This window comes from Gorilla gorilla, chromosome X, assembly GCF_029281585.2.
Source record: "Gorilla gorilla gorilla isolate KB3781 chromosome X, NHGRI_mGorGor1-v2.1_pri, whole genome shotgun sequence".
Classification (NCBI taxonomy): domain Eukaryota; kingdom Metazoa; phylum Chordata; class Mammalia; order Primates; family Hominidae; genus Gorilla; species Gorilla gorilla.
The window spans coordinates 113,998,197-114,139,454 of record NC_073247.2 but is presented as its reverse complement, the minus strand read 5'-3'; the positions used below and the strand labels follow the sequence as shown (position 1 = coordinate 114,139,454).

Genomic DNA, 141,258 nt, shown 5'->3' with positions numbered 1-141,258 from the left:
GTTAGACAATCAGCTGGCATACTTTTCGAAATTAAAATAATAGTAGTGTGACGTTTTCAAGTCACAGTCCTATAAATGGTGACATAGGAGAAGTACCACCAGTTTACAAATTATGCCTCCACTTTCGTGTTTGGCATACGTTACTTCCTACCACTTGCCACCTTCCTACCACTTGCCACTTTTCAGTTCTTTATGTACATGTACATTAGGGATCCATATATTGGAGTGTGGATTTCATAAAACTAGGAACTAAGGGGATAGTTGCCATTACAAAAAGAATATGCCAACCTTGTTCTTCCCTGTAGTGCCTCAATAGTCAAAGACAAGCTCCTATACCTCTCTAAGCCTTGGTCCTCTCACCCAAGGAGCAGAGACTACAATGTGTGCTTCTCAGCCTCATCGTGTAGCCTACAGATGGCCTCACATGTTACCCATCAACCACAGTGTCTGTTCAGCTCAGGCTCTCAGAGCTACCAGGGCTCCTTTGTGGACAGGAACCATGGAACCCATCACATGGCCCCTCTGCTTCCTCTCTCTACATCATCAGGCTTCCACAGCCTGGACCTCCTTCCCTAGCCAGCTCTGACGTCCTGGTCTTCCAGTCACTCATCCTCCTGCCAATTCCCACGATTTCCTGTGGTCCTATCCTCCCAGCACATGCTAACTCTGACACCTGAACTCACTCTCTCATCTCTCGTGCGCTCTACCTCTATACACACACACACACACACGCACACACACACACACACACACACACACACATCATCTGCAAATGGTCCATTAGGACACAATCTTGGAAGTTTAAATGGTGAGGCAAAGTGTATGCTTCCCAAGATTATTTCTGAAGTTGGAGGGAGGAGACAAGAGTACTCACATACATTGCTTCCGAGCATGTAAATTGACGTAGCCGTTTTTTAGAATCATTGAGAACAATTCAGTCATAAATAATTGAATAAATATATATGTGCACATAAATATGTATGCACACTTTTTATATAAGAGAAATCATAATGCAGATGCAGTTTAATATCCGTTTCATTTTAGTTAACAAAGTCATTAACATAAAGCTATGCATGTCATCATGCTATAATTTTATGTAGATCTGCAGTGATGACTTTCTTTTATTCTTGACATTGTTCATTTATGTGCTAATTGTGTGGAGTGTGGAGGGGAAACTTTGATTAGGACAGAAAGGAGCATACGGCAGCCACAGCCAGGAGAGTCCATCCACAACTGCTCTGTTCTTTTCCTTGGGCCTTGGCACACTCTCCTTAGGGATAGGGTGGCAGGGAGGCTGGGGCTGTGGAATTCATAAGGGCTCATCCCTGAGAAGAGGCATTATTTCCCATATGTCACTTGTTTTCCTGCCCATTGCATATGATGGCATCAAGTTTATAGACACCTCCAACAGGGTGTACTTTTTTTTAGAGTTGGGGTCTCATTATGTTGCCCAGGCTGGACTCTTAACTCCTGGGTGCAAACTCCTGGGCTCAGGCAGTCCTTCAGCCTCAGCCTCAAGAGTAGCTGGGATTACAGTCACCCAGCAAAGTTGCACTTCTTACAAAGGTTTCTGGTGTGGGCGGGTGGTGGACCCCTCCCTGTCTTCATCAGAGCACAGGAACCTCCATGTGGAAGGAGTCCAGAAGCAACTGCAGGAACACCAGGGTGAGTGGCCTCGATGATGCCCTTTTCTATCCCTCATCTCCAAGTAAATTTTGTGCCTTCCATCAGAATACCTCTGGCTCCTGTGTATTAGTCTGCACTCCTAATAGTTTGTCCCAGAACTTGCCTCCAACTGATTCCCGTACCCCGGGGTTCCTGCCTATAGCTCCTGCCCTCAACCCTACTGCATAACTGCTGCTGATCTTTGCAAACATGGATTCCATTCATCCTAGTTGTCTGCTCATGAGGCCTTAATGGCATCATTCCATTAATGATCTCAGAATTCCCCTCCATACAGCACTCCTTATGATCCCACCCTCCTGTTACCCCTGTGCTGGAGAAAGCCAGTGGTTGGATATGAACCCTTCTCCCCTTCAATGGCCACATCCAAGAGCACGAACCTAGATATTTGGTCCAACATTATTCCAAATGCCTTCCACTATTCTAAAAATACCTTCTGTGAAGGTATTTTTAGATGAGATTGCCATTTAGATCTGTAGACTTTGAGTAAAGCAGATTACCCTGCACAATGTGGGTTGGCCTTATCCAATCAGTTGAAGGCCTTCAGGAGTAAAAAGATTTACCTGCCTTGAGGAAGAGGGAATTCTGCCAGCAAAATGCCTTCAGACTTGAACTGCAGCTCTTCATTGGGTCTCCAGCCTGCCAGCCTTCCCTGCATGCTTTCCAGGCTCCACGTTCACGGGAGCCAATTTCTAAAAAAGTGCACACACACACACACAAACGAGACACACACACAAACGAGACACACACACACACACACACACCTTGTTGGTTCTGTTTCTTGGTAGATCCCTAATATACCAGGTAATGCTGAAGCTACTATTTCATGGATCACTCTTTGAGTAGCAAGAAACTAGAGAATATCTGGCATGTCTGTACATGGCCTCATCTGTAATCGTGGTACCTTCAGCATTGTCTGTGAGAGCAAAGCTGTAGGAAAAACAAAAATGTTCATTACCATTAGTCCAAAAAAATACATTGTGGCTCATTCTTCTATTGGAATATTCTATAACCATGAAAATAAATACCGTAGACCTATAAGAATCAGACCATATATTCGTATGAGAAACGTAATTTCAGATCATGGTTATAAGGAGAATAAAGACACCTACAGTATGAAAATATATGCATACAACATATATATAATACTTTAAGAATGCTTTTATTCACGATAAAATTATGAAAAAATTTATGGAGAATATAAACACCACGTTCTGGTTATGAGTTACATCTGAGGAGTAAAGGAAGGACAAGTGAAATGAGGGGATGGGCTCAAACATTCGTCAAGTTTATTGCTTAACCTGGTTAGTGGATACACAAGTGTTCATTTTATAGCTCTCTATAACATTTTGCATATTTGATATGTTGGATTAGTAACAAAAATTTTAGAAGCTGAAGGTTTATTCTACCATAAACGTATACTCATTTTACCAAATGATTAAAATACAGTTAATTATAGAGATGAAAATATCAATAACTAACGATCCCATCATCGCTGGAAAAAGAACTGTTAACATTTTCCTGAACTTCATTCCCTTATTTTTTGTTTGCTTGCCCACGTGCAAATGTACTGCATTGACATTTCATAGAACTGTGATATATACGCAGTTTTATGCTGTATTGTTTTGTTGATGTTTTAATTAATATTAAATAATTTGCTATGGGGAAAGTATCGAACTTCAATTTCTATCAAACCGTATATACATGCACCTGTCTCATTTCTAGAACCATGCATCTGAATGCACGGATTGGAAATGTCAAATCTGTCTTATACTAAATAATGTTACATATCTCAGACTGCTCCTGAGCTTTTTACAGTCCCCCTTTAAACTGTATGTCAACCAGTTTGTTCCCAACAAAGATGAAGGTGCAGCACCACAGAACAATTACGTTGCCTGGCAATGCAAACCCCATTCACACGACTCTCCTTTTGGATGGTTGGGAGGAGTAACAATAAAGACAATGAATGATGCAAATGCGTATTCATCACTAGAAGATGCTGGGCATTTGATATGGTTTGTCTCTGTGTCCCCCCACACAAATCTCATGTCAAATTACAATCCCCAAGTTTCAGGGAAGGGGCCTGGTGGGAGGTGATTGAATCAAGGTAGCAGATTTCCCCCTTGCTGTTCTTGTGATAGTGAGTTCTCATAAGATCTGATGGTTTAAAAGTGTGGCACTTTCCTCCCTCTCTCTCTCTCTCTCTCTCTCTCTCTCTCTCTCTCTCCGTCTCCCTCCTGCCACTATGTAAGTTGTGCCTTACTTCCCCTTTGCCTTCTGCTATAATTGTAAGTTTTCTGAGGCCTCCCCAGCCGTGCATCCCGTACAGCCTACAGAACTGTGAGTCGATTAAACCTCTTTTCCTTATAAATTGCCCAGTCTCGCGTAGTTCTTTACAGCAATGTGAAAATGGACTAATATATCATTGCTCTGCTTGCTTTCAATGCAGTGATCCATTTAATCCTCATGTCATCTTTAAGGGGCAAGTACCATCCCAATTCCCATATAGCCCAAGAAGAAAGGTGAACTCCGGAGAGAGAAATTGCTTCCTCGAGATTAAGTGCCTCTCAACTAAAGGACAAATCCACATGTATCTCACTCTACAAACTCCACGCCCACAACCACTGTTTCTGTATTGCGTCTTCTTCTCTGTTAGAGCTGAGGCCAGCACAGGACGAGGGACTCACCCAAGGTCCTCTGGTTCACCATGGGTGCCAATATTGCTTTATTCTCATTTATGCTCTTTTTTAAAGACTTGGTGGGAAATGCTCCTCTGGCATCAAACTAGAAAGGAAATAAGAAGATTGGAAATCACCTGAAATAAAAGCAAATTATTTTCTTCTCCTTCTTAAAATTCCTTGCTTTTCCCAAGACACGGAAATGACACCCAAAACTCATACATGAGGTAAATATCTGTATATTTCTCTTTTCTGGCTATTATTTCCAGGTGTTCTCTAAGATAGATATGCTCTATAGTTTATTTGAAAGACATCTCTCTTATGGGAGGAAGTGAAATGGGCAGTATTAATGTTTTTCCAAGTCTTACAATGTGCCAGGCATTTCTATAGGGTTTCTCCTTTTTTCCCCACCAGAGCTCTCTGAGGAAGGTAACATTCCCACTTTACAGATGATCAAGGATAGACCCACAGAACACTATACTTTTTCAGGGTCACACATCAAGTCATGAGCAGGAATGGGCTTCTCTCTCTTGCCTGCCTCACAATACCCCCGTTAGCCTCCCTTTCAGATGATGGGCTTCCAAAGCTTAGGGAGTGATTGTTTTAAGCTGTCCTAGAATTGTATCCACATGGGTACTCCCTCAACATGATATTCAGTATAGGAATAAAAACCTTGTGCCAGAAACCTGGGTGTAGGAGCCACATGGTTGAGCTGGTCCCTGAGGTGTTAAGCAAGGCTTACATGAAAACGGAGTTGTTGCTCTCTCTGGAAGGTGGCCTGAAAAAAATTACTGACGTTTGCACAAGGATTTTAATCCACAGGTAATTTATCTAATTGAATTCTTACAGCTATTCAAGTTACTGTTCATTGTTGATATTATTCAGATCAGGGTACAGGGGTTATGGGAAGTTAAGCAACTTTCCCTAGAGAAATAAACTTGTAAATTAATGTCCAGGAACTCAAAACCTATAATTACACAGAGTACCATTATTTTTCTGCTCCGTTATCTGCGAAGACAATCAATGAACCTAAGTGTGTTGTTTAGGGTTTCTTGTTAACAATGAGCATTACTGCTTCTCTCTCTCTCTCTCTCTCTCTCTCTCTCTCTCTCTCTCTCTCCTCTCTCTCCTCTCTCTCCTCTCTCTCCTCTCTCTCCTCTCTCTCCTCTCTCTCCTCTCTCTCCTCTCTCTCCTCTCTCTCCTCTCTCTCTCCTCTCTCCACAATGTTTCAGTTAACGATGGACCACATATATGACAGTAGTTCTATCAGATTATCATAGAGCTGCCCTATACAGGTGACTATTTTGCATCTTTTATACCATATTTTTATTGAACCTCTTCTATGTTTAGATACACAAATACTTAGCATTGTGTTACCATTGCTTAAAGTATTCAGTACAGTAACATGCTGTACAGGTTTGTAGCCTAGGAGGAATAGGCTATAGCATATAGCCTACGCGTGTAGTAGGCTATGCCATCTAGTTTTGTGCAAGTACACGCTATGATGTTCACACTTTTACAGGATCTTTGGGGTGTCACTTTTCTGGCCGGAAACCTCTGTGGCCTGTGGCATCTTTGCTTGAGTTTTTCTTGGGCCCACTGGGCTCATTCCACCCACTCGACCTGGCAGGCGGCGCTCAGCTCATGCTACCGGCCTGGATCACACGCCTGCCACGGGAGACTGCACGGAGCAGCGAGGGGTGTGTGAGCAAGTGTGTTGTCCAACCACTGCACAGTCAGAAATGCCGGCTGCTGCAGCGGGTGGGGAGCTCCAGGTGCCAGCATGGGTGCCAGCTCTCCACTGGGCTGCCACTTGACCAGGTGCGCCACGGCTTCCACAGTTGGCACCAGGGAACGCTGTGGTGCCTCGAAGCTTGGAGACGCCAGGAACTGCAGTGCCTCAAAGACAGAGTCACAGCCCTGGCTCAGTGAGCTCCTCAGTCTGGGCTCCCAAACGGCCGCAGCTCTTCTTTCCTTCTCTTCGCCTGCAACATGATGAGCAAGGGGCATGCCTCAGCCCTGTTTGTGTTACAGATCCTTTAGCCTCATTCAGTGGGTCCTGAGTTCTTATCCTGTGCCCAGGAAGAATAAGGTATGCAGACAAGTGGAGGGTGGGCAAGACGAAGAGGAGCGTTATTGAGCAATAGAACAGCTCAGAGGATACCCGAAGGGGGCAGCTCGTTTCTGCACCCAGGGTGTCTCAATGACTGTTCGGCTGCTAGCATGGAGGGTAGCTTCTCTCTGCTAGGCAAGTCAACCCGACAAGTGTTCAGCTATCAGCAGTGAGGGTAGCTCCTCTCTGCAGCTGGTCATCCCATCATCTGCACAGCTCTCAGCAGAGAGGAGGCCCTAGAGAGTGGGTGGCTCTTCTCTGCAGGCAGGTCATCCCATCATCTCCCCATTGTCTCTTCATCGTCTCTGCAGCTCTCAGCGGAGAGGAGGCCCTAGAGTGGGTTGCTCCTCTCCGCAGCTGGTCGTCCCAACGTCTGCTCAGCTCTGGCTTATCCCAGGGCTTTTATGGGCCTCAGAGGGGAGGAAGTGCATGCCAGTTGCTCCATGGGTGGCCATGGGCAGGCCCAGAAAGGGCACCACAAGTTCCCACTCCAGTCCAAAGGACTGGCAGCCCGACCCCAGCCCAAGTCTGGTCCCGCTCTGGTCCATGGGACTGGCAGCCCAGACTTTGGGCACCGACGAGCATAGGAGGGAAGTCAAGGGGTGGCTGAGGACAGCTCAGTGCTGGCCCGCAGGGTGCCCCTTGGCACCTACAGCCTGGGCAACATGAACGGCAGCAGGAGGCAGACAGGTTCCTGGGCAGAAAGGCGTGGGTCCCCGGTCAGGGACTACAGATTTATCTGAGTTTTAGCCACTCCGCATGTAACCAGGCAAAAAGCCATAAAAGCAGGCGCCCAGAAACATTTCCTCGTCCAAATGTCAACTTCTCTCCAATCTCTGCTTGCTTTCAATCTTTCTCAAGTGCTTTAAAATAATGAACAGTAAATGTTAATTATTCTATGACACAGTTACAGAAAATAAGCACCACTAAATCTTAGTATGAAGCAACAAGAACGCAGAAATGTCATTATTATCAAAATGTATACATCATAGAGTACTCTAAGCAAACCATGATATAAAAACATGTACTATGATAATCTCATAAATATTGTAAGGAGACAAATAGGTACTAATGGGAAATTGTTTTTAAAAAAAGCTTTATTGACACATAATGATTACACACATTCATGGGGTACATGTGATATTTTGGTACGTACGTATAATGTGTAATGATCTAATTAGGGTATTTAAAATATCCATTGCCTTGAACATTTATAATTTCTCTGTGTTGGGAGTATTTCAAATCTTCTAGCTATTTTGAAATATACAATAAATTGTTAACTATAGTCAGCCTACTGTGCAATCAAAAGAGTATGGAGGTTTCTCAAACAATGAAACATAGAACTACCATATGATCCAGCAATCACACTACTGGGCATTTATCCAAAGGAAAGGAAATTGGTATATCAAAGGGACACCTGCACCCCTATGTTTATTGCAGCACTATTCACAATAGCCAAGATAGGGAATCAACTTAAGTGCCCATCAGCTGACGAATGGATAAACAAAATGTGGCATATATGCACAATGGAATACCACTGGTTAAAGGGTACAAACACACAGTTAGATATAAGGAATAAGTTCTAGTGTCCTCAAGTGCTTTTAGATAGTTATTTAAGTTGTTTCCCAGGGTTTATAATTGCTAGCTATGGGAGGTTTGGTTCAATGTGACTTACTTTGCCATTACTGGAAGTAAAACATGTACTCTGCCTTTAATTATGAAAAGAATGAGGCATTGACTTTCTTGCCTGAAGAGGTTGAATGCAATTTAATTGTGAAAGTGAGGGATGTCTACCTCAGTCGAAATGGAGAATGCAAATAGGGATGAATTCCTTAGTTACCATAGGCAAAAAAGGTTTCATGTGTAGATCTATATATTTAGAAAAGTGAAACATTAATTTAAATAAATCATGTTCTTACCAGAATGCCTTAATTCGAAATATGTGAGCTCTTATAACAAATTATTGGAATTGACTTTCCTCCATAGCATACAGTGTCTTAAACCATAGCATGTTCCCTTCAGCTACACTCTCAGCTGAAATAACTTTGCATGTGTGTGTATACACACATACGTATGTGTCAGGTATGAACATATAATAAATATATAGAGATATATTTTCAAAGGAAAATGTAATCTTATCATAACATCTCTTTGCAACATGCCTTTTTCACATAACAGCATATTTTCCAAGTAATGGAACACATTTATAACATGTTATTTTTTTGGTTTGCTTCACAAACAGGCTTATCCTGTGTTTTCAAAAATATTATTTTGTTTACTTTACCTGGTTATAAAATTAATGTAAATTTTCTGCCCAAAACAAGTAATTGTTTTGTATTTTCCTTTTCCTCTATCTATGTTATGGTATTAATTCAGTTATATAAATTATAAATCAACATATACTTTTTTTGTGTGTGTGTGTGTGTATATATATATACATATATATATACACACACACACACACAAGGAAAGAAAATGTTTCTAAATTTTAACTTTGTTTATCAGTAGGTGTCATCAACCCTAAACAACAGCTAATGTCCTTTCTGTCTCTATGGCTATGCTTATTCTGGACGTGTCATACAAATGGAATCATACAGTATGTGACCTTTTGCATCTGACTTATTTTAGTTAGCATAATGTTTTTAAAGTACGTGCCAGTAATTTTTTATGGCTGAATAATATTCCATTGTATAGATGTACCACAATTCACTTGTACATTTATCAATTGATGGGCACTGGATTGTTTCCATCTTTTGGCTACTATTTATAATGTTGCTGTAAATATTCATGCACAAGTTTTTGCTTGAACACCTGTTTTCAATTCTCTTATGTAAAGACCTAGGAGTGGAATTGCAGGCCGTGTGTTCGTTTTTAAACAAAGCTGATTTTACCTGTGCAAAATTGATTAAAACAAATAGACAAATAAATAAACAAACCTGTTTTATGGTATTACCAAATGGCTGCCTGGGAGCAAAGAGACCATCAGGGAATATGGACAAATAAAATACTTGAACCTTTGAGAGAGGGTATTTACCAGGTAATGGTTTTCTACAGTTACACATAAATATTAAAAATGCAGAAAGCAGCAGGAGTTGCTTCTGTTACTGGAAATACAAATCCATTAAATTCATTCTGTAGGCTTTTAGGCACTTAGGGTTATGTTGAGTATTTGTGACACAATTCTTACAAAGGCATAAAGCATACCATTCTGTAAACAGGCAAAGACTGTTCAGACAAATATCTATGTCTAATGTGAGCCGATTCAATTGAAATGCTGTCCCCACATCACTCACTGGGTCAGAGGAAAATATCATGGCCAGACATAACTTGGCACAGAACTGAATTTATCCAAGATGTATTATGTTTGAATACCCCATTGTGACCTGCCAGCTGGAGGTCACACAAGAAAATATGACAGCACTAAATATGGCAAACAAAAGTTCATTCTATCCCATCAAACATTTTTCTAATGTGGTATTTAAAAGTTTTTTCAAATACGAATTTCCTTTATTTGTTTAAAAATGGAAAAATGTGCTTGTTTATCATATTCACCTCAGAAGTCTATGTGGCACATCAGTGATGTGACGTAGAAAACTTTTAACTCCAGGAAAGCCAAACTCAAAAGCCTATGGGGTCAAGCTGATAATGTAGATAATATAAGCAGGGCTATACAAAAATAACAAGAACTTTTGCTACCACAAGTTAGTACCCTCTCTCCAGTTTTACGGAAATGAACAGTAGTCTTAGTCTTTTCTTCACCACTTTTCACAAATTTTATTTTTTAGCCGGGCACGATGGCATGTGCCTATTGTCCCATCTTACTTCAGGAGGCCGAAGTGGGAGAATTCCTTGATCCCAGGAGTTTGAGACTACCCTGGGCAACATAGTGAGACCCCGTCTCTAAAACAATAAATAAATAAAATTTTATTTTGAATAGAGAAGTAATAATTGTATTATTTATTAGGTACAATGTGATGCTTTGAGATACACAGATAGATAGGTAGCTAGATAGATACACACAGATTGTGGAATGATGAAATCAAATGAATTAACATAGCCATCACCTCACCTATTTATCGTTTATTTTTAGTCAGAATGTTTAAAATCTACTCTTTTAACAACGAATATTTTACTTTTTACTGTAAGAAAAACAACAGCAATAATAGTACAATAAAAACTAATATTCTGTGTATGTGTGGGGATAGGAAGTGACAGGAACCACAGTGACTGGGGATAAAGAAGTTGCTACTCAGCTCCAGCCAGTTGTTTCCTTAAGGGCATGCAGGAATCAGTAGCATTCAGTAGCATTTCTATATACTAATAACATCCAAACTGAGAGCCAAATCAAGAACACAATCCCATTCAGAATAGCCAAAAAAAGAACAAAATACCTAGAATACAGCTAACCAGGTAGATGAAACATCTTTATAATGAGAATTACAAAATGCTCCTCAAATAATTCAGAGATGACACAAATAAGTGGAAAAGCATTCCATGCTCATGGAGAGGAAGAATCAATATTGTTAAAATGTCCATACCACCCTAAGCAATTTGCAGGTTCAGTGCTATTCCTATCAAGCTACTGATGCCATTCATCACAGAATTAGAAATAAAAAGTATTTTAAAATTCAGATAGAACCATAAAAGAGCCTGAATAGCCAAGGCAATCCTAAGGAAAAATAACAAAGCTGGAAACATCACATTACCTGACTTCAAACTATACTACAAAACTACAGTAACCAAAACAGCATGGTGCTAGTACAAAAACAGACACATAGACCAAGGGAACAGAATCTAGAGCCCAGAAATAATGCCACACACCAACAACCATCTGATCTTCAACAAAATTGACAAAAACAAATAATAGAGAAAGAACTCCCTATTAAATAAATGATGCTGAGATAACTGGCTAGCCATACACAGAAGACTGAAACTGGACCCTCCTTTTACCCCATATAGAAAAATCAACTCAAAATAGATTAAAGGCTTAAATGTAAAACCTAAAACTATAAAAGCCCTGGAAGATGGCCTAGGAAATACCAATGTGGACATAGGTCCTGGAAAATATTTCATGATGAAGATGCCAAAAGCAATTTCAACAAAAACAAACACTGACAAATAGGACCTGATTAAAGAGCTTCTGCACAGCAAAATAAACTATCAACAGAGTAAACAGACAATTCACAGAATGGGAGAAAATAGTTGTAAACTATGCATCTCATAAAGAACTAATATGCAGAATCTGTAAAGAACTTAAATCAGCAAGCAAAAACCAAATAACCCCATTCAAAAACTGGCAAAGGACATATAGTAAAATGAACAAGCACTTTTCCAAAGAAGACATACCCACAGCCAACAAGCATATGAAAAAAAGTTCAACATCATTGATCATTAGAGAAATGCAAGTCAAAACCACAATGAGATACCATAACACACCAGTCAGAATGACTATTATTAAAAAGTCAAAAAATAACAAGTACTGGCAGGGTTGTAGAGAAAAATGAGCTTGAACACTGCTAGTGGAAATGTAAATTAATTCAGCCACTGTAGAAATCTTGGAGATTTCTCAAAGAACTTAAAATGGAATGAGCATTTGACCCAGCAATTCCATTATTGGGTATATACCCAAAGGACTATAAATCGTTTTACCACAAAGACATATGCACAATCGCAAAGCACTATTCAAAGTAGCAAAGACATGCAATCAACTTAAATGCGCATCAATGGTAGATTGGATAAAGAAAATGTGGTACATATACACCATGGAATACTACACAGCCATAAAGAATGAGATCATGTCTTTTGCAGCAACATGGATGGGGCTGGAGTTCATTATCCTAAGCAAACTAATGCAGGAACAGAAAACCAAATACCACATGTTCTCACTTATAAATGGGATCTATACATCGAGTACATATGGATAGAAAGAAAGGAACAACAGACACCAGGGCCTACTTGAGGTCACAGGGTGTGGAGAGGGTGAGGATCAAAATACTACCTATCGGGTATGATATGGTTTGGCTCTGTGTCCCCACCCAAATCTCATCTTGAATAGTAATCCCCACGTGTTGAGGGAGGAACCAGGTGGGAGGTGATTGGATCATGGGGGTGGTTTCCCCCAGGCTGTTCTCATGATAGTGAGTGAGTTCTCACGAGATCTGATGGTTTTATAAGTGTTTGGAAATTTCTCCTTCACGTTCTATCTTTTCCTGCCACCTTGTGACGAAGGTACTTGCTTCTCCTTCACCTTCCACCATGATTTTAAGTTTCCTGAGGCCCTCTTCACCAGCCATGTGTAACTGTGAGTCAATTAAACCTCTTTCCTTTATAAATTACACAGTCTCAGAGAAGTTCTTTATAGCAGTGTGAAAATGGACTAATACAGGGTACTATGCTTATTATCTGGATGATGAAATAATCTGTACACCAAACCACAGTGACATGCAATTTACCTATATAAGAAACCTACAGGTGTACCCCTGAACCAAAAATAAAAGTTAAAAACAATAAAAAGAAAGGGTCTGGAACATGCCACTCCCTTAATTGATATTGGAAATGTTAGTTCCAGAGTTCTTCATTCCTTCAATGGGGGGATTTTTATGTAAAATGAATGGCATGAATAAATTAAGGATTATTTGAAAATATACACACAAAACATGCAATGTAAACATATTTATGTAACTTGTGAGCTTTGGTGTTTTTTAGCATATGCTTTCCTTTGGAGTTTGGGAGAGGAAAAGATATTTGTGCCATTTCTTTTTATTATTTAATGAGTTATCCTGCCTATTTACTCTTCAGTTTAACATTAGAGAAACACACACTCACTCCACACATGTAGAAACAAATTGCAGTCGTCTTTCTCCAAATGAATATGTCCTGCAGTGAGTTGAAAATGAGAGTCTGGGCTTCAGAGAAAAGAGTGGGATGGACAAATGGACTTGAGTTGGCAGTGCCCACCCCCCCCCCCCACAAAAATATGTACAGAATGAAAGAATAATTGCGAGAGACCCAGCTTTGGAAGTCATTATCAAAAAATAAAACAGCAATACACATTCAATTTTTTTCTCTGCACACGAATTTTCTAATATATTTAGTACTATTCATTTTATATTGTCTTTTTCTCTCTTTGCAAAAATTGTTACTTTTCCATTGCAGCAGAGGTAGAATATTGAGATAATTGCCACCTGCTGGTCAAAGCCAGAACTACATCTCCGAATGTCAGGGAGGAGGCTCTCTAAGGATTTGCAGAGCAAGGGGCCTCTGGCCTGACCCACCAAACAGGGCATGCTGGAGGCTTGAATGGCACAGGTAGCCCTTCCTGCTTAATCTATTGCTGCCTGGCTCTCTGAGCTCCTGGCAGGAAGTTCCACCCGTCTCAAATAAAGAGAGAGCCATCAGTGTGTCTCTGAGAAACGGTATATCAGCGCATGTGTGTGCGTGTGTCGATATTTTGTATTTTGGGTTATATCCTTTTAAACACATTTGATTTATAACATGTACTTATTCACACGGGAGTATTAACAATAAGGGGGACCAATCATATTGTAAATACAATGTGAAATTTCCTCTTTAAAAGAAATCTCACAATTAACTATGAATTCCTTTTGAAAAATTAATTATATTGTAAATTGTAAGATGCACAACATGATGTTATAAGATACATACATATATATAGTAAAATGGTTACTATAGTGGAACAGATTAACATATCCATCATCTCACAGAGTTTCCTATTTTCCTCCTTGTGGCAAGAACAGCTGTAATCTACTCATTTAGCAAAAATTTCGAATACAATATACTATTATTTACTATAGTCCTCATATTGTATGTTAGATCTTTTGTTTTGTTCATCCTACATGTTTGCGCTTTGTATCTTTGACGTATACATCTCCCCATTTCCTTCTCCCACCCTAACCCTTATAATCACTATTGTCTTGTCTCTCTATATATATTTTACCTTTTAAAAATATTTGACACATAAGTGGTAATGTGCAATATTTGTCTTTCTGTGTCTGGCTTATTTCATTTAGTATAATGATCTCCAGATCCATCCATGTTGTGGCAAATGGCAGGATCTCCTTGTTTTTTATACTACATTATTTATATTACTTAGTGCAAATTGCTTTCCAGTCCAGTAGACTTACACAAATTAAATTACTGAGATTAGATTATTATAACGTTTTTATTTTTTTCACAAATTTATCACAATTACTTTCTTAAATCACAAAACTAATATATGTTTTTAATTGATAGAAGCTGAGCAAAAGACATGCTTATGTGGAAAATGAAATGATCCTGTATCTACCTCCTTCACTCTGCTGAGGTATCCTTTGTTAATGGTGTGGAGAATATTCAACAGATGATTTTTTTCTCCATAGAAAGAAAATGTTCATGAGAATATATATGGAAATATATATGTACAAAATACATAAAGATGTACAATGTGTATGAACATGTGTTATGAGATGAATGTTTCTATCCTCCCAAATTTACACATTGAAGCCCTAGCTTCCAAGGTGATAGTATTTGGAGGTGGGGCCTTTGGGGTTTAATTAAGTTTAGATTAGACCATGAGAGTGGGACCCTCATAATGGGATTGATGCCCTTATAAGCAGAGGAAGAGAGAGACAGATCTCTTTCTTCACAAGTATGCACCAAGGGTCATGTGAGCAAACAGCAAGAAAGTGGCTGTCTACAAGCCATGAAGAGAGTCATCACCAGACGCTGACTCTACTGACACTTGGTCTTGGACTTCCCAGCCTCCAGAACTAACAGAAATAAATGTCTGTCATTTAAGTCACCCAGACTGTGGCATTTTGTTATAGCAGCCTGAACAGACAGCATGTATATACACATATTCTTCATGAAAATGGGATGACTGCAAACTTTGTCATGCAATTTACCTTCCTTAGCTGAGAATAAGGGTACCTGAATTTTTAGTTGTGTGTTCATTGCTATTGGATATCTTCTCATAAGTTTAATTGCATTCCTCTAATTTTCTATGAGATTTTAAATTTTCATTTGTTTCTCTTCTGGTTAAAGAGAGTTCCTGGCATGTAAAGTGGTTTCTGAGGTATATGTGGATAATTTCCCCTCCAATTTTTAATGCAATTTTAAATGTTAAAATCTCATTGATTTTAATGATGAAGAAATCAATACAGTCATTATAAAAGTTTTTAAGAATCGCAGGAGTGTAGAGATTGCCACTTTATAAGAAGATTTTAGATAGAAGCCATTCAAAGCTCAGGAAGACATCATAGAGTGAAAGGCTTGGGTTTTAAAGTCCCTGGCCTGTGTTTTACAGACTTGGCACTAAGGGTAACTTGCTTAGCCTCTTAAGTCTTGGCTTTTCTCATTTCTCGTAAGCGATCCTTATTACCTACCTTGAATTTATTATCATATTTAGAAGAGATACAATATAAAATTCCTTAGACATAACTCAAGCTTTGATAAACAAGAATATCCTTCCTCCATGTCACATTCCCAAGGTCTAAAACCTGTACTTTCATCTGAATTATTCGCCACTTCAGGAACTGCCAATCAACATGCCTCCTATCCTAGGACAGGATTTCCTCTCCACAAACATCATCACTAAGGGGAGTTGTCTAGTATGTTACCATATGGGCATGACAAAGCTCAGGCACAATACCAGAAAAGTTTACAACTACCATTTCTTACCCCTGGAAGCCCACATCTACAATAGAAGCTGCTGGGTGTACTCTGGGCAGGTCCAGTGGCTGATTTTCATTGTTGCTGCTTATCAGGATATGTGGTTTATCCTTGGCAAGCCTGGAGCTGATCATCAGTAAAATGAAAATAATGATGTTTTAAGGAAATGAGAAATCCGTGGGAGGCTTTAGTGGTTACTATCTTAGCCTCACCTTGCCTTCTCTGCAGAAGAGATGTCTGTAATAGAAACTAAATTCATAACTCTAAGAGAGAACAGTTGGGATCCTAAGTGTATGGAGGGAAATGTGTGCAGACTTTCTTGATGTATTAGCCATGGTGACTGTCCAGTATTGTAGGATGAGTTACCTGAGGGACTTTGGAAGGGAACAAAAAAATCCTCATGCCATTTCCTACCACCATACGTGCTTTCCTGTCCTTAGTACTTTGTCTTTTATGTTGTAAGGGAAGAAAGACTCTAAGAGGTGCAAGATGAAGAGATTTCCTTTGAGTCTTGGAATGAAGAGACAGTACAGAGGAACCAATCCTTATAACAGAACTGCTGTACAGAAGGCTGCAGTCAAAGGAACTGTGTCCTGATAGCAATGCTGTCACTTCCCCCCAAACAGAAGCCTCTTCTCCAGAAATGCTAGTATCTATCTTTGTGGGCATATATCAAAGTAGAGAAAAAATACTATAACAAAATACACCAAAACATTAATTCTGTTTACCACGAAGGGGCAGGAGTGCTGGATATATTTTCTTGTCTGTATTTGACAGTATTTTCCACATGGTCCAAAGTGAGTGTGGATTACCTTTATAAGAATAAGCAGGGCCTAAAAAATGTACTTTATTTTTAACTAATAAACAGCACCAGGTCTGGAGATGCAGTGGAAGGAACAGGTCTTGGCCAGGTGAGATCTGGGCAGTTACTTCAGATCCCTGAGCCTCAGGGAGCCTGGAGCTTAATTCTTCACCCACAGGGCTCCCCAGGGTGGGAGATGTGATGAAATCACCAAATTGTCCACATACGGGCTCTATGCTGTTGTATTGATTAGTGACTGGTCCCTTCATGCTTTAGAGAGCAACATTGTGGCATCCACTGCTTGAGTCTGTGGCCCCACTGCACACTATAACCTCATTTCCTTGATCCCAAATTATATACCTCTACCAGCATTCTCAGCACAGTGTGATTCTCCAGGTATTCTATAAAGGGTAAGGCGCTGTTTTGTTTTGTTTGTGTTTGTTAGCAGTGTCAGTATCACCTGGGAACTTGCTAGAAAGTGCTAATTCATAGGCTCCACCCTAGACCTACTGAATCAGAAACTCTTGAGGTTGGTTCTAGCAATCTTTTCTTTCTTTGTTGTTTGTACAAATTTATGGGGTACATGTACTCCCCAGTTTGTCACAAGCTCCCCAAGTTATTCTGATGCAAGCTGAAGTTTGAGAACCATATTCTACAAAATTTAAAGTAGTAAATGAAAAGTGTTAATTTCTGAGTTAAGGAACGAATTTTGATTTTATTTCCATACTTTTTCAAAATCTCCATTCACAGTATAATTTGTTCATTTTGTGAAATGAGTTTTTTTTAATTGAAAAATAAAATTGAAATTGAAGGTCAGTCAGTGCCATCTGTTGACCCAATCCAGAACTGCAGCTTGGATATCACTTTAGCAAGAGATCTAGGAAGGAGGGAAGGAGGGAAAGGAGGGCTGTGTAAGCCCACCAGAATAAACTTTCTGGAAGTTATATGGCAGAGAAAGCACTAAGCAGAGATGGAGACAGAGCCTGTGGGTATTAATTCATGTGACAGGATGTTTCCTTTGACCCCTCTCTCAAATTAAACCCAGTTGATTGAATTTGTATGTGTGTGGTTATAAATATAATGTGGTATGTGACCTCCTTTTTATGTTACAGGATATTTAACATCTTTTAATGTCCAGAAATATATTTTTCAGCATTAGTTTTGTAAATCAAACCACAACTAGGTTTATTCTATGCTGTCATAATTGTATCTTGGTTATTCTGCTAATTAAAAATCAGTGTGCTGTGTTTCCCAGCTCTTGAAAACACTGGAGAAATATACAATTATAAGAGGCATTATCTTGTGTTTCCCCTATTACTATGTCCTTTCTCAAGATAATCACTCAATCAATTTGTAAATATTATCCAGATTTGTTTCCGTGGGCTCATTTATATTTTAAAATATGACATGTGTATATCCTTATGGAAATATATATTCTTCAAAAATCAGATCATGTTGCATATTATGTTCTGTATCTTGCTTATATATTTATGTATCTCAGTGCTTTTTATTAGATTTAATTTTTGGTGGGGTTAAGAAATTTTAAATATGTTGATTGCCATTGCCATTCATTTTTTTCTTTAAATTACCTGTTGGTAGACATGTACACAACTCTTTTAGCTAGTTAGATTTCCTTATATGTCATGTATATTAATTATATCTATAAATTATAGTACAAATATGTTGTGTCCAATGCAGAGCCCTCCCTCTGGTGTCCCAATATGAGCAGACACTTTATGGATGCTCTCCTGGGAAGGGGCGGTGTGGCATCCAGGCTGGATTTATCACTGCCCAGCTGAATGGTCTCTTCTACCTTCAGGGAGGTGACAGTACTGGCACCCATTGTTTATTTGTGAAGTCCTGGTCACTGCCCTAGGAGCATTACATCTGTGCACATTGTGACCTCTTTACTCTGACCTTAGGCAGTTTTGTCCATCAGCTCTCTCAGCACAGAGTCATAGCCACTTAAATAGAGTAACTCTTAGTATGAATTATATATTCTAAAATAAGAAAGAAAGAAGTAAATGGCTATTTCAAGGTAAGGATAATTATTATTTATCAAAAAGGAGGTTTCACAACCAGCATGGAAAGTAGCATTTTGAGGTTTATTCATTTTCCCAAATTAATACATCAGTATATTAACTGTCCAGTCTGCACTCCCTCCCCAACCAGAAGATATTCATTATTAATAATTTGATGTATATTCTGTGATTTTTGTATATGTCTTAATAAAATGCACAGATATTTATCCAAATGTAAAAGTATACTCTTTTATAAACTTGTGATTGTTCTCTACATACTGTGTTTATATTTATCTGTTTCATGTAGTATGAGAGCTTGTTTCACATTTCGTCACTTATATCGTTGGGCATATTTTCAAATGTTCACTGGGTATTTATGTTACTTTCATGTACTTTCTCTGTTGTAATCTTTGGCTCATTTCTCTGTTGGTTAAGGTATCAAGGATATTAACCATATATCTGCAATACAGGTTGCAACTATTTTCTTCCAGCTTTTTATATACATTGTACTCTTAAATTTTGCAATACAGATTGTGTTTAAATATATACAATCATGTGTCACTTAACAATGGCGATACCTTCTGAGAAAGGCATGGTTAGGTGATTTTTGTTGTTGTATTGATGGCAGCGGCAGGTTGTCTGGAGTGGCCGCTGCCATCATGCTGGCTGCAGCAGGGAGGTGTGGCCAGGGCTGCACCCTCCATGGAGCCAGTGGAAGCGGGGACAAGTGGGAGCCCGGCCCCTTCGAAGTTCGGGTGGGAACTCCCTGTGTGCCCCTGCAGCCACCCAAGCCATGGCTGTGAACCTAGACATCCCTGTGCTCTTGGGCGTGGGAGCAGGCGGGAGCCCCGCCCTCCAGAGCACAGCGCAGCCACCCAAACCACAGCTGCAGACCTGGGGGCCTCCCACTCCAGGGAGCAGGCAAGAGCCCCGCCCCCCACCCCACACAGCTGTGGACGCAGGCATCTCTGCACTCGGGGGCCCAAGAAGGCCCTCCATGCCATCGCAGTGCCTGCTCCAGCTGCCTGGTTTCTCCCTGCTGTTTGTGCCCGCTCCAATCTCAGAGCAAAGTTGGAGCCAAGCCCAGGCACTGTTGCAGCCCGGCCGGGTTTGCACAGGCTCGGTGCAGTGCTGACATGAAAGCCCCTTGCCGCCCTGGCCCTTTCCGTTCTTTGGGCACTGACAGGAAGCCGAGGGGAGGCCGAGGGCAGCTGAGGCTGGCCTGCAGGCTCCTCTTAGCATCTACAGTCTGGGCGCTATGATTGGCAGCAGGAGGCAGACAGGTTTCTAGGCAGAAGGGGGTGGGTCCCTGGTGAGGCCCCACCTTCAGGCCAGGGAGGGCCAGAAGGCTGGGGGTTGAGCTGCCAGTCCCATGGACCAGAGTGGGAACTTGTGGTGCCTTTTCTGGGCCTGCCCATGGCTGCCCATGGACCAATGAGCTCACACTTCCTCCCCTCTGAGTCCCATAAAAGCCTCGGGCTCAGCCAGAGATGAGCAGTCATCAGGCTGAACAGCTGCAGAGAGGAAAAACCCATTCTAAGGCCTCCTCTCTGCTGAGAGCTGCAGAGACGACAGGATGACCTGCCTGCAGAGATGAGCCACCCACTCTAGGGCCTCCTGTCTGCTGAGAGCTGCAGAGACGACAGGATGACCTGCCTGCAGAGATGAGCCACCCACTCTAGGGCCTCCTGTCTGCTGAGAGCTGCACAGACAACAGGACAATCAGGTACAGAGAGGAGCTACACTCTCTGTTGATAGCTGAACACTTGTCAAGCAAGTGTTCTAGCAGAACTTGCCTAGCAGAGAGGAGGTATCCTCTCTGCTAGGAGATGAACACTCATTGGAACATCCTACCTGTGGAAAGGAGCTGTCCCCTGTGGATTTCCTCTGAGCTGTTCTATTGCTCAATAAAGCTCCTCTTCATCTTGCTCACCCTCCACTTGCCTGCATATCTCATTCTTCCTGGGCACAAGATAAGAACTCAGGACCTGCCAAATGACGCTAAAAGAGCTGTAACACAAACAGGGCTCAGACATGCTCTGTATCAGTCCGTTTCATGCTGGTGATGAAGACATGCCTGAGACTGGGAAGAAAAAGAGGTTTTACAGTTCCCCATGGCTGGGGAGGCCTCACAATCATGGTGGAAGGCAAGGAGGAGCAAGTCATGTCTTACATGGACGGTGGCAGGCAAAGAGAGAGCTTGTGTAGGGAAACTCCCATTTTTAAAACCATTTGATCTCATGAGGCTTATTCACTATTGTGAGAACAGCATGGGATAGACCTGTCCTCATGATTCAATTACCTCCCACCGGGTCCCTCCCACAACACGTGGGGATTGAAGATGAGATTTGGGTGGGAACACAGCCAAAACATATTATATCCCTTGCTCACCACGTTGTGGCCCAAAAGAAGGAAAGAACACCTGTGGCTCTTCTGGAAGCCCAGACCTAGGAGTTCCCCAAGGCAGGGCTATGACTCCCTCTTTGGGCACTGTAGTTCCTGGTATCTACAAGCTTCTGGATGCCACCGTGTGCCCAAGTGCCAGTTGTGGAAGCTGCTTGCAGTGTGCCTGGTCCAGCTGCAGCCTTGCAGAGAGCCAGCACCCATGCTGGAACCTGGAGTTTCCCGCTGTGCTGCAGCAGCCAGCATATGGGACTGCACGGTGGGTGGACCCCACACTGGTTCACACACCCCTTGGCCATCAATTTATAAATGTACAAGTGAAATGTGGTACATCCATACAATGGAATATTATTCAGGTATTATTCTAGGTATTTTGTTCTTTTTTTGGCTATTCTGAATGGGATTGTGTTCTTGATTTGGCTCTCAGTTTGGATGTTATTAGTATATAGAAATGCTACTGAATGCTACTGATTCCTGCATGCCCTTAAGGAAACAACTGGCTGGAGCTGAGTAGCAACTTCTTTATCCCCAGTCACTGTGGTTCCTGTCACTTCCTATCCCCACACATACACAGAATATTAGTTTTTATTGTACTATTATTGCTGTTGTTTTTCTTACAGTAAAAAGTAAAATATTCGTTGTTAAAAGAGTAGATTTTAAACATTCTGACTAAAAATAAACGATAAATAGGTGAGGTGATGGCTATGTTAATTCATTTGATTTCATCATTCCACAATCTGTGTGTATCTATCTAGCTACCTATCTATCTGTGTATCTCAAAGCATCACATTGTACCTAATAAATAATACAATTATTACTTCTCTATTCAAAATAAAATTTTATTTATTTATTGTTTTAGAGACGGGGTCTCACTATGTTGCCCAGGGTAGTCTCAAACTCCTGGGATCAAGGAATTCTCCCACTTCGGCCTCCTGAAGTAAGATGGGACAATAGGCACATGCCATCGTGCCCGGCTAAAAAATAAAATTTGTGAAAAGTGGTGAAGAAAAGACTAAGACTACTGTTCATTTCCGTAAAACTGGAGAGAGGGTACTAACTTGTGGTAGCAAAAGTTCTTGTTATTTTTGTATAGCCCTGCTTATATTATCTACATTATCAGCTTGACCCCATAGGCTTTTGAGTTTGGCTTTCCTGGAGTTAAAAGTTTTCTACGTCACATCACTGATGTGCCACATAGACTTCTGAGGTGAATATGATAAACAAGCACATTTTTCCATTTTTAAACAAATAAAGGAAATTCGTATTTGAAAAAACTTTTAAATACCACATTAGAAAAATGTTTGATGGGATAGAATGAACTTTTGTTTGCCATATTTAGTGCTGTCATATTTTCTTGTGTGACCTCCAGCTGGCAGGTCACAATGGGGTATTCAAACATAATACATCTTGGATAAATTCAGTTCTGTGCCAAGTTATGTCTGGCCATGATATTTTCCTCTGACCCAGTGAGTGATGTGGGGACAGCATTTCAATTGAATCGGCTCACATTAGACATAGATATTTGTCTGAACAGTCTTTGCCTGTTTACAGAATGGTATGCTTTATGCCTTTGTAAGAATTGTGTCACAAATACTCAACATAACCCTAAGTGCCTAAAAGCCTACAGAATGAATTTAATGGATTTGTATTTCCAGTAACAGAAGCAACTCCTGCTGCTTTCTGCATTTTTAATATTTATGTGTAACTGTAGAAAACCATTACCTGGTAAATACCCTCTCTCAAAGGTTCAAGTATTTTATTTGTCCATATTCCCTGATGGTCTCTTTGCTCCCAGGCAGCCATTTGGTAATACCATAAAACAGGTTTGTTTATTTATTTGTCTATTTGTTTTAATCAATTTTGCACAGGTAAAATCAGCTTTGTTTAAAAACGAACACACGGCCTGCAATTCCACTCCTAGGTCTTTACATAAGAGAATTGAAAACAGGTGTTCAAGCAAAAACTTGTGCATGAATATTTACAGCAACATTATAAATAGTAGCCAAAAGATGGAAACAATCCAGTGCCCATCAATTGATAAATGTACAAGTGAATTGTGGTACATCTATACAATGGAATATTATTCAGCCATAAAAAATTACTGGCACGTACTTTAAAAACATTATGCTAACTAAAATAAGTCAGATGCAAAAGGTCACATACTGTATGATTCCATTTGTATGACACGTCCAGAATAAGCATAGCCATAGAGACAGAAAGGACATTAGCTGTTGTTTAGGGTTGATGACACCTACTGATAAACAAAGTTAAAATTTAGAAACATTTTCTTTCCTTGTGTGTGTGTGTGTGTATATATATATGTATATATATATACACACACACACACACAAAAAAAGTATATGTTGATTTATAATTTATATAACTGAATTAATACCATAACATAGATAGAGGAAAAGGAAAATACAAAACAATTACTTGTTTTGGGCAGAAAATTTACATTAATTTTATAACCAGGTAAAGTAAACAAAATAATATTTTTGAAAACACAGGATAAGCCTGTTTGTGAAGCAAACCAAAAAAATAACATGTTATAAATGTGTTCCATTACTTGGAAAATATGCTGTTATGTGAAAAAGGCATGTTGCAAAGAGATGTTATGATAAGATTACATTTTCCTTTGAAAATATATCTCTATATATTTATTATATGTTCATACCTGACACATACGTATGTGTGTATACACACACATGCAAAGTTATTTCAGCTGAGAGTGTAGCTGAAGGGAACATGCTATGGTTTAAGACACTGTATGCTATGGAGGAAAGTCAATTCCAATAATTTGTTATAAGAGCTCACATATTTCGAATTAAGGCATTCTGGTAAGAACATGATTTATTTAAATTAATGTTTCACTTTTCTAAATATATAGATCTACACATGAAACCTTTTTTGCCTATGGTAACTAAGGAATTCATCCCTATTTGCATTCTCCATTTCGACTGAGGTAGACATCCCTCACTTTCACAATTAAATTGCATTCAACCTCTTCAGGCAAGAAAGTCAATGCCTCATTCTTTTCATAATTAAAGGCAGAGTACATGTTTTACTTCCAGTAATGGCAAAGTAAGTCACATTGAACCAAACCTCCCATAGCTAGCAATTATAAACCCTGGGAAACAACTTAAATAACTATCTAAAAGCACTTGAGGACACTAGAACTTATTCCTTATATCTAACTGTGTGTTTGTACCCTTTAACCAGTGGTATTCCATTGTGCATATATGCCACATTTTGTTTATCCATTCGTCAGCTGATGGGCACTTAAGTTGATTCCCTATCTTGGCTATTGTGAATAGTGCTGCAATAAACATAGGGGTGCAGGTGTCCCTTTGATATACCAATTTCCTTTCCTTTGGATAAATGCCCAGTAGTGTGATTGCTGGATCATATGGTAGTTCTATGTTTCATTGTTTGAGAAACCTCCATACTCTTTTGATTGCACAGTAGGCTGACTATAGTTAACAATTTATTGTATATTTCAAAATAGCTAGAAGATTTGAAATACTCCCAACACAGAGAAATTATAAATGTTCAAGGCAATGGATATTTTAAATACCCTAATTAGATCATTACACATTATACGTACGTACCAAAATATCACATGTACCCCATGAATGTGTGTAATCATTATGTGTCAATAAAGCTTTTTTTAAAAACAATTTCCCATTAGTACCTATTTGTCTCCTTACAATATTTATGAGATTATCATAGTACATGTTTTTATATCATGGTTTGCTTAGAGTACTCTATGATGTATACATTTTGATAATAATGACATTTCTGCGTTCTTGTTGCTTCATACTAAGATTTAGTGGTGCTTATTTTCTGTAACTGTGTCATAGAATAATTAACATTTACTGTTCATTATTTTAAAGCACTTGAGAAAGATTGAAAGCAAGCAGAGATTGGAGAGAAGTTGACATTTGGACGAGGAAATGTTTCTGGGCGCCTGCTTTTATGGCTTTTTGCCTGGTTACATGCGGAGTGGCTAAAACTCAGATAAATCTGTAGTCCCTGACCGGGGACCCACGCCTTTCTGCCCAGGAACCTGTCTGCCTCCTGCTGCCGTTCATGTTGCCCAGGCTGTAGGTGCCAAGGGGCACCCTGCGGGCCAGCACTGAGCTGTCCTCAGCCACCCCTTGACTTCCCTCCTATGCTCGTCGGTGCCCAAAGTCTGGGCTGCCAGTCCCATGGACCAGAGCGGGACCAGACTTGGGCTGGGGTCGGGCTGCCAGTCCTTTGGACTGGAGTGGGAACTTGTGGTGCCCTTTCTGGGCCTGCCCATGGCCACCCATGGAGCAACTGGCATGCACTTCCTCCCCTCTGAGGCCCATAAAAGCCCTGGGATAAGCCAGAGCTGAGCAGACGTTGGGACGACCAGCTGCGGAGAGGAGCAACCCACTCTAGGGCCTCCTCTCCGCTGAGAGCTGCAGAGACGATGAAGAGACAATGGGGAGATGATGGGATGACCTGCCTGCAGAGAAGAGCCACCCACTCTCTAGGGCCTCCTCTCTGCTGAGAGCTGTGCAGATGATGGGATGACCAGCTGCAGAGAGGAGCTACCCTCACTGCTGATAGCTGAACACTTGTCGGGTTGACTTGCCTAGCAGAGAGAAGCTACCCTCCATGCTAGCAGCCGAACAGTCATTGAGACACCCTGGGTGCAGAAACGAGCTGCCCCCTTCGGGTATCCTCTGAGCTGTTCTATTGCTCAATAACGCTCCTCTTCGTCTTGCCCACCCTCCACTTGTCTGCATACCTTATTCTTCCTGGGCACAGGATAAGAACTCAGGACCCACTGAATGAGGCTAAAGGATCTGTAACACAAACAGGGCTGAGGCATGCCCCTTGCTCATCATGTTGCAGGCGAAGAGAAGGAAAGAAGAGCTGCGGCCGTTTGGGAGCCCAGACTGAGGAGCTCACTGAGCCAGGGCTGTGACTCTGTCTTTGAGGCACTGCAGTTCCTGGCGTCTCCAAGCTTCGAGGCACCACAGCGTTCCCTGGTGCCAACTGTGGAAGCCGTGGCGCACCTGGTCAAGTGGCAGCCCAGTGGAGAGCTGGCACCCATGCTGGCACCTGGAGCTCCCCACCCGCTGCAGCAGCCGGCATTTCTGACTGTGCAGTGGTTGGACAACACACTTGCTCACACACCCCTCGCTGCTCCGTGCAGTCTCCCGTGGCAGGCGTGTGATCCAGGCCGGTAGCATGAGCTGAGCGCCGCCTGCCAGGTCGAGTGGGTGGAATGAGCCCAGTGGGCCCAAGAAAAACTCAAGCAAAGATGCCACAGGCCACAGAGGTTTCCGGCCAGAAAAGTGACACCCCAAAGATCCTGTAAAAGTGTGAACATCATAGCGTGTACTTGCACAAAACTAGATGGCATAGCCTACTACACGCGTAGGCTATATGCTATAGCCTATTCCTCCTAGGCTACAAACCTGTACAGCATGTTACTGTACTGAATACTTTAAGCAATGGTAACACAATGCTAAGTATTTGTGTATCTAAACATAGAAGAGGTTCAATAAAAATATGGTATAAAAGATGCAAAATAGTCACCTGTATAGGGCAGCTCTATGATAATCTGATAGAACTACTGTCATATATGTGGTCCATCGTTAACTGAAACATTGTGGAGAGAGGAGAGAGAGAGGAGAGAGAGGAGAGAGAGGAGAGAGAGGAGAGAGAGGAGAGAGAGGAGAGAGAGGAGAGAGAGGAGAGAGAGGAGAGAGAGAGAGAGAGAGAGAGAGAGAGAGAGAGAGAGAGAGAAAGCAGTAATGCTCATTGTTAACAAGAAACCCTAAACAACACACTTAGGTTCATTGATTGTCTTCGCAGATAACGGAGCAGAAAAATAATGGTACTCTGTGTAATTATAGGTTTTGAGTTCCTGGACATTAATTTACAAGTTTATTTCTCTAGGGAAAGTTGCTTAACTTCCCATAACCCCTGTACCCTGATCTGAATAATATCAACAATGAACAGTAACTTGAATAGCTGTAAGAATTCAATTAGATAAATTACCTGTGGATTAAAATCCTTGTGCAAACGTCAGTAATTTTTTTCAGGCCACCTTCCAGAGAGAGCAACAACTCCGTTTTCATGTAAGCCTTGCTTAACACCTCAGGGACCAGCTCAACCATGTGGCTCCTACACCCAGGTTTCTGGCACAAGGTTTTTATTCCTATACTGAATATCATGTTGAGGGAGTACCCATGTGGATACAATTCTAGGACAGCTTAAAACAATCACTCCCTAAGCTTTGGAAGCCCATCATCTGAAAGGGAGGCTAACGGGGGTATTGTGAGGCAGGCAAGAGAGAGAAGCCCATTCCTGCTCATGACTTGATGTGTGACCCTGAAAAAGTATAGTGTTCTGTGGGTCTATCCTTGATCATCTGTAAAGTGGGAATGTTACCTTCCTCAGAGAGCTCTGGTGGGGAAAAAAGGAGAAACCCTATAGAAATGCCTGGCACATTGTAAGACTTGGAAAAACATTAATACTGCCCATTTCACTTCCTCCCATAAGAGAGATGTCTTTCAAATAAACTATAGAGCATATCTATCTTAGAGAACACCTGGAAATAATAGCCAGAAAAGAGAAATATACAGATATTTACCTCATGTATGAGTTTTGGGTGTCATTTCCGTGTCTTGGGAAAAGCAAGGAATTTTAAGAAGGAGAAGAAAATAATTTGCTTTTATTTCAGGTGATTTCCAATCTTCTTATTTCCTTTCTAGTTTGATGCCAGAGGAGCATTTCCCACCAAGTCTTTAAAAAAGAGCATAAATGAGAATAAAGCAATATTGGCACCCATGGTGAACCAGAGGACCTTGGGTGAGTCCCTCGTCCTGTGCTGGCCTCAGCTCTAACAGAGAAGAAGACGCAATACAGAAACAGTGGTTGTGGGCGTGGAGTTTGTAGAGTGAGATACATGTGGATTTGTCCTTTAGTTGAGAGGCACTTAATCTCGAGGAAGCAATTTCTCTCTCCGGAGTTCACCTTTCTTCTTGGGCTATATGGGAATTGGGATGGTACTTGCCCCTTAAAGATGACATGAGGATTAAATGGATCACTGCATTGAAAGCAAGCAGAGCAATGATATATTAGTCCATTTTCACATTGCTGTAAAGAACTACGCGAGACTGGGCAATTTATAAGGAAAAGAGGTTTAATCGACTCACAGTTCTGTAGGCTGTACGGGATGCACGGCTGGGGAGGCCTCAGAAAACTTACAATTATAGCAGAAGGCAAAGGGGAAGTAAGGCACAACTTACATAGTGGCAGGAGGGAGACGGAGAGAGAGAGAGAGAGAGAGAGAGAGAGAGAGAGAGAGAGAGGGAGGAAAGTGCCACACTTTTAAACCATCAGATCTTATGAGAACTCACTATCACAAGAACAGCAAGGGGGAAATCTGCTACCTTGATTCAATCACCTCCCACCAGGCCCCTTCCCTGAAACTTGGGGATTGTAATTTGACATGAGATTTGTGTGGGGGGACACAGAGACAAACCATATCAAATGCCCAGCATCTTCTAGTGATGAATACGCATTTGCATCATTCATTGTCTTTATTGTTACTCCTCCCAACCATCCAAAAGGAGAGTCGTGTGAATGGGGTTTGCATTGCCAGGCAACGTAATTGTTCTGTGGTGCTGCACCTTCATCTTTGTTGGGAACAAACTGGTTGACATACAGTTTAAAGGGGGACTGTAAAAAGCTCAGGAGCAGTCTGAGATATGTAACATTATTTAGTATAAGACAGATTTGACATTTCCAATCCGTGCATTCAGATGCATGGTTCTAGAAATGAGACAGGTGCATGTATATACGGTTTGATAGAAATTGAAGTTCGATACTTTCCCCATAGCAAATTATTTAATATTAATTAAAACATCAACAAAACAATACAGCATAAAACTGCGTATATATCACAGTTCTATGAAATGTCAATGCAGTACATTTGCACGTGGGCAAGCAAACAAAAAATAAGGGAATGAAGTTCAGGAAAATGTTAACAGTTCTTTTTCCAGCGATGATGGGATCGTTAGTTATTGATATTTTCATCTCTATAATTAACTGTATTTTAATCATTTGGTAAAATGAGTATACGTTTATGGTAGAATAAACCTTCAGCTTCTAAAATTTTTGTTACTAATCCAACATATCAAATATGCAAAATGTTATAGAGAGCTATAAAATGAACACTTGTGTATCCACTAACCAGGTTAAGCAATAAACTTGACGAATGTTTGAGCCCATCCCCTCATTTCACTTGTCCTTCCTTTACTCCTCAGATGTAACTCATAACCAGAACGTGGTGTTTATATTCTCCATAAATTTTTTCATAATTTTATCGTGAATAAAAGCATTCTTAAAGTATTATATATATGTTGTATGCATATATTTTCATACTGTAGGTGTCTTTATTCTCCTTATAACCATGATCTGAAATTACGTTTCTCATACGAATATATGGTCTGATTCTTATAGGTCTACGGTATTTATTTTCATGGTTATAGAATATTCCAATAGAAGAATGAGCCACAATGTATTTTTTTGGACTAATGGTAATGAACATTTTTGTTTTTCCTACAGCTTTGCTCTCACAGACAATGCTGAAGGTACCACGATTACAGATGAGGCCATGTACAGACATGCCAGATATTCTCTAGTTTCTTGCTACTCAAAGAGTGATCCATGAAATAGTAGCTTCAGCATTACCTGGTATATTAGGGATCTACCAAGAAACAGAACCAACAAGGTGTGTGTGTGTGTGTGTGTGTCTCGTTTGTGTGTGTGTCTCGTTTGTGTGTGTGTGTGTGCACTTTTTTAGAAATTGGCTCCCGTGAACGTGGAGCCTGGAAAGCATGCAGGGAAGGCTGGCAGGCTGGAGACCCAATGAAGAGCTGCAGTTCAAGTCTGAAGGCATTTTGCTGGCAGAATTCCCTCTTCCTCAAGGCAGGTAAATCTTTTTACTCCTGAAGGCCTTCAACTGATTGGATAAGGCCAACCCACATTGTGCAGGGTAATCTGCTTTACTCAAAGTCTACAGATCTAAATGGCAATCTCATCTAAAAATACCTTCACAGAAGGTATTTTTAGAATAGTGGAAGGCATTTGGAATAATGTTGGACCAAATATCTAGGTTCGTGCTCTTGGATGTGGCCATTGAAGGGGAGAAGGGTTCATATCCAACCACTGGCTTTCTCCAGCACAGGGGTAACAGGAGGGTGGGATCATAAGGAGTGCTGTATGGAGGGGAATTCTGAGATCATTAATGGAATGATGCCATTAAGGCCTCATGAGCAGACAACTAGGATGAATGGAATCCATGTTTGCAAAGATCAGCAGCAGTTATGCAGTAGGGTTGAGGGCAGGAGCTATAGGCAGGAACCCCGGGGTACGGGAATCAGTTGGAGGCAAGTTCTGGGACAAACTATTAGGAGTGCAGACTAATACACAGGAGCCAGAGGTATTCTGATGGAAGGCACAAAATTTACTTGGAGATGAGGGATAGAAAAGGGCATCATCGAGGCCACTCACCCTGGTGTTCCTGCAGTTGCTTCTGGACTCCTTCCACATGGAGGTTCCTGTGCTCTGATGAAGACAGGGAGGGGTCCACCACCCGCCCACACCAGAAACCTTTGTAAGAAGTGCAACTTTGCTGGGTGACTGTAATCCCAGCTACTCTTGAGGCTGAGGCTGAAGGACTGCCTGAGCCCAGGAGTTTGCACCCAGGAGTTAAGAGTCCAGCCTGGGCAACATAATGAGACCCCAACTCTAAAAAAAAGTACACCCTGTTGGAGGTGTCTATAAACTTGATGCCATCATATGCAATGGGCAGGAAAACAAGTGACATATGGGAAATAATGCCTCTTCTCAGGGATGAGCCCTTATGAATTCCACAGCCCCAGCCTCCCTGCCACCCTATCCCTAAGGAGAGTGTGCCAAGGCCCAAGGAAAAGAACAGAGCAGTTGTGGATGGACTCTCCTGGCTGTGGCTGCCGTATGCTCCTTTCTGTCCTAATCAAAGTTTCCCCTCCACACTCCACACAATTAGCACATAAATGAACAATGTCAAGAATAAAAGAAAGTCATCACTGCAGATCTACATAAAATTATAGCATGATGACATGCATAGCTTTATGTTAATGACTTTGTTAACTAAAATGAAACGGATATTAAACTGCATCTGCATTATGATTTCTCTTATATAAAAAGTGTGCATACATATTTATGTGCACATATATATTTATTCAATTATTTATGACTGAATTGTTCTCAATGATTCTAAAAAACGGCTACGTCAATTTACATGCTCGGAAGCAATGTATGTGAGTACTCTTGTCTCCTCCCTCCAACTTCAGAAATAATCTTGGGAAGCATACACTTTGCCTCACCATTTAAACTTCCAAGATTGTGTCCTAATGGACCATTTGCAGATGATGTGTGTGTGTGTGTGTGTGTGTGTGTGTGCGTGTGTGTGTGTGTGTGTATAGAGGTAGAGCGCACGAGAGATGAGAGAGTGAGTTCAGGTGTCAGAGTTAGCATGTGCTGGGAGGATAGGACCACAGGAAATCGTGGGAATTGGCAGGAGGATGAGTGACTGGAAGACCAGGACGTCAGAGCTGGCTAGGGAAGGAGGTCCAGGCTGTGGAAGCCTGATGATGTAGAGAGAGGAAGCAGAGGGGCCATGTGATGGGTTCCATGGTTCCTGTCCACAAAGGAGCCCTGGTAGCTCTGAGAGCCTGAGCTGAACAGACACTGTGGTTGATGGGTAACATGTGAGGCCATCTGTAGGCTACACGATGAGGCTGAGAAGCACACATTGTAGTCTCTGCTCCTTGGGTGAGAGGACCAAGGCTTAGAGAGGTATAGGAGCTTGTCTTTGACTATTGAGGCACTACAGGGAAGAACAAGGTTGGCATATTCTTTTTGTAATGGCAACTATCCCCTTAGTTCCTAGTTTTATGAAATCCACACTCCAATATATGGATCCCTAATGTACATGTACATAAAGAACTGAAAAGTGGCAAGTGGTAGGAAGGTGGCAAGTGGTAGGAAGTAACGTATGCCAAACACGAAAGTGGAGGCATAATTTGTAAACTGGTGGTACTTCTCCTATGTCACCATTTATAGGACTGTGACTTGAAAACGTCACACTACTATTATTTTAATTTCGAAAAGTATGCCAGCTGATTGTCTAACGTGCAAGCATCACAGGAGTGTGGACAATAAATTGTGCAAACGTTTCGTTCAACTCTTGCCTGCAATTAGGAACTGCTAAATGCCAGTTGTTGAGAACTGACCATAAGGTGAGATTCTGTGCTACCGCTGTTTGTTTAGAAGTGAAAATAAATGGCTGATCCCCTTCAAGAACATGGACATGGAGCACCCGGTGTCAGCTCTCTGAGGAGTGTGCCGGGTAGATGGGCTGAGTATCCCCCTCCCCCGCCACCCCCCGCCGCAGGTGCTACCCTGAGACGACTCCTCGAAAAGTGCACCTTTGGGAAAGGGAGGGGTCGGGACGGTGGATGGAAGCCCCTGGTGTGCCAAGGTAACATGCCTGCTTCTGTGGGCCTCCAGGTCGAGCATCTGACAGAGTCCCACTGTCTCTCAAGGCCAATCTCTGGAAGGAGCGTGCGTCCTTTCTCATGAGGATTTACTGACAAAATTACCCATGAAGGCAAGCCAGATTCATGTATCTGCTAAGGCCAGCCAGGGATGAACAGGGATGCAGTGCTTTCAGTCCTGGCCCCGCTGGCTCACGGCTGGGGCAGGGGAAGAGCAATCCAGGGCACACAATGTACAACGTGTAACGTCACTCTTTATTATGAAAATAAAATGGTGATCATGAGTGGGGCGAATACACAGAGCAACTGGCTCTTTGGGTGGTTATGTCACGTGGCCTGCAAGTTAACATTGGCTTCCTGGTCAGCCAGGCCTTAGGCTGGTGAAAAGAGGAAACAAAGAGGATGTGAACGAAGACAAAGAAGACATCGGAGGGCTCCTTTTAGGAGATTTGCGTGAAGGCCTCCGCGGGGATCTTGCCCTCGGTCTAGAGAAAGTAAAGAAAAGGAGTTGGGATGTTAGTAGAGCCAGGTGCCCTGGGTTCCATCCCCACACTACCTGGCCTCCATCTTCTTGGCCCTCCTGACGACCCAGAGACAGCTGTCTTTTACCCACTTGATTCCCAGACCTCACCTGGAGCATAGTGAAGGCCTGGCCAGCTCTAGTGTAGTTCCACTCATTGTCCTGAAGGCACCTGGGGTGGGAGAAGAACAGGTGCTCTCCATTACTAGCCCAGGACAGACACGCTGACTATGCAATGCCACCCTTAATCTATGCTACCTTTTTGCTGGGTCACATGTACCAATATGAGCACTATTGTAACAATGAAAAAAGGCCTAGGGAAAACCAAAACGCCCATCCCTGACATTAATGCCCACTAGAATTCAAATCAGAAACATAGGGGTATTCAAATGAACAAGGGAGCTTAATACATATTGATAAAGAAAGATGTTCAAGAAATAACAAGTGGAAATTCAATAATACGTTTCTTTTCTATTGAGATATAATGCACATACTGTAGCAGTCACCATTTTAAGGTGTACAATTCAGTGCTTTTAAGTCTATTCACAAGACTGTGCAACCATCACACCTATCTAATTCCAAACTGTTTTTATCACCTCAAAAAGAAACTCCTTAACTGTTAGAGATCACTCCCTGTTCTCCCTCTTCCCCAGATCTTGGCAACCACTACTCTGCTTTCGGTCTCTATGGATCTGGCTATTCTGAACACTTCGTATGAATGGAATCATATAATTATGTGGCTTTTTGTGACTGGGTGCTCCCACTTAGCACATAATGTTTTCAGGGTTCATCCACGTCACAGCACATATCACAACTACATCCTTTTTTGTGGATGAATAATATTCTAATAATATTCCACCGTATGGATGTACCACATTATCCATTCATCAGCTGAAGGTCAATCCATGTGTTTCCATTTTTTGGCTATTTGGAATAACGCCACTACGGAAATTCATGTGCAAGTTGTTGAATGGGCATATATTTTCATTTCTTTTGGTATACACTTAGGAGTGGGATTACTGGATCATGTGGTAACTCCATGTTTAAGATTTTGAGGAACTGCCAAAATCTTTTTCCCAGCAACTGCTCCACTTTATGTTCCCAGTAGTAATACATGAGATTTCCAATTTCTCTGCATTCTCACCGACATTTGTCATGTTTCCTTTTACAGACTAAAGCTATCGTAGTGGGTATGAAGTGGTAACTCACTGTGGTTTCGATATGCATTTCCCTAATGACTAACGATGTTGAGAAGATTTTCACGTGCTTCTTGGTCATTTGTATATCTCCTTTGGAGAAACATCTATTCAAATCATTTCCCCATTTTTTAATTCGGTGGCTTGTCTGTTTGTTGTTGAGTTGTAAGGGTTCTTCTTGTCGGCGGTGTGATTTGCAAATATTTTCCCTTGTTCCCATCAGTCAGTTTTCCGCTTTCTTGATAGTGTCTGCTGATGCACAAAAGCTTTTAATTTAGATGAAGTCCAATTTACCTATTTTTTCTTTGGTTGCTTGTGCTTTTGGTTTCATATGTAAGAAATGGTTGCCTAATTCAAAGTAATGAAGATGTACACTTACAGTGTTTTACAGTTCTGGCTCTTATTTTAGGTCATTGATCCATTTTCTGCCAGTGTTTGCACGTGATGTGAGTTAGGGGTCAAAATTAATTGTTTTGCAAGTGGATATCCACTTCTCCCAGCACCATTTGTTAAGAAGACTATTTTTTTTCTCCATTGGATTTTTTCAGCACCCTGAATGATAATCAACTGGACATAAATACGTGAGAGTATCTGTGGACTCTCAACTATATTCCATTGATTCCCACGTCTGTTCCTATGTCGGTACCATAAGGTCTTGATTAATGTAGTTTTGTAGCAAGTTCTGAAATCGGGAAGTGTGAGTCTTCCAACGTTGTTCTTCTCTTTCAAGACGGTTTTGGCTGTTTGGGGTCCACTGCATTTCCACATGAATTTTGGGATTACCTTGTCAATTTCTGCAAAGAAGTCAGTTGGGATTCTGTCAGGGACTGCAATGAATCTGTAGATTGTTCTGGGTGGTACTGCCATCGTAATGATATTAAGTCTTCCAATCTATGAACGTGGGATGGCTTTCCACATATTTAGGTCTTCTTTAATTTTTTTCAGCAATGTTTTGCAGATTTCAGAGTATAAGATTTGCGCTTCTTCTCTTAAATTTGTTCCTACACACTTTCTTCTTTTCGATGCCACTGTAGATGGACTTATTTTCTTAATTTCATTTTTTTGGATTGTCCATTGCAACTACATAGAAGTACAAATGATTTTTGTATATTGTATCTTTCAACCTTGCTGACCTGGTTTATCAGTAGTTTGTTGTGGTTGATTCTTTCAGATTTTACAAATGGAAGGTAATGTCATTTGGGCATTATGTCATTTAAAAAAATATTTACATATACCAGTATAAAAGTATGACACCTTTTTCATGGACCCACTTTTTTTGGAAGCAAAATACCCAGATAGTTATTTTTCCAAATTGCATGTGAGTTTCCATTACTCATTCCTCTGATGTCCCAACGGCCCCCATCCCCATGTACTCCCAGCACTCACTTCTGAGACCACTCCAGTTTCATCCCAGACTGGGCAGAGAAAGCCTGCACCATTTCCTGCTGCTCCTGGGAGAGGGAGGGCTCAGAGCTGGAGGAGAGTGTGGACACCGGGATGGAGAAGGCACTCTGAGTCTCTTGGGGGCTGGCATTCCTCACAAACAGCTCGTCATTCACGATGCACAGACTGGAGGAAAGAAAAATGCACCCTCAAACTGGACAAGTAGATAACTCCACACCCCCAACAACAGGATCCTTCTTAATTAACCACTGCCACTCAACAACCAAATTCCTTCCATATCCCTAACTGTGCCTGCCTCCCAGATTTTTTGGCTGGTACCCTCTAACCCTCCCACAGAGTCCACCTTTGGAGAGACTGTCTACCAGCTTCACTAGATTTTTAGATCCAACCCCAACGCATTTACCCTGTACAACAGCCCAAGGAAGTGGATAGTCTTATCCCAATTTTCAGAAAAAGGCACTGAATCACAGAGTGGTCGAATAAGTTGATCAAGGTCACACAGTTTGTGAGTGTTGGGGTGAGGAACAGAATCTGTATTCTGACTCCAGGGCCCACACTCTTAAACACTAGGCTGGACTGCTCCTTGGATCTTCCTGTCGGCCTTCCACAATATTGAGAACACCCGGAGGACTGCACCCACCACATTTCCACAACACTGGCCCCAAGCTTGGATGGGTGCTCCCACCCACAACACAGCACTAACCTGGAACTGCTGCCAGGGGTAGCAATGAAGGTCCGGGTGAAGGCGAGAACAGAACCCTGAGACTGTCCTTCCACTTCAAAGACAACAAACACCACCACCTTAGAGTTGCACAGGCTTTAACATGCTCACACGGTGATCCCCAGTCAGAGTATTGCTTGACACTCACACAGAAGTGGGGGGAAGACCAGGACAATTGTTCACTTGGAGTCAGGCGGATGTGGCAGGAATGGGGAGGGCAGCAACAGGAACAATCCGCTCCCAGTGACAGGGCCCCTATCGTGTGGGGCCCTGTGAAAACCACAAGTTCACTTAATTCCTATTTCACAGTAGCCCAAGAGATAGATTATTAGCCCCATTTTGCAAATGAGGAAACTGAAGGGTTAAGTAACCAGCACAAGTCCACAGAGTAAGGACCTGGGATGAGAGCTGTCAAACTCCACAGTCTGTGTCCTTAACGCACGCCTGAGCTGTGCAGGGCAGACAGGCATGGACCTAGGTCAGATCAGGGTGGTTTGAAGGCAGCGTGGGGGTGGGAAAACACGGAAGAAAGAAGAGGAAGGAAAGGAAAGGAAAGGAACGAAAGCAGGGAAGCTGGGGGAGTTCTGAGAGGGAGCCCAGCCAGGGGGAGGGAGCAGTGGGGGATCTGGGGAGGGGACTATACAGACACTCACCTTCCTTGAAAACCCCATTGACAGAAAAGCAGAGCATCCTTTCCTGAAAAGGAAGCGCTCAGGTGTTCAGGATCCTCCTTAACCTCCTACCCACCTCTGGCTCTCTGGGCCTGCCCAAGGGAGGAAGCAGGTGCTCACCGTCTGGCACCACACGTCCACCAGGATGGAGCTGAGGTCATGCTGAGTTTTGGGCAACGCACTGAGGGAGTCCACAATGTCACGTTTTGTGCGCCTCAGCAGTTCCCCCTTCAGGTCTGTAGAGGAGAAGAGAAGCAAGGAATGGCAGGGTGGGCGGGGCAGGGCAGGGGGCTACCACATCCTGGTCCTTGGCCCCTGTGATTGTTCCCATCACACCCCCTTACCTTGCCCACCCTTCCCCATCACACACTTACAGGGGTCCTTGAGTGTTTTCATATTCCTGCTATCCTCAAAGTACTTGCACAAGCTGTTCCTAGGAGAAAAAGAGGAGCAGGAGTGGGTGGCCCGGCCAGTGTGGGCATTTCCAGGAGTTGGCCTGTGTCTGCTGGGGAGACACACAGCCCCAGAGCAGGGTCTGAGCCGTGATACTCACGGGGCTGAGTCCTTGGGGTCGAAGGGAATAGCCAAGGAGAAGCAGGCCTCATTGTGGTAAGCACCGAGGAGACCCTGTCGATCTCCAGAGTCATAGATCGAGTAATACCTGGGGGGAAGCAGTGAGGATAGGCTATCTCTGTGGCCTGGGCCCCAGATGAGACTTGAAAACTCCCAGGCTGCATGGGTGGCCCAGCCTGTCTCAGCCCTCCCCTTCCTCATGGTCCCAGGGATACTCACTGCTTCAGGAATTGCAGGACTAAATGCTTTAGGGTCTCAGATCCAGTAAAGTTTTCCTGAAATCAAAAGACAATTTGGATCTATGCGGTGGACAAAGCCTCCCTTACAGCAACCCAAATCTTGCTTGGTCCTTCTTCCTCACCTTGCAGGGTTTCATTGTCTCAGAGCTGTCAATGTCAACAATCATTGGTGGGGATAACTCTTGGCCGTCCTGGAGAAGGAAAGAGGAAGTCAGCAGTGGAGACCAACGAGGTGGAGCTGGATGATCGATAAGATGAACATGCCCAGGGAGACAAGCATCAGAGGCTAGGTGGGAAATGGCCCTGGAAATTCCAGTCGGTGGCTTTCTCATGGGGTGCTGGACATCTCTACTATCACATGCAAATGTGTGTGTGTGGGGGGGGGGGTGGCGGTGGGGGGACACATTTTCCAGGGAGAATATTCTTGTCTTTTTCAGGAATCCATGCCTGTAAAATGGATGAGGGTCTGATACAAGCATGTAATCTAGGCAAGACCCAAAGGACTTGAGGGCAGGCGTGGAGGTCCTTTTCTTGAGTAAGAGGAGACAATGATGACGGTATTATACATACTTACCAGGCGTAACAACTTGGGGAAACAATCCCGGATGGCACTGTCCAAAACCAAAAATTGAATGAAGTGACTGACAGTTCAGGGTTGCACAGTCTCTCTCCCACTCCCTCTCACACTCCTCCCTCTCCTTCCTCCTGGTTAGCTTCCATCTAGACTGTCCTGACTCCCTTTTCTCCAGTGCCACAAGAAGCAGCACTGGGAGCCCAGGCTCCAGGGCTTTCTTCCTCTCCCTCCCTCCCCTTTGCCCAAGTCACCATGGAAGGCTCTGCAGGGAGCAGGAAATGGGGTGGGAGCCCAGGGCTCTGCCACCTCACTGGCTGTCCATCAACCTGCCTGACCAGGCCCTGGCCAAGACCAGGTCAGCCCTTAGGGATGGCCCAGGATGCTGGGACACGGAGGTGAGTGAGGCCGGACTCAGGAGGCAGGAAGCGGAAGGCAGAGGGGACGACAACAGAAACGGGGTGAAGGTAGGGGAGGGACGGATGGGTGAGACATAGGAGAGGAGAGACAAGGGAGAAACAGGATGCAATGCAAAGGGAAGGGAAAGACTCTCTACTGCGGAGGTGGAGTTCAGGGAGGAGAAGAGGAGAAAAGGGCTCCCCTGCTGCAGCCCTTTCCCTCACTGCTCCCTGGCTGGCCCTGGGGACCAAGGCAGGAAAGGAAAACATGCGCCTGTTGGGCTGGGGCCCACTGGATGCAGCTGGAGCCTTCCTCACCTGTGTGAGCTCAGTCTGAGCTGGGCATGGGAAACAGACCAGCCACGGGGACAGGAGACCTTCTCCCGGGAGGAGTGAAGAGTCAGGCCCCAGCTCAGCATGGGGTTCAGAGTCTGGGGACCCCCTCTCCAGACCACTGCATTCTCTTCTGATGGTCCCTGACTCCTGTGCCCCTCTGTGCTGACGCCTTGACCGAGGAATGCTACCCATCTCGGGCTACCCAGGGCTCCTCTGAGGGCCCAGGCAGGATGATGTGAGGTGGGGAAGGAGGGAAGGTGGGGCAGTGCCCTGAGAGGCCTGTCCTTCTGTCTTCTCAACCTCCTCTGCCCTCTGCCTTCCACTCCTGCCTCAGGAACGTGGCCCGCTTCTGGCCCCTTGACGCAGGAAACCCAGGTTTCTCCCCAAGGAGGGCCCAGCTCCTGGCATTGGGCCAGAGGAAGAGATGGCATGAAAGCAGCCACCCGGGGCCCCAGCCCTCAGTATGGGGCAGGGAAGCCCCCATGCCAGCCCAGGACAGGTGGGGGGACCTTTTTGGAGCAAGAGAAGGAGAACCCCTCTTGGGACAGGGGAGGGAAGCCCCATCTCAGCATGGAGGCAGGAAGGCCTGTCTCAGCATGAGGCCCCGGACTAAAGGACTCTTCTCGGTCCAGGGCACCAGCATCTGAATACTGCTGGTCCTGGGGAGGTGCGGGAGCCCCACTTCCTGGAGCACACTCACAGAGGGCACACTGGAGGAGGCTTGGTGGAGACAGGCGGGAAACACACCCCAGAGCAGGTGGAAAGGGGACCATGTCAGAGGAAGGAAAGGAGACCTCTAAGCACAGATGAGTGAGTGACACAGAGAGAGGAGTGTGTGTATGTGTGTGTGTGTGTGTATGTGTGTGTGTGCGTGTGCATGTGTGTGTGTGTGTAGTAGGGAAAGTTTGTGGTCCTCCCAGAGGACCAAGGCTGCTTCTTCCTGCAGAAGGGCACCTTCAGACACAGCTCAGTCACCCAGGGAGCAAAGGTGCCCAGGAAGGGCGACAGGGGTTGCCACTGACCTTACATAGGCAGACTGGTCCGAGAAGGTGCTGCACAAGGGGTTCCCTTCTAGCCATAGCTCTTCGAGCTTCAGCCCTTTCACCTTGCCCAACTCCCACACCGACTCCAGCTAAGAAAGATGGGGAGGAAGCTGGAGAAGGAGGGCCAGGGAAAGAGAGACACCCAGGACCCTGGGCCCTGAATTCCCCCAGCCCTCATAGTCACCCACAGGTACCTTTGCCTGGATGTTGCCATTATCCTGATGTGTCCTGCCCTCCACCCAAAGTTGATCTGGCTCCCCCTTCTCACCTTATTTTTGGAGAGGTTCAGGGTCTTGACTTTGGGAGCCTTCTCTATAATGTCAGACAGGCCATCCAGGTGGTACAGTTTGTTGTTGCACAAGTTCAAAGACAATAGCTTTGGGTCAAGAAGAGTTAGAGTGGCGGCTACTATCTTGGGCCTCAGAGACAAATCTGCCCTCCACCTTATCCCTTCCACCCCTCTAACTAAATACCAGCACTGAGCCTAAGGCTTCACCTCAGGGAAATTTCTTTCAATGATCTTCAGGGTGGCAGCCATGCAGTTTCTTCGATTCAGGATTATATCAATGTCACGGCCCATCAAGTCTTGAAGAAGCCAAGAGAAGGGAATCGGAAGGCTGGGAGGGCCCTGGCTGGACCAGAGCCAGCCCCAACCCCTCTGTAAATTGCCATCCCTAAGTCTCCCTGTCAGGCAGACCTCTCTGCCCCCGCTTGTCTTAGAATTGCTGCTGTCAGCCTTACCTGGGTCAAAGCGGAGATTCTGGAGATCAAGAGCTTGCTGGGAGACATTGTACCGTTTGTTCATGGTCAGCTGCAGAGATAGAGATGAAGACAGAGGCTCTGGGGCTCTGGTGATGGTGGTGGTGGTGGTGGTGGTGGTGGTGGTGGTGGTGGTGGTGGTGGTGACAGGGAAAGAGGGGGCCAGGGGAAGAAGAGGTGGGTCCAGGAAGCAGGCATACAATGATCCTTGAGTCTGTATTACCTTTAGCATCTCCATTTGGCCTGGCTTCAACTTATGCTTCACAGAGTAGGGTGCAGTAGAATGATTGACAAATATACATATCTGCAGGAAGGCAGGGTGGTAACTACCAGGACCTCTAATCCCAAAGAGGATGACCAGCCCCCTGGCCTGTCCTCCTGCCCAGAGACTAAGTACAGGGCATGTCCTCGGCACACACCTTTTGGTTCTCGTCATCACAAATCTTATAACTGACATCCTTCAGTGCGGAGGCAGTGCTAGCATCCTGGACAAAGAAGCATGCCTGATTTCGGACGTAGTGGAACTATAGGGAGTGAAGGCAAGAGCAACGGCGTCAGAGGCCAATGGCCCCTGCTGAGCCAGGCCTCTCCCCGTCCCCCATGCCCACTCATCTGGCTTCACCATCCTCTCTTACATCAACCGGAGTGAAGGGGTCACTGCAATGGCTCTGGATTGAATTCACTAGCCATGCCTTGTCATACTTTATCCCGTAAGGAATCTAAGGGTAAAAGGAAGAAATAGGAGGGAAGGGAGAGACAACGTGGAACTAAGGATGGAGAACAGAACCAACCAGCTGGGTTTTTTTTCTTTCTTTCCAACCTTCTACTTAGCTTAGATTTCTAAAGAAAGGACCGCTGACATGATTTCTTATTTTTGTGCCAAATATAGATGCCCTAAACTCCCTTTCCCCCCATTCTGAAGCTCTCCTCCAAACAATCAACTTAGGGTGTTTTAAGTGGTCTTCCTTCTATCAGGTTCCAGAATAGTCTACCTAATGCAGACCCCACCAAGATACTCACTGTGACCTTAAACCAGTTCCTTGTGTATCCATCCTGTGTGTCCTGACTCATTTTTCTCTCTGGAGGTTTTCTATTTCTCCACGTGGTAATACGGATTTCGTCTTCACTATGCCATTTCATTCTTCTTTCGCATCGGATGCTATAAGGAGTGCTGTGGGGAAGAGGAGAGAAGGCGGGTATCCATTAAATCTAAGAAAGTCTTCTATACATGCTCCACTCACTGACGCCAGGGCTACAATTAGGATTGCTCAGCCACTATTCCACTTCCAGCATTCGTCAGTTCTCTAATGAGAGAAGAAAAGGAAGACCACAGAGAATGAAAGGGTTGCACAGTCCCGGGGGCTGCTACGTGCAAACCAGGCTGCCTGGTCACTTACTGTCTTAGTTGTTGGTCCTTGTGGACATCCCTCATCTCCACACTTCCATCATTCTCCTGGCAGTGTGAAGGCGGGCGCTCATACCCACCATGTTCATAATGAGAGTTCCTCTTGTCAAAATTATCCCGGAAAGAACTCCCACCTTTCTTTCTTCCTTGAAAAGTGCTACCATGGTCATGGCATTCTGCAACTGAGAACAAAAAGACAAGTTTGAGACACATCAATGGTCCACTTACCATGTACCACGTCGTGAGCTAACTCCATGGTAGGGCTAGCAAAGTGCCAACCCGCCACATAAGCCCCAGAAAACAAACTCCTCTGCCTGTCCAGATACAAGAGCCTTATCTCACAGGTGGCACAATCAGGGCAGGAATCTTGGGAGAGGAAGCAACTGTGTTGAACCTCCTAAGAAATGGAGCAGGAATTATAAAGAACAGAGGTGCGCGTGTCCATGGGTTAGACTAGACACCAGCCACACACCTGGAAGGGGTCCTAATCTTGCCTTCTCTCAGGCTTCTCTAATCTAACAACCACACCAACACCTGGGAGACAAGCTCCCTCGCACCTCCCAAATCCAATCCCCAAATGCATTCTGTGAACAATCAGCAAGCTATACTTCTTTGCCAGTGCAGTACAAGCTTTAATGACAGGTGGGTCTGATGTAACAGCTTCCCAAGCTGCCCTCCTGCCTCCAGCCTTGCCCTCAAAAATACTCAGTTTGAAATACCCAGAGCAAGCTTTCTTTTTGCCCAGCCCGAAATGCTTTCAGCCCAAGAGACAACTCTTCCTAAGCAAGTGACAGAATTACTGGAAAGAAAATCAGCAGATACTGAAAACCACTACAGTAACAGGATCTAAATGACATAAATAAAACACCGTACCCAACACACTGTACCCAACAACAAAAACAGAGCATGTATGTTTTTTCCCCCTCTACTGTCTTGCAGCATTCACGAAGGTAGACCATCTCCTGGACCATCAAACAGACCTCGACCAATTTCAAAATGTACACCTTGTCTCAGGGCACTCTTATGAATAAAATTTCAGTCACTGCTGACCTCTCTGCAATGTACTGATTATGCCCAGGCCTCAGATGAACTTCTGTAGGGGGTGTCATTGCTTTCACTGTGTGTGACCCGCTGTCAGGACAGTCCTGCTCCTCTCGACTGCTGGGACTTTCCCTGTGTGCCATTAGAAGTGAAACTAAATGTGGGCAGAGCATCTGACCTAGACATTCCTGATGCTTGGTCCCTACAACTTGGAAGTGGGGCTGGAGTGCTCTCTTTCTCTCACACTCTACATCCAACCGATCAGGATGGATGTATCTTCTCTTGGCTCTACCTTTAAAATATATCCAGAGTCTGGCCACTTCTCACCCCCTCCACTGCTACCTACCCTGGCCAGGTCACCAACATCTGTCTCCTGGATTATGCTGCCTTCCAAGTTGTCCTTCTGCTTTTGCCCTTGACTCCCCTACCATCTATTTTCAACACAGGAGGCAGAGTGATTTTTTAAGGCATAAGTGAAATCTTGTCATCCCTTTACTCAAAATCCTTTAACCGCGGTTTGGAGCCCATCAGTACGTTAAAAAGTTATGAGTCCATAACAATACTCAACAACAGCAACAACAACAACAAAGACCCCTATTGGTGACATTTGGAGGATGTCCAGAAACCAACTCATTTTCACGAAAGTCCGTAAATGAAAGGGAAAAAAATCAAAGATTAAAGTGAGGGTTAAGGGCACACGGTCAATATATGGAGCACAGGAAGAGTCAGAGTCATTTTTGAGAACACACATCACTTCAGAAATAACGTCACTGAGGGGAAGAAGGTGTAAAAGTGTAAGATAGCCAACAGCTACAGCTACAGCCTCAGGCAAGGCCTTGTGTTGGAAGAGAGCACATGTGATAAAAAGCCACAGAGGGACCGGACAGAGAGAGATGCCGAAGACAAAACACACACAGGCGTACATCCACTTGCTGAACTCTGGCATCTCAGCACAAAATCCCTGTCTCGCAGTTGTGCTGCCGGAATTACGGGCGATCTCAAGAGTATTATAAAGCAGCTAGTACTTCTCACCCAGACCGCCTGGGTTTCCCCTCAAGTCCCACCATGTACTGGCTGATCCCCCCACACAGACATAGTGGTGAGTAACCTTTATGACATCACGTGTGTTCCTACTGGTACTTCCTGTGTCAGTTTGGAATTCTGCCTACATCACTGCCATGCCACTGAGTGCATGGCATCAGCATCCCTGCTACGGCAGGGAAAGAACAGGATAAGAAGAAAACCAACCCTTGCCCAGTGGCAACCAACATCTGCTCGGTGTTGGGCAGACTCACTAGGTTTCTCTTGACCTCCTCACAGAAATCCCATGAGAATTCTATCCACAGTCCCTTTTCAGATCATGAATATTGGGTTCACAGATGTCGGGTACATTTCCCAGCCAGGTAAGTGGCAGAACAGGAATTATGTCCTCACGTATATTGGTCTGCCTCTATACCCTGAGTGCTCCTCCAGAGACTGCACTGGTTCTCCCTTAAATGGCAAGCTTTCAGGTCTCATCGACAGATTTTTTGTGAGCAGGCCAGGGATGATGTTTTGTGCTAGTCACTCCTGTTGGGGTGGGAACCAGGTGTCTTGGATAAGGTGGAGATCTCTGCCTTGGACCAGATGGGTGTAATCTGTTTGGGCCATGGGTTTTCAGATTAGGAGTCACTTTGGGCTGGTAGTGTCTGGCATAGAATAAGGGCCTAATTAATATTTGTTAAATGAATGCATTTGATGTAGGTTTGGGATCATCGACAAAACCACTTTTGAGAATACATCCATCTGAACCATTTCTACCGACCTCTATTTATATTTATTCCAGAGCTATTCGGGCTGCAGAACTATTTCATAACCTGACTGCAAAACTAGAACAAATTAATCTTTTCTTCTGCAACATTAATATTTTTTCATTAATGCATCCTTAGAAATAGAACTGAGTACCTCCCTGCAGACTGTGGCTAGAACTGCAGCTTTGAAGATCTCAGAGAAGGAGGCTTTTGCAAATAGTGCTGACAGAAATGAGGAGAGGCGTTCCCTGAATCCAGCAGATAGAGCTTCCTGGACATCTGGTCTCTGTAGGAAGAATGTTCTGGACCTACAGGCATGTTGTGTTCACTCAGCCTTGTGACAGACAGGAAGCATCATCCCTGTCTCAGAGAAAGGGAAGAATGTGTGGTCTGTGTGTCCGTGTTGCCCATGCGAGCAAGTATTAGTGTTTCGTATTACATGCTTCTACAATTAGGTTACAGATACATGTACTCCAAATCATGTTGGTAAACACATTGCCACACAACACTGGATCCCACTGCACATTTCTTTTCATGTGTTATGTATTACATATGGCCAAATTTTGTTTCTTGTTCAGAATATGCTTTTTAGTGCTTTTTTTCTTTTCTACCTCTCGGTGTTTTAATATTTGAACTGATAGTTTTAAAATAAGAAAGTAAGAGAGTTCCCTGTACACAAAAGTAATGGAACAATATCCACAGGTTGACCAGGGTTACAGAGTACCCCCAGCAGGGGTGGCCAAAAAACCCAGTGGAACACAGCCAGGGCTTCAAAGTGGGTTTAAGATTTTGAGTCCCTGCTCTACAGTTTCCCAGGAGAAGCACACGAGTACTTTTAAGCATAAAGTGATATTTTCATAAGGATTTTCAATGATATTTACACCAATATACACTGCCACTAACCGTGTGTGAGTCTAATTTTCTGCAATATGCCTAACCATTCAGAAGTCATTCTTACACTTTGATCCAGACATTTCACTTTTTGAATTTATTACATAAATCACTCTCTGTCTAAATATATACATATAATTATACGGCTGTGCTTTACAGGTTCTTTGGGACAGAAGGATGACGGGACCAGAGAGTGGCTGATATTGTCAAAGGGAGAAGTAGAAATGACTGCCCTTGCAATGAAGTAGACATGGCAAGGAAGGGGCATGAGTACCTGACATACAGGGTGAAAAGGCCAAGGGATGGATGTGTGGGTCAGAAAGAAGAGGGTGAGGACAGAGAAGACAAAGAAACACACATTGAAAACGCCTCCAGGGAAGTGAATTCATCCTGGTGATATGCTCCCCTCTGAAAACCCTCCTTCCTTCCTGTCCATGTACATCTTGCCTGTCCCTGTTACTTCACTTCAAGTTGAACACCAGAGAAACAGTTCCCACACAGTCCGAAAAAAGGAGAGATGGTATAGGGCAACACTGTGCAATGATGAGTCTCTTGGACAGAAGGCTGGAGTCGGGACATTGGTTCCAGAAACCACACCCATCATTGCCCAGCAGACTTTGAGTGGGCCCTGTCGTACTGCTCATTTCAGCCTTGACACAGAGTCGCACATTATTGGTTATGGGCCTAGGATTTGTGGTCAGATCCATCAGGATTTCAATCCTGGTGCTGAATTCTATGATCCAAGGCAACTAACTGACCTCACTGTGACTCAAGTTCTTTTTGCTTGTTTTCCCCCTAACTCAAAGATAGTAACAGTTTCTACCTCATGGGCTACTGTAAAAATTGAGTGAGTTAACACACGGAAACACGTGAAAACCACCTGGAGAAATGCCCGTGACCTAACAAGCACTATAAATAAGTTGTCTGTTACTATATCGAGAATGTAGTACAACATCTGGCGTTTATTGAGGGAGAAATATGTGTTAGTTGCATTCGTTGTTATTAGTCCTCCTGGAAATGACAAGGAAAAGAGATGAGTGAGTGGCATCTGGTTGCCATGTCAGCTATTAATGTATTTTACAAAGCGGCAGTAGTAAAACAGGGCAGCCCCGGCTCCAGTGGGGAATCATCTGACATAGGGGTTCAGGGAACCAAAATAGAAAGCTCAGAGCATGAAACAGGTTATGCGGAAGGATTCGGTAGGGAGCTTAAGTTCCCGTTTCCGATCTTTCAGGAAAAAAAAAGTGTATTATTATGCAAGAAATGTTTCAGGTTTAAGTGGCAGACTATAAGCAACAAGGTAGAATACTCGTCACACCACGTGATACAAAGGGAAAGAAAAACAAAGTCAGGTTATAAAACTGTATATTACAGTATGATTCCTCCGAAGAAAATATTAATGAGAAGTTATGTTTTCATTTGTAAATATAAACACAAACAAGTCAGGGTAAAGGGACACGTGAGAATGTCAGCCATGTGTAGAAGTAGGTGGCTGGAATGCAGAATGGTTACACTTTCACACCTACGCTTTATACTTGTATAAGAGGATGTTTATGGCCGGGTCAGGGTTTTGTCAAGTGCTTGGGGAGAAGCACTTTTCCTATCGACCCATATACAGCATAATGGAAACCGTTTATTACTGGCAATCAAGTGTGAATATCTTCTCTCTGATTAGTAAGCTAACCTCACTTTTGACGACTCATTCAACTTCTCCTGATCCCAGGTTCCTTACATGTAAAAATCAGAGATTAGGGCTAGCTACCACCTCAATCAAGATATAGAACATATAACACAACCCAAAAGGTTTCCAGTCGATCTCCTCTTCATCCCTTGGCTCCGTGCAAACATTGATATACTTTCCGTTACTATATATTCGTCTTCCTGTTCTAGGATTTCACACAAATGGACTTGTACATGCTGCACCCCTTTGGGTCTGGCTTCTTTAACTCGGCATAATGTTTCTGAGACCCATCCATGTTCTTGACTTTTCCTTGCTGAGTAAAAGCCCCTTGATGGATATACCATAATTTGTTCACCTTTGATGTTGTTTTAATGAAGTTTCAGGGGGAAGTGAAAGGAGATCCTTGCCTTCAAAAAGCCATCTTTCTTGGGCAGTCTTCTACTCTTTCATAATAGACACAATTTCATCCTTTATCACTCCTTTGCCTCTCTGGGGAAATATTATCTTAACGTCTGTTTCAGCCTCTTCCATTCTTTCTGTTCCCTCAGTGCCAATTATTGGATTTGTTGAGTTTGTGCCATCCCTTCCTTGCTGACCCTGGGTTGTGGATGTCTTCTGCAGAGGAAGCTCCACTGCTGAATCAGCCCTGGGCTCACAGACACTTAGCTTTAATCCATACCTTGCTCTGGCTTTGCCGGCAGTTTAGCTTCAAGCCGGACACAACCTGTGGTGGCCCCGGCTTTACCACTGTGTTTTCCCATTTCCTTTCTCTTTGAAAAAGACAATCTTCTCGATGTCTTACATGGGAATCTTTATTTCACATTTTCCAGTGTAACTATGTATTTATTATTACTGTAATATTATCATTCTGAAACCACAATTATAAAATTTTAAAATTAAATATTGTAAAAGGCTTGCATTCTTATGATTTAAATTGTTCAAGCAGTTCTCCACCATGATTACACATTAGAGCCACTTGGGGACACTGAAACAATTCACTAGCACCAGGACACACCCAAAACAATCAAAGCAGAACCGTGGTTAGATCCAGGCAACCACATTTTTAAACTCTCCATGTGAATTGCAGTGTGCAACCAAGGTTGAAAACAACTGTGTTAAAGCCTCAGTTTTTGGCTTATGCTTGCCAGAGGATCCTAGCAATAGCTGCCTCCTCATTTTGCTGACTTCCCACTCAGCACTGTTTTGGGGACCCAGTGAGTCTATTAGCTTAGAGGTCAGCAACTTATTAGCTTAGAGGTCAGCAACTATGCCCTGTGGGCCAAATCTACCCCAGATCCCCATTTCCTTCAAGGTCTTTTGCTTGCAACCAATTTTGCTGCCAAGTACTCTGTTAATCAAGGTCCCAACTTGCCTATGCCAGAATTCACTCTAGCTCTTTCATACAAACAAGATATCTCTAATAAAATATATTACATAGCTTACAAAAACTCTGTGAGGGCCAGAAAAGCAGGCCTGGATGCTGCACAGCCAGGAGAAGTCCACCCACGTGATGGAACTGCTACAGCTGAAATACCACTGCTGCCTGCCCGTTAATTGACATGCATGACAGAGACTGAATTCTAGAAACTCTGCAATGGCTGCCGCATGAAAACTGGAGACCTCCCTCATCACAGGTAGTCCACCCCACATATGGCTCCCATGTTACTCAGTTCCACCTCTGAGTCTCATGTTGGCACATACGCTTGATGCGATAAATATCCCATTTGGGACCCTAACTGCAAGGGACTCTGGTAAATTGTATGTGTGTGAGAGTGTATTTGTGTGTGTGTGTGTGTGTGTGTGAGAGAGAGAGAGAGAGAGAGAGAGAGAGAGAGTGTGCGCACATGCGTGTGGTCATGTGCATGTGTGTTTCCTTTCATGTTCCAACTTTCTAGTCTCTACAGTACAGGAAAGCATATAAGAATGTTTAAGAGTGTTGGAATAGTGGCCAAGTAAGCAGATTCATCGTATATTTCACAAGGCATGTCTTCTGTTGTAAATGGTATATTTACAATAATGATGGTATTTTCTTTGTTACAATGGTTTGTGTATGTTCGTCTTATATCCAACAAACTTGTTAATCTCCATTATTATTTTTAATTTTCTGTAGCTTCTCTTGAGTTTCATATGAAGAGCGTCACGTTGACAGCTTTTTCACTTTTATACACGTATTAATTTATGTATGTAGGCATGCATGTATCACAGCTTACCGCACTGCCTAGTATGACATATGGCTTACTGCACTAGACTCAGTACGACATTGAACAGAATTCGTCATACCAGTCATCTTTATCCCCTTTCTGATTGTAAGGACAATACTTCTAATGTTTTACTATTAAGGGTGGTGTCTGATGGGGTCTATTGTTTTGATACCCATTGTCAGTTTAAAGAGATAGCTTTCTATATTACCGATCTGCTGAGAATTATTGGTATTGTTGTTGTTCAATCCCGGTTGGTTAATTTATTGCATACTTTTTTTTTTAACTGGATCTTTTGTGGTATTTGTCCTGTCCTCCTCCCTTTATTCAGCTAATGTGTTAGATTACATTATGGATCTCTTAAAATGTTAACCTCAGCTTGCATGCTTGGGATTAAACACAACCTCGTCATGCTGTATTATCTGCTTTACCCATTGTTGGGTTTAGTTTGCTATTAATTGATTTATATTATTTGCGTTTATGTAACTAATTCGGGTTGGCTAGTAATTTTGCCTTTGCATGTATTCCTTGTCAAGAATACATTGAATAAACCAAGGTTTTCTATTCCTTCAGTTTGGAAAGTTATATATATTTTTCCCCTGGAATTCATCTATTTAATCTAAATTTTCAAATTTTCACATCCTTTTCATAATGTGATCTTTTTCAATCTTTTCTGTCACTGTGTGACACTATCTTCATTCCAAAAGTGGCTGACCCGCACCACCTCGCTAATTTTCTCTGCCCATGTGGCCAGAGATTTTATCATTATCCTGCGCTTCTGAAACACTGACATCTAGCAATTTTGTTCAACTCTCTCACATGGTGTTTTCACTTTCATCAAGGTAGGCTCTACTTTTTTATCATTTTTCCTCAACATAGCGGAAAGACATGGGGATTATTCCACATTAAGTAAATGATCAATGAAAAGTCCTTTCATCTACCACCTGGTTTTATTTTTATAATTGAATACAATGGATATTCAAATATCCAATACATTCCCTCATTTGGAAAAGACCTCTGGCTTATCAGTGCTGGTCTTTTTAACCAGTGCCATCGTGTCTATTCAATTAAACTATCAGATGATTAAGGAAGAGGGCATTGCATCACTGATGTAAAAGAATTTTTACTATAAGCTTCCTTTAAGAGAAGAGCAGGCAGCGTAGAAAGAAGCAGAAAGGACACCGACTTTGAAATCACGCCTGGGTGGATTCAAATCCTGATTCTGTCACTTACAGCCGATGTGATGTTAGGCAAGTACTTAATCCCTCCCAGCTTTGATTCCTTCATGCAGTAGTCAGTGCTGCCATTTACCAAGTGTTTACATTCTCCCCTGTACCAGGCACCCGGTAGGACTGCCCGACCCGACTGCCTTCCTTGGGGCAGGGCCGTGCATGTGACTAGCTCTGGCCAATGGGTTGTGAGTGACGAGTGACACGGGTTATTTCTGGGTCAGAACCTTTGGTTGTTGGTTTGAGACCCTCTACGGCTCTCTCCCACTCTGACGCAGTGAGTAACCCTTTTCTAGATGGTGGCTGCTCCATTAGTTTGGGTCTCTGAGTCATTCCAATAAGAATCGCTCAGAACCCAACATCCACCACCCCGTGAAGGATATGCACCTGGCATAAACATGCAGCAGGAGTGAGAAATAAGTCACTGAGGTTTGGGGGTTGCCTATAAGCACAGCGTTACACTCAGCCTCTCCTGACTCATATATCTCATCTGTCAATTAAGATAACACCCTCTCAGGACTTTCCTGAGGGTTAAATGCAGTAACTTGCATGACAGCCGAGGTTATCACAGTGCTTGACATATGACAGGGGCTCAAACTATGGCAGCTGTAATTATTAAGTAATAATAAAATGGTTCTGAAGAAGTGTGGTTTTTTATTGTGAAAAATGAGCGGTACTGCATCTGCTTGTCCTGACAGGTAAGTTGTATCTTGTTTTCAAGAGTGGGGGCACTTTATTTGCTGCCACAGGTAAGGCTTCCTAATGACTTGCATTTATGCACATATTGTTTGCCACCACCATGGTATCAGACGCATGCTTGGCGGTATCTCTGAAGAGTAAAAAAGTAGAAAGATTCAAGCAGGAGAGACTGACTGATGACATGAGATAAAATGAATTAAAGAGCAATAATCAATGTCTTAATGAGCAGACTAGATTACAACTATTATAAACCCACATTCCATTGTTCTGAGTAAACAAAGGCACAAGGTTTTAAAGTGTTAGAAAATGTAGTCTGAACAGGGTTTCCCCAAATATTTTCTGAAGAACACTGGTACCTCAAATGCTCTGTGGAAAAAAATGTTCCATTCCCATACAAGTTGGGGAAAGTAGCCCCCCCTTTGAGACTCGTGTTGTTTATTAGCATATCATCTAAAAAATTCCTACAGTATTCGTTTACCTTCAGTTCTGTATGTCCCACACTTCTTCAGAGTAGAGCACATTTTGTTGTTGCTTTGTCCTGACGCTACAGTCTCACAGAACGAACTTGGAAATGCTGAAATGAGAGAAAAATAGATTATTCAACCTACATGTAATATCAAATATCACAAGTGACAATATTCTCTAACCATCTGACAAGCAATATTTGAAACCCCGTAAGTTTAAGCACAATCTTGCTATTTGCTCAACTTCATTCACCCAATACCGCTTTCATGATGTACCAAATGTTATCACCCATGATTGTACCTTAAATCCATTCACTATACTTTTCCACAGGAAGAAAAGGAGAGAGTTTTCAAAAAGGAATCTAAGAAGCAATCATTAGAAAATCAGGGGTTGATGGGGGGAGAATCAGAAACAAAAGAGTGTGAAGCTATACTACTATAAGCTACTGAGAGATCCTAAGCGCACACACACACACACACAAAAATTGTCACCCACTCCCAAATGTACTTTTTAAAGCCAATGGAGTTCAAATAAAGTATAACAAGTAAATTCTGAATCTTCACATCATGACGACTTGGACACCTTTATTGAAATATCAAATTCTCTTTTTAAAAAAATTCCCGATTCCCCTCTCTCCCTTTCGCCCACCCCGCTGAGCCCAGGTTTAGAAGGTTTAGTAGAAAAATAAATCATGGAAACAAAGAGAATCTTTACATAATCAAATAAGAGACAGAAATTAAGATTGGGTCTGGAATCGTCTATACAAACTGGGATCTAGGCAGTCTCAAGTGTCCTTAATAACAACATGGTCTGAGGAGGGGCAGACGACAGAATCACCTGGCACAGACGGTGAATCGGGCAGAGTGACAGGCAAGGGTAGGGCTTTTAGTGTGGGGGCGGGAAGGGGGGGGGATCCCATCAGGCTTCCACAGCCCTGCCCCTGAGAAACGACTTACGAGTTCATGAATCCCTGCCGCCCCACTACCAACCCTACCCCTATCCCCCAGCCCCACATTCTGCCCCAGTGCCTTCTCCTCCTTCACTTCACTCTCTACCAACAACAGCTCCTGTGAGTCCAGGATCAAGGCGGATGGCAGACATAGATGCATGGGTGCGCACGCACACACACACGCACGCACACACAGTTTCTCTGCCAGCTGTTCACAAGTTCGGCCACATTAGGAAAGTCCTCCGCTGCCTCCACCCAAACCCCCCATACACCCCGACCCTCCCGCACCCCCCACCCTCCCCACCCCCCCACCCCACATCCCCACCCCTCCACCCCCCTCCCCCACCCCACATCCCCACCCCTCCACCCCCCTCACCCCCCCACCCCCCTCACCCCCCCACCCCACCCCCCCACCCCCCTCACCCCCCCACCCCACCCCGTCCCACCCCACCCCACCCCGTCCCACCCCACCCCACCCCGTGTCCCACCCCACCCCACCCCACCCCCTCAGAGCCTCTGCTATTTGGAGATTGCTCAGCCAATTCTCAGTAAACTTCTAGTACCGGCTGGTTCCACTTGCACCAGACTTCCTTCCAGCGCGGCAGGATATGAAAGTTGCCGGAAGGCATCAGATCTGAGCAGCAGTTGAATAAAACTTCCGCCTGAGTCAGGGTGTGGAGCCGGAAGCACCTCTCTGACAGGATTCGGAGCACTCAATCGTCACGTGAATGGGAGGGTGCGGAATCTCACGTGACCATAAGAGCCACATGTACCACAGCCATTGGTTAGCTGCGGTGCTCACAGGACCGCAGAGGCTTTGCCTGCCACGAGATGACAGGAGCCACTTGGCTGCCCACACACGCATCTGCAGAGTTTGGCAGCTCACAATCTTCACGTGACAGAGAGGAATGAGCCTGACACTGTGGCCATGGGGAGGGGTGAGTGGGAGCAGTGTACATGACCATAGCATCCACATGACCCTAAACAGTAGGTCATCTATATGACTTCGAGGGCTGAGACTTCCACATGCTGGTAGCCAGTAATGGCCAGGTGAGGGAAGAATCCATGTGAGCAACAGGGTTCAGGAGTCCACCATACTGTAGTGACTGGAAGAGCTGGGCCCATCACATGACCATAGGAGCAACATGACAAGAGAGGCCACATGACCTCAAAGTTTTAGAGCCCTTGGTGCTGATATGACCAGTAGGGCCCTATCAGTAGGGCTCATAATTGTAGTGTTCACATGATGGTGGCATCCACGTGGCTTGCAGCCTTAGGATCCTGCAAGGCTCAAGTACCCAGGATAGGTGGGTGAGCTTGGGTCAACTTCCTGACAGTAGAATCCAACCACTGCAGAGTTCTCCTGATCTGCATGTTTCAGGAGACCGTTCTGTTCATGAGACCTGGGGCTCTGAGATTTCCCATATTACTGAGATGGTGGTACCTCCAGATAACCTCCCACAGCACACAAACTTGTGCTTTTGCTACCCTCACCTCACTTTTTTTTTTTTTTTTTTTGAAACGGAGTTTTGCTCTTGTTGCCCAGGCCGGAGTGCAATGGCATGATTTCGGCTCACTGCAACCTCCGCCTCCCGGTTCAAGCGATTCTCCTGCCTCAGCCTCCCAAGTAGCTGGGATTGCAAGCGCCCACCACCATGCCCAGCTAGTTTTTGTATTTTTTTAGTAGAGACGGGGTTTCACCACGTTGGCCAGGCTGGTCTCGAACTCCTGACCTCAGGTGATCTGCCCGCCTTGGCCTCCCAAAGTGCTGGGATTACAGCATGAGCCACCGCTCCCGGCCCCCCCCATCCCTCTTTAATATATTTTATGTGTTTCATTTCTAACAACACGTGAAATTTAATACTTCACAATGAAAAAGGTCCTCACTAAAACCATAATCATAGACACTACTGCAAGAGCCTAAGCAGTCCGTGCAGGTAAGCACTGTTTACTTAATTTCATACAGGGCCAAAGGAAATTAGGGCAAACCTAATGAATTTTAGTTGTTCATTTGAAAAAGAAAATGTGTATAGTGATTAGTATGTGCCACACACTCCAAAAGGTTAACGCATTTAAGAGTGCTAACTCTATGGAGTAGGTAGTATAACAGAATTTTACAGACGAGCAAATTGAAGCACAGAGGCGTTAAATCACTTGCCTAAGAGGTCACAGACATTGCAGGTGGCAAACCAGCTCTCTCCCCCAGGCAGTATGGTGCTAGACTGTTCTGACCACCCCCGGGTTTTCCAAAGGAAATTAATTTTAGTTCAGCCTTATTAATTCACACTAACTGGAAGCCAGACCCAGTTACTGAAGAGTTGAGGTCTTGGATGTTCTCTTTGAAATACCAACTAAGAAATTTCAAGTACTATCAGTAATTAGCACCAGTCAATGCTGAATCTAATTAAGGACCTCAGGAGATTCATTTAAATGTATACATACAAACCTACCATTAATATATAAAATATGTATATAGGAAAGTCAGTGTAAAATGTTTGAGGTTAGCTGAAAACATTTCCTTCTTTAAAAAAATTACTGAAAAGAGAAAGATTAGCACTTTTAAAACATCATACCTGGCTCTGGCCTGAACTGCAACAATTTTGTATGAGTGGAATCTGAATTATAATTAGATTTCACTGTATTTTTATTCTGCCTGTGTCTCCCCAGAAAGGATAGAGAAAAGAGAAGGAGAGTACACATTGCAGTTGTTGTTAATCGCAATTTCACGACCACCTGTTTTGCTGGTTTGTGTGGGAAACTGCAGCTTCATCTGCATGTCCAAAATAAATTTGGTGGAGTGGAGTCTTTCTGATTTGCTTGCAGAGGCAAACAATGCTATACAAGCGTTGGGATTACTTTGCTAGGTTCCCGCACTGTGGCCTGGCTACATAAATAAGCAGAAGAAAACTCAACAGACCAAATTTTCCACCACAGTTAAAGTTGAATATACTAGTGAGGACAACAGGCTGTGTTAGTGGCTCTAAGGTTATCAAAGGAAGTCATGATATTTGGACGATATTGGGCGCGTTCACGGTGGTATGGCCATAGACTGAAGTCATGATAATTGGAATGAAAGACCAGGAAGTGCCAATCAGTGGGTCTCGGATAATTCTGGAGAATTATTTATGGGACACATGTAAATAGAGGATATAAAATGGGGCTACATATTTATGAAAGAGCCTATTATGAAATTTCAAGTTGGATTCAGGAAGTATCTATACAAAGTCACAGGATGGAAGCCTACTTCAAGACCTGGTATCTGCCCTGGCCCCCATTTCTATCATCACATACAGATGAACAGATCACCAGTAAAAGGCACAGCACAATTTTATCTAGCCCACCTATGCCCAACTGGAACTTACACGGTATTGATGATGGTCAAATTCTTTCACCAAAAGACAAATCCTAATTATAACTCTTACTTTAAGTCACAGTTTGCTCCTGTCAGACCTGATACTCATATCATTCACTCTTTCTCTGAGATGATTATCAGGACTTTGTTAGGATTTTTTTTTTTTTAAGTTACACCAATGGAAGTCTGTCGGTGCTCTAATATGCACAAACAGTGGGGAAAGGTAACTCTGTGGACAAAGATTCATATGTCCGGGGTCCGGTTTAGGCACTGAATTTATTAGGCGCTGTGTTTACTGGGGTGAGGCAGGTTGATAAGCCATTTCTCTTGCGTGTGATACGGCAGGATTTAATGGGAACAACTTCTCCTTCTTTTACCTTTTCGTTCTGTGGTGGACATTTTGGGGATCCATGCTAGTGGCTTTAGGAGGAGTGGCTTTACCTAACACAGAAAAGAGAGAAAGGGGAGTACTGGAACTCCCCTTTCTAGAACTTACTTACTCAGAACTCCCCTAAATATCAGAACGGTTGCGACGTTGTTAAATTAAACATAAATACTCTAACGCTTTTGGTTTGAACAGATACATACACCTGCACTAGGTGTCCTATGTAAATTAACTTTCAGAAAGTAAAAACGACTGACCTAGCAACAGCATACAAGGGAAAGCATAAGATGGGACTCTATCATTACGGGCATTACATTCAAGACCTGTTTTTCTGTGTTCCTTCGTGAAATTAATTAACGTAGCTAGAAGTAACTTTATGTCAGTGCCAAGCAGTAGGAAAAAAAGAGAAGCAGTTTCAGATAGTGCTCCCTGGCAAATTGCTCAATATGCCAACCCCTCAATGCAAGGTAAAATTCAACAGCTCTAGGTAATAGGCTCACTCTTTGAGGACTACCACAACATACAAATACAAAATTATGTCTACAAGGAAAACTTCCTTCAGGCAAAGGATGGAGAGGAGTGAAAAGGTAGGGATTCCATAGAGGGTGTTTACTGAAGAGCAGTGCCATTTGTGAAGACGCAGCTCTCTGGTCCAAACCCCCTCCACTGTGAAGACCATTTAAAACAATGAGCAATTACGATTCAAAGATTTCTAATGTATTAAAAGTAGAGAATTTTAAATTTCCCAGATTGCTTCTTGTTATCTGCTCAAGGCAACTATATTTTGCAATTCAAGAAATAGTTCTAAATACTCTGTTGGAAAATACTGTCAGATAATTTTTAAAACATAGTCAGCCACATTGTTTTCTTTTTAGTGTATGCAGCATTTATACCTTGTTTCTTGTGATCAGCTTATCACTGATAAATTATTATCAGTGATTAGATCCTGTGAAAAAAGGCAAGATATATAATGTTTGTGTTTTCTTTTAATCCTTGGATTTAAAACATCACGTAGTTTATCAACAGTTATAGAATGACTCACTGGCTGGATTGCTCAACTGGCTAAGTCAATCAAGGAGTTAGCAAATAATGAACCAGTGAACACGATTAAGCTCATTTGACAGTGTAGATGCAGACTAAGGCAAAACATGAGCAATAACACATTACATATCTTGTCTATGTGATACTACAACGTCTTTATTAAGAGCTTCCATTTATATATTGATAATTAATTTTCAAATCTGCATATTCGCAGATTGGGTGATTATCTTATTTTTAATTTTCTTTTCATATGCATATTTGGTATTGTTATGGAAACATATTCTTTTCAAAGCGTGAATAAATGTGTGCATTAGAGGAAAAGGTTGTTCTTTAATTTTGGTACATTATAGGAGTCTGACTCTCTTCTTTTTTCTCTCTTTGAGACGGAGTCTCGCTCTGTTGCCCAGGCTGGAGTGCAGTGGTGCGATCTCGGCTCACTGCAACCTCCGCCTCCCGGGTTCAAGTGATTCTCCTGCCTCAGCCTCCTGAGTAGCTGGGACTACAAGCGCGTGCCACCAAGCCCTAATTTTTTTGTATTTTTAGTAGAGATAGGGTTTCACCATGTTAGCCAGGATGGTCTCGATCTCCTGACCTCGTGATCAGCCCGCCTTGGCCTCCCAAAGTGTTGGGATTACAGGCGTGAGCCACCGCGCCTGGCTGAGTCTGACTTTCTTCTAAAGACCCAGGGCTTTTAAGGTTGTTCCATACTGAAATCTGAGGATCTTTGATATCTTTGTGAAGTCTGTGTCGCGTGTTTACAGAAAGACAAAACTTAACAGTAAATACAAAGAATTCAGTTACCTCTGGTCAAATAATCCTGACACAACATCATCTCAGGACAAGAGCGAATAGAAAACTTTGCCGACGAATCGAAAAAGAATGAAAATGGGATTTAAGCATCCCACAGTGGATGCCTGTTGAGGTTCTTCCAAAACATATACTGCACAGGGGAGAGCTCTCATGCTTTGTAACTGCCTATTCATGAATTCAATATAGGTAGCTTCTGAATAAAATATCCGTCTTTGTTACCCGAAGAGTCACTCTATTAGGACACAAGAAGGACTTGAATACTGTGGTTACTATGCTCATAGCGGTATATATAATTTGAGTCTGTACCTGCAGGTGACATTTTTGTTTACCTACACAATATACATTCCTCACCTTCCTGGCTGGGCTCAGGCCTCCATCAGTGTATCTCCTCCCAATAGAGTCATGTGCTTGAGGATATATGGCCACTTTCTTAGCTCCAAGAGTGGGCCCAGAATTAGTCTAATCTAATCCAATAATCCAATGCCCAATCCAGCAGTGGTTGGGTCAAGATTTAGCCTGGATCTTTACATCTTTCAGTTACTGGCTCAGTTAACCATGAAACTCACTCTGCTTCTGAACTCTCAGTTATATAAGCAAGTGTCTTTACTTATTGGATAAGCCAGCGAGACTTGCACTTTCTGTTAGTTGTAGTTTAAATATCCCTGACCAATACACATTCAATTTTATGGCCATCCTGGGCGTCTTACAAAGATGGCTTTCTAAAATAAAACCAACGTATTGGTCCTTTGGTCAAAGATTTTTACGTCTCATTCAGAGCTTCTACACCTAATCTTGTCACAGTCCTGGGTGATTTCAATGTCCATGTAGAAAACCAGTCTGATTCCAAGCCTCATGGTCGCAAGACCTCTTATTTGACTGCCATGCTCGGGGCACTCCCTGGATCTTGCTACTTCTTGGAACTGCCCCAACTCTAAAATAGTGCACTTTTATATTTTATTGTGGCAACCTTCTTGTAACTCTGAACATCGTGCTTTATATATTTCTTGGCTATGTTTTTGAGTGCATGTTAAGTTCAGACTTTTTAGCTCTTTGATAAATGTTCTATCATGACTACATGGTGGCCTTCTTTATTCCAAATAATTATTGTTGTCTTAACGTCTATTTTGTCTGATACTAATACAAAAGTAACAGTTTTAAATGGTTTGACTTGTGACTGGTATTGTGGGTTTTTTTATGGTTTTTTTTTTCCATCAGTTTATTTGCTTCATTTCTGTGACAGGCCGGAAGAGTTATGTTCATGATGCCCGAAATTGAGATGACATTGCTATGAGAGACAAGAGAGCCAAGGTGAGAGAAGGAGCAATGAGCAGGCAAGTGTATGACATGCTGGGCTTTCATAATCCTGCAGCTTCTCAAGTTCAGAAGACTCTCTACAGGCAAAGAGGTTCTGGTGGATGGCGGGAAAGATCTGGGACAACTAAGCCCCAGGTAAGACTACACTAAGACTACTTTATTAATCAAGAGTGGTTTCACTGAGGAGAGACAGGGGCATTTTACTGCTGAGGATTTGGGACTGGAGCACACTTAGACAGGAGGAATATGTTTTGGTGATCAATTGCACAGCATAGTGAGCAGAGTTAATAACAACATATCATATATTTCAATATTGCTTTAAAAGTAGATTTTAGATATTCTTACCACAAAATGTGATAAGTAGGTGAGATGATGGATATATTAATTAGCTTGAGTTAGTCTTTCTAAATGTATACACTTACCAAAATATCACATTGTACCCCGTAAATATATACAATTTTGTCGAATTAAAAAATAAATAAAATTTAAAAACAAATGAAAGGAACACAGTGCTTGAAGTCCAACTTTTTGCTATTACTAATAGAACCTCTCTTTTACTTCATGATACTTGACCTTTCTTAGTTTCAGCTTTCTATTTAGCTATAGACAAAATTTTCCATCATGACCCTCAATTTGGCGTGAGAATTAAATGAAACTTAGATATAGCTCTGCATAGAATAAGGGCTAAGTGGTTTAGCACTGTGGGAGCAGCTGAGTGCCAAACGCTCCTCCTCCACCACCCTCTTTATTTAATCATCAGTCCCTGGGACACCGGCTGCCATGGCTATGCACATGAATACGCTTGAGGGTAAGGAGAATGCATGCTACGGCAGCAACTGTGGTACCCATGCCTGAAAAACAATGACTGTTAGGCAACTTGGTGCCATGCTTAAGTCTCCCTGGGGTGCTGGGGTCCTTCCTTTTTTTTTTTTTTTTTTTTGCATAACTCACAAGGGCTCATCCCCAGGCCCATCTCAGGGATGCACAATCACAAATAATGTCCATATGGCTGCCCCAAGCAGCCACTGATGTTCACCGGGCTAGACACAGTGACCAAAGAGCTCTAGCTTGATCCTTGCTAAACAGGACTCAAGTGCTGTATTCGTTTCTTCAGGCTGCTATAACAAATTTCCATAAACGGGTGGCTTGAAACAACAGAATTTTAAACTCTCACATTTCTATTGGCCAAATATTTGAAATCAAGGTGTCAGCAAGATTGGTACCTTGTGGTGAGGGTGGCAGTTAAAGAGAGAATCTGTACCACACATCTCTCTTAGCTTCTGGTGGTTGCTGGCAATCCTTGGCATTCCTTGGCTTGTGGCAGCTTAACCCTAATCTCTGCCTCGGTTGTCACATGGCATTCTCCCTGTGTGTCTGTCTCTTTGTCCCAATTTTCCTCTTCTTATAAAGATACCAGTCATTGGATTAGGGCACACTCTAGTCCAGTGTGACTTTATCGTCACTTGATTACATCTACAGAGACCTTACTTCCAATTAAAATCACCTTCACAGATTCCAGGTAGACATAAATTTGGGGAGGGGGGTGCACGCACTATTCAACCCAATAGAGTCTGCCCTCTGGCTCCCCAATATTTACATTCTTACCGTGAGTAAATTATATTCACCCCATCTCCAAATCCTCCAGATCTTCACCTATTCCAGCATTAACCCTAAATCCAAAATCTCATCTAAAATTGTCAGGATCTTACCGACAAAACCTGGAAGCATTCTCCCTGAGAACCAAAACATAGTCCTGAATTACCGACGCCACCCCTCCCCCACCCCTGGCCACAGCAGCGTGGTGTGGAGAGCATCTCTGGGTGCAGGGGGAGGGAGACCACAGCATTTGTGAAGCAATGACCTCAGTGCTATCCTGTTAGAGCAGAAAGGAAAACCGGACCAAACTCAGCTCATGCCCCCCCACAGAGGGAGCATTTAAAGCAGCCCTAGCCAGAGGGGAATCACTGATCCCAGTGATCAGAACTTGAGTTCCCACAAACCTCACCATGGCAGGCTACAGCACTCTGTGTCTCCAAGTAAATTTGAAAGGCAGACTAGGCCATAAGAACTGCAACTCTTGCCGGGTGTGGTGGCTCACGGCTGTAATCCCAGCACTCTGGGAGGCTGAGGCGGGCGGATCACGAGGTCAGGAGATCGAGACCATCCTAGCTAACACGGTGGAACCCCGTCTCTACTAAAAATACAAAAAAAAAAAAATTAGCCGGGTGTGGTGGCGGGCACCTGTAGTCCCAGCTACTCAGGAGGCTGAGGCAGGAGAATGGCATGAACCCGGGAGGCGGAGCTTACAGTGAGTCGAGATCGCACCACTGCACTCCAGCCTGGGCAACAGAGCGAGACTCCGTCTCAAAAAACAAACAAAAAAGAGAACTGCAACTCTTAGGTGAGTCCTGGTGTTGAATTAGACCCAGAGACAGTGGACCAGGGGTCAGGGGGCGGGGGGGGTCACACGACATACTGAGATACCAGCTGGGGCAGCCAAGGGAGTGCTGGCATCACCCGTCCCCTAACCCCAGGCTGCACACCTTGTGGCTCCAAAGGAGACCCCTTCCTTCCACTTGAGGAGGGGAGAAAGAAAACAGTGGTGAAGACTGTGTCCTGCATCTGGGATACCAGCCCAGCCATAGCAAGATAGGGCACCAGTCAGAGTCACGTGGCCCCTGTTCCAGGACCTAGCTACTAGAGGACATTCCTAGACACGTCCTGGGCTAGAAGGGAACCCACTGCCTTGAAGGAAAGGACCTAGTCCTGGCAGCACTCACCACCTGCAAACTGAAGAGCCCCTGGGCCCTGAATAACCAGCAGTGATGCCCAGGCACTACATCGAGGGCCTTGGGTGAACCTCTGAGACTTGTTGGCTTCAGGTGAGACTTGGTACATAACCAGCAAGTGGTGGCTATGGGGCAAAACTCCTTCAGTTTGAGAAAAGCAGAGGGAAAAGTAAAGGGGACTTCGTTTTGCATCTTAGGTACCAGTATGGCCATAGTGGGGTAGAGCATCAAGCAGACCCTTGGAGTCCCCAGTTCCAGGACTGGACTCTTGGACTGCATTTCTGGACCTGCCCTGAGCCACAGGGGAGCCCACTGCCCTGAAGGGTGAGTCCCAGGCCAGGCAGCATTCTCGACAGCTGACTTACGAGACCTTGAGCCTTAAGGGAACATTGGCAGTAGTCTGCCAGTACTCCTCGGGGCCTAGGGTGGCGGTGGCTACAGTGTGAGGCTCTTGTACCTTTGGGAAGGGGAGGGAAGAGTGGGAAAGACTGCGTCCTGTGGTTTGAGTGACAGCTCAGCCACAATACTTAGAACCACAGTTAGCCTTCTAAGGTTTTTGATGCTAGTCCCTGATTCCCAGATGGCACTTCTGGGGCTTGGGGGACCTCTCTCCAATGAAGGGAAAAACAGTCCTAGCTGGCTTTGCCACTTGCTTATTGTAGAGCCCCAGGGCCTTGAGCAAACAAAGGCAGTAGCCAAGGAGTAATTACAGCAGGCCTTGGGGGAGACCCAGTGCTTGTGCTGGCTTCAGGTCTGACCCAGTGCAGTCATAGTAGTGGTGGCCGCATAGTGGTGGCTGCAGGGGTGCTTGTGTCATTCCACCCTCAGCTTTAGGTGGCTCAGAACAGAGACAGACAGAGAGAGACAGACTCTGTATGTTTGGGAGAAAGTAAGGAAAGGGAACAAGAGTCTCTGCCTGGTAATCCAGAGAATTCTCCCGGACCTCGTCCAAGACCATCAAGGTGGTGCCCTCTATGAGTCTACAAGAACCACAGCGTTACTGAGCTTGGGGTGCCCCCTGAAGCAGACACAGCTTAGATCCAAACACCCAGGTCCTTTGAAATATTTGAAAAGCCTTCTGACGAAGGACGGCTACAAATAAGCCCAGACAGTGAAGACTACAATTAATACCTAACAGTTCACATACTCAGAAACTGAAGAAAAAAATATTCACATCAGCACCATCCAGGAAAACACGACCTCACCAAATAAGCTAAATAAGGTACCAGGAACCAACCTTGGAGACAGAGAGGTATGTGACCTTTCAGACAGGGAATTCAAAACAACTGTGTTGAGGAAACTCAAAGAAATTCAGGATAATGCAGAGTAGGAATTCAGAATTCTATCAGATGCATTTAACAAAGAGACTGAAATAATCTGAAAGAATCAAGCAGAAATTCTGGAGCTGAAAAATGCAACTGGCATACTGAAAAATGTGTCAGAGTCCTTCGATAGCAGAACTGATCAAGCAGAAAGAAAGAATTAGTGAGCCTGCAGACAGGCTATTTGAAAATACACAGTCAGAGGAGACAAAAGAAAAAATACACAAAAATGAAGCATGCCTACAGGACCTAGAAAACAGCCTCGAAGGGGGAAATCTAAGAGTTATTAGGCTTAAAGAGGAGGGAGATAAAGAGATAGGAGTATAAAGTTTATTCAAAGAGATAATTACAGAGAACTTCCCAAACTTAGAGAAAGATATCAATATCCAAGTATAAGAAGGTTACAGAACACCAAGCAGATTTAATCCAAAGAAGACTACTTCAAGGCATGTAATAATCAAACTCCCAAAGATCAAGGATAAAGAAAGGATGCTGAAAGCAGCAAGAGAAAAGAAACAAGTAATTTACAATAGCGCTCCAAATGTCTGGCAGCAGACTTTTCAGTGGAAACCTTACAGGCCAGGAGAGGGTGGTATGACATATTTAAAATGCTGAAGGAAAACAAACAAACAAACAAACAAACAAAAACGCTTTTACCCTAAAATAGTACATACCCTAGAAGATATCCTTCAAACATGAAGGAGAAATAAAGACCTTCCCAGACAAATGAAAGCTGAGAGATTTCATCAACACCAGACCTATCCTACAAGAAATGCTGAGGGGAATACTTCAATCAGAAAGAAAAGGACGTTAATGAGCAATAAATTATCACCCGAAGGTACAAAAGTCACTGGTAATAGTAAGGACACAGAAGAACACAGAATACAATGACACTGTAACTGTTGTGTACAAACTCGTGTTACCCTAAGTAGAAAGACTAAATGATGAACCAATAAAAAATAATAACTAGAAGAACTTTTTGAGACATAGTCAATGCAATGATATATAAATAGAAACAACAAAATATTAAAACGTGGGGGGATGAAGTTAAGGCACAGAGTTTTCATTAGTTTTCTTTTTGCTTGCTTGCTTTATGTTTGTTTGTTTGTGCAAATAGTGTTCAGTTGCTATCAGGTTAAAATAATGGGTTATAAGATAGTATTATTGAGCCTCATGGTAACCTCAAACCAAAAAAAAAAAAAATACAATGGATACACAAAAAATAAAAAGCAAGAAACTAAATCTTATCACCAGAGAAAACCACTTTCACTAGAGGAAGACAAGAAGGAAAGAAAGAATGAAGAGAAGATCACAAAACAACCAGAAAACAAATAACAAAATGGCAGGACTACGTCCTTACATGTCAACCGTAACATTGGATGCAAATTAGAAAAACTCTCCCATCAAAAGTCACAGACTGGCTGAATGGGTGAAGAAACAAGGCTCATTGATCTCTTGCCTAGAAGAAACACACTTCACCTATAAAGCACACACAGACTAAAAATAAAGGGATGGAAAAAGATACCCCATGCCAATGGAAACCAAAAAAGAGCAGGAGCCGCTATACTTATATCACACAAAATAGATTTCAAGACAAAAACTATAAGAAAAGAAAAAGAACGTCACTATGTAATGATAAACGGGTCGATTCACCAAGAGGATGTAACAATTTTAAATATATATGCACTCAACACTGGAGCACCCAGATACATGAAGGAAATATTATTAGAGCTAAAGAGAGAGATGGGCCCTGACACAGTAACAGCTGGAGACTTCAACACCCCACTTTCGGCACTGGACAGATCTTCCAGACAGAAAATCAACAAAGAAACCTCAGACTGAATCTTCACTGTAGACCAAATGGATCTAACAGATATGTACAGAACGATTCATCCAGCAGATGCAGATAGCACATTCTTTTCCCCAGAACATGGATCATTCTCAAGGACAGACCATACATTAGGTCACAAAACAAGTCGTAAAACATTCCAAAAACCTAAAATAATATCACGCATCTTCTCTGACCACGACAGAATAAGACTAGAAATCAATAGCAAGAGGAATTTCGGAAAATGTACAAATACATGGAAATTAAACAATATACTCCTGAATGACCAGTGGGTCAATGCAGAAATTAAGAAGGAAATTGAAACGAATGGCAATGGAAACACAACATACCAAAACGTCTGGGATATGGCAAAAGCAGTACTCAGAGGGAAGTTCATAGCTATAAGTGCCTACATCAAAAAAGAGGGAAATTTTCAAATAAACAACCTAACGATGCCTCTTAAAGAACTAGAAAAGAAAGAGCAAACCAAACCCAATATTAGTAGAAGAAAAATAATAAAGAGGAGAGCAGAAATAAATGAAATTGAACTGTAGAAAACAACACACTGAACAATCACTGAAACAGAAAGTTGATTTTGTGAAAAGTTAAACAAATGAGACAAACCTTTAGCCAGACTAACTAAGAAAAAGTGAAAGAAGATACACGCAAATAAAATCAGAAATGAAAAAGGAGACATTACAACTGATACTGCAGAAATTCAAAGGATCATTAGTGGCTACTACTATGAGCAACTATACGTCAATAAATTGGAAAACCTAGAAGAGATGGACAAATTCCTAGATACAAACATCCTACCAAGATTGAATCCAAAACCCGAACAGACCAATAACAAGTAACGAGATCAAAGCCATATGAAAAAATCTCCCAGTAAAGAGAAGCCTGGGACCCAATGACTTCACTGCTGAATGCTACCAAACACTTAAAGAAGAACTGATACCAATCCTACTCAAACTATTCCAAAAAGGAGAGGACAGAGTACTTCCAAACTCATTTTACCAGGCCAGTATTACCCTGATACCAGAACCAGACAAAGAAACATCAGAAAACAAAAAGAATGAAAGAAAAAGAAAACTTCAGGCCATTGTCTCTGATGCATATTGATGCAAAAATCCTCCACCAAATACTAGCAAGCCCAATTCAACAATATATTAGAACAATCATTCATCTTGACCAAGTGGGATTTATCCCTGGGTTGCGAGGATGGTGCTACATACACACATCAATCAAGGTGTTACATCAGATCAACAGAATGAAGGATAAAAGCCATATGATCATTGCAATTGATGCTGAAAAAGCATTTGATAAAAAATTTAACATCCCTTCCTGATAAAAACCCTCAACAACCTGGGTATAGAAGGAACATACCTCAACATAATAAAAGCTATATACAACAGACTGACAGCTAGTATCATACCGAATGTGGAAAAACTGAAAGCCTTTCCTTGAAGAACTGGAATACGACAAGGATGCCCACTGTCACCACTGTTGTTCAACATAGTACTAGGAGTCCTAGCTAGAGCAATCAGACAAGACAAAGACATAAAGGGCATTCAAATTGGAAATGAAGAAGTCAAATTATCCTTGTTTGCTGATGATATGGTCTTATATTTGGAAAAAAAAAAAGACTCCACAAGAAAACTACTAATAACTGATCAACTAATTCAGTAAAGTTGCATGGTACAAAATCAACATACAAAAACCAGTAGCATTTCTATCTGGCAACAGTGAACTACCTGAAAAACAAATTTAAAAAGTAATCCCATTTAAAATAGCCACACATAAAATTAAGCACCTAGGAATTAACTAGGCCAAAGAAGTGAAGGATCTCTATAACGAAGACTATAAAACACTGATGAAGAAAATTGAAGAGGACACCAAAAAATGGAAAAATATTCCACGCTCATGGATTGAAAGAATCAATATTGTTAAAATGTCCATAATACCCAAAGCAATCTACAGGTTCAATGCAATCCCTATCAAAATACCTATTTTGATACCATTTCTATTCACAGAAATAGAAAAAAAATTCCTAAAATTTATATGGAACCACAAAAGACCCAGAATAGCTAAAGCTATCCTAAGCAAGAACAAACCTGAAGGAATCTCATTACCTGACTTCAAATAATACTACAGAGCCATAGTAACCAAGACAGCATGGTACTGGCATAAAAACAGATGCATGGAACAATGGAACAGAATTGGGAGTCCAGAAAGAAATCCATACACCTACAGTGGTCTCATTTTTGACAAAGGTGCCAAGAACATATACTGGAGAAAGGACAGTCTCTTCGATAAATCGTGCTGGAAAACCTGGACCACCCATATGCAGAAAAATGCAACTAGACCCCTATCTCTCCCCACATACGAAAATCAAATCAAAATAGATTAAAGACTTAAATGTAAGACCTCAAACTCTGAAACTACTACAAGAAAACATTGGGAAAAATCTCCAGGACACTGGTCTGGGCAAAGACTTCTTGAGCAACACCCCACAAGCACAGACGACCAAAGCAAACATGGACAAACGGGATCACGTCAAGTTAAAAAGCTTCTTCACAGCAAAGGATACAATCAACAAAGTGAAGTGACAAACCACAGAATGGGAGAAAATATTTTCAAACCACCCCTCTGACAAGAGATTAATAACTAGTATATACAAGGATTTCAAACAACTCTATAGGAAAAAATCTAATAATCCGATCGAAAGATGGGCAAAAGATTTCAATGGACGTTTCTCAAAAGAAGACATACAAATGGCAAACAGGCATATGAAATGGTGTTCAACATCATTGATCATCCGAGAAACACAAGTCAAAAATTCGATATCATCTCACCCCAGTTAAGATGGCTTATATCCAAAAGACAGGGAGTAACAAATGCTGGCATGGATGTGGAGAAAAGGGAAAGTTCCCACACTTTTGGTAGGAATGTAAATTAGTACAACCATTTGGAGAACCGTGTGGAGGTTCCTCCAAAAACTAAAAATTGAGCTACCATATGATCCAGCAATCCCATTGCTGAGTATGTACCCAAAGGAAAGGAAATCAGTATGTCAAAGAGATATCTACACTCCTATGTTTGCTGCAGAACTGTTTACAAGAGCTAAGATTTGGAAGCAACCCAAGTGTCCATCGACAGATGAATGGATAAAGAAAATGTGGTGCACATACCCAATGGAGTACTCTTCAGCCATGAAGAAGAATGAGATCCTGTTATTTCCAACAGCATGGAGGGAACTGGAGATCATCATGTCAAGGCAAATAAGCCAGGCACAGAAAGACAAACATCTGATGTTCTCACTTATTTGTGGGATCTAAAATCAAATCAGTTGAACTCATGGACACAGAAAGTAGAAGGATGGCTTCCAGAGGCTGGGATTGGTAGTGGGGAGTTGGGGAAGTGGTGGAGATGGTTAATGGTTAACCAGAAACAATGAATAAGACCTATTACTTGATAGCAGAACACAGTGACTATAGTCAATAATAACTTAACTGTATATTTTAAAATAACTTAAGGAATGCAATTGTATTGTTTGCAACTCAAAGAATAAATGCTTGAAGGGATGGAAGAAGAAGAAGAAGAAGAAGAAGAAGAAGAAGAAGAAGAAGAAGAAGAAGAAGAAGAAGAAGAAGAAGAAGAAGAAGAAGAAAGAAGGAAGAAGGAAGGAAGAAGGAAGAAGGAAGAAAGAAGAGGAAGAGGAAGAGGAAGAAGAAGAAGAAGAAGAAGAAGAAGAAGAAGAAGAAGAAGAAGAAGAAGAACAAGAAGAAGAAGAAGAAAAAGAAGTAGTAGTCGTCATCATCGTTGTTGTTGTCGTCTTCACTGGCACCTTCCAATTATGATGGATCTCAGACCACAGGCAACTGACCAGTGTGGGTGGTCCACAAATATGTCCCTATATGTATATCCGAGTTATACATTTGCAAGCCAGTAAATGAATTCCAATTAGGTCTGCAGAAACTGCGAACTCACTAGTAGATCTTGGTCAGAACTCTATTTACTACCTGGCCCGCACATGCCCCCTTTCTAACAGGGTGCCACAATGACTTTTGGGGTATCAGTGTCATCTCCTACTCTATGCTTGACATTTCTCAAGATAACTGGGCATTTTCCTTTCCACAGTTCATGGTGACGTGAATCAACGGATGGATGCCTCTTGAGGGGAGGTCTGAGTGAATCATTACTGTGTCCACAGGCTGTGGTGCTGCACAGACCTTCTCTTCCTGGGTACCCAACCTCCTTTTCAGTCGAAAAGTTCCAGATGTAAAAAATTGATTCAGGTCCAGGAATTGAATAAAGGATCCCGAGTTTCCTGTGGCGGGGGTTGGAAGGGCTGCGAAACTCTTCAGTCTACTTGTCATCAGTCTTGATTTCTTCTGATGGCACATGTTGAGAAGTACTCTGTTTTACTCAGGAGTAAGGTGGCAACACATTCTGTTAACAATTTCCATAGCTCTCTGTTGTCAGGTTTCCTTGGGGCTCATTACAGTAATTCAATCCACCTGGCTGCTGACAGTCAAATGCTGACACCTGCCTTCTATAGTTTCAGGGTCTTGTCATCTCCATTTCTATCTGTGCGCCTACTTCTGTACTTTCTTCTCTTACTGTGATTTAACCCTAGTTATGGCCTATGGCAAGGGGATGTTTGGGAGGTACATCCTGAGGGGATGATATGTTGACTTGAGAGAGAAACCTGTGCATTTTCTTCAAGCAAGAAGAAATGCTAGCTCATGATAAGAAGAAGTAGCTCACTTCTGCAGTTCAAGAGATTCCTCAGATTTGCGGAAATTCAGGTTTCTAGAGGTCTCATTCCAAACTACGTTATGGGTCTCAATTTTGCCCAGTGCGAGCCATGAACCTGGAGAAACGGTCCTACTTTGGGTGGAAATTTAACCTTCTTTGGAGGTTTACTTCTATGATTATTAAATCACAAGCTTTCTCTGCCATCCTGTGCCAGGAGATGAAAGTCTCCGTATAATCCCAAGGAAGCCCTGTGGCTTTCGCAGTCGGCTTTCAAGTGCATAATAATTTCTCCCTGATTTCTTTGTCTTCTTCTAGAGTGTCAGTTGAGCTTAATAGTAGCCATAGAATCTTATTTATCCATTACAATCTCCACCATATTTTTCAAATGCTTGAAGCACTGCAACAGATAGTCTGTGTGACTGATTTTATTGTGCAGGATGTTTATGTGAGAGTACATATGGGATGAGTACCTGTGGAGAGCACAGTCAGAACACAGAATTTGGAAAAGGAAGGAAATGAGCTACTATGAGGTCTCATTACCCTCAGCCAGCTCCATGGGGTACTCTGAAGCTAAAAATGACCCTTGGGGTTTTCTTACGTTGATTAAAAATGTCTGATTTTATACTCCTGCCTCCACCAGTCACTGAATGTGGGCCACTGGAAAAACAAGGAGGCTCTCCGGAGCCAAGGTGCTCTGCAAGGAAGCTGGTAGCTGAAGGCTGTCCGTGGACAGCACTCCCAGCAGAGCGAGGAAAACATCCTAAAGGGGAATCTGAGAGTGTTTTAAAATAGAGTGGATTAGTAGAACATTTGAAACAGATCAGGAAATGACTGCCTTGGAGAGATAGATTGTTAGTCACAGTTCCGAAGAGAAGAAAGGATGCCCAGACATGGGAAATCTCATGGCGAAGCACCATGGTTGGTCCGGGCCAGAGGGAGACAGGAGAACTGCAAGCCAGAGCATTTGTTGTTGTCTCTGCCTCTGTGGGAAGGAACAGGCAAGGCAGAGTAACCAGTTTAGGATTGGCTAGTCTGAATAATTTAAGCAGCCTTGGGGCATAGGGGCTGTCCCTAGTTGCCTGGTACCTGGCCTTGGGGTGATTAGGGCAGGTGGATAGTGACCCAGGGTGTGAGAGCCCTATATAGGACATGGTTGGGAGGTATTGTATCCACGTTGATTTGTTTGCATTTGAAAAGCACGCTCCAGGGCAAGGTGTTTACTGTTTCTAAGAATTGCCTTACCAGGCCTGGGAGGAGCAAGCCTTCCAGGGTCAGCAAGGCCCAGGATGTCAAAGCATCACGATACAGAAAATAAAAGACATGCTTAATAGATCTTTATGTCCACCACGGAGGGCATGTGACGCTAGAGATGACAAAGATGGTCTTTTCCAATTTATCTGTCTTTCTGGTGCCAGGCACAGGGCTTAGAACATCATATGTGCTCCAGAAGCGTCTGTTAACTGGACATCGTGAACATCTGGTTCTGGGTTAGGCAGTGGAGAATAAACAGGAAATGATGACAGAACCCACCGCATATGGAAAATATTCAACACGTATTTGGTGAAAGAATGAATCTATGGATGAAGCCCAGGGAATCCTAGTCAACACATCTCAGAAGAATCATGGAAAAGCCAGAAACTGACAACCACCTTCTGTGCAGCTGTGGATCCCTCCTTTGTATTGCACTGAGTGAGTTTCAGGAGGCTCTGAGTAAGGTTAATGAGTAAGAGTGGCAGAGGGTCTGAGAAAGCATATCTTCCAAATCAGAGGCAAACCAGGTCAGAATCAGGAATACAGGGGTGACAGTCTGTCAGAGTTGGGGATTACAGCAGGAATCATGCCCTAGAACCGATAGAGTTTTTGCTGATTCAGGACACAGTGGGGAGAAAGGCAGGTTACAAAATAACAATCAAGGTGCCGAGTTTTGAGACATAGTATAACATTCTCCCCTTTTCAGTCCACCATTCTCTGCATTTTGACAAAAGCATGCAACCATGTGACCAACCCAAGAATGAAGATCTAGGACATGTCCAAACCTCCATAAAGTGCCCTCATGCCCTTTTAAAGTTGATCTTCTATAGCCCAAGAGAACCACTGATTGATTTGTTCTCTCTCTCTAGTTTTCCCTTTTCTATAAAGCCAAAGAAATGGCATTGTATGTAGTCTTTTGAGTATGTCTTCTTTCACTTAGCATAATGTATTTGAGAGTCATCCATTCTGTGGCACGCATATTATGTTATCAGTACTTAGACCTGTCTTGTTGTCGAGTAGTCTTCCAGTGTAGGTACATACCACAATTTGTTTACCCATTCCCCAGTTGATGGGCATTTGAGATGTTTCCAGTTTTTAGCAATTAAGAACGTTTTGCTGGAAGGTTTCCTGGGAAGAAGGATTTCACTTCTCTTGGGTAAATACCCTGGAGTGCGATTGCTGTATAAGGGTATCTTTAACTTCATGCAAACCTGCCAAATTGTTTTTCAAAGTGTCTGGGCCATTTTATACTTCCATCGACAATGAGAGACAGTTCCTTTTGTTCTTTTTCCAGCACTTGACAGTGAAACAGCAAGGTACCGGTACAAAAACAGACATATAGACCAATGGAACAGAATAGAGATCTCATAAATAAGACCGCACATCTACAGCCATCTGACCCTTGACAAACCTAACAGAAAGAAGCAATGAGGTAAGGATTCCCTATTTAATAAATGGTGCTTGGAGAACTGGCTAGCCATATGTAGTAAACTGAAACCAGACCCCTTCCTTACACTTTATACCAAAATTAACTCAAGATGGATTAAAGACTTAAATGTAAAACCCAAAACTATAAAAATCCTAGAAGAAAATCTAGGCAATACCATTCAGGACATAGGCACGGGCAAAGACTTCATGACAAAAACATCAAAAGCAATTGCGACAAAAGCAAAAATTGACAAAGGGGATCTAATGAAACTAAAGAGCTTCTGCAGAGCAAAAGAAACTATCATCAGAGTGAACAGACAACCTACAGAGTGGGTGGAAATTTTTGCAGTCTATCCATCTGACAAAGGTCTAATATCCAGAATCTACAAGGAACTTAAACAAATTTACAAGAAAAAACAAACAACCCCATTGAAAAGTGGGCAAAGAACATGAACAGACACTTTTCAAAAGAAGATATTTATGCGGCCAACAAACATATATAAAAAAAAGCTCAACATCACTGATCATTAGACAAATAAAAGTCAAAACCACTGTGAGGTACTATCTCACACCAGTCAGAATGGCAATTTTTATAAAGTCACAAAACAAAAGATGCTGGCGAGGCTGTGGAGAAATAGGATTGCTTTTAAACTGTTGGTGGGAGTGTAAGTTAGCTCCACCATTGTGGAAGACAGTGTGGTGATTCCTCAAAGACCTAGAAACAGAAATATCATTTGAACCAGCAATCCCATTACTGGGTATATACCCAAAGGAATATAAATCATACCATTATAACTATATATGCATGCATATGTTCATTGCTGCCCTATTCACAATACCAAAGGCAATGAATCAACCCAAATGGCCATCAATAATAGAATGGATACAGAAAATGCGGTACATATACACCATGGAATACTATGTAGCCACAAAAAGGAACAAGATCATTTCCTTTGCAGGGACATGGATGGAGCTGGAAACCATTATCCTCAGCAAACTAACGCAGGAACAGAAAACCAAACACCACATGTTCTCACTTAAAAGGGGTAGCCGAACAACGAGAACACATGGACACAGGGAGGGGAACAACACACAGTGGGGCCTGGTCGGGGGCACCGGGGGAGGGAGAACATCAGAATAAACAGCTAATGCATGCGGGGCCTAATTCCTAGGTGATGGGCTGATAGGTGCAGCAAACCACGACACACGTTTGCCTATACAACAAACCTGCACATCATGCACATGTATCCTGGAACTTAAAATAAAATGAAATAAAATTTAAAAACACCTGAAGACTTTTTTAAAAAAGAAAAAGTTTTAGGCCTAAAAATGACATTAACTTCATGAAAGTAGAAATCCAACAGGTCATTTTTTTTTTATTATACTTTAAGTTTTAGGATGCATGTGCACAACGTGCAGGTGTGTTACATATGTATACATGTGCCATGTTGGTGTCCTGCACCCATTAACTCGTCATTTAACATTAGGTATATCTCCTAATGCTATCCCTCCCCCGTCCCCCCACCACACAACAGGCCCCGGTGTGTGATGTTCCCCTTCCTGTGTCCATGTGTTCTCATTGTTCAATCCCCACCTATGAGTGAGAACATGCGGTGTTTGGTTTTTTGTCCTTGCGCTAGTTTGCTGAGAATGATGGTTTCCAGCTTCATCCATGTCCCTACAAAGGACATGAACTCATCCTTTTTTAGGGCTGCATAGTATTCCATGGTGTATATGTGCCACATTTTCTTAATCCAGTCTATCATTGTTGGACGTTTGGGTTGGTTCCAAGTCTTTGCTATTGTGAATAGTGCCGCAATAAACATACGTGTGCATGTGTCTTTACATCAGCATGATTTATAATCCTTTGGGTATATACCCAGTAATGGGATGGCTGGGTCAAATGGTATTTCTAGTTCTAGATCCCTGAGGAATTGCCACACTGACTTCCACAATGGTTGAAATAGTTTACAGTCCCACCAACAGTGTAAAAGTGTTCCTATTTCTCCACAGCCTCTCCAGCACCTGTTGTTTCCTGACATTTTAATGATCGCCATTCTAACTGGTGTGAGATGGTATCTCACTGTGGTTTTGATTTCCATTTCTCTGATGGCCAGTGATGATGAGCATTTTTTCATGTGTCTTTTGGCTGCATAAATGTCTTCTTTTGAGAAGTGTCTGTTCATATCCTTCGCCTACTTGTTGAGGGGGTGGATTGTTTTTTTCTTGTAAATTTGTTGGAGTTTGTTGTAGATTCTGGATATTAGCCCTTTGTCAGATGAGTAGATTGCAAAAATTTCCTCCCATTCTGTAGGTTGCCTGTTCACTCTGACGGTAGTTTCTTTTGCTGTGCAGAAGCTCTTTAGTTTAATGAGATCCCATTTGTCAATTTTGGCTTTTGTTGCCATTGCTTTTGGTGTTTTGGACATGAAGTCCTTGCCCATGCCTATGTCCTGAATGGTATTGCTTAGGTTTTCTTCTAGGGTTTTTATGGTTTTAGGTCCAACATTTAAGTCTTCAATCCATCTTGAATTAATTTTTGTATAACGTGTAAGGAAGGGATCCAGTTTCAGCTTTCTACATACGGCTAGCCAGTTTTCCCAGCACCATTTCCAAAATAGGGAATCCTTTCCCCATTGCTTGTTTTTCTCAGGTTTGTCAAAGATCAGATAGTTGTAGATATGTGGCATATATCTGAGGGCTCTGTTGTGTTCCGTTGGTCTATATCTCTGTTTTGGTACCAGTACCATGCTGTTTTGGTTACTGTAGCCTTGTAGTATAGTTTGAAGTCAGGTAGAGTGATGCCTCCAGCTTTGTTCTTTTGGCTTAGGATGGACTTGGCAATGCAGGCTCTTTTTTGGTTCCATATGAACTTTACAGTAGTTTTTTCCAATTCTGTGAAGAAAGTCATTGGTAGCTTGATGGGGATGGCATTGAATCTATAAATTACCTTGGGCAGTATGGCCATTTTCACGATATTGATTCTTCCTACCCATGAGCATGGAATGTTCTTCCATTTGTTTGTATCCTCCTTTATTTCATTGAGCAGTGGTTTGTAGTTCTCCTTGAAGAGATCCTTCACGTTCCTTGTAAATTGGATTCCTAAGTATTTTATTCTCTTTGAAGCAACTGTGAGTGGGAGTTCACTCATGATTTGGCTCTCCGTTTGTCTGTTATTGGGGTATAGGAATGCTTGTGATTTTTGCACATTGATTTTGTATCCTGACACTTTGCTGCAGTTGCTTATCAGCTTAAGGAGATTTGGGGCTGAGACGATGGGGTTTTCTAGATATACAATCATGTCATCTGCAAACAGGGACAATTCGACTTCCTCTTTTCCTAACTGAATACACGTTATTTCCTTCTCCTGCCTGATTGCCGTGGCCAGAACTTCCAACACTATGTTGAATAGGAGTGGTAAGAGAGGGCATCCCTGTCTTGTGCCAGTTTTCAAAGGGAATGCTTCTAGTTTTTGCCCATTCAGTATGATATTGGCTGTGGGTTTGTCATAGATAGCTCTTATTATTTTGAGATACGTCCCATCAATACCTAATTTATGGAGAGTTTTTAGCTTGAAGGGTTGTTGAATTTTGTCAAAGGCCTTTTCTGCATCTATTGAGATGATCACATGGTTTTTGTCCTTGGTTCTGTTTATATGCTGGATTACGTTTATTGATTTGTATATGTTGAACCAGCCTTGCATCCCAGGGATGAAGCCCACTTGATCATGGTGGATAAGCTTTTTGATGTGCTGCTGGATTTGGTTTGCCAGTATTTTATTGAGGATTTTTGCATCGATGTTCATCAGGGATATTGGTCTAAAATTCTCTTTTTTTGTTGTGTCTCTGCCCAGCTTTGGTATCAGGATGATGCTGTCCTCATAAAATGAGTTAGGGTGGATTCCCTCTTTTTCTATTGATTGGAATAGTTTCAGAAGGAATGGTACCAGCTCCTCCTTGTACCTCTGGTAGAATTCGGGGGCGTGAATCCACCTGGTCCTGGACTTTTTTTGTTTGGTAAGCTATTAATTATTGCCTGACTTTCAGAGCCTGTTATTGGTCTATTCAGAGATTCAACTTCTTCCTGGTTTAGTCTTGGGAGAGTGTATGTGTCGAGGAATTTATCCATTTCTTCTAGATTTACAAGTTTATTTGCATAGAGGTGTTTATAGTATTCTCTGATGGTAGTTTGTATTTCTGTGGGATCAGTAGTGATATCCCCTTTATCATTTTTTATTGCATCTATTTGATTCTTCTCTCTCTTCTTCTTTATCAGTCTTGCTAGCGGTCTATCAATTTTGTTGATCTTTTCAAAAAACCAGCTCCTGGATTCATTGATTTTTTGAAGGGTTTTTTGTGTCTCTATCTCCTTCTGTTCTGCTCTGATCTTAGTTATTTCTTGCCTTCTGCTAGCTTTTGAATGTGATTGCTCTTGCTTCTCTAGTTCTCTTAATTGTGATGTTAGGGTGTCAATTTTAGATCTTTCCTGCTTTCTCTTGTGGGCATTTAGTGCTATAAATTTCCCTCTACACACTGCTTTGAATGTGTCCCAGAGATTCTGGTATGTTGTGTCTTTGTTCTCGTTGGTTTCAAAGAACATCTTTATTTCTGCCTTCATTTCCTTATGTACCCAGTAGTCATTCAGGAGCAGGTTGTTCAGTTTCCATGTAGTTGAGCGGTTTTGAGTGAGTCTCTTAATCCTGAGTTGTAGTTTGATTGCACTGTGGTCTGAGAGACAGTTTGTTAGAATTTCTGTTCTTTTACATTTGCTGAGGAGTGCTTTACTTCCAACTATGTGGTCAATTTTGGAATAGGTGTGGTGTGGTGCTGAAAAGAATGTATATTCTGTTGATTTCGGGTGGAGAGTTCTATAGATGTCTATTAGGTCCACTTGGTGCAGAGCTGAGTTCAATTCCTGGATATCCTTGTGAACTTTCTGTCTCATTGATCTGTCTAATGTTGACAGTGGGGTGTTAAAGTCTCCCATTATTATTGTGTGGGAGTCTAAGTCTCTTTGTAGGTCTCTAAGGACTTGCTTTATGAATCTGGGTCCTCCTGCATTGGGTGCATATATATTTAGGATAGTTAGTTCTTCTTGTTGAATTGATCCCTTTACCATTATGTAATGGCCTTCTTTGTCTCTTTTGATCTTTGTTGGTTTAAAGTCTGTTTTATCAGAGACTAGGATTGCAACCCCTGCCTTTTTTTGTTTTCCATTTGCTTGGTAGATCTTCCTCCATCCGTTTATTTTGAGCCTATGTGCGTCTCTGCACGTGAGATGGGTTTCCTGAATACAGCACACTGATGGGTCTTGACTCTTTATCCAATTTGCCAGTCTGTGCCTTTTAATTGGAGCCTTTAGCCCATTTACATTTAAGGTTAATATTGTAATGTGTGAATCCGATCCTGTCATTATGATGTTAGCTGGTTATTTTGCTCGTTAGTTGATGCAGTTTCTTCCTAGCCTCGGTGGTCTTCACACATGTTTTGCATGTGGCTGGTACCGGTTGTTCCTTTCCATGTTTAGTGCTTCCTTCAGGAGCTCTTTTAGGGAAGGCCTGGTGCTGACAAAATCTCTCAGCATTTGCTTGTCTGTAAAGTATTTTATTTGTCCTTCACTTATGAAGCTTAGTTTGGCTGGATATGACATTCTGGGTTGAAAATTCTTTTCTTTAAGAATGTTGAATATTGGCCCCCACTCTCTTCTGGCTTGTAGAGTTTCTGCCGAGAGATCCACTGTTAGTCTGATGGGCTTCCCTTTGTGGGTAACCCGACCTTTCTCTCTGGCTGCCCTTAACATTTTTTCCTTCATTTCAACTTTGGCGAATCTGACAATTATGTGTCCTGGAGTTGCTCTTCTCGAGGAGTATCTTTGTGGTGTTCTCTGTATTTCCTGAATCTGAATGTTGGCCTGCCTATTTTTAAAGCACTGTGAAGTGAAAGTAGAAATGTCAATGAAAGTGAAATTAACAATAAGTAGCCACATACAATTTTTTTTTGAGACAAAGAGTCTCACTCTGTTGCCCCGGCTGGGGTGCAATGGCATGATCTCGGCTCACTGCAACCTCCGCCTACCGGGTTTCAAGCAATTGTCCTGCCTCAGGCTCCTGAGTAGCTGGGACTATAGGCGCCCGCCACCACAACTGACTAATTTGTTTTTTCTTTTTTTAGTAGAGACAGGGTTTCACCATGTTAGCCAGGCTGGTCTCGAACTCCTGATCTCAAGTGATCCGCCTGCCTCAGCTTTCCAAAGTGCTGGGATTACAGGCGTGAGCCACCGTGCCTGGCCGCCACATACAAATTTTACTTAAGATCAATGTAAATAACTATTGGATTAATAAAAAAATTCAAATTAAGAATATTTTACAAAGTCACAATAATTTAGAGAAAGTCTTGTGACTGGAGTCAAGGGACTTGAATTTATCTAACTGCTTCTACCATTACTAGCTTAATGTCACAGAAAAACATCAATTCTGGCCTTGTCCACTGCTATGCACTAAAACAGAAGCTATTGTTTCAGAAAAGTGCTCAAAACATAAAAATGTCTTCAAATATTAATAAAGTAATCACATTCTAAAAATAATTATACCATATGTTATGCCAGAGAAGTTGGTGACATTCCAAATAAAATTAAATCCAGAATTTCTCATGGAAAAAAAAGAGTAGTATGAACAGTTCTTGCCTTCTTCTCATCTTATTAATTGCGATATGGAGTAGACATTTTTTCCCGTGACTTGGCAAATTTTGTTTCTCAGTTTTGAGTGTTGATCAGCTTCCATAACTTTATTCTTTGTTCTTTCTGTGTCATGAATATCTCCAAGGAATCCTGTAGTGCAAAGTTTTTTGCAAGTGTCACTTTCACTGGGATATCTTAATCCTTTCCATCAAAACCGTTTTGCAATTTCCACTTCCAGCATTATTTCTTGTCATTTGTTTGCATGTTTCTGTCTTTGTTGGCCAATTACCTTTTTAAACTATCCAGTTCTTTGGTAAAATGTCATATGAGTAGTTCACTGGGAGACAAGGAGGAAACTCAGCTTCATTCTTTGCTGTTGATGCATGAAATAAATAATAGATACTCAGTGACCAAACATGATTAGATTTTAAAAGAAAAGTGGCATGACTGGTCACTGATCCTGATGCTCATCTATTATTTAAATAGTGATTTGTGGAGCGACACAAACAGAATTTGAAAGAAGTGACATGACTGGCCACTGATCATGATTCTCATCTGTTATTTCAGTAGCGATTTGTGGACTGAAGAACCAGCAGCAATGTTTGGTCTTTATGTAGTTACTGACAGTTAGTTTACCACGGTAACTGAAATTTGACCCATACTGTGAAGGGACTAGTGTTATTTAACTAAATCACGGTAAATGACCTTAGTGCATATCAGAACTGTGCAAAGGGAGGACTGTATATAAAAATAGAGTTGACCTACTTTTAATATTGACCTGGTATACGGCAACCTAGGTACACTCACTCATTAGTTCTAGGAGGTTTTTCATAAATTCCTAGATATTTTATTCATAGCCATCATGTCAGTAAATAGGGACACTTTTTCATGACTTCATTTCCAATCTGTGTGCCTTTTAGTGCTTTCCTTTGCTTTATTGTACCGGTTGGGTCTTCCAAGGAGGTATTCATAGGAATGCTGAGAGTGATTGTCTTTGCCACAGTGCTATCATTTCAACATGTTGAACAATATAAACACATTAGTACTCTGTCTTCTTTTTTTACTATGTCTTTGACCTGCAGTAACTTATCATTTCAACACGTAAACAATACAAATAAGTTATTAATTAGTTATTCTACATTTTTTGTTTCTCACTAAGTCTTGAATATACCGTGTGCGTTTTACAGTTATCGTACATCACATTTTGGAGTAGCCAAATTTCTAGTGCTAAGTAGGCACATGTGGCTAGTGTTTACTATACTGAATAGTGCAACTCTAGGGGAGGAGCAGAGTGAGCAAATACATATGGAATGATGTGTACCATGAAGGAAATGTACATGGTACATTTTAAAACAGCATGGTGAAGTAAGGGAAGTAATGGGAGAGAAGTGGGGTAAGTAAGGAGAGGGAAGTAAGAGAAAAACCTCTCGGAGGATGTAACATCTAAGCTACGGCCTGAGTCTTGATGAGCTATCCAACAGCATAAAGAGGCCAATGTGGATTGAGCAGAGTATGCAAGGGGCAAAGCAAAAAAAAAAAAAAAAAAAATTCTGGGCCATAGATGGGCAAAATAACTTTCCCAAATCCCCTAAGAAAAGAGCGGGGAAACAGACAAATCATAGGAAGATCTGTACCGTGAGCGACTTGGTGTAGGGTCTTGTTTGCCTATTCATTCTTAGCACCAGGAACAGTACCTAGCTAATAACAGATCTTTGGTGAATCTGTGTGAAATAAGGGCAAACTGAACCCCAGGCTTCTGAGACCTAGGAAAGGAGATAGCAATATACTGATAAAGACACCAGTAGGTAGTGGGGATAGTTTGTTTCTTGTTGTTGTTGTTTTTCATTTTAATTGCCAATGGTTTGTCATAAGCAACCTAAGGCAATCATGAATACAGGAAGATTAAAGGACCTCAGTGAGTAATATTATTGGCTTCGGTAACCAGCACCTACTCCAGAAAAACATCCAGGAAAGGTTTCAACTGTCTTGACTTGCGTCAAGTACCCACAAGTGAACCGATCAGTGTGGACAGGGAAATGGTGTGCCACGACTGGGTCAGCCCATGTCACGTACCCAACACTGTGGTCAGTAACAAGAAGGAGGACGTAGAGGACAATGGGCAAGAGACCCACAGGACTTCGTAAAGTCTGCTGTTTCCTTCTTAGAGTTTTTCTTTTATGGAGGTCAGTTACATATCCAATCTTCCTAACACCAGTTTCCTGGAATAGCAGAATGGTACATTATGTGTCTTTACAAATTGGGCTTCAGGCAAGAACACTCAGTGTTTTAGTGGCCACACATCAGTGATGAAACAACTCCTTGTCCTGTGAAGATCACTGAGAATGGGTGGTCTAGTTCATGTCATTCTGTGGTACTGCCTGCAGCATCACCTTCAATGAGGCCTGCACTTTAGCAAGCTTGTATGTCCAAACTGCCATGTGATTGCCATTGTTCATAGCAATGGACAGGGACAGGATAAATCACATGCTTCAGCTCCATCAACGCTGTTAAGTGCTGCAGAAGACTCGTGAGCACAGGCATTGTAATGGGGTTGAAGACAAAGCTAGGGACACAGAGGTGGGAACAGTGGCTCAGGGCTGGGATGACAACAGAGAAAGTAGAATCAGTTATCAGGCAGTTGTCTATCTCCAGATGCTGCAGGGTCCCTGAGACCATCTCCAGCAGAGCCTGGAATGGCTCAGAAACTTCCCAGGATATCTGATTGTTACTCAGACTCAACAGTCTTAGGTGGGTAACCTCAGAGCTCTGGGATAGGACAGTGATGTCTCTCTGGTAGAAAGTCCACAGAAAGACACATACGGTGTGTACAAATGAGATGGCAGGGCTCTGCAGAGAGAAAAAAGGAAGGCATTTCTGAAGAATGAGGGTTGGATTAGAGCAAGCAGCCCTGAATTATAGATACTTATGACTCTAGAATAAAGTAATCTGTATATCCATTGCAACAGCAGTTAACACTGTGGACTTTACAGTCAGACTTAATAGATTTGTGACCCTAAGAAAGTTACTTTTCCACGCTGAGATACAGTTTTTTAATCTTTCAAATGTGCACAATAGCAATTATTATAGAGGGTTGTGGGACAGATTAAGGGAAAAAGAATTTAACTTAGTGCCTACAGTATAATTAGCAGTGTATCTAGTTCAGTTATTTGATGGGGATGGGTCTGGGAAAGCAGCCGACTGAGAATTCCCTTTGACGAATTTCCAAATGACAAGTTCTCCATTCAGGTCCTAAGCCTCGGGAAAACTACAGGAACAAAACGATCTGGCGGTATTACCTATTGTGACCAGCCCATGGGGATGTGCATCAGTGCTACAGCGTCAGTTATTTCTCCGACTGAATGCCTCCCCTTCCTCTCTAGAAGGCTACACACTCCAATAAAAGCAGGACTGTTGTCTTTTTCGCCAATATGTCGACAGACTTATCTTAGTGTCTGCACATGGTTGATTGACTGACTGACTGACTGACTGGGCACAGCTGACTTTTCTAATCCTGTCTTTCTCCTCAGCATGAGGGACCACACTCTCTAGCTTGGCCAGTTTAAAACACCCAGCAGTGCCCGTGCTGATGTGGAAGGAGAAATAGGTTACAAAGTGTTTAAGAATATCTAAGAATAGTCGCACTCTTTTGTTCGTAATGGGGCATTCAGGGAACCCAGGTCCCTCCCCAACCTCTCACCCGGAAATTTTGTCCAGCTGATCGGTGAGGCAGAAGCAAGACAAGCTGAGTTCCTGGAGGTTGTTCATCTGCTCATGATGAGTGAAAAAAGTTGAGAAGTTTCTCCCCTTACAGGATTTTAAAAGGATTTTAGACAGACTAAGTCTGTCCTGGTGGATCATCTGTGCCAAAAGGGTGCTGACTTCACTCAAATAAGCCTGACCTACTTCCAGGTGATCAGTGCATCCCAGATCCAGAAACTACAGGACACTTTTGTGGGCAGACACTTGATGAATTTGCAAATCTCTGCAGCAGAGATGCAAGGACCCAAGGCTCTGCTCAACTTTACTCGAAAGGAAAGAAAAGAGTTGCCTCGTTCTCAAGGTACCATCAAGGGAAATGTCCACTAACAATCCCATGCGTTCCCTGGATGGGCCGAGACTCAGACTCTAAATGTACAATTTCCAGGCACCTAACACTTCGCTTGGCTTCTTCTATTTTCAGGATAGAGTGCTGAGAGTAAACGCAAGACTGAAAACAAAATGGGAATGTGCTCCTGATCTCAGAGCATGTGGTTCTGCTGTCCGGGTCCTGCTTTAAATCCAGGACCCTCCGTTTTGGCCGTCTGCAGGAAGAGGAAGAGACAGAATATGAAAGGTGGCTGATTTTAATATAACCCAGCAACATCAATGAGGGGAAGGAGGGGCAAACCCTTTATCTTTGCTCTTCACTCTGTAAACAATCTACCAACAAATATTTTTTCGTACAAACTCAACATCTTTTATTGTTTTTCCCATCCTTTCTTCTCCTCTGATCCTCCCCAGTCTGGTGCCCATGTTGTTCTTCTATGTAATCATACCCAGTAGGTGAATCCATCAATAGTACTCTCAATCACCTCTATTCCATAATCACCTCTGTAAGACATTAGAGTCCTTAAGGTGACCCCAAGTGTTGGACCAACAACCTCACAGAGATCCTCAGCATTCACCATCAACCACCTTTGGGAGACTGTTAGGCCACCCCCTGCCTCAGGCTGCAGCATACCCTCCTGATGACTCACTATGTCTCTAGTGTACATAGGGTTACCGAGGGGAAGAGCTCTGGGCGGGGAGGATCTGCAGGACCATCAATCGTGGCTCCCAAGATTTCATAGTGTGACTCCCTTACACTCAACGGTCCGACATGGAGACAACGGGAGGGCCAAATCCTCACCATGGCCTTTAGTTTCATCTTCTGCCCACCCAAGAAGACAGTGATGAACAATGGAACAAAGAGGTCTCATGGGAGCTCCTCAAGAGCATGGATAGCTGCAGGCTCATCACTCAGCAGACTCCATGCAGCGAGCTCTACCAGTGTGGCTGGCACCTTTTGGTCCATCGACATGAACCTGCTTTAGGGTGAGGAACATTAACAAATCCTGAGAAGATTTTCACAGTCTCTTGCTTGCCACCAAAGATAGCAATAAATGAAATATGTATTGAACAAATATATGGTAAATCAAACAACCACTTCAAGAGACCTCTACTATAGACATGGAATAGAAATAGACTTGTATGTGTGTATAAATGTCTGTGTTGGTGTGTGTGTGTGTGTGTGTGGTGTCTGTCTGTCTGTGTGTGTATACACACACATATGTATTTAGATAAGATAAAATGCCATTTGAAATCAGCTGTAAGTCAGCATAAGGCAATGTCGACCACCCAGGCACCTGCCTCCCAATGTTTCATGTCAAAAGGATATAAACCAATCAGAAAGGAAGATGTAAATCTATACAGAAGCCACATCCTCATCGTTACTTAGAGACAGATAATGCCAAATCTTTAGTAGTGAGTAAAAGGAGAAAAGGCATGAAATCCCAGCACAAGATCTGTCATGCTCTCATCACTAGGCTTTGTGGCAAGCAAAGACAGACCAAGAAAAGCTGCAAGAGACACAGAGAAAGGAAGAGGCAAGGGACTTAAAGTTGGTCTGAAACTACAGTTAAAATGACTGAGCCCAGACTAAGTCTAAAAAAATACCAAAAAGGTGTCCCAGATAACAAGAGCAGGGACTATAGGGAAGGACCTCTAAAATACGTGTAATTTAAAGGGGTAGAGATGATCTTAGAATGTAGTCTTTGGGTTGGGTGCAGTGGCTCACGCCTGTAATCCCATCACTTTGGGAGGCCCGAGGCAGGAGGACCACTGAGCCCAGGAGTTTCAGACCAGCCTAGGCAATATAGTGAGACCTCGTCTCTACGAAAACTTAAAACAGTGGCCAAGTGTGGTGGTGTGCGCCTGTGGTCCCAGCTACTCGGGAGGCTGAGGTGGGAGGATCGCTGGAGCCCAGGAGGCAGAAGTTGCAGTGAGCCGAGATCACACCCCTGCACTCCAGCCTGGGAGACAGAGCGAGACTCTATCTCAAATTAAAATAAAATAAAATAAAATAAAAGTAGCCTTTGAAATCCACAGCTTCTGGGTAAGAGTAAGGGCAAACAGAAAGGGAGAAGCATGCTTTGCCACTTTGGTAATGATGGGGAAAAGAAACAAAAGGGGAAAATGAAGAATCTTGCAAGACATAAGAGAACCACAGAATCAGAGCACTCACAACTTCTTTGTCTGCTACCAAAACAAGCAAACGAAATCAGTAAATTTCAGGCCTGAATTTTTCTACACTGACAGAAAATAGCACCTTTAAAATAGGAATCTGGTAAAACAATCCAATATCATAAAAATGAACAAAAGGAAGGATAATTCCTTACAAAAACATTCCAGAAAGAGAAAAAGAGCAGAAGACAAAATTTCACACATATTAAACAACCATGAAACAGAAGGAAACTGTACGTCAACCCTGCAAACAGAATTAATTCCATTCAAACAAGCATTTGAGGATATAAAACCTGCCTTGAATTAGAATATTACTTAAAACTCTAAACTCAGAAATGGGCTGAGAAAAACGTCTGAAGTACTGATTTGATATCCAGCTCAGCCGATCCTTCACTAATATCACAGCTTATAGAAAAACAGACAGGAACTTAGGAAATTATGTACCCATCAGCCCTTCCTGAGGACTCCACTAGAGCAAGGGTCTGCAAACTATGGCCCACTGGTTGGAATATTTACTATATGGCTCTTTACAGAAAACATTTGCTAACTTATATTCTAAAGGGTAAACTGGGATTGTGATTCCACAGGTAATGACAGGAAAATCTTCCCTACAACATCTGATGGCAAGCATTTGGTATCTAATACTAAAATGAAGGTGAAGCAAGGAAAACGACTAACGTGCATTTATTTTATATTGTGGAAAAAAAGAAATAGTGCAAGTAAAATAAGAGAAGTGAGAGAGATAGAAAGAAAAAGAGAATAAACTTTTTTTTTTTTCATAAGGCAGTAGATGAGTGTTAAAAGGAGACTGGGGGTTAAAAACAAACTAGTGGACCAGATAGTAAAATGTTCAATAAGAAAGCAGGTGCTAAAAGTAATTTTTTTAATGACAAAGTTTACATGCTAACATTAAAATTGAAAATTCACAGTGAATATATAATACTTAGGAATACTTATGCACCAAATAACATAGCAACCACCTTTGTAATGCCAAAAGGTATGGAGACATCGAAGCACAGTAATAATAGGAGATTTAATACATGGCAAGTCTCAGTACAAGGCAAATCCAGTGGTACAATAAAGAGACCTATACCGAAAATGTAAACAACACAATTAATAAGATACATTGTGTGTGTGTATACACACATAGGCATACATACACACACATAAATCTACACCTTGGAAATAAAGAATATACCACCTTGTCAAAAGCTGATGGCACGTTAACAAAACGTGATCATAATTACCTCACAGTGAAGGCCTCGCTAATTTCCATAAAGTAGAAATATTACAACCAACCCTCTGCAATCACGATGCAACAAAAGTAGAACTTACTAACACAAACTGAAAGCACAAAGGCTCTTCTACCTGGAAAAAATGTTAAGTCTTCTATTAAGCAAATGTCGAGATAAAGACGAGATACCAACTGAAGTTACAGAAATATTTAAGAAGAGTGATAATAAGAGCTTACATATGAGACTCTGTAGAAGATAGTTAAAGCAGTGGTTGGAAGCAGATTCAGAGCGCTAAATACTCTCATCAATGAAAATGAATGAATAAAATTAGACAAATTAAAACATTCCCTCAAAAATCTAATAAAAGAACAACCCGGGAAACCAAAAGAAACACAAATAAAGAAATAACATAAAAGCAGAAATTGCCAGGCTTGGTGGCTCACACCTGTAATCCAACCACTTTGAGAGGCTGAGGCGGGAGGATCACTTGAGGCCAGGAGTTTGAGACCAGCCTGGGCAACATAAGGAGACCCTGCCTCTACAGTAATGATAATAATAATAATAATAATAATAATAATAATAATGATGATTCTTTAGCAGGGCGTGATGGAACATGCCTGTAGTCCTACTTACTGAGGAGGTGGAGGTGGGAAGATTGCTTGAGCCCAGGAGCTCAAGGCTGCAGTGAGCTGTGATCACAACGCTGCACTCCAGACTGAGTGACCCAGGGAGATTCGGTCATTAAAATGAATGAATGAATGAATGAATACATAAGCAGATGTTAATAAGATACATAGTAGAAAAACAATGTGTGTATATTTATTAAATCAAAATCCTGGTTTTTTTTTTAATGGACAAACTCACTAGGTAGATTAATGAAGGAAGAAAGGGAGAGAGCACAAATATACAAAATAATAAACGACAAATGATAATCATTTAAACAGAAAAAATTAGGTTGCTTTTCAAACCTGTGTATAAAGAAATTAAAAATACACATGAAATAAATAATGTCCTAGGAAAATACAGATTATCAAGATTTTTACTCTAATGCTGGAAGGCTTAACTTGGCCAATTTTCACAGAAAAAAAATGGAAAAAGTTATTAAGGAATAACTCCCAAGAAGCACCTGGCTCAGATGCTATTACAGGTCAATTCTACTAAACCTTCAAAGATCAGATAATACCAGAGTGCCAATGCTCTATAAATTATTCAACAGCATTATAAAGGAAATTTTCATAACTTCCTTTATGAAGCAAGTGTGACATGGATAGATAAGTGTAGATGCAAAAATGCTAGATAAAATATTAGCAAACAACATCCAACAACATATTTAAAAAATCATAATATACTTTGGCAAAGTGGGATTTATCCCATCAATACAGATTGGCTCAATATTAGAACGTACCTTGATATCATCCACCATATTAATATACTTAAAGACAAATATCATATGGTTATCACCACAGATGTTGAAAAAGCCTTTGGAAAAATTCAACACCTCTTTATGTTAAAAAATAGAAAAGCCTTAAGAAAATAGGCACCACAGGATGCTTTCTTAACATGATAAAACATATATACCTAAGTCCTAATGCTAGTAACTTATTTAATAGGGTTGGGGGGGGGGCACTCGAAGCTTTCCCTTGGGATCAGGAACAAGGAAAGCATGCCTACTACTACCTCACACCTATTCAAACTTGCATTACAAGTATTAGTCAACTGAGCAGAGAAATAGATCATTTTCCTAGGAATGAATAAGAAGAACTAAAAAGCACAGCAAAGGAAACAATCAACAAAATGAAATGGCAACTTACACATTGGGAGCAAATACTTGCAAAACATATATATGAATAAGGGGTTAGCATCCAAATTTCGTAAGGAAATCATACAACTCCATAGCAGAAAAACAATCAAATTTAAACAACGGGCAAAGGACCTGAGTAGACATTTCTCCAAAGAAGACATACACACTGACTAACAGGTGTATGAAAAAGTGCTCAACATCATTAATCATCACGAAAATGCAGATAAAAGCTACTATTAGGCAACACCATACAACCATTAGGATAGCTATTATCAAAAAGCCAAGAGATGGCAAACATTGCCGAGTGTGTGGAGAAAAGGGAACCCTTGTACACTGTTGACGGGAATGTAGATAGGGACAACCATTATGGAAAACAGTATGGAGGTACCTAAAGAAATAGATTTTTTTTCTGTTTTAGTAATAAAATGGTAGTTCTACATTTTTCTATTTTAGAAAAAAATATGGTAGTGAAAAACAGAACTATCATATGACCCAGCAACTGCTTTTCTGGGTATCTACTTAAAGGAAATAAAATAACCACCTTTTAAAAGTAGCTGATCTTTGAAAAGTATCTGAACTCCCATGTTCACTGCAGCATTAATCACAATAGCCAAGATATGGAAACAACCTAGGTGTCCATCAAGGGACAGATGGATACAGAAAATGTGTTGTATGTATACACTTTAAAAAGGAGATCTTGCCATTTGCCAAAACATGGATGAATCTGGAGGACATTATGCTGTAACAATGAAATAATAGTGAAATAATCCAGATACAGAAAGAGAAATATTGCATGATCTCACTTATATGTGGAATCTTAAAAAATAAAAGTAAAACAAAACTCAAATATACAGAGATACAGGATAAAGCAGTGGTTATCAGGGTCGGGGTGGGGAGGAGGGGATGGGAGGAGGAAAGCGGGAGATGTAGGTCAGAGGATGCAAAGTAGCAGATATGTAGGATGAAAGAGACTAGAGATCTAGTGCACAACATGCTGGAATACAGTTTGTACAATTGTACTATTAAATATGATGTGGGATTTCTGCTAAATGAATAGATTTTAGATACGATGTGGGATTTCTGCTAAATGAATAGATTTTAGCGCCTACTGCTACCAAAACCAAAAACGGGTCACTATGTGACATAATGGGTTACATTAATTTGTTCCACTATAGTTAACTATTTTACTATCCATACGTGTCCCATAACACCGTGTTGTATACCTTAGATATACACAATAAAACTTACTTTTTACAAAGAGAAGTAAAGCCATCTCTATATGCAGATGATATTATAGTATACCTGAAAAACCCTATAGAAACGATGATAAATCAACTGAACCAGTAAAAGAAGTCATTAAGGTAGCAAAATATAAAATTAACACACAAAAAATCAGCAGTCTTTTAATACACACACAAAAAATAAGCAGCTGGAGGATACATTCACAGACAAAGCCCCATATACACTAGCAACAAGGATTAAAGTTTAGGAATAAACTTGATAACAACATTTATACAAGAAAAATTTTTAAATATGCCTGAATGACACCACAGAAGACTTGAACAAATGGAAACACATACGCTATCTGAGATGGTCTGAATGTTTGTGTACCCCCAAAATTACTATCTTGAAATTTTTTATTTTTATTTTTATTTTATTTTATTTTATTATTATTACACTTTAAGTTTTAGGGTACATGTGCACAATGTGCAGGATAGGAAATTTTACCCGCAAGCTGAAGCCATTAGGAGGTGGGGCCTTTTGAGAGGCGACTAGGTCATAAGGGTGGAGCCCTTATGAATGGGATTAGTTCTCTCATAAAAGAGGCTTCAGAGAGCTAGCTGCCTTGTCCCTTCCACCATGTTGAGGATACAATTAGAAAGTACCATCGATGAGGAAGAGGGCCCTCACCAGACACCAAATCAGCCAGAATCTTTATCTTGGACTTGTCAGTCTCCAGAGCTGCAAGAAATAAATTTCTGTTGTTTATAAAGTACCTAGTCTATGGTATTTTGTAATAGCAGCCCAAACAGACTAAGTCACTGTCCTAGATGGAATAATCCAGCATTAAAAAGACGTCGGTTCTTCCTAAATTGGTGTATAAATTTAATTCAGTCGCAAAAACGCCAGCACACATTTTTATGCATTTAGGCAAATTGATAATAAAGTTAATATATTTGTGAAAACATGCAAGCATAGCCAGGAAACACGTGAAAAAGAAAATCTATGAGAGGGGACTTATGATATCAGCCAGAAAAGCACACTATAAAGCCTCTGTAATCACGACATTGTGGCACTGGTGCAAGAATAGACTAATAGCCCAGTGGACTAGAATAGAAAACTCAGAAATACAACCAAATCATATGACAGTTAGTACATGATAAAGATGGCACACAAACTCTTTAGGGCAAAGATGGACATTTAATAAATGGTCCTGGAACAACTGAGACGTCTGGAAAAATAAAGGTAGATCCATATAACACAGCATGCACAAGAATAAACTGCAAATGGGTTAGGGATCTAAACATAACAAATGAAACCATGTAAGTTCTTGAAGAAAACATGGCAGTGGCCGGGGGAGGGGGGTGGCTCACGCCTATAATCCCAGCACTTTGGGAGGCTGAAGCGGGTGGATTGCCTGAGGTCCGGAGTTTGAGACCAGCCTGGCCAAAATGGTGAAACCCCGTCTCTACTAAAAATACGAAAATGAGCCAGGCGAGGTGGCTGGCGGCTGTAATCCCAGCTACTCGAGAGGCTGAGACAGAAGAATTGCTTGAACCTGGGAGGCAGAGGTTGCAGTGAGCCGAGATCGCGCCACTGCACTCCAGCCTGGACGACAAAGCGAGACTCCATGTCAACCAAAGAAAAGAAAGAAAAAGAAAAGAAAAGAAAAGAAAACAAAACATGGCAGAACCCCACTGTAGGGAAAAGCTTTCTAACTAGGATTCAAATTCCGGAGGCAATGAAAGAAAAAAATAATCAATCGATTTGACCACATAAGGATAAACGAAAGTGATGCAAATGCATCATAAATAAATCAAAAGGCAACTGACAAATTGGTGTAAAGTACTTGCAGCATATATCGCAGACAACTGGATAAGATTCCAAATATATAGAGAACTCTTAAATATTGAGGGATGAAGGACCACAACAGCAATAGAAATATGGGGGAAAGATATGAACAGATAATTCCAACTAAAAGTATAAAAACAGTCCTCAAATATATGATAAGTGTCAAAACTTGCTCATAGTTAGACAAAGGTATATTACAGAAACAGCGAGACACCATTTCTCACCTAACCCGTAGAAAAAAGTTTCAAAAGTAAGGCAACATGTTCTGTTAGTGAGGCTGTGGGGAAATTGTCATTCTCATATATTGCTAATGGAAATGAAAACCAGTACAGTCCTTCTGGAGAGAAACTTGGAAACACCTAAGAAAACTACATGTGCACTTAACTTTTGGCCCAATAATCCTACTAGTGGGAATATACCTTGAAGGTACATTTCTACCAATACAAAAAAAAAAAAAATCATGTCCAGGGTTATTCGCGGGAGTAATGTCTGTAACTGCAAAATCTTGGAAGGAATTTAAAAGCCCATACAGGCCAGGCACCACGGCTCATGCCTGTAATCTCAGCACTTTGGAGACCAAGGCAGGAGGATCACTGGAGGCCAGGAGATCCAGACCAGTCTGGGCAACATAGCGAGGCCCCGTATCGACAAAAAATTAAAAAAATAAATAAAAAGTCTTTAATTAGCCAGGCATGGTGGCACACACCTGTAGTCCTAGCCACTTGGGAGACTGAGGCAGTTGTTAATTGCTTGAGCCCAGGAGTTTGAGGTTACCAGGAGCTATGATTGTGCCACTGCACTTCAGTCAGCCTGGGTTATAGAGCGAGACCTGGTTTCTGTATTAAAAACAAAATGCCCAAACATAGGCGAATGGTCGAATAAACTATGTGTGGCACAGCCACACAATGGAGTACAATGCAGCTGTAAAAACGAACGACGAAGATCTCTGTGAAACAATATGGAGTGATTTCCAAGAATGCTGTTAAGTAGGAAAGGCAAAGTGCAAAGGAACATGTATAGTATGCTATCCTTCGTGTAAGAAGGGAATATGAGAAAACATGTATGTATCTGCTCATTTGGGCAAAATAAATACAGGAAAGGTTAAACCAGAAACCAAAGGGACTGATTACCCTACAGGGAGGGCCAGGGAAAGAAGTGGAAAGAAATGGGGAATGGGAACAGGGTAGAAGGGATGACGAAGGAATGACATTTCTCCGAGTATAGCTTTTTGTATAACCCTGACTCTTTGGATCATAGTAATGATGCACATACCCAAAACATAAATAAAAAATTAAAATCAACCAGGATATTGGGGTGAGGGTACCCCAAATCAAACAGAAACAGGTTCAACTAACAATATTACAAATGAGTGTCTTAACCACGCTGAAGGAGAGAGGAAGAAAAGATCTAAGATACATAACTTTGGAGAGCAGTATTTTGACTATATCCTCTAAGGCCAAAGACAAAAACAACTGTACAAAAATATAAGCTATTAATATGTTTGCAACAGGGGCATTTGTTAGCAATTCAGATGCTACTTTATGTACCTACTGACCAGAAATAAACAGGTATGTAAACTATTTGATAATGAAAGCCAGGTCGGAGAACGAATCTACAAATAAGTCTAGAATGATTGGAATTGAAAGTATCAATACAAGCTCCTGGCTTTTAATAGCTATGCATACAGATAGATACCAAAATAAATGTGGATGTGTCTATAGGCATGGGTGTATACATACATTATTTCCTAACCCTCTCCATAGAGAGAGCCTTAGCAGCAATGAAACGCCATTAATAATGAACACACACCGAGATACTGGTTGGTAAATATCATTCCCCAAGAAAGGGAACCGGGGCTCCTCGTAGAAGTTGTTTTAATCCAGGGCGATAAGGGGTGTGTGTGTGTGAGGGCAGGGGGGCACACACATGCTGAATCTGAACATCTTATTGTGCCAGAAAAAGGTACCAAAAAAGGATAGGGTCATATCAAAAGACCACAGAACCAACCAAAATGACTTCCCAATGGCCAAGGCTAGAACAGTTCAAAGAACAAAATAATGATATAATTAGATTAAATTTTTATTTTATTTTATTGCAAGTTCCAGGATACATGTGCAGGATGTGCAGGTTCATTACATAGGTAAACCTGCGCCCTGGTGGTTTGCTGCACCCATCAACCCATCACCTAGGTATTAAGCCTGGCATGTATAACATAATTATTCAAGAGCCCATACTGAGATAAATAAATTGAAGAAATAAATGATGAGGGAGTAAAGATAGCTCTTCCTTACAGAGGAATTCCAATTAATAAATGTAGCAGAAATTAGGAAAACAGAAAATCACCATTAGGTAATATTTGCTGTAGGCAAGATCCCTAGACAGATTTTAACAGTAGTGGGTCAAAGTCTGCGAAGAAACAGGAATATAAGAGGATCTATTGTGTTTCTTCTTAAAGAACTTTTCACACTATATTTATTACTAACAAAGAAGAAAATAGTAGCATTACACTGGGGCAGCATAACTCCCACCACTTTAACCAAGTGATCAAGGTGAGCACCACCAGTAATACAACTTATGGATGTCATGTACCCCTGACATGATCCACATAGAAGGGAACGAAATCACGTTTGTGGTAATGTCGCATAAGACCTAAAATTAGAGGTCCAATTATATGGATGCCTTGACATCTGGGGTAGAACAGGAGGACCCTGAATGGCCTCACCACAAGTTATCTTCCCTATTGGGTTCCCAGGGAGAAAGGCCCCCTGGCCAAAGTACCCTCCTTATTATCATGTTGAACAGACACAGTGCCTGCTTATCTCTGGGTAGCATGTTTCAGGTCCCCACCAGCCTGCAGAATTATTCAAACAAGCCAATCGTCCTACCGTGAACCAACGGTCACTTCATCCTCTGGTTACTACAAAGACTTCCCCCTGAAAGCCCCTGCTTGTTCACTCTCTTCCAGAGTGTGACACTGTGTGGCTCTACCTGGCGTGAGGTGCCCTCCTCTCTCCAGTTGTGAGTAAATGTTACTAATAAATTGCTGTGGATTCCGTCTGTCCAGTATAGGGTACCATGTGTTCAGCCGCCCTCATAACACTAGGGTGGGAATCCCTCCCTCACCACTGGGAAAGGGAGGAGAATAAAACAGGTGTGCTTGCTACAAATGCACAACTTCAATCTAATCATAAGAAAACATGAGACAAACACAAATTGAGAGACATGCCACAAAATACCTGACTGGTATCTCCAAAAGTGTCAGGGCTGTGGAAGACCAATAAAGATTGAGGAAATGTCAGCCTGGAGGAGACTAAGGAGAAATGAAGACCAAATGCAGTGAAGCGTCCTGGATAAGATCCTAGAATAGAAAAAGGACATCAGTGAGATATCTGGTGAAATTCACATAAAATCTGTAGATTAGTTAATAGTACTACATCAATGTTAACTGTTGGTAATTAACATCGATGTAGTAATGTTAATTAGTACATCAATGTAATGTAGTAGTTAGTTTTGGTAATTTTTCTATGGTTATATAAGATGTTAACATTAAGGAAATCCAGGCGAGGGCTCTCTGTATAATCATTTTTGTAACTTTTCTGTAAGTCTAAAATTATTTCAGAGTAAAGAATTTTAAAAGACAAAATCAGTGGCTAAAGGGCTGGCAACCTATAAACCACACTGCTTAACAATAACCAATAGAAACATAGTTAGAAGGATGCATACAAAGAGGGATACATGCTCATACCACATGATTCATTAAAAAGATTATAAGAGATGAAAGCCCAGTCATCTTCAACACATAGGTGAATATGTATTTACTCTTCAGATGAGGAAAGCATTTTTAAGCATAAAAGGAATGAAATACAATAGAAAGAAAAATATCTATACAATCCAATATTTACAATTTAAAGCCCGCCATATCAAAATTAACCATAAACAAAACTAAGATGCAAAAGAGAAATATAACTTTTTGAAGAAGAAGAGAAAACCTGCCTGAGAAATTGCAAAGAGAGAACATGAAGTGATTAGCCATACAATTGAACCTAATCACACGTGAAGATAAGGGATACATAGAGAGTGGACTGGAGAGCGGACCACTGAGCAATCCAGCCGGATTTGCCTTTCCTATGAATCCCTAAACCTTGACCCTAGGTAATGTAGGCCAAAAAAGGCCTAGTTTATATAAAATTTATAGAAGGGCCGGGCACGGAGGCTCACGCCTGTAATCCCAGCACTTTGGAAGGCCGAGGCGGTGGATCACCTGAGGTCGGGAGTTGGAGACCAGCCTAACCAATATGGAGAAACCCCCTCTCTACTAAAAATACAAAAATTAGCCTGGCATGATGGCGCATGCCTGTAATCCCAGGTACTTGGGAGTGAGGCAGGAGAATCGCTTGAACCTGGGAGGTGGGGGTTGTGGTGAGCCGAGATCGCGACATTACGCCCCAGCCTGGGCAACAAGAGCCAAACTCAGTCTCAAAAAAAAAAAAAAAAAGGCAAAAAAGAAAAGAAAGGAAATTTATGGAAAAGATATTGTAATTTACCTAATTGGAAGAAGACTTGGAACCAACCTGGGAGCTACACTTCCCCTCAGAATCTTGCCACAAACAAGACGCAATCTTGTGGGTGGGGCCCAGCGTCTTATGGGTTCCTTCTCAAAGCAGTGGGGAGAGGGCTTCAATTGGCTCAGCTTGGTCAGGTGACCTCCTTTGACCAATCATCTCCATACTGGGAGGCGGAGCCAGATTCCTGCCCCTCCCCCTCCTGGAGCTGGCGGGACGGGGAGCAGGGAAGGAGAAGCGGTTTCGAGAAACCAAGGGTGGGAGAGCGGGAGGGGCAGGAAGGATTGTGGGACAGGCGGGTGGGAGTGTGTGAGGTGGAAAGGGAGGGGTGTTCTGATTATAAGCCTGCCCCACCCGCTGATTTCGTCTTAGGTGAAAAGTGAGGCACAATGCCATTGTGTATGGCCTGGGCACTGGCCAGCCAGGGTTTCTTTGCTTTCTTTCTTTCTTTTTTTTTCTTTTCTTTTTTCTTTTTTTTTTTTTTTTTTTTTTGAGACGGCGTCTCGCTCTGTTGCCCAGGCTGGAGTGCACTGGCGGGATCCCATCTCATGCAACCTCTGCCTCCCGGGTTCAAGCGATTCTCCTACCTCAGCCTCCCGAGTAGCTGGCATTACAGGCGCCTGCCACCACGCCCGGCTGTTTTTTCTATTTTCAGTGGAGACGGGGTTTTACCATGTTAGCCAGGATGGTCTCCCTCTCTTGACCTCGTAATCCACCCGACTCGGCCTCACAAAGTGCTGGGATTACAGGCGTGAGCCACCGCGCCTGGCCCCAGCGAGGGTTTCTACCAGGCCACGTCTCAACACAGACAGTTAAAAGCTCAAATTTAGTGGACGTGTAGCAGGGGATGCTTACTTAAAAAACGCACGGCCACTTGATGGCAAAAGGCTGTCAGATATTAGTGTCTCTGGTTCTCTGATATATTAAAGAAGGAACTGAGTCCTGACCAAAGATAGGAAAAATGTGTTGTCCTCTGCAGTGAAGCCAATAGAGCATTTACACTGATGCCTGGCAAAGGCGGCACAAAGGAGAAGACTTCCACCCATCTAATAATACTATCAATTGCAAAGCAGCCAATATTTGTTTGAATGTCCAACCCTCAGCCCACACTCCTGATTCCACTTCTTCCCTATTTGATTTTTCCCCCCACAGTCATCTTCTGGAATACAATATATTTTACTCATATGCTGTTTTTGTTTTTTATTGTCTGTCTCCCATGGTGGAAAAATACAAATTCCAGAAGGGCAAATATCTTTGCCTATTGCTCATTAATGTATCCTAAGTGCCTATAACAATGCCTGCTTCAGTGGATACTTTGAATGAATAAATGGATTTTTCTCCAGCCACACTAGCCTCCTTTTTGTTGCTCTAACACTAGCTCAGCAAGCATACTCCCATACCGTTGAGTGTTTTTCTGTAACAGCCTGGCCTTAGATATCCCTATAGCTACCTTCCTTACTTAGCGTACATCTCTGATCACCTTATCAGACATGTGGTACTTTTCTTCATGACAGTTAGCATGTCACTGTGTTGTTTTTGTTTTGTTTTGTTGTTTTCTTTTACTCTAATTACAGGTAAAGAAGCAGATCAGCTATGTCTGTTTTAATTTTTGCAGTACAGTGTCATCTTTCAGTAGATGGGGTAATGGGCATCAGGTATCTTAGGATTGAATCCGTGGCATTACCACTTTGTAGCTAAATAACCTTGGCCAGGTAAATTCTTCCAAGCTTTTATTATCCATCTTTAAACTGGGAATAGTAATAACTTTAACCTCATAAGGTTGTGATGACATTTCATTAAGATAGTCCATATTCAGTCATGCACCACATAATGACTTTTTGTTCAATGATAGACCACATATATGATGGTGGTCCCATCATATCATAAGGTGATATGTGCAGATTCCTGTTCTGATACCATCCTAGCAAACTAGATTGCTGGTTCACCTTGCCTCTTCACAGACGGCTGGGGGTGGGAGCTGAACTTCTACCCTAGCCCCCCTGAGAACATTTCCAATAAAAAAGGGGGCATCAATTCACCACACTTTGTTACCTCAGAGGTGGGGTCGGGGAGTATAGGCACAGTTCTTTGCTAGGCTTTAGGGAAAGGGGAACTGGACGGCTGACTCAATGTTTTGTTGCTGCAGTGTGGTGGGGCAGAAGCCTAGGTCCCCACTGGTCTCTGAGAACATCAGGGGAAGGAGGGGGAAAGGAGACTGCCAACAAACCCTGCCTCCCACCACCTGATTCCATCTTGATGATGGGTGGACGAGGAGGCACAGCTCTCCATAGGGCCTAGCTTGCACAGAATGCCTGAGCGGGAAATCAGAGTGTCGATTAGCCCCACCTCACACCACTTCATTGAGTTTGGATGAGTGTAAAGGTTCAACTTTCCACTGGGCATCACTGACACCAGAGATGGGGATAAATGGAATGCTTACTAGTCCCAACTTGGACTGCCTTGTTCAGTGTTATTGATGTCAGGTGAAGGTGAAGGCTCATCTTGCTGCTGGACACCACTGACACTACCCTGACAAGTGAATTGGATCATCACCATCTGCCTCAGAGAGGCAGGATAGAAGACAAGTTTCCTTCTTGTTCCCTGAAACCTTGGGGGGTGGGGGAGGTAAGGTTTTTCCATTGTTGTTTGTCTAGTGTAGGGGAGGGGAATTTGTCACAAAGGTTTTTCAGTTTTTAGATCACGTGTTTTCCGGTCTTTTGGCAGAGGAAATAGGCTTTTCTTGGAGCTTTGTGTCTGCCATTGTTGGTGGTTCTGGACTGGGGGCTTCTGCGGTGCCCTGTCTGGGATATTGGGTGGAAATAGAAAAACCAAGGGAATGCGCTGCCTGTGTTCTTGCTCGAGTCCTGAGAGCACGAGTCGGTCTGCTTTCCCCTTTCCACGTTTCAGAGCTTTCTTTGCTGGTTTGCTGTTATATTCAGGGTGTTCTGATGTAGAGGGACCATCTGGGAGGAAAGGGCAAACTCCAGCTTGGCCAGAACTGGAGGTCTCTAGGATGTTTATTTTTGAGAATTTTATTTTGACGTCTCTTGTGGGCCTACCAAGATCTGACCATCTCGTGATCATCTATTGGTTGCAGAGCAAGCAGTTCCTCGATTAGTAGATGTAATCATAAACTTGCCTTTGTGATCTTTTTCTTCTTCCTGAACTTCCTGATTTCTGAACTCCTATGACTCATGATGCATTCTCAATAAAATCTGCCATATTAAATTCATTTTCTAAGCTTTTGTGTTTCCAAGTATGCCTATTTAACTCTCTGAGACATATTTATTTATTTTTTAATATTTGTTTCTCTCAGCAGTGACCAAACACTAGTTGCAAACTGGTAAGTTTTCCTTACACAAGACTTTTTTACAAGTCAGAGTCTGAAAGGTCTGGCCTGACTTGCCGATGGAATCTATGTGAATGAAAAGGCCATCTCTATGGAAGATACTGGTAAACTCTTTTGTCAGCTTAGAGCCTGTTGTCCTGGCTTTGCTCACAAGGTTTGACACTGAAAGACTGTGAAACCTTCTGAATGTGAAATAGTGTATTGGAAATGTTTCTTGTTTAATTAATTCCATAGGTTGGGGGTCATGACATTCTAAAGTAAATAAGAAAGGAGACTATTTTCTGAAGAATAGAAAAGGTGCATATTAAAATCATTACACTGACCAAGTATCCACTCTCAGGCATCTTCTTACAGTGACTTCTTAATACAGGCCAATATCTCTGATGAATATCGATGCAAAAATCCTGAACTAAATACTAGCAAACCCAACTCAACAATACATCAGAAAGATCGTTCATCATGACCAAGTGGGATTTATCCCTGGGATGCGAGGATGGTTCAACATATGCAACTCAATCAATGTGACACATCACATCAACAGAATGAAAGATAAAAACCATATGATTATTTCAACTGATGCTGAAAAAGCATTTGATAAAAATCCAACATTCCTTCCTGATAAAATTCCTCAACAAACTGGGTATGGAAGGAACATACCTCAACATAATAAAAGTCATATACAACAGACTGACAGCTAGTATCATACTGAATGGGGAAAAAGTGAAAGCCTTTCCTCTAAGATCTGGAACATGACAAGGATGCCCACATTCACCACTGTTATTCAACATAGTACGGGAAGTCTTTGCTCAAGCAATCAGGTAAGAGAAAGAAGTAAAGAGCATCCACACTGGAAAGGAAGAAGCCAAATTACCTTTGTTTGCTGATGATATGATCTTATATTTAGAAAAACCTTAAGACTCCACCAGAAAACTATTAGAACTGATCAACCAATTTAGTAAAGTTGCAGGATACAAAATCAACCTACAAAAATCACTAGCATTTATATATGCCAATAGCAAACACCCTGAAAAAGAAATCAAAATTAATCTCACTTACAGTAGACACAAATAAAATTAAATACCTCGGAATTAACCAAAGAAGTGAAAGATCTCCACAATGAAAACTGTACGACATTCATGAAAGAAATCGAAGAGGACACAATAATGGAAAGTTATTCCATGTTCATGCATTGGAAGAATCAATATTGTTTAAATGTCCATCATACCCAAAGCAATCCACAGATTTGATGCAATCCCTACAAAAACACCAGTGACATTCTTTACAGAAATAGGAAAAGCAATCCTAAAATGTATATAGTACCACAAAAGGCCCAGAATAGCCAAAGCTATCCTGAGCAAAAAAGAACAACACTGGAGGAATCACATTACCGGACTTCAAATTATACTACAGAGCTATAGTAACCAAATCAGCAAGGTACTGACATTAAAACAGACCCATAGACCAATGGGACAGAATAGGCAACCCAGGAACAAATCCACACACCTACAGTGAACTCATTTTTGACAAAGGTGCCAAGAACATACATTGGAAAAAGGACAGTCTCTTCAATAAATGGCGCTGGTGCTGGGAAAACTGGGTATCCCTATGGAGAAGAATGAAACTTGACCCTTATCTCTCATCTTATATAAAAATCAAATCAGAATGGATTAAAGACGTAAATCTGAGATGTCAGCCTATGAAACTTCTAAAAGAAAACACCGGGGAAACGCTCCAGGATACTGTTCTGGGCAAAAATTTCTCGAGTAATACCCGAGAAGCACTGGCATCCAAAGCAAAAATGGACAAATGGGATCATGCACGACTAGTTAAAAAGCTTCTGCACAGCAAAGGAAACAACCACTAAAGTGAAGACACAACCCACAAAATGGGAAAAAATATTTGCAAACTACCCATCTGAGAAGGGATTAATAACCAGTATAATATACAAGGAGCTCAAACAACTCTATTGGAGAAAATCTAATAATCCGGTTAGAGAATGGGCAAAAGATTTGAATACGCATTTCTCAAAAGAAGACGTACAAATGGCAAACAGGCAGATGAAGAGGTGCTCAATATCACTGATCTTTAGAGCCACAATGAGATATCTTCTCACCCCAGTTAAAACGGCTTATATCCAAAAGACAGGCAATAACAAATGCTGATGAGGGTGTGGAGAAAAGGGAACCCTCGTACACTGTTGGTGGGAATGAAATTAGTACAACGATTATGGAGAACACTCTGCAGGTTCCTCAAAAAACTAAAATTTGAGCTACCATATGATCCACCAATCCAACTGCCGAGTATATACCCAAAAGAAAGGAAATCAGTATATGGAAGAGATATCTGCACTCCTGTTTGTTGCAGCGCTGTTTACAATAGCAACATGTGGAAGCAACCTAAGTGTCCATCAACAGATGAGTGGATAAAGAAAATGTGCTACATATACCCAATGGAGTACTATTCAGTTGTAAAAAGAATGAGATCCAGTCATCTGCAACAACGTGGATAGAACTGGAGATCTTTATGTTGAGTGAAATAAGCCAGGCACAGATAGACAAACATCGCATGTTCTCACTGATTTGCAGGACCTGAGAATCAAAACGATTGATCTCGTGGACATAGAGAGTAGAAGGATGGTTACCAGAGGCTGGGAAGGGTAGTGTGGAGGCAGGGGGTAGGTGGGGATGGTTAATGGATGCAAAAAAATACAGAAAGAATGAATAAGGTGGGATATCACAGCATGTTGCCTAAAGTCAGTAATAGTTGAATTGTACATTTTAAAGTACCTAAGAGGATACAGATTGTTTGTAACACACATGACAAATGCTTGAGGGGATGTGATGTGATTAGTACACACTGCATGCCTGTTCCAACATATTTCATATACCCCATAAATATATACACCTACTATGTACCCACAAAAATGTAAAAATGAAAAAAATTAAAAGAACTTCAGGGTAATGAACTAGGATATCTGGCAGTAAAAATAACTAAACAGCAAAACATTCAAGGTACTGTGTGACTTTGTTCGGCCACTTAGACAAAAATGAGAGAAGAGAGAAATGCTTTAAAGATGGAATTTGTCAATTAAAAGATAGGAAGAAGGTAAATATGTTGAAAAATTTCACCCTAGCCATGTAAAGAATGAAAAGGCGTGTTTAGGAGTGCAAACTACAGACATGGCCAAGTGACCACTTTGCTAATGAGATTACCATGGATAGAAGGGAAACAGGTGCTATTCAGTAAGACAAAGACCACTGGAGAAAGGCCCTGACGGCATTTTAGAGTTTTCCAGGCTGCTCCTCCAGTCACATGCCCAGTGCACAATGCGAAGGCAAAGTTTCCAGAGAGACGCCCACGGGACCTCAACATCTGCTGCCCCGTGCTGCTTTAAGTGTCTGCTGCCCGCACCTTCGTGCAGCACTCCTCGGCTGTCCCAGCCATAGTTCAAGGGGGGCCGGGTGCTGAACAGGCTGCCGGTCTGGAAGGCTCAAGCCGTGGACCTTGGCGGCATCCAAATGGTGCTGATTCTGCAGGTGCACAGCATTCACGAGCTATGGGTCTGTGACGGCCTCCACCTAGATTTCGCAGAATGTTGCAGACAGCCTGAGGACCCATGTAGAGACCTGCCACAGGGGCAGAGCTGCCAGAGAGAGTCCCCATCAGGCCAGTACCTGATGGGGCTGTGGGAACAAGTCAGTTGCAGAGAGTCCCAATTCGGGTAATGTCTAGTAGAGGTGTGGGAGCTGGACTGCTACTAAGATTCCAGAATTTCAGAGCTACTGGCATTTAATGATACCCTGGGAGAGCTGGAGGAACAAGACTCCAACCTGTGAGAGCTGCTGGGTGGAGTGAGCCTAGCAAAGCCATAGAGGCATGGCTGCCTGAGAATCTGGGGGCCCAATCCCTGCCTCAGAAGGCAGAACTTGAACATTATTCTCAAGCCTCAAAATTTAATGTTGTTTGCTCTGATGGGTTTTGGACTTTCTTAGGATCAGTTATGCCTTTTCTGTTGCCTGTCTCTCCCTCTTGGAATGAGAATGTCTATCCCACGCCTGTCCCGCCACTGTATTTTGGGAATAGACAACTTGTTTTGATTTCACAGACTCAGAGCTAGAGGAAATTTTCTTCAGTCTGGATCCTGCCTTGAGTCTCACCCATCTCTAATTTAGATGAGACTCTGGACTTTGGGTGCTGGAGTGAGTTAAGACTTTGGGGCTACTGGGATGGAATTAATGTATTTTGCATGTGAGAAGGACATAAATTTGGGGGGCCAGGGACAGGATGCAATGGTTGGTTTGAATGTGTCCCCAAAAAAGCATGTGTTGGAAACTTAATCCCCACTGCAACACTGTTGGGAGGTTGGGCCTAATGGGAGGTGTTTAGGTCATATGAGGGTTGCACCTTGAGGAATGGATTAATACCAATTATAAAAGGGCTTGAGTCTATGAGTTTGATCTCTTGCTTTCTCTCTCTTGTGCACTCTAGCCCTCCCACCTTCTGCCATTGGATGACACAGCAAGAAGGCTCTCATCAGATGCAAGCCCCCCCACCTTGCACTTCCCAGCCTCCAGAACTGTAAGATACAAATTGCTGTTCTTTATAAACCACCCAGTGGTACAGTTTGGCTCTGTGTCCCCACCCAAGTCTCATGTTGAATTGTAATCCTCACGTGTGGAGGGAGGGACCTGGTGGGAGGTGACTGGATCATGGGGGCGGTTTTCCCCGTGCTGTTCTCATGATAGTGATGGAGTTCCCGCGAGAGCTGATGGTTTTAAAGTGTGGCGCTTCCTCGCTCTCTCTCTCGCCTGCCATCATGTAAGACAAGCCTTGCTTCCCCTTCGCCTTCTCCCATGATTGTAAGTTTCCTGAGCCCTCCCCAGCCATGTGGAACTGTGAGTCAATTGAACCTTTTCTGTTTATAAATTACCGAGTCTCAGGCAGTATTTTTACAGCAGTGTGAGAATAGACTAACATACCCAGTGTTGAGTGTTCTCTTATAACAGCACAAAATGGACTAAGACAGGTATCTCAGGGTTCACTTTGCCCTCATCCTCAGGACAATGGAAAACACTCAGCCTGGGCCCTTGCCACCTACCGGCTCTAACTGAAAGTGAGTCTGCTGGGTGTCCTGTGGCTTGGAGTGGGAGAGGGGGCCCAGAACCCTTCATGCCCTGTGAGATCCTGATGCCAAGGATTGGCACTGACCAATTCACCCATGGTGTGGCATGTGGGAAGTGACCTGTCACCACTGTCTTCACATGGTGTTTGTGAGGAGAATCTGTGAGATCTGGAGCTGGGGTTCAGAGAAAATTGAGGGGATCTGTCAAACAAGGCAAGAGTAGGCCTCAGACCATTTTGTCAGGCTCACGTGAGCAAGGTGGAGTTTTCAAAATAAGTCCTTTCCCGAAGGGCATAGTGAGGAGAGCCCTGGGAGCCAGAAGAGACTCTACTTCCTGTTCTTAGTGCCCCCTGAGTTTGCCACCAACACCCAGGGAGCTGTTTCCAATTGAGTCACCCCTGCAGAGCAAGCTAACTATAGTCGGGAGACCCGGAACCCAGGTACTTGTAGCTACGGACATGGGGGAACTCTGAGGGCCTGCTGCATGCCATGCTCTGTGCTTGCTGCATTACATTACATTTTCTTCCTCCATGTGTTCCTCATAACGGGATTCTGGTAGGCAGAATTACCAGCTTCTTGGCCTGTCTTAGGTTGCTGAGACTTAATGAGTTGTAGAAGCTTGTCAGGGTTCATTCAGATGCTACATGAAATTGCCAGCATTAGAACTGAGCTCTATTGGATGGGCATGATTTCACCACACACAGTTTTAATAAACTCTTGCGTATCACATATTCTTAAGGAAGGACAAAGTTATAAAAAATATCTGAAAATAACTGAATGACAGAAAAAAAAGTTCAGTCCATCTCAGAGAGGGCATATTAGAGACAGACATGGAAACTATAAATGAAATAGGAAAGATAATTTAGTGGCCACTGGAATGAGAGTAGAAAAAAAGAATCACACCTTTTCCTTTTAAAGTATTGAATGTACAAAGATGTTATCTGTTTGTCAGAGTCAGACTTATAACCCCAAAAGTCTCAGGACAGATCAGTTTGCAAGGGGAAGGGAGTGATAAAAGGGACTGATATGCAGTGCATCAACCAGAAATTTCTATAACTGTCCATCCCTTAACAGCAATCCCTTCTTGTGTCTCTGTGCCCTGAGAGAGGGCATCCAACCCCTGAGAGAGCAGAAGATAAGTCTGCACATTGAGAGTTTGAACATTCTAAATGATGGAACCGTAATATACAAATCACACACCTACACAGATAGGGGTAACTCTCAAGTCAAGAGTTATTATAATCTTTCTTTAAAAAAAAAAACCAGCATAGCATGAACACTTCTTAAAATAAAAATATTTATGTGTTTTTTTGTTAATTTGCTGTTACATATTTTCAAGTGTTTCTCTCAAGAAATTTTCCTAATTAAAAAATACTAAACATTATAAATGTATATTTAGAAGATGAAATCATTCTACATCTTCCATCTATATGATCCCATCACTGTGACCCATACATATTCAATGTAAAAAGATTGGTGTATATTTTTCAGATGTGTTTCTCTTTGGGTAATATGTCTATCTACCTGCCATAGTCTGTTTTCTGCTGCTTATAACAGAATGCACAGGCTAGGCAATTTACAAAGAAGACAATTTTATTTGGCTCACTGTTCTGGTGGCTGGGAAGTCTCAAGAGCATGGCACCAGTATCTGGCAGGGGACATTGAAGGTGTCACATGGTGATAGAGTGTGTGAGACAAAGAGAAAATGGGGTTTGGACTTAGCCTTTTATCAGAAGCCCACTGCCATGATAACTAACACAGTCTCACAATAACAGCATTAATCCATTCATGAGGGCAGAGCCCTCATGACCTAATCTGTTCTGAAAGGTCCTAACTCTCAACATTGTTACAACAGCAATTAAGTATCCAACACATGAACTTTGAAGGACATATTCAAAGCACAGCCCTATCTTAAATATTTTTTTAAGTATTCGTTCGTAGGTTCTTTTTAAAATTTGCAATCACATAAATAACGTTATTCAAATTGGCTTCATTACTTACTTGGACATCAGATTTTCATTTCTTCAATTAGGGTGGTTTTGTGGCAAGCCAAAGTCTCACTAACACAGGCCTCCGTACCAACTGTTTCAGTTCTGACTCACTGGTGAAGTTAAATATTAAAAACTGGGTGAAGCCAAGATGGCCGAATAGGAACAGCTCCAGTCTACACCTCCCAGCGTGAGCGACGCAGAAGACGGGTGATTTCTGCATTTCCAACTGAGGTACCGGGTTCATCTCACAGGGGAGTGTCGGACAGTGGGTGCAGGACAGTGGGTGCAGTGCACCGTGCATGAGCCAAAGCAGGGAGAGGCATCGCCTCACCCGGGAAGTGCAAGGGGTCAGGGAATTCCTTTTCCTAGTCAAAGAAAGGGGTGACAGAGGGCACCTGGAAAATAGGGTCACTCCCACCCTAATACTGCACTTTTCCAACAGGCTTCACAAACAGCACACCAGGAGATTATATCCCGCACATGGCTCGGAGGGTCCTACGTCCACGGAGCCTCACTCATTGCTAGCACAGCAGTCTGAGATCAAACTGCAAGGCGGGAGTGAGGCTGGGGGAGGGGTGCCCACCATTGCTCAGGCGTGAGTAGGTAAACAAAGCGGCCAGGAAGCTCGACTTGCGGGGAGCCCACCACAGCTCCAGGAGGCCTGCCTGCCTCTGTAGGCTCCACCTCTGGGGGCAGGGCACAGACAAACAAAAGACAGCAATAACTTCTGCAGTCTTAAATGTCCCCGTCTGACAGCTTTGAAGAGAGTAGTGGTTCTCCCAGCACGCAGCTGGAGATCTGAGAACAGGCAGACTGCCTCCTCAAGTGGGTCCCTGACCCCAGAGTAGCCTAACTGGGAGGCACCCCCCCCCAGTTGGGGCGGACTGACACCTCACACGGCCAGGTACTCCTCTGACACAAAACTTCCAGAGGAACGATCAGGCAGCAGCATCTGCGGTTCACCAATATCTGCTGTTCTGCAGCCACTGCTGCTGATACCCAGGCAAAAAGGGTTTGGAGTGGACCTCCAGAAGACTCCAACACACCTGCAGCTGAGGGTCCTGGCTGTTAGAAGGAAAACTAACAAACAGAAAGGACATCCACACCAAAAACCCATCTGTACGTCACCATCATCAAAGACCAAAGGTAGATAAAACCACAAAGGTGGGGAAAAAACGGACCAGAAAAACTGGAAACTCGAAAAATCAGAGTGCCTCTCCTCCTCCAAAGGAACACAGCTCCTCACCAGCAACAGAAAAAAGCTGGACGGAGAATGACTTTGATGAGTTGAGAGAGGAAGGCTTCAGACAATCAAACTACTCCGAGCTGCAGGAGGAAGTTCAAACCACTGGCAAAGAAGATAAAAACTTTGAGAAAAAATTAGACGAATGGATAACTAGAATAATCAATGCAGAGAAGTCCTTAAAGGACCTGATGGAGCTGAAAACCATGGCACGAGAACTACGTAACGAATGCACAAGGCTCAGTAACCGATGCAATCAACTGGAAGAAAGGGTATCAGCAATGGAAGATGAAATGAATCATATGAAGCATGAAGAGAAGTTTAGAGAAAAAAGAAAAAAAAAGAAACGAACGAAGCCTCCAAGAAATATGGGACTATGTGAAAAGACCAAATCTACATCTGACTGGTGCACCTGAAAGTGATGGGGAGAATGGAAACAAGTTGGAAAACACTCTGCAGGACTTATCCAGGAGAACTTCCCCAATCTAGCAAGGCAGACCAACATTCAAATTCAGGAAAGACAGAGAATGCCACAAAGACACTCCTCGAGAAGAGCAACTCCAAGACACATAATTGTCAGATTCACCAAAGTGGAAATGAAGGAAAAAATGTTAAGGGCAGCCAGACAGAAAGGTCGGGTTACCCACAAAGGGAAGCCCATCAGACTAAGAGCGGATCTCCCGGCAGAAACTCTACAAGCCAGAAGAGAGTGGGAGCCAATATTCAACATTCTTAAAGAAAAGAATTTTCAACCCAGAATGTCATATCCAGCCAAACTAAGCTTCATAAGTGAAGGACAAATAAAATACTTTACAGACAAGCAAATGCTGAGAGATTTTGTCAGCACCAGGCCTGCCCTAAAAGAGCTCCTGAAGGAAGCACTAAACATGCAAAGGAACAACCGGTACCAGCCACTGCAAAATCATGCCAAATTGTAAAGACCATTGAGGCTAGAAAGAAACTGCATCAACTAACGAGCAAAATAACCAGCTAACATCATCATGACAGGATCACATTCACACATAACAATACTAACCTTAAACGTAAATGGGCTAAATGCTCCAACTAAAAGGCACAGACTGGCAAATTGGATAAAGAGTCAAGACCCATCAGTGTGCTGTATTCAGGAAACCCATCTCACGTGCAGAGACACACATAGGCTCAAAATAAAAGGATGGAGGAAGATCTACCAAGCAAATGGAAAGCAAACAAAGGCAGGGGTTGCAATCCTAGTCTCTGATAAAACAGACTTTAAACCAACAAAGATCAAAAGAGACAAGGCCATTACATAATGGTAAAGGGATCAATTCAACAAGAAGAACTAACTATCCTAAATATATATGCACCCAATACAGGAGCACCCAGATTCATAAAGCAAGTCCTGAGTGACCTACAAAGAGACTTAGACTCCCACACAATAATAATGGGAGACTTTAACACCCCACTGTCAACATTAGGCAGATCAACGAGACAGAAAGTTCACAAGGATATCCAGCAGCTGAATTCACCTCTGCACCAAGTGGACCTAATAGACATCTACAGAACTCTCCACCCCAAATCAACAGAATATACATTCTTCTCAGCACCACACCACACCTATTCCAAAATTGACCACACAGTTGGAAGTAAAGCTCTCCTCAGCAAATGCAAAAGAACGGAAATTGTAACACACTGTCTCTCAGACCACAGTGCAATCAAACTAGAACTCAGGATTAAGAAACTCACTCAAAACCGCTCAACTACATGGAAACTGAACAACCTGCTCCTGAATGACTACTGGGTACATATGGAAATGAAGGCAGAAATAAAGATGTTCTTTGAAACCAACGACAACAAAGACACAACATACCAGAATCTCTGGGACACATTCAAAGCAGTGTGTAGAGGCGAATTTATAGCACTAAATGCCCACAAGAGAAAGCAGGAAAGATCCAAAATTGACACCCTAACATCACAATTAAAAGAACTAGAAAAGCAAGAGCAAACACATTCAAAAGCTAGCCGAAGGCAAGAAATAACTAAGATCAGAGCAGAACAGAAGGAGATAGAGACACAAAAAACCCTTCAAAAAATCAATGAATCCAGGAGCTGGTTTTTTGAAAAGATCAACAAAATTGATAGACCGCTAGCAAGACTAATAAAGAAGAAAAGAGAGAAGAATCAAATAGACGCAATAAAAAATGACAAAGGGGATATCACCAACTATCCCACAGAAATACAAACTACCATCAGAGAATACTATAAACACCTCTACACAAATAAACTAGTAAATCTAGAAGAAATGGATAAATTCCTCGACACATACACCCTCCCAAGACTAAACCGGGAAGAAGTTGAATCTCTGAATAGACCAATAACAGGCTCTGAAATTGAGGCAATAATCAACAGCTTACCAACCAAAACAAGTACAGGACCAGATGGATTCACAGCCGAATTCTACCAGAGGTAGAAGGAGGAGTTGGTACCATTCCTTCTGAAACTATTCCAATGAATAGAAAAAGAGGGAATCCTCCCTAGCTCATTTTATGAGGACAGCATCATCCTGATACCAAAGCCGGGCAGAGACACAACCAAAAAAGAGAATTTTAGACCAATATCCTTGATGAACATTGATGCAAAAATCCTCAATAAAATACTGGCAAACCGAATCCAGCAACACATCAAAAAGCTTATCCACCATGATCAAGTGGGCTTCATCCCTGGGATGCAAGGCTGGTTCAACATACGCAAATCAATAAACGTAATCCAGCATATAAACAGAACCAAAGACAAAAACCCCATGATTATCTCAATAGATGCAGAAAAGGCCTTTGACAAAATTCAACAACCCTTCAAGCTAAAAACTCTCCATAAATTAGGTATTGATGGGATGTATCTCAAAATAATAAGAGCTATCTATGACAAACCCACAGCCAATATCATACTGAATGGACAAAAACTGGAAGCATTCCCTTTGAAAACTAGCACAAGACAGGGATGCCCTCTCTCACCACTCCTATTCAACATAGTGTTGGAAGTTCTGGCCAGGGCAATCAGGCAGGAGAAGGGAATAAAGGGTATTCAATTAGGAAAAGAAGAAGTCAAATTGTCCCTGTTTGCAGATGACATGATTGTATATCTAGAAGACCCCATCGTCTCAGCCCAAAATCTCCTTAAACTGAGAAGCAACTTCAGCAAAGTCTCAGGGTACAAAATCAATGTGCAAATATCACAAGCATTCTTATACACCAATAACAGACAAACAGAGAGCTAAATCATGAGTGAACTCCCATTCACAATTGCTTCAAAGAGAATAAAAACCTAGGAATCCAACTTACAAGGGATGAGAAGGACCTCTTCAAGGAGAACTACAAACCACTGCTCAATGAAATAAAAGAGGATACAAACAAATGGAAGAACATTCCATGCTCATGGGTAGGAAGAATCAGTATCGTGAAAATGGCCATACTGCCCAAGGTAATTTATAGATTCAATGCCATCCCCATCAAGCTACCAATGACTTTCTTCACAGAACTGGAAAAAACTACTTTAAAGTTCATATGGAACCAAAAAAGAGCCCGCATTGCCACGTCAGTCCTAAGCCAAAAGAACAAAGCTGGAGGCATGACGCTACCTGACTTCAAACTATACTACAAGGCTACAGTAACCAAAACAGCATGGTACTGGTACCAAAACAGAGATATAGACCAACGGAACACAACAGAGCCCTCAGATATAATGCCACATATCTACAACTATCTGATCTTTGACAAACCTGACAAAAACAAGAAATGGGGAAAGGATTCCCTATTTTGGAAATGGTGCTGGGAAAACTGGCTAGCCATATGTAGAAAGCTGAAACTGGATCCCTTCCTTACACCTTATACAAAAATTAATTCAAGATGGATTAAAGACTTACATGTCAGACCCAAAACCATAAAAACCCTAGAAGAAAACCTAGGCAATACCATTCAGGACATAGGCATGGGCAAGTCAAAACACCCATGGCTAAAACACCAAAAGCAATGGCAACAAAAGCCAAAATTGACAAATGGGATCTCATTAAACTAAAGAGCTTCTGCACAGCAAAAGAAACCACCATCAGAGTGAACAGGCAACCTACAGAATGGGAGGAAATTTTTGCAGCCTACTCATCTGACAAAGGGCTAATATCCAGAATCTACAATGAACTCAAATAAATTTACAAGAAAAAAAACAAACAGCCCCATGAAAAAGTGGGCGAAGGATATGAACAGACACTTCTCAAAAGAAGACATTTATGCAGCCAAAAGACACATGAAAAAATGCTCATCATCACTGGCCATCAGAGAAATGCAAATCAAAACCACAGTGAGATACCATCTCACACCAGTTAGAATGGCGATCATTAAAATGTCAGGAAACAACAGGTGCTGGAGAGGCTGTGGAGAAATAGGAACACTTTTACACTGTTGGTGGGACTGTAAACTAGTTCAACCATTGTGGAAGTCAGTGTGGCGATTCCTCAGGGATCTAGAACTAGAAATACTATTTGACTCAGCCATCCCATTACTGGGTATATACCCAAAGGATTATAAATCATGCTGCTATAAAGACACATGCACACGTATGTTTATTGCGGCACTATTCACAATAGCAAAGACTTGGAACCAACCCAAACGTCCAACAATGATAGACTGGATTAAGAAAATGTGGCACATATACACCATGGAATGCTATGCCGCCATAAAAAAGGATGAGTTTATGTCCTTTGTAGGGACATGGATGAAGCTGGAAACCATCATTCTCAGCAAACTAGCGCAAGGACAAAAAAACAAACACCGCATGTTCTCACTCATAGGTGGGAATTGAACAATGAGAACACGTGGACACAGGAAGGGGAACATCACACACCGGGGACTATTGTGGGGTGGGGGGAGGGGGGAGGGATAGCATTAGGAGATATACCTAATGCTAAATGACGAGTTAACGGGTGCAGCACACCATCATGGCACATGTATATATATGTAACAAACCTGCACGTTGTGCACATGTACCCTGAAACTTAAAGTACAATAATAAATAAATAAATAAATATTAAAAACTGAAAGAGCCAGTGCCCTTATCCAAAAGCTGGAATGTAACAAAAGCCCACCAAGAGTTTTGCCTAGGCCTTTCCTGGGCCTAAAGCAGGACAAGATAATGAAGGAATTCTTAACAGGAACCGTTCCGGATTAAACGAGTTTCACTGGGGGTGTGAAGAAACTCCCCAGGTCTCCACAAACAAGCTTTACTGGGGACTCAGGGAACTCCCCAAACCTCCATGGCTTATCAAGAGACAAGATAAGGGTAATCACCCTAGCACAGGGACCCATTTAGATTAAGTAAATGTACTGAGGCTCCAGAGGAAGGTCTTCAGGACTCACATCTTAGTTATAGATTAGGAGAAGCTAATCACTTACGTCTTTCGATGAATGCACACTTACACGTAGACATATCGCTTGTAAGGTATATAAGCTCTGGAAAACTTTGTAATTCTGAGTTGGTCTGGCGATAATTTCCAGGCCTTCTCCCTGTAACCAGTTACAGAAACAAAAATTCCCTTCTCTCCCAGTTCGTCGGCATCTCGTTATTGGGCCTCAAGAATAAGCAGCCCGACCCTCAGTTTGGTTCAGGGACAGTTTAGCATGTGTCCAGAGGTTTACTGGAAAATCATTTTGCTTTTTAGGCAAAGTATCTGTTGACATCTCTTGCCCCATTCTCTACTGATTAGCAAAAGTCCTTTGTGGTCAAGCATATTAGGATCAAAGTCTGTAATACTGTTCACAAATATTTACTCACAGCTTTTCACACTTTTAGTTTTTTTTCTTCTGGCGGTGCAAAAAATGTTGTAATTTATTCGTTGACTTTTTAAATATAAAAATTATGCAACTCATGGTAGAAAACATAAAACTGAGCTGTTGTGTTGCATCAGATACGCAACCACTGGAGATTCCAGCCTTCAAAGACTTGAAGGCTTCAGAACACAATGGAAAAAAGCTTTAGACCTAATTCTACATTTGTGAATAATGGGGATAATTGAATGCGTGTTTGGCTTAAAAGTGATACCATGTATAGTGCCTCTGGCTTAAAGTAATTCTGTAAATGTTAATTTCCTTCCCTCCCTAGAGGTCATTTTCCTGTGCTTCTGCCTGAACTCCACACACCACCAGTCCATGTGTCCCTATATCCAAGCCTCTAGAACTAAGGGGCAGGATTTCATCTCCACCATCATCTTCGCCATCAAGTGAGGGGGATGTTTGTGTACCTTGTGGGCATGACGTAGACACCAGGGGTACTTAAAACTAGACCTGTGACCCTGGAAAAGCTTTTAGTTATATTACAAATTTATTTAGATAAATTAATGCAAAGTTTAAAAAGACATCCATCTACACCGCACCCCTCCCCCCACAGGAAGTCACATATAAAAATGTGAATTACTGAGAAAATATTTGGAGCATATTTTTAAGCAAATGCTTGGTATATAAATACATCTGATTACCTAAAACAGTACTGTTCAAACTCTACAGTGAAATAACTCAGAGAAGTATACATCACGACCAAAGATAAAGATAAAAGTAAAAAAAGCAATGAGATATATAAATATAAAGGCAAATTAAAGATTAGTGTGTGCATATATAGTGAACCAGACTTTGAAGAGTATATATGCTCCTATAAAACTAGCTTTACAATATCATACACATGGAAATATATTTAGAAAACAAAACCTAAATTACCAAGAGCAGACATCTTGCTGTGCAAAACGATTGTTAAAAGAAAGGCTTCAGGCAAATTACGTTTAACAAAGTTTGTTTGAGCAAAGAACAATTTATACATCAGGGATCAGTCGGTACCAGAAGTGGTTCAGTGAGTTCTGCTCCCGAACTCGAGCAGTATTTACAGACAGAACATAGAAGCAAAGTACACAAATAACTTGATTGGTTACAGCTAGGCTTCTGATTTATTTGGACATGGTCTAATCAGTTGGCAGCCTGTGATGGGCTGAAGCTCAGCCTCCTGTGTTTGGCTAAGATTCTGTTGTTCGTTATACTCCTAGTTCGGTTTTCAATTTGTTTACAAACTAAGTTAGGTTTCCGTTTGTTACCTAGGAACTCAAAGTAGGAAAACAGACTCAGGCCAATGAACACCTGCTTATTTAATCTAACGGGGTGAAAGGAAGATACAAGAAAATTTATTTAATAAGGACATATTTTTCTGTTTCATTTATTTTTAGAACAAATGTATTAATTTTGAAATCATCCAGAGTAACTGACATACATTTTTTGTAATTTTGTGATAGATTCTGGGTTATGAATTTCATCACAAAAATATTGTGTAAATATATTTCTGGATATGAAAAGATAACACACACACAGAGTATTTATGTCCCACCGCGCATATATATGTGTGTGTGTATATACATACATACATATATATATATATATGCATACACCACACCCCATATAGCTTTCTTGACATCAGTGGTTAGTGACCTCCAATTTCTAAGTTTTCTTCAGTGAAAAATATTTGGAAAAGTAAAACAATACTTATTAAATGGTTTTTCTCACAAATGCTGAACGAACGTAAAATGCAATCATGATGAAATCTCCTTACTCAGCAATTCTCTTCTTTACTGTGACACACATGACTATCATAGTGACCCTCCTCTGCACTCGCTGAAACTAAATATCCTATCACTGCACTAAGACACTTAGTTTATCCCTCCCCTCCCTTACACACTCGGCTGAGGGGGCTAGTGGCTATTACAGGGTTGGGGTCACAGCAAAGACAGCAGAAATGTGATTTTTATTGAGATAGTGAAATATTTTCTGTAGTCTGGAAATAAATGAATGATACATAAGAAAAGAAAAGTCATGATCAATACCCTACTCAGCAATAATCACCATGTGGCTGGTTCCTGAGAAGCTGTAGTGCGCAGGGACAAGCCCAAGTTTGGGCTTGTGGAAGAGCCAAGGGACATATGTAAAGTCACCTATCTGCTTCTTTGTGGATAAAACTTGTTATGTGATCTCCTTCAATCCTCGTGAAACCTTTCACAATAGGTATTACCACCGTCCTACCTACAAGGAGGGGAAAAGTTAGAGCTGATTAATAACTTGCCTGCTGGGGCTGCTCTTTAACACTGATCAATCCAGAGGCTGAAGTTCTAAGACCTCCAGGTATTCTTCATTAACTTTTTAAACACTAAACCATATTACTTCTTCAATCATAAAAATCTATTAAAATTAAAAAATAAATTACTTGCAAAAAAAAGACATGTGAAATAATTGGGAAGACAACTTGGCAAATATATCTCAGATGAGACATTAACATCCTTGATACAGAAATAACTTTATAGAGGAATAAGAAAATGATGTCAACCTGGAATTATCATGAAGAGCAACAAATATGCCAAATAAAATGCCATGAAAATGTTCCCAGTTACAGGAACTACAGAAGTTGTAATGCAAAACTTGAGATAATGTACTAAATGAAAAGATAAATTTTCACAAGTGCAAAGGCTGGGACATCAAATAGCCTATTTTTTTTTTTTCCGATGGGAAGGGTGTCAGGAAACAGGCTCTTCTCATGTACTGTGGGTTTTCATGTCAAAATTTAAGTTTCACTTGGCAGAATCCATTAAAATTTAAGATGCCCATACTATTTGCATGAAATTTAAAATGTTTATGCCCTTGGTGTAGAGAGAGCCCCAGGGAGCTGATGAGGGCCCAGCATAATATGGGGCCCCTTTTGAATTTCTCCTTTTGGTCAATATCCCTGCCCCCCATTGACCCTGCTGCTAAGGGTTAGGGGTTAAAATTTTTCCCAGTGTGCTGATGAGAAATTCTGTGTGGAAGGCCCCATACAGAGGCTGATCCTCAGACATGCAGACACGGCTCCATACTTGTGTATTCCTTTATACCAGAGCCTCTAGCCTCACAAACCTCTTCCCTGGTGACTTTTCTGAATTTGCAGTTTACTCTATACTTAGGGCCCCAGTGGAGTTTGTCGTCAGTAATGGCCGCAGCTTTATCTCCTTGCGTGCAAACTGACCCTGCTCTGCACTCACTGAAACTAAAACTCCTGTCACTGTACGAAGATACTTAGTTTGTGCCTCCCCTGCAGACACACAAAGTCACAGATGGAGAGGCAGACATGAGAGACACGGGAGTTCATGCTCGGTGAAAGTGGAGGTGTATTCATGGCGGTCCAGATATGTGTTGGAGGGCCCTAGTTGTCATACATTTCACAGATCACAGCCTGCATGGGGTGGTGGGTACTACCACTCACCTTGTGCCACACAGAGCTGTAAATAAGACTTTGGGGCTCAGGAGAGAAGAGTGGGCTGGGAAATTAGACTAGTGCTGGCACTTTAGACTAGGGCCTGGCACTTTAGATGATGAGGTTTGTTAAAGCTGTTAACATTTCCAAACGCTCTACGTTGAATTCTGGAAAGCGAGCCACTGGCTCTTCTGCCTGAAGATGCAGGTGCCATTTAATTGTGAAAAATTGAAGACGATTGTTGCTCTATAGACCTCTTTAGCTGATAGAGTTATGATTAAACCTTTCAGGCAAAGATCTGTCTGAATATTTAAGGAATTGAAACAAACAACTAACAAACACTGTTCAGACTTGCTCTGACTTCAAAATATGTGACCTATGTTCCTTGCCACGTAGGCCGCACCAAAAGCTGCTTGAATATCCTCACAACGTGGCAGCTAAAGCCTCCAGAAGAGGGGATGAGCAAGAGCGAGTGCGGCGGGCCACGCCCAGTCTCTCAAGTTGCACCCTGTCATTTCTACTCGTTTTTCTAGATTTATCCCCACTTCCTAAGAGCAATCCAATCCAGAGCAAACCTTGACTTCCTTAAATCCGCCACAAAAGTCAATAAACACAAGCCCAAATCCTAAAATAAGTCATCCCTAACACCCTCTTATTGGGAGATCCCCCGTGGGTCTCCCTGGTTCACCTTCTCCCTCACTGCAATGAGTCAAAAGCCCGCGTTTTGACACCTGGCTCCAGGTGTGCTCCTGGTGATCTTCTGGATAGAGAACACTGCCAGAGGCATGGTCCTGAATTGGCTAGTCACCCAGGGGTGGTGATGCAGAGTTTCTTAAGCCTCGTCACTCCTTGTTTCCACAGTATCTGGGCTCCACGCTGGTCAAAAAAAATCTGTGAGGGACAGCGCCCACTGCTGATGCCTGTACCAAGCTGCGGATAGATTATCTGTGGTATGGTGAGGAGTGTGAGGTGTAAGTAAGGGCTGATTAGGATGGAGGGCAGCAAACGGCAGCCACAGCCAGGAGGGTCCAGCTACAGCTGCTCTGCTCATTTCCCCGGGCCCTGGAGCACTCTGCTTAGGGATACGGTGGCAGGGAGGCCTGGATTATGGAATTCATGAGGACTTAGCTCTCAGAGGAGGCATTATTCCCCCTATGTTGCTTCTCTTCCTGCCCATCATGTACAAAGGCATCAAGTTCCTAAACACCTCCAACAAGGGGTGCTTCTCACAAGGAGCCTCTGTGGGGAATGAGCCCAGAAGCAGCTGCAGAAACTCCCGAGGAGAGTAGCCTTCAGGCCCTTTTCCATCCCTCATCTCCAACTAACTTGTGTGCCTTCCCTCAGAATACCTCTGGCTCCTGTTATTACTCTGCACTCCTAAGAGTTTGTGCCAGAACTTGCCTCTGAACTGATATCCTTACCCTTGGAGTCCCTGCTTATAGCACCTGCCCTCAGCCCTAGTGCATAATTGCTGCTGATCTTTGCAAATATGGATTCCATTCGTCCTAGTTGTCTGCTCATGAGGCTTTAATGGCATCATTCCCTTAATGATCTCAGAATTCCCCTCCACGCAGCACTCCTTGAGATCCCACCCTCCTGTAACCCCCATGCTAAAGAAAGCCAGTAGTTGAATGTAAACCCTTCACCCCTTCAATGGCCATATCCAAGAGCAGGAACCTCAAACCTAGATCACTGTTCCTCACCCACACCAAAATAAAATAAAGCGGGGAGAAGTGGTGTCTGGGTGTTCTTAGCACCCTAAACTGCATGAAGGAAAGCTGGTGATATAACGGTGAGAGGGCGCACTTTCTAGGGGTTGAGGAGGGAGGTGATATAGGCACGCCCTGAGGGAAACCAGTAGTCAGGGAATCCCAGGACACTGCTTGCCCCCCAGGAGAATGTCATTGTTGAGCAGGAGATCTGCAGGCTGGACTCCTCAACAGCACTCTGCCAGTACCTCGTTGGTACTTAGCAATTGCTTGGTGTGTACATGAAGTCTTAGCTATCACTCAGTCTAATTCCTCTGTATTCAACGGTGTATTAATTTGCTAGGGGTACCATAACAAAATAGCACAGACTAGGTGGCTTAAGCAACAGAAACTAATTACTTCACAGTTCCAGAAACCAGAAGTCCAAGATCAAAGTATTGGTAGGTTTGGTTTCTTCTGAGGCCTCCCACCCTCATTTGCAGATGGCTGCCGTTTTGCTGCCTCTTCACAAGGTAGTCCCTCTGTGTGAGTGCATCCCTAGTATCTCTGTATCTCTAATACTGTATGTCCTAACTGCCTCTTTGTACAAGGACACCCATTAGATTGGATGAAAGCACACACGAGTGGCCTCGTTTTAACAGAACTACCTTGTTAAAGGTCCTACCTTCAAATACAATCACATCGTGAGGCACTGGGGGTTAAGCTTTCAACGTGTGATTTTTGGGGGACCACAATTCAGTACATAACAATTGGTGACATTAAAGCACAGAGGAAGGAAGGAAGGGGCTTGCCCAACACTTCAGTGACAGGTTCTCCTAGGTCAGGCAAGGTCTGCATTTTGCCCAGCCTTCCTCCTTTGTCGACATGGAGGTCCTATTTACCAAACCTTCGGTTTAATACTTTATGTGACATCCTCCCAATTTTCTTCTTTGGGGGCACCTATGCTCTCCTGGGCAATAGATTTTCTTTCCTCGAGGTTCTGCTCCAGTTTGTTTATGGACGCCACTGGCCTCTGAAGAGGGAGCACGTCCTTACATACACTGTCCACAGTGAGAAGGAAGAGAAGTAATGACAGAGCCTGTGAAGTGAGGATGCTGTCTGTTTACAGGTTGGATTATGTCCCTTGCAACAATTCGTATGTTGAAGATCTAACCTTCAGTACCTCAGAATGTTACTTTATTTGGAAACAGAGTTGCTGCAGTGGTAATTAATTAAGATGAGGTCATACTGGTGTCCTTATAAAAGGGGGGAAATTTGTACAAGACATGCACAAAGTGAAAATAATGTGAACAGACATAGGGAGAACACAGCCATCTGTAAGCCAAGAAGAGAGGCCTGGAACGGATCCTTCCCTCTCAGCTCTCAGAAGGAACCAACGTTGCTGACACCTTGATTTCAGATGTCTAGCCTCCACAACTGTGAGAAAATACATGCTTGTTGTTTAAGCCACCCAGTTTGTATACTTTATTATGGCAGCCCCAGCAAGCTAATCCACCTTTCACAGAGCTCCCTGCTGCCCTCTCAGTACTAGGGTGGATGTTGCTGTTAGGTGTCAGAGAAAATGGTGTTTTCCACAAGATGTGTGGCTCTGGAACCCAGACAACTCTTGGCACTCCCAACGTCATTGGAACCTTATGTGTGTCCCAAGCCTTACCACCTGCCTGGTGGCAGTGGGGTGCTTAGGAGTAGAGGCTCTGGTAACAGACTGCCTCTGTTTGATTCTGGGCTCAGATACTCACTAGCTATATGATCTTATACAACTTTCACTGTGCCTAGTTCCTCAGCTGTAAAAACTGGGATATAGTGCAACCAATCTCAAGGGCTTCTTTTGAAGACTAAATGGGGCAACTTAGTTACAGATTGTATGACTGTAGCTCACATTGCCAGTATAATAATCTCTCTGGTCCAGATTATGCCTGTGCCGGCGCTCTGCGTAGGGGCATGGTGACACAGGACAGGCATCAGAAAGGGAAGAAACAGCCCCTAAACCCCCAAATTATTTCAGTTGTAATCTGTTTCCTCCCGGGATCTGACTCAGGAGACCATTCTGACTTTGGGGCGGGCATGTAAGGTGGCCGATCAGCTAGCCCTAAAGGCCCAGAAGTCCAGGCCGATGGAAGATTTTGCAGCTGGGAAATTGAAACAAAATCTTCCAAACCAGTCTTTAAGCTTCAAGTTGGCATGAGGAAATTGGAAATACATAGATTCCAGTCACCAAGGCTCTGTACCTCCTCTCTAGCCTTGGAATTTGAGGTCTTTACGTGGGACTGCATGCAGAGAGGGTCTTCCCACACTTCTAGAGACTTTGCGACTCCAAAAAAAAACTTCCTTCTTAACTGCTTTCTCTGCTGCCAAGGTCTTTGCCTTGGGAGGGCAGCCACCACTCTAGCACCAGGTAGACAGTGGTCAGCCACAGTGCATTGCTTTGCTTCCCCCCCCTTGCTGGACTTATCCCAGGGCTAAGCCACTGTGAGGCCACAAGGAATACTGCTCACAGAGGAGCCCCTGATAATGTAGATTAGTAACCACTGGGGGTTAGGGCAGGGATCTGCTAATAGGTGCAGGATTTCTCTTTAGGATGATGGAAATGTTATCAAAATAGATTGTGGGAATGATCGCACACAACACAGCGAGCGCACTGAAAAAAAAAACTGAATTGTATCTTTTAAAATAGGAAATTGTGTGAATTATATCTCAATAAAGAATGTAGCAGAAGGGAGTGACTCGTGCAGCAAAGAAAGCCTATATTGTCTTAGAGAATACCTAAATTATCACAGACTGTTGGTAGAAATATGGATGATAAAAGGCACTGCTGTTGAGGGCTCAGAAAGAAGTAAGAAACATGTTTTTGGAAACTGGGAGACAGGGTATTCTTGTCACATCGAGGCAGAAAGCTCAGCTCAATTGTGCCTTGCATTTGTGTGGAAAGCAGAACTTAAAAGGGATGAACCTGAATATTTATTTGAGTAGATTTGCCAGTAACACGTTGAAGCTGTGGCCTGGTTTCTTAGTGGTGCTTATAGTATAACACGAGAATAAAGGGAGAAATTGAGGGATGAGAGCTGTTAAGCAAAAAGGAACCAAGACTTTAAGATGTGGCAAATTCTCAGCCTATTCAGACTGCACAAAATGCTAAAATTAGGAGATTTACTCTCAGGAAAACATGCACTAAGGAGAAAGCCAAGGATATGGCTGGATAATCTTTTGCTAAAGCTTTGAAAGGATGAAAAGATCAGAATATTTGCAGGGCTCAATGAAAGTATGCATGTGACTCATGGATCCCCTCGATCTTCTCAGCAGAATCCAGCAGTAGAGATAAGATTATCCGGGAAAGATCTGTCAAGTAACCTCTTGTCCAATGGAGAGAATCCTCAACACATAGAGTAGACCCATGAGGTTTTCAAAGAATGCCATGCCAGCAGAAACACTGCCAACTTGAACTGAAAGTGACAGAGAGAGGATGAAATAAAAGAAGGCTGTTGGACTTCCAAAATTCTACAGGCAAGAAACAGGCCTCTCCTGCTCCAAAGGAACGCAACTCCTCACCAGCAACGGAACAAAGCTGGACGGAGAATGACTTTGACGAGTTGAGAGATGTCAACTGATCAAATGACTTTGATCGCTTCAGACGATCAGACTACTCCGAGCTACAGGAGGAAATTCAAACCAAAGGCAAAGAAGTTGAAAACTTTGAAAAAAATTTAGACGAATGTATAACTAGAATAACCAGTACAGAGAAGTGCTTAAAGGAGCTGATGGAGCTGAAAGCCAAGGCTTGAGAACTACGTGAAGAATGCGGAAGCCTCAGGAGCTGATGCGATCAACTGGAAGAAAGGGTATCAGTGATGGAAGATGAAATGAATGAAATGAAGCAAGAAGGGAAGTTTAGAGAAAAAACAACAAAAAGAAATGAACAAAGCCTCCAAGAAACATGGGACTATGTGAAAAGACCAAATCCACATCTGATGGGTGTACCTGAAAGTGACGGGGAGAATGGAACCAAGTTGGAAAACACTCTGCAGGATATTATCCAGGAGAACTTCCTCAATCTAGCAAGGCAGGCCAACATTCAGATTCAGGAAATACAGAGAACACCACAAAGATACTCCTCGAGAAGAGCAACTCCAAGACACATGATTGTCAGATTCACCAAAGTGGAAATGAAGGAAAAAATGTTAAGGGCAGCCAGACAGAAAGGTCGGGTTATCCACAAAGGGAAGCCCACCAGACTAAGAGCGGATCTCCCGGCAGAAACTCTACAAGCCAGAAGAGAGTGGGGGCCAATATTCAACATTCTTAAGGAAAAGAATTTTCAACCCAGAATGTCATATCCAGCCAAACTAAGCTTCATAAGTGAAGGAGAAATAAAATACTTTACAGACAAGCAAATGCTGAGAGATTTTGTCAGCACCAGGCCTGCCCTAAAAGAGCTCCTGAAGGAAGCACTAAACATGGAAAGGAACAACCTGTACCAGCCACTGCAAAACCATGCCAAATTGTAAAGACCATCGAGGCTAGGAAGAAACTGCATCAACTAACGAGCAAAATAACCAGCTAACATCATCATGACAGGATCACATTCACACATAACAATATTAACTTTAAATGTAAATGGACTAAATGCTCCAATTAAAAGACACAGACTGGCAAATTGGATAAAGAGTCAAGACCCATCAGTGTGCTGTATTCAGGAAACCCATCTCACGAGCAGAGACACACATAGGCTCAAAATAAAAGGATGGAGGAAGATCTACCAAGCAAATGGAAAACAAAAAAAGGGAGGGGTTGCAATCCTAGTCTCTGATAAAACAGACTTTAAACCAACAAAGATCAAAAGAGACAAAGAAGGCCATTACATAATGGTAAAGGGATCAATTCAACAAGAAGAGCTAACTATCCTAAATATATATGCACCCAATGCAGGAGCAGCCAGATTCATAAAGCAAGTCCTTAGCGACCTACAAAGAGATTTAGACTCCCACACAATAATAATGGGAGACTTTAACACCCCACTGTCAACATTAGGCAGATCAACGAGACAGAAAGTTCACAAGGATACCCAGGAATTGAACTCAGCTCTGCACCAAGTGGACCTAATAGACATCTACAGAACTCTCCACCCCAAATCAAAAGAATATACATTCTTCTCAGCACCACACCACACCTATTCCAAAATTGACCACATAGTTGGAAGTAAAGCTCTCCTCAGCAAATGTAAAAGATCAGAAATTACAACAAACTGTCTCTCAGACCACAGTGCAATCAAACTAGAACTCAGGATTAAGAGACTCACTCAAAACCACTCAACTACATGGAAACTGAACAACCTGCTCCTGAATGACTACTGGGTACATAACGAAATGAAGGCAGAAATAAAGATGTTCTTTGAAACCAATGAGAACAAAGACACAACGTACCAGAATCTCTGGGACACATTCAAAGCAGTGTGTAGAGGCGAATTTATAGCACTAAATGCCCACAAGAGAAAGCAGGAAAGATCCAAAATTGACACCCTAACATCACAATTAAAAGAACTAGAAAAGCAAGAGCAAACACATTCAAAAGCTAGCCGAAGGCAAGAAATAACTAAAATCAGAGCAGAACTGAAGGAAATAGAGACACAAAAAACCCTTCAAAAAATCAATGAATCCAGGAGCTGGTTTTCTGAAAGGATCAACAAAATTGATAGACCACTAGCAAGACTAATAAAGAAGAAAAGAGAGAAGAATCAAATAGACGCAATAAAAAATGACAAAGGGGATATCACCACCAATCCCACAGAAATACAAACTACCATCTGAGAATACTACAACCACCTCTACGCAAATAAACTAGAAAACCTAGAAGAAATGGATAAATTCCTCAACACATACACCCTCCCAAGACTAAACCAGGAAGAAGTTGACTCTCTGAATAGACCAATAACAGGCTCTGAAATTGCGGCAATAGTCAATAGCTTACCAACCAAAAAGAGTCCAGGACCAGATGGATTCACAGCCGAATTCTACCAGAGGTACAAGGAGGAACTGGTAGCATTCCTTCTGAAACTATTCCAATGAATAGAAAAAGAGGGAATCCTCCCTAACTCATTTTATGAGGCCAGCATCATCCTGATACCAAAGCTGGGCAGAGACACAACCAAAAAAGAGAATTTTAGACCAATATCCTTGATGAACATTGATGCAAAAATCCTCAATAAAATACTGGCAAACCGATTCCAGCAGCACATCAAAAAGCTTATCCACCATGATCAAGTGGGCTTCATCCCTGGGATGCAAGGCTGGTTCAATATACACAAATCAATAAACGTAATCCAGCATATAAACAGAACCAAAGACAAAAACCCCATGATTATCTCAATAGATGCAGAAAAGGCCTTTGACAAAATTCAACAACCCTTCAAGCTAAAAACTCTCCATAAATTAGGTACTGATGGGACATATCTCAAAATAATAAGAGCTATCTATGACAAACCCACAGCCAATATCATACTGAATGGGCAAAAACTGGAAGCATTCCCTTTGAAAACTGGCACAAGACAGGGATGCCCTCTCTCACCACTCCTATTCAACATAGTGTTGGAAATTCTGGCCAGCGCAATTAGGCAGGAGAAGGAAATAAAGGGTATTCAATTAGGAAAAGAGGAAGTCAAATTGTCCCTGTTTGCAGATGACATGATTGTATATCTAGAAAACCCCATTGTCTCAGCCCAAAATCTCCTTAAGCTGATAAGCAACTTCAGCAAAGTCTCAGGATACAAAATCAATGTGCAAATATCACAAGCATTCTTATACACCAATAACAGACAAACAGAGAGCTAAATCATGAGTGAACTCCCATTCACAATTGCTTCAAAGAGAATAAAAAACCTAGGAATCCAACTTACAAGGGACGTGAAGGACCTCTTCAAGGAGAACTACAAGCCACTGCTCAGTGAAATAAAAGATGATACAAACAACTGGAAGAACACTCCATGCTCATGGGTAGGAAGAATCAATATCACGGACTTCATGTCTGAAACACCAAAAGCAATGGCAGCAAAAGCCAAAATTGATAAATGGGATCTAATTAAACTAAAGGGCTTCTGCACAGCAAAAGAAACCACCATCAGAGTGAACAGGCAACCTACAAAATGGGAGAAAATTTTCACAACCTACGCATCTGACAAAAGGCTAATATCCAGAATCTACAATGAACTCAAACAAATTTACAAGAAAAAAACAAACGACCCCATCAAAAAGTGGGCGAAGGACATGAACAGGCACTTCTCAAAAGAAGACATTTATGCAGCCAAAAAACACATGAAAAAATGCTCACCATCACTGGCCATCAGAGAAATGCAAATCAAAACCACAATGAGATACCATCGCACACCAGTTAGAATGGCCATCATTAAAAAGTCAGGAAACAACAGGTGCTGGAGAGGATGTGGAGAAATAGGAACACTTTTACACTGTTGGTGGGACTGTAAACTAGTTCAACCATTGTGGAAGTCAGTGTGGCGATTCCTCAGGGATCTAGAACTAGAAATATCATTTGACCCAGCCATCCCATTACTGGGTATATACCCAAAGGATTATAAATCACGCTGCTATAAAGACACATGCACACGTATGTTTATTGCGGCACTATTCACAATAGCAAAGACTTGGAACCAACCCAAATGTCCAACAATGAGAGACTGGATTAAGAAAATGTGGCACATATACACCATAGAATACTATGCAGCCATAAAAAAGGACGAGTTCATGTCCTTTGTAGGGACATGGATGAAATCGGAAATCATCATTCTCAGTAAACTATCGCAAGAACAAAAAACCAAACACTGCATATTCTCGCTCATAGGTGGGAATTGAACAATGAGAACACGTGGACACAGGAAGGGGAACATCACACTCTGGGGACTGTTGTGGGGTGGGGAAAGCGGGGAGGGATAGCTGTAGGAGATACACCTAATGCTAAATGACGAGTTAATGGGTGCAGCACACCGGCATGGCACATGTATGCATGTGTAACTAACCTGCACATTGTCCACATGTACCCTAAAACTTGAAGTATAATAATAATAATAAAAAAAGTATTCTGCTGCAAACATGTATTACTCTTCAAAACAAAAACAAAAAAAAGATAACTCTGAGGACAGAGCCTGGCTCTGTTCACTTAAAGGGTGGAGCCTCGGGCATAGAGGGCAGAGCCTCTAGCCACGGAGGAATATTCCCAGGCCTTGAAACCTAAATGAGTTTACCTGATTGGATTTCAAGTTGGCTTGGAGCTGGTAACTTTTTGCTTGCTTTCATTTTTTCCCGTTGGGAGGGGGACTGTCTATAACCATTATCCTATGTCCATGTTACCACTGTAATAAAAAAGAGGTAACTTTTTTTTCTAGTTCGCAGGGCCACTGATGAAAAGAAATTTTGCCTCAAGAAGGATCATACCCAGAGTCTGTCTCATACCTGGTTTAGATGATTTACAGATGAGATTTTCAACTCGCGTTGGTGTTAAGACTTTTGGGGATATTGAGGTGAGGCAAATATATTTTGCATGTAGAATGAACATGAATTTTGGGGAGTTAGAGGGTAGGCTGTGGTAAGCTAAATAATGGCCTCCAAAGATATCCATGTTGTAGTCTCTGGAACCCCTGACTGTCACCTTATATGGCAAAAGGGACTTTACAAATGTGACTAAGGATCTTGAGGTGGGGAGATTATCCTGCCTGGCCCTAAATGTAAGAACGTTTCCTTATTAAGAGGGAAGGAGAGGGACATTTCACATAGAAGGAGGCAATGTGATGACTGACACAAGAAGCTATGATGCTGGCTTCGATGACAAAGGAATGGGAGCTCTGGAAGCTCCAGGGAAGAATCCATTGCCTTGCCAAGGAATAAAGAGTACAGCTTCAGAAGCTAAAAATGGCAAGGCAATGGATTCTCCCTTAGAGCTTCCAGAGGGAGCCTGGCCCTACTGACTCCCTGATATTCACCCACTGAAACTGATTTTGGTCTTCTGACAATCAGGATGATAAGAGAATACATGCATGTTATTTTAAGCCACAAAGTTCAGGGGGTAATTTGTTACAACAGCCATAAGAAAAGAAGAAAATAATACAGGAACCTTTAGAGATCATCTAGTCCAGTGGTTTTGAAACAGTCCTCAAAACTCCTTCTTCCAGCTCTACTTCAACTCAAGCTGCCTAGCTTTGATCTCTCTTATTCGTGATCTTCTGGAAAGATTTCGTTTTGTGAAAAATGACTCTATAAAATTGAACAAGAAAATCAGTAATTTAGTCAAGTATAGAATTTTATAGATGAAGACAAAGCCCAAGAAAGTGAAATGATTTTCCCTTACTCACTCAAAGAAGACCAGATAAATAAATATATAAACAAACAAACAAACACCGGTTCTTACCCTCAGTTAGAGCTTTCTGTACAACATTGTTTTAGAATTGGAAAAGTAGACTGGAGATAAATTGTTAAGGAATAATTGAAATAATATATGTAGAGCGCTTAAAAGAGTGCCTGGTGCATACACACTCACAGATGTTAGTTATAATTATAATATGTACTTGCATATGCACAGAATATCTTTAGAAGTATGCACAAAAACCTGGATATAGTTTCCTCTAAGTAGGATAAATGAGATACAGGGGTGGGGAAAAAACCGAATTTTCTCTGTACTGCATGTCATTTTTAACCATGTGCATGTTCCACCTATCTATCTAACTGTGCATCCATCCATCCCTAAATGGTGAACAGAATTGAGTGGAGCTATCCTTCCTTGCTTAGGATCAGGATTCCCATTTCCTCCATGTAGAAGCACAAGAGAATCAATAAACTCAAAATCTCCAAGAAATCAACACAAGTCAGATTTTAATTATAAAGTATAAAGCAAAGTTTCATTGCAGCCCAAAGTCAGTATCTGTCAACTACTCAGTCATCTTCACAGGGATCACTTCAGAACACACTTGTCTGTAAGATAATCTGGCTCCCAAAATTAATATTTTTTTAAAAAATTGTATTCGTATGGTCTAATCAGATTAGAAAATTTAACTAGGCCAGGCTCACTGCCTATTTATTAATTATAAAACATTCATCTGCCATGGTCTCTGTCCTGAGACTATCTAGTCACAAGATTAGAACACTTGAATGATCCATTCCACAGCTTTTCTGTGTGCCTCATCTCCAGCCAAAGTAAAAGTAGCACTCTGTTTACCCAGCTATGTCACCCATCTGGTATCCACCCTCTCGGGAAATCAATCACGTGGCTCCCCGGGGAGTAATGGAACTCCAATCTCATCTGTTGTTTTTCTTGGGCTGAGTAAATTGTACTCAGCTCCTTCCATCCGCCGAAATAATGAGGACATGATTTTTTTCACCCAGTTTGGGTCTATCCCATAAGTAAGTTTCTATTGTCCCCTGTCCATTCTGAATCCAAACCTAGTCCAAATCCAAACCTAAATTTTTTCCTAATTTTCTAGATTGCTGCTTGTCTGCTGCAGTTGGCCTGGGAATGATGGGATGAACCTCTGCAGTCTCTAACAACAAGCCCAAGTCCTTGTGGACCAAGAACATCTATCATTTGTGTTGCCAAGTCAGCTGATATTCATAACTTGGCAGTTGGAGTCCCAGACTAGGAGTGGGAAAAAGCATGGCAGCTGCCCCACGCTTGAATACGCACATCGATTCTGTCAAGAAGAAGGAGACGTTCTAAGCCTAGAGATGTGGCAAGATAAGATTAATTCAGCTGTAGAAATAGGATCGGGGTGAACTTGATATGATACTCACTGACCTAATTGCTTCGGTTTACTGTCATTATCAGAGATTCCAAGCCTGACCCCTAGAATCACTTAAAAGAAAGAGAAATCCCATGGAAGCTGAGACCTGTCCTTAGCTGAATGCTTGTTGGCACAAAGTTGATATTCACCATATCAACTTTCAACCAATCCCCAGTTTTCATACTGCTTCAAACCAGACACTAGAACGGGAGTTGGGAACTCTTGCTATTGCTGTATCCTTGAAAACTACAGGGAAATGTGGTGCTAGAAATGGAGTTCTACGTCTTCTCTTCATCTGCAATTCAGTGAATTTCTGACTTCCAGAAGCCCTTATAGTCATTCTCTGGATAATCTCACAAAGGGTTTTCAAAGCCCTCAAGGAAATGATTTTTCACTGGAGAAAATAATGCTAGTGACTGTAGGTTAATGAGTTCCCCCCTCCCCCACCAGATTACTTAAGGCTGTATGTCTGCTGCCTGAACCCTGAAGGCCAGGTGGTGGTCTAAGGCCATGCATGGTGCCCAGCTTAGGAGCCGAGGTGTCTGTGAGAACCAAAACATCCCAAAGTGTACTGGGAAACATACCAAGAAAAAGAGTCTCATTGCATACGGAAGGCAAAGAGCCAGAAAATTAGCTTAAAAGCAGCTTGCAGAGGAGTGTCAGGGCAGATCCCCAGAGGTGTCCTGCTGCCACCCAGGAATGCCCTATACGTAAGTCCCAATAAATTCATCTGCTTATCAAGCCGGACTTGTCCGGATCATTCTTTGGTCTCTTAGCTCCTTCCCAGTTTTCAGGGGGCATTATTCTATACAGTCCCAGGATTTTCCCTTATCAGTACCTGATGCCCAGATTCGGCTCAGGCAAGCATACTGAAGAATGATCAGCCAATGAAGGGAAAACAGAGGGTCCACTGGATTCTCACTCAGCTAGTTAGGGGATGAGGCTGCAGAACCTGACTTCAGCTAGAACACAGGAGGAACTGAAATTTTCTTGCAGCTCAGAGGTTTATTAGTGAAGGGGATTGGGCCAGTTGGTGCTTACATGCTTGACCCCTGCATCCCTGTGTCCTGGCTATAGCAAGGAAGAGGGTTGACTGTTCGACTAACCACAGGTGATGTCCTCACAGAAACATGCTGACCTCTCTCTCCTGAGTCCCTGTTGCCATAGCTGGGGTCCAGCACTATCACTTAGGCTCCACATCTGTTTCTTGTGCTTGAGCTGGATGGATGATGTGTTTTAGGATCTCAGCATAGTATGGGCCAAATACCTGCTGATTATGATGCATCAGATTGAGAAACTTCCAGCCCAGTTCTGCCAACTCCTTTTCAATGAGAATGAGGCCTCCAGGAAAGTGTAGCAGAGACTCCTGCATGCCATGAAGCAAACAGCATTTGAGAAAAAAACGGATCCACTGATCTGTGAGCAGGGAAAAACAATGAAAAGAGGAACGAAGAGGGTACAGAAGAAATTCACAATGCCTTTGCTCTATCTGCTCACCAAAGTTTTGCATTAACCGAGTTATTCACTGACCTCTCTGCTCATTTGGGTAAACCGTATACATGAGATTTTTGTTTGTTTGGGGGAATGGAATGCCATCAACCTCCCAAAGGACAATGCATCATCAAAAGATGCTGAGGTAGTACATTTCTGGGGGTTCATAAGATTACTTTATGTAGCTGTACGTGAGATCCTAGGGCACGTTTAACTTAATAAGAGGACCGTAGACCCGGTACCTGAAAGTAACAACACACGTTGCAGCCAGTGCACCAAGTTCAGGCCCATACACCCAATCCAGGCTATGATCAGATCGTAAAGTTCAAAGCAAGCTGGCCAAGTTCACTGCTTCCATTCCAGCATGGAACATGTCCTACAGCCCAACTCAGCATCACTTCCATGGAGAGGCGTAGGGGCCCAAATGGTAGCTTAAAGCATGGGATAGAGAAAGGGTTCCTCCATATATCTTGGCCGACATTTAGAATATGACCAGGAATGGGCTGGGCGCGGTGGCTCACGTATGTAATCCCAGCACTTTGGGAGTCCGAGGCAGGCGGATCACGAGGTCAGAAGTTCGAGACCAGCCTGGCCAACATGGTGAAACCCCATCTCTACTAAAAATACAAAAAAAATAGCCAGGTATGGTGGCGCGTGCCTGTAGTCCCAGCTACTCGGGAGGCTGAGGCAGTAGAATCGCTTGAACTCAGAAGGTGGAGGTTGCAGTGAGCCTAGATCGTGCCACTGCACTCCAACTTGGGCAACAGAGTGAGACTTTGTCTCAAAAAAAAAAAAAAGAAAAGAAAAGAAAAGAGAAAATACCAGGAATGACTTCATAGGGTTAGTGTGACAGTATCCAACACCTGTGAATGACATATCTTGGGTGCAGAGCTGTCTTCAAACCATACATGCATTCTCCAAATTGAGAAAGATCTATTTGAACAGTGCACATTATAGACGAGGAAACTAAAGCTAAAAAACTTCCCAAATGATCATGCCTTTTCATTTTTAAATGGTTAGGTAACTCACATTCAGGGTAAGGTCTACCCACCCATGCCCCACATTCTTGCCACTTTTCTGCATGACGACCACGGAGATTCTTACCAACAATGCAACGAATGCAGTTCTCTTTCTTGGTGATGTTCTGGAGTTGGCCCAGAAGAGATGCTGTGTTTTCACTGCTCAGAGTAGTGAGGCCCATGTCCTTAAGGCCTTGATGGACTTCCTGAGACACCTGTTCACTCACACTCAGCATAGTCTCTTCAGGCCTAGATAATAAGGGATAGAATGCAGAGTGGGCCTGGCAGAGGGGCAAAGCCCGGAGAGCCTCATACCACAAGCCAGGCCTATTCCAGGAAGAATTCTGGCTCTCTGCCACCAGAAGACAGCATTAGCCACTGGGCAGATGAAATACACTCATTGTTACCCGCAAGGTACCACCTGATCCAAACACACAGCACCATATGCCACTTCGATGAAAACAAAGTAAATTGGGCAAGGGTTCAGTTCCATCCTTGGATCTACTCAGCATTCTCCAGTCCCATCAACTGTATTTAAATGTTGTTTTAAGACTCTATTGGATATTTTTCATGGTTTTTCTCCTACCCCACCAATTAAATTGCAAATATATTAAGAGGCTTGGACTTCCTACTCCTCCTTGTACTTTGGTATAATATCCCTGCCCTCACATGCAGTGAATGGTCAATATCACTGACCAACCGATCAACTTCTAGATACACATAGCACAAATCCACTGTCATTCAATCAAGTATATAATGACTCATTTTTAGCAAACACATAAGGAATATTTGTAGCAAACTGGCTTCCACACTCTCCTCTTTGGAAAATAAGTTTTATTTTCTGTATCCCAAACCTCAATACAACTTATCAAAGATACCAAAATCTTTGAAGATCATTTCCAAGGGCCTTTGTGTGGTTTGTGATGAAGAATAAGCAGTAATAGTATTGATATTACCTATGTCCCAAATACCACACATTTCCCTCTCTAACAGAGATCTATGAATCTTACCTGGAGATAAATTCCTCAGTTAGGGCCTTGGTGATGCATTTCAGTCTATCCACAAATTCAGGTGATCTGAATAAAACTTCACCAGAGAAGCTTCTGGCCACTAGCAAGACTGAGGCCAGGACAGTTAACTGGCGCAACTGGGACACCAGTTCCTGGAGCCGGATTCTGTCCATCAGCAGAGTCTGGTGAGGGAGCGAAGGACAGCCCATCAGAAGAGGAGGGTTCCAATGGAAGCACTGAATACCATAGAACAAGGCAATGCCCAAACACACATCCCTACCTCTGGGAATTCTACGTTTTCAGGATCCCAGAGGAGGAGGTTCAGGTAGCCTTGGTATAGCACCATTGTTGGACTGGGGGGCTCTGAATTGTTACCTGCCCCGCTTGGAAGTGAACACGCCATGCTGCAGGAGGAGCTAGGTGAGTCAGGAGAACTCGGACGTAGTGTAGTGATGTCTGTGGCTGCTTTGGTTAGCCATTTTGTGGTATAATCGAGGAGACCTACGACGAGAAGGGAATATGCATCTTAAAATTCCAAGGCTTAAAGATGATGGCTCTGAGACATACTCTTGGTCTATAAAGAAGTGATTTTATAGATCTTTCTATCTTAGAGAAACATTCCTTCTCCCTACCCCTTGCCCAAGGAAGAAACTTTCTATTCAAAAAAAAGAAAATAGCCTCTATTGCTATAAGAAGGCGGACCCGAGGTCAAATCTCCCCTCTCCTGCCCTTGAATTTTAAACATACTGGGCTGTTTATCAAGGAGTTCCTGGAATTTAGCTTGTTCATACTGGATGGAATGTTCCTGCAGGTAGGGTCGAAAGCTCTGGATGGTATAGTTCACCATGTCCATTTTCATTAGGCCCAGAACACGGAAGATGCCCCTGCCATAGGGAGAAACAGAACATTTACACTATTAAGGGAAATCTAGTCTGGAAGGGTGGAATCCAAGCAAGGAGTCATAAAAGCAGAGTATTTGAGAGTCAGAAGAAGCCTTAAAAACAAACAGTCCTATTTCAACTTATGAATAATGGTACTGTGGCCAGTGACCCAAGGCCATAGAGTGAGTTGATGGCAAAACTAAGGACAGTTATACCTCCTGACACTTTTAACAACCAGATGAGAGCTCTTTTGCCTGTAGTCATTCTGTCACCTTGAAAAAAGTAATCAGTGAAAGGAAAATCACCAAGGTGTTAACAATTATATGTGGGTAGCTGGGATGTGGGTGACTGAATTTCTAACTCATTGAGCAGATCATTTTACTTTTCCGGGTCCTGGTTCTTCTAGCTGTGAAACACGGATAATCCTCTTTCCTGTCCCCTCACAAGGTTTGAGTTGGGACAAACAGGACAACATCTGGGAAAAGGCAATTTGCAATCTATAGGAGAAAGAATTACTGTACCTTAATGTCTTAACAGTATCATGACATAAAGGAGACCCAACTGATCTAACGATCATCAAAAGGAACCCTGAGAGGCTGTCCTTGGAAAATAAAAGCCAATAATCCAGAAAGGAGAAAAGGTGTGTTAGTCAGGTCATCAGTACACAAGAGCTAGATAAGACAGGGGCTATATCCACAGTAGCTGGCTCAGAGTTCTCCGGCACAGTGTCTAAGGCAGATTTGGGGGACAGCACATCTAGACTCTCACCTCAGTAACTGCACTGGATCTCTTATGGTCTCTAGTTTCTGTATCGCTTCATCTCGAACCGGTGCACATAGCAGAGCCATCAAATTGAGAATGTAGTTAGAAAGATGAGGGACATCCGGGGCCCCATGTTCTGCTTCCTGCTTGAGGAGATCTGTGTCCAGAGCTTCTTCTATCTCATTTCTTAGGCGGTTCTGCCATGGTAATAGCAGTGATAGCAAGGTCTGCCCAACAAAGGAAATCAAAGGAGCTAAGTTCTGTTCAGAACCTCAAACTTTCTCCAATGAACTATGCTCTTAGGCCAAAGGCATCCCAGATTATGTCTTCTGGGGGGGCAGAGAACTGAGTCTCTACGTTTCTTAGAGAGTATTATTTCTTTCTGTCTAGAGGACAATTACCATTCAAGGTTTCACTGGGATCAGTTATAGTAGTAGTCATTATTATTTTTTAGGTAGAATGAGGTAAAAATATGAATAAAAATAAGAATGTGGTTTTAAATGTGTGGGATATAAGGAATATGAAATACACACCACCACAAGGAGATGAGGCATTCTTAATAAAGGATAAGGACATTTTTAGATTGTTTTACTCCAAAGTGTGAGGATAAAATAGCAAATCTGGAATCTTTAAGGTTCCCTTGAAATAGCCTTTTGACTCAAGCATGCAAGTTCCTTGTGGGCAAGGGCTCGCCTATTCATCTCCGGGATTCTGAAACACATAGACCATAGTGGGGTTTCAGTAAGAATTTGTTTAATTGAGTTATATATTGTTATAGTCATCGCCCAATGGTCAAGTTTCATCTTATACAAATAAAATGGAAGCTGCCCCATCCTATCTATTTAAGTAGTAGGTCACGTTAAAAAAGTATGCTACTTGATATATTAACAGCCATTGACGATCCAAGGTTCTGAGATGCCCAGGAACTTCCCATCCACGAATGGGAGTTGGTTACTCACCTCCTTAACATCTTTTAGAAGTTCAAGGGCACAAGTGAAGTCAGGAGGAGTACTCAATAGCTGTTCTTTCAGATGGTTCCAAAAAGCATTGTACATTGCCTCCGCAAACCTGCCTTCTACACTATAAGAAGGGTTAAATGAGCAGATTGCTCTTTTACCTAGAGAATTGATACAGGATCATAATTTCCCAAACAGCAATTAAAATTATGAAAGACCATTAAACTGACAGGCTAGGAGGACCTATGTTTAGACTTGAGAAGGGCTGAATAAACTGAAGGTAGTCTCAGATGGAAAAGCATTGGCTAAATTCTCTCAGAAGGGTACCTCAAGGTTCCAGAGACACTCTCTTCCTGCAGCAGGAAGAACCATAAACTAGGAGTTGAGACTCTGACTTCTAACCCTAGTTCTGCACCTAGCCTGGATGTGTGACTTAGTTTCCACTGCCATAGACTTAAAACTTTGAACCAGATGCTATTTTTCCTTCAGGCCTGAAATCTAGGAAAGGATTTTACCTCTTGATAATATTTGAAGGTCTTTTGAGACACTTTAAATTCAGCAAGCCCAAAACTGAACTCCTTATCTTCCTTCTTTAAATTTGTTCCTCATGTATACTTAGTTCTGTAACCAGAAATCTGAGACTTTTTCTTTTTAAAAAATATAATAGTAGGCCAGGCGCGGTGGCTCACGCCTGTAATCCCAGCATTTTGGGAGGTCGATGCGGGCGGATCACGAGGTCAGGAGTTTGAGACCATCCTGGCCAACATGGTGAAACCCCGTCTCTACTAAAAACACAAAAATTAGCTGGGTGTGGTGGTGGGTGCCTATAGTCCCAGCTACTCCGGAGGTTGAGGCAGGAGAATTGCTTAAACCCGGGAAGCAGAGTTTGCAGTGAGCCGAAATAGTGCCACTGCACTCCAGCCTGGTGACAAGAGCGAGACTCGGTCTCAAAAAAAAAAAAAAAAAAAAAAAATATATATATATATATATACACACACACACACACACACATATATATACACACACATATATGTATATATATATATACATATATGTGTGTGTATATATACGTGTATGTATATAATAGTAATGTATGTTTTCTGTTTACAAAAATACAAGTGATTAAAAATTACATGAAACAAAAATTCAAAGTTTCTCCTCCAACACAACAATCTAACCCGTGAAAGTTCAACTATTATCTATCTGGTGTGTACTGTAGTCCTTCTTAATTCCTTTCCCCTCATGTCCTTTATCCACTCAGTCACCCAGTTCCAGAGATTTTGCTTCCTAAATATCTCTGGAATCGGCCCCCACCCACTGTCATCTCTTTCCTGAACTATTGCTATAGTCTATTAAATGGCCACCTTACACCCACAAAACCTTACCCCAACAATGGTACATATTTTTGATAAAAATCAATGAGTTTTCTAAGATACAAATCTGATCATAATAGTATACTCATTTAAAGTTCTTCAGACGCTACCTATCTCTAGCAGTGTACGTGGCCTTTAAGTCCCTTCACGATCCTATTCTGCCACTTCTCCTACCTTAACCTTCTTTCTCCTCCTACATCCTGTGCTCTAACAATCACAGTCCACTTATAATTAATATATAATTGTCTTCCATCCCTCTATGGCTCTGAAATGACATTTCCTCTTCCAGGAGAGTCCCTTCTCCCCTAAACCACCTGAAAAGACTCAATTCAAGTGTTACCTTATTAGGAAAGTCTTCACTGACCTTCCCCAGGTAGCTGAGCACTGCATAGAACTCCACACACTAGATATGAGATAACTTATCACTCTGCACAGTAGCTATTTGACTATCTTCCCTACAGAAGCTTTTTGATGGCAAAGACAGTGACTCACTCAACTATATGTCTTCAGCTTTCAACATTCTGCCTTCCACCTAATAAGTACTCAATAAATGTCTGTTGAATAAATGTCTTATTATGAGATTTCCCCTAAAAACCGATAACTGTGCTTAGTATAATTTTATAAGTCCAAAGGGAAAACTAATTGTCAATTATCTGTAGATAATGGATAACCCCAAACTCTATTTCAACCTCTTATCCAGTATATATTTTGTATTACTACATTTGAAAAAGCCTGTTAATTTAAAAAACACAGGGAAATCCAAGCCCTAAGTAATATTATTCCTCCTGCTTCATCTATCCACCCCCTGAGATCCCTAGCCACTTTAACAGACCTTCATTCTCTTAGTTTCACTTTTTTCTGCACCCCTACCAGGAGAAAAACAAATCTAACTCAGGCCGCAGGGACTATAAAGGCAATGAGGGAGATGCTACGAGACCTGTGTTTTGGTAAAAACTTCCTTCAGGTAAGCCATCCTTGGCAACAGACAAAGGAAAATCTAAGAAGTGTGAAGATCAAGAGAACCACTGACAAAGCAAGGTGCTTTACGTAACAGAATCCCAAAAGTGGCAAAATAACAGAAGCATTTAAGGTGGGAAATTAGAAATACCATAAAATATAGATTCTGACAAAGAAATCAACCCATTTAACTCTTAATAAACACTAGAAGCATTCAATCCATAAATGCTGGATGATTCTTAATCATATATTGTTATATCAATATAATTAAGAGAAACCAGTATAAAGCCTAATTGTAGAAGCACACTATTTATCGATGGGGTTCTAATCTTGATTCACAGAATCTTTATTACACTGATTATGAAGCAGAAGTGTCCCCTGAAATTTCCTACTCCTGAAGAGTGAACAAAACCACTATTAGAAAATCTGCTCATCTGTGCCTGTTTAATCTGCAGACAATTAAAAGTTGAACGGCTAGGAGTTACCTCTTCCAAGTCTGTCTGAAAAGATCTGAAAATCACTCTATGTTTCACTATTAACTAAGATCCTGAAATGAACATTTTGACAATACAGAATGAATACCCCTTTTCCAAGATGCTCGGGACGGGAGTATTTTGGATTACGGATTATTATTGTTATTATTATTATTTGAGACAGGGTCTCACTCTGTCGCCCAGACTGGAGTGCAGTGGCGTGTTCGCGATCTCAGTTCACTGCAACCTCTGCTTCCCAGGCTCAAGGGATCCTCCCACCTCAGCCTCCTGAGTAGCTGGGACTACAGGCATGCACCACCATGCCCAGCTAATTTTTGTATTTTTTGCATAGACAAGGTTTCGCCATGTTGCCCAGGCTGGCCTTGACTTCCTGGACTCAGGCAATCCACCTGCCTCGGCCTCCCAAAGTGTTGGAACTTAACAGTCGTGAGACACTGCGCCTAGCCAGATTACGGATTTCTTGGATTTTGGAATATTTGCAGCACACTTGTATACCGCAATGAGCATTTCCTTTGAGCATCATGTTGGCGCTCAAAATGTTTTGGATTTTGGAGCATCGTGGATTTCAGATTTGGGATGTTCAACCTGTAACTGCATTGGTTTATTACCTGTTTAAATATAATTTGCTGCTTTGACACTTTTAAAGTAATACTTACACTAATTTGTTGGTACTATATAAGACACACTCAACCATTAAATTTATTAATAAGATGCTTCAAGTCTGACCAAAAGTCATTTGTGCTATGTACCTATGCCCCGAAGACTAAAATGGAAAGAAACTGAATAATCTGTACCTGTTTGGAGGCGAAATGGTCTCTTCCACATAGAAATCTTGGTTTACTACAATTTCATGTGAAATGCTCAGCTTGGAAACTTCATTAACTGTCTCTATCAGATCTGTGACAGAAAAGACATCAGGTCTGCTCTCCAGAAAAAGAAAGAAAAAGCATAGCCATCATCAACAGGGAACCCACACAAAGAGAATTTTTATTTTATTTAGAGATTCATTCTGCCAAGTAAGGCTCCCAAGTTTAGATTCATCAAACGGATCTTACACAGACTTATTCAATCATTTTACCACCAGAAGTTTTCTGAACTCTTTGCTCTTCAGTAACACTGAATATCTCAGAGAAGTCAGGCATGGGAGGAAGAAATTAGTTTTTGAAAAACATAAAACAGTTTTGAAAACCTTCCACTTGAAATGTAAAACCATAAGCAAAAC

The 141,258-nt window shown here is 42.2% G+C and overlaps 2 protein-coding genes across 11 annotated transcripts in view; both read right to left on the bottom strand.

Annotated features, from left to right (window-relative positions):
- Positions 1-33,197: 33,197 nt before the first annotated feature.
- LOC129523474 (nuclear RNA export factor 2) lies at positions 33,198-97,755 on the bottom strand. Of its 6 annotated transcripts, none has more exons than XM_055376606.1 (23): positions 97,612-97,755; positions 96,304-96,425; positions 52,807-52,902; positions 42,792-42,981; positions 42,415-42,565; positions 42,030-42,113; positions 41,814-41,918; positions 41,618-41,698; positions 41,377-41,446; positions 41,132-41,220; positions 40,904-41,011; positions 40,615-40,724; positions 38,862-38,898; positions 38,410-38,478; positions 38,268-38,323; positions 38,029-38,136; positions 37,850-37,908; positions 37,596-37,711; positions 37,458-37,500; positions 36,787-36,859; positions 36,066-36,248; positions 33,595-33,655; positions 33,198-33,448 (listed from the first exon to the last, which is right to left on the bottom strand). In XM_055376606.1, exons 3-23 carry the CDS (start codon positions 52,847-52,849, stop codon positions 33,404-33,406), a joined length of 1,881 nt encoding a protein of 626 aa, XP_055232581.1. In that variant the 5' UTR covers positions 52,850-52,902; positions 96,304-96,425; positions 97,612-97,755; the 3' UTR covers positions 33,198-33,403. The 6 variants fall into 6 exon arrangements, with proteins under 6 accessions (XP_055232581.1, XP_055232580.1, XP_055232579.1 ...); XM_055376605.1 differs by having other exon boundaries at positions 97,639-97,729; XM_055376604.1 differs by lacking the exons at positions 96,304-96,425; positions 97,612-97,755 and adding an exon at positions 54,306-54,455.
- Positions 97,756-129,444: 31,689 nt separating this feature from the next.
- The window catches only part of LOC101145835 (T-complex protein 11-like X-linked protein 2), a 14,184-nt gene continuing 2,370 nt past the window's right edge, over positions 129,445-141,258 (bottom strand). The window contains exons 3-11 of one of the 5 annotated variants that reach the window (XR_010132587.1): positions 140,831-140,933; positions 137,216-137,336; positions 136,263-136,483; positions 135,361-135,497; positions 134,894-135,114; positions 134,614-134,795; positions 133,689-133,852; positions 132,361-132,459; positions 129,445-129,573 (exon numbers count right to left, since the gene is read on the bottom strand). Coding sequence is in view for 4 of the 5 variants with exons in the window: in XM_004064544.4 (XP_004064592.1) it covers positions 132,277-132,509; positions 133,689-133,852; positions 134,614-134,795; positions 134,894-135,114; positions 135,361-135,497; positions 136,263-136,483; positions 137,216-137,336; positions 140,831-140,933 (1,382 nt within the window). In the remaining variant the exon portion in view is untranslated. Of the gene's footprint in view, positions 129,574-132,078; positions 132,510-133,688; positions 133,853-134,613; positions 134,796-134,893; positions 135,115-135,360; positions 135,498-136,262; positions 136,484-137,215; positions 137,337-140,830; positions 140,957-141,258 lie in introns of those variants that run through there. The other 4 variants (XM_055376610.2, XM_004064544.4, XM_055376611.2 and 1 more) reach the window with 4 other exon arrangements.

Excerpts from the sequence above, each read along its gene's own strand:
- LOC129523474 (XM_055376606.1), bottom strand. The coding sequence starts at position 52,849 with ATGTGCTCTACTCTGAAGAAGTGTGGGACATACAGAACTGAAG. Across the intron at positions 38,899-40,614 it reads GACCAGTCTGCCTATGTAAG|TGCCATCCGGGATTGTTTCC; the intron begins GTCAGTGGCAAC and ends GGTTTTGGACAG. Across the intron at positions 37,909-38,028 it reads GACCCCAAGGACTCAGCCCC|GAACAGCTTGTGCAAGTACT; the intron begins GTGAGTATCACG and ends TTTTTCTCCTAG.